Source organism: Falco cherrug, chromosome 3 (genome assembly GCF_023634085.1).
Source record: "Falco cherrug isolate bFalChe1 chromosome 3, bFalChe1.pri, whole genome shotgun sequence".
NCBI lineage: Eukaryota > Metazoa > Chordata > Aves > Falconiformes > Falconidae > Falco > Falco cherrug.
Window position 1 is genome coordinate 48,000,778 of NC_073699.1, and position 115,575 is coordinate 48,116,352.

General features: G+C 41.5%; 3 protein-coding genes, 2 long non-coding RNA genes and 1 other non-coding gene across 9 annotated transcripts; 5 read left to right on the plus strand and 1 right to left on the minus strand.

The window, feature by feature from the left end:
- The first annotated feature begins 2,645 nt into the window (after positions 1-2,645).
- Positions 2,646-5,358, plus strand: RPS20 (ribosomal protein S20). Its single transcript, XM_055705875.1, has 4 exons — positions 2,646-2,811; positions 3,795-3,894; positions 4,650-4,723; positions 5,135-5,358. Exons 1-4 carry the CDS (start codon positions 2,809-2,811, stop codon positions 5,315-5,317), a joined length of 360 nt encoding a protein of 119 aa, XP_055561850.1. The 5' UTR covers positions 2,646-2,808; the 3' UTR covers positions 5,318-5,358.
- Positions 4,497-4,561, plus strand: LOC114016936 (small nucleolar RNA U54). The gene has a single exon (XR_003561712.1). It is a non-coding gene; the product is annotated as a small nucleolar RNA U54 (small nucleolar RNA).
- Positions 5,359-8,078: 2,720 nt separating the features above from the next.
- Positions 8,079-34,321, plus strand: LOC102048557 (kinesin-like protein KIF20A). The gene is given in 19 exon segments (XM_055705747.1): positions 8,079-8,335; positions 9,450-9,524; positions 12,264-12,383; positions 13,300-13,438; positions 13,537-13,721; positions 17,145-17,241; positions 17,695-17,889; positions 17,969-18,080; positions 19,637-19,711; positions 21,782-21,928; positions 22,517-22,682; positions 23,923-24,096; positions 24,767-24,906; positions 26,325-26,490; positions 28,673-28,793; positions 28,877-28,941; positions 30,621-30,740; positions 31,894-32,021; positions 32,023-34,321. Coding segments are annotated over 19 exon segments (2,541 nt in total). The 5' UTR covers positions 8,079-8,158; the 3' UTR covers positions 32,162-34,321.
- Positions 34,179-87,589, minus strand: LYN (LYN proto-oncogene, Src family tyrosine kinase). 4 transcript variants are annotated; one of them, XM_055705744.1, is made up of 13 exons: positions 87,344-87,589; positions 65,814-65,887; positions 64,281-64,329; positions 64,086-64,191; positions 63,650-63,748; positions 63,444-63,547; positions 61,796-61,945; positions 60,398-60,550; positions 52,634-52,816; positions 51,628-51,704; positions 42,569-42,722; positions 40,918-41,049; positions 34,179-35,795 (listed from the first exon to the last, which is right to left on the minus strand). In XM_055705744.1, exons 2-13 carry the CDS (start codon positions 65,880-65,882, stop codon positions 35,593-35,595), a joined length of 1,479 nt encoding a protein of 492 aa, XP_055561719.1. In that variant the 5' UTR covers positions 65,883-65,887; positions 87,344-87,589; the 3' UTR covers positions 34,179-35,592. The 4 variants fall into 4 exon arrangements, with proteins under 4 accessions (XP_055561719.1, XP_055561718.1, XP_055561721.1 ...); XM_055705743.1 differs by having other exon boundaries at positions 65,751-65,887; positions 87,344-87,588; XM_055705746.1 differs by lacking the exon at positions 87,344-87,589 and adding an exon at positions 87,111-87,336.
- LOC129735677 (uncharacterized) lies at positions 84,089-98,626 on the plus strand. The gene is made up of 2 exons (XR_008731490.1): positions 84,089-87,020; positions 98,511-98,626. It is a non-coding gene; the product is annotated as an uncharacterized LOC129735677 (long non-coding RNA).
- Positions 87,608-91,509, plus strand: LOC129735675 (uncharacterized). The gene is made up of 2 exons (XR_008731488.1): positions 87,608-89,173; positions 91,297-91,509. It is a non-coding gene; the product is annotated as an uncharacterized LOC129735675 (long non-coding RNA).
- Positions 98,627-115,575: the final 16,949 nt, after the last annotated feature.

Here is a 115,575-nt window from a genome sequence, read left to right on the forward strand (position 1 = left end):
TGTGTAATAAATCATGAAATTAGGTATTAAACTGTTTCTGCTACAGACTACTAAGTCATGTTAAAAGCATGTCTTGCTTCTTTATTGTTTATCTTCTTAATTACATGACATGAGGAAAATACTCCTGGATGCTTCATCTAAAAAGCATATGCCAGAAGTGTATTTAATAAGTCCAAACTCAGTCACACAACTAAAATTAGCAATAGCTGGGGAGAAAAACCTACGTTAAAACCAATATGTAACCAAAGGAAAACCAGACATAATACAAAATATGAATTGGAATCTAGAAATGACAAAAAAAATCAGAAGATAAGCAAAAAGTTGTATTGACAATGGATATTTACTCGTGAATAGCATGAAGCTTGGAGTGTTTTATTTTTTTGTGTCTTTCAGAGAAAGCAGGTAGTTCAGATCAATTTCTATTCTACATTTGTGGAGAAAACCAACATATATCAGAGAATTCTAACAATAGCTAAGGAAAACCTTAAACATAGGAACAGAAGGGGGTTTTTAAATCAGCAGCTCCAGATAGCTTGCATCCAAGAATTTTAAGAGCTGGCAAAGATGACTTGTGTGCTGTTAATGTGGATTTTCCATAAGCTTTGAGAAATCTGGGGAAGCTCAGAAAATGAAAAAATCGCAAAGAAAGCTGAGGTGGTGCCAATACTAGAAAATTAAGTAAGTAAAGGAACAAATTCAGGAACTTATTGTCAACCTTGCATTAATCCTGGGGGGGAAGCCCTAAACCAACAAACAAAACTCAAACTGACTTCTTGATACAGGAACTATAAATAAATGAGGAAATTGTACTTACACAGCTTAAGTGTATGAGAAAACGTATCTTTGCAGATTGACTTTTTTTCCTCATGCTATTACAGCATACATTTAGTAGACAACAGCAACGGTGTTGATGTAACACATTCGTAGATTGACTGGTTCAGTAGGACACAGAAACTGGCATAGTTATGCATGTATATAGTTCATGGTAAGTAAATGAAAACTTACAGGTTATAGGTCTGTGTCATCAGTGAGGTCACGGACATATTTCTAACTGAATCCCACAGGATTCAGTTCTCAGCAGCAAGCTGCTCAATATTTTATCTGGAAATAGTTTACTAAGAACATTCATAAAACTTTTAAGTAAATAATGTAGCAATATTGTTGATTGACAACCATCTGGATTACCAGAAAATTGTTTTGGCATGATCAGTGTGAGGCCATGTATTTAAAAGTGATAAATAAACACTTATAGATGGAAAACTTCCTCAGTAAACAGTTGGAATAGCTGACAACAGAGTAAACATGGGTTCCTTATGCATAAGTGAGCTGAAAATTGTTAATTGTTAAATGGCTCAGAAAAACAAAGCACCAGCACCAAATACTGCTCTCATTACAGACAGGAAGAGGCCAGAGAAACAGCACTATCATCAAAACAGATTTTTTAAGTACTGATCTCCATTGTCAAAAGACATTGCTGCATTTCAGGAAGCAGAAACGGGATGACAACTTCTGTAACCATGTTTATTGGAACTGCTTTATCAGAATGTAGTATCTAGCCCAAATAAGTTATTAGCAAAACAGAGATTTCAAAGAGTGAGTACAAATGATCCAAGTGCAAGACAAGTCTGAAACTGAGCATCACAATGTAATAATTGGCATATAAAATTTAACTGCATCATGTGAGGTTTAAGGACTATATTCAGACCTACAAAGCATTGGGGGTGAGGGGGGGGCCGGCGGAGTATTTAGTGGGATAGCTGAAACCGACATCATATTAACAGGCCAAGCAGTCTTTTTTGAATAGCTGTAGTAATTACTAAGCTTCCAAAGGTGGCAGCTGTTTTGCTAACATTATACATGCCTCCAAGTACTGGAGAAAAACCCCAAACTAGAATTAAAATATTATTTATAAAAGATAATCACAGTGACCTTACTATCAGCTGTCACTTTCTAACATATAATGTCTGTTTCTCCATTTCAATAAATCTGTCAAGTAGGGACATAGCTAGAAACAAGCATGCTCCCAGCAGAAAAAAAGTTTTGGGGCTGACAGTTGTCAGTCGTCAGGCCAAATCCATGGCTGCTCTCATTAAAAACATCCTTCCAATACCCATCATTGATTAAATAAAGGGGCTTCAATAAAACGGATTTCAGTTCTTAAAATTAAGAAAGATTGAAACCAGCGTTTTTACTTAAAGCTTCCATTCCCACAACTCCACTTTCAGGAATAACTAAAAAAAACAAACCAAAAAACCAAACTATAAAACTTAGATGGGAATGGGTTCGTTACCACTGGAAGCAATAAGGACTTGCTTATACATCACACGCCGGTACCTCCCCCAACAGAAAGCCGAAGGCTGCTGGTAAAGGCAGCCAGGAGCGCCAGGCGCCCGCGGGGCCCGGGAGGGAACAGCGCTGTGCCCCGCCGGCCACCAGCCAGGCCCAGCAGTGCCGCGCACCGCCCGGCCGCGGAGCCCGGCACGTCCCGCGGCAGCCCCCGAAGCTCGGCCCCGCCGGGCGCGTGGCGGCGGCCACCGCTCCCGCCCGCCACGCAGCAGAGCTGAGCGGAGCGGAGCAGGCCACGCCGGCCCAGCCTCCCATCCGCGCCGCTTCCGGGCCGCAGCCCGGCGGGTGAAAGGTCCCGCAGCGCCCGGATGGAGGCGGTGCCGCTCGCTATATAAGCGCCCCGCGGCCGCCGCGCCTCCTCTCCCGCGCCGCACGCCGCCGCTTCCTGGCTCACCGCTGTTCGCTGGGCCCCGCGCGCCCCTCGCCCGGGAATAAGTCGGTCAGGAAGGCGCCGCTGCCGCCATGGTGAGGGGGAGGGGGGCGGGGAGGGGGGCCGCCGCCTCGCGCAGCTGGCAGCGCCGCGTGGCCGCCGGGCCGGGTCGGCCGCGTGCGCCCCGCCGGTGCCGGGCCTGGCCCGGGGGCAGGGCTGCGCGTGCTGCGGGCCGCGGGGTCCCCGCCGCTGGGGCGGCGCCTGGCGGGAGCGGGGCGTCTCCGGCCGGGGCCTGGCGCTGGCGCTCCCCGAAGCCGGCCGGTGGGGCGGGCGGCCCGGCACGCACCAGGCCGCGGCGGGGCCGTCGTCCGGAGCGGCAGGGCAGGCGCGGGCGGAGCGGAGGCGGCTCGGCCCGGCGGTGGCGCAGGGCCTCGTGCGTGTGCCCTCAAGTCCGGCCGGTGTTAGAGGCGTGTGCGACAGGTAGTAAGTACCTCATCGGCGTGCGGCCCGCGGTTTGTTAGCTCCGTGTTTGCCGCCTCCGCACCGGCACTGTCGTTTTCTCTCATCCACGTCAGTGGCCAGTGGTTTGCAGGCGGCAAATTGCATAAACTCTACGAATCGGTTCCCTGAGCGGCCGAATTAGCCCTTCTGGCCAGATGCCCCTTTTTGTTCTCCCTGTTTTAAGTTGTACCTGTCTTTGTTACTTAATTCCTGGTGAGGTTAAGTTGTAAGAGACGTGAAATCAAAAATGGCTTGTTTTTGAGGAGGAGGAATATCCGTGACTGGACAGCATGCTCTGTGTAGGGAGGCACGTTCTTGCAGCTTCCCACCGGGAGGTGCAGTTAAGACATTAAAAAACTGCTTTCCCTCAGAGCAGTCAGGACAGTGCCCTTCCTGGCAGTGCTCACCATTTCTTCTGTGCCGCTGTACCCTTCGGTCGTGTCGTCTAGTCAGGAGAACAAAATAGTCCCGTAGTTCAATTGTTCTTTAGGCTCTAGAAGCCTGGTTTTAAGAGGCTGCGGGTATCGTTAGTTGGTGTTGACTGTAGTGTCTGATGTTTGGAACTTCAACGTTTTAGGCGTTTAAAGATACCGGCAAAGCACCTGTGGAACAAGAGGTAGCAATTCATCGCATTAGAATTACTCTGACAAGTCGCAATGTAAAATCACTTGAGAAGGGTGAGTGATACTTTTTTTTTTTTAACTGGAGTAGTTTGTTAAGAATGAGTGATATGTATGCTATCACATCATGTATTGCAAAGTAGAATGTACTGAAACCAGTTGTAGTTAAAGATGTTAGTGTTTCCCTGTTTGCATGTGACTTGGCTAACAACCCAGAGCACTTCATACACTGACAAGTAGATTCTGATTTAATTTGTAACGGAAGCTAGTGTTTGGGGGTTTTCACCATGCTGAAAACTTCATGTTGTGATGACTCATGTAAGGTAGTGCAGATTCCTTTCTTTAGTCCTTGTGGGGTTTTCGGTTGTCACTGTTTGAATGTGTAAGATGTGAAATGTGCTGTTTCTTGACTGGTACTTTGTCACTTGTTATGAAGAGTTACATTTAGAAGTTTCACATTCCTTCAGAAATTATTTAATCTTGTTTAGGAACTGGTTTTGTCAGTGTTTTAATGATAAAATGTAAATGTAGTAGAATCACTGATGCAGGATCTTCAGGCTGGTAACAGTTTAAATATGGCTTACACTTGTAATGGCTTTTGTCTACTGTTGTAACATGATTTTGCTCACCATGGTGTAATACTTCCACTAGTATGTGGTTGGCTATGAGGATAACCCTTAAAATGAATGGCAATGATCACTTCATACGCTATTCTGAGCCAACGTCTTGTTTAAAATCTTCACTTAAAGAACAAGCAAAAAAAAACAAACCAACACAAACCTGACCTATTTTGTTGTGGGGTTTTTTTTCAGTCTGTGCTGACCTGATCAGAGGTGCTAAGGAAAAAAACCTGAAAGTGAAAGGACCTGTTCGCATGCCCACCAAGGTACTTAACACTGTTTTCCTGTCCTAAAAGTTCGGGTGTTTTCTGCAAATGTGCATTTGAAACATCTTTTTTTGAGGGGGGGCAGGGGGGGAGTTGAGATGAAAAGCAGTACTACTAAATTGAAGGTGACTCAGTGTAAATGGGCAATGACTTCAGAAGTTGCTTCGACACTTGGGGCAACTGTTTATTACAAAACATGTTGAACATTGAAGGTTTTTTTCTGTCAAAGCTTCAGTTCATTTTAATCGGCAATTCTTTTAAAATTAAATTGAATATAGTGAAGGAGTGTTAGAATTAACTTCCCAGATGACTTAGATACCATACAGTATTTTTACGTGGATCAATTTGATTGTAGATTAGTCTTCTCTGTATGCATCAACTGAATAACCCATGTTTATGATTTTTCTTCAGACTCTGCGAATCACTACCAGGAAGACTCCTTGTGGTGAAGGTTCCAAGACCTGGGATCGTTTCCAGATGCGTATCCATAAGCGGCTCATTGACCTACACAGCCCTTCTGAGATTGTGAAGCAGATCACTTCCATCAGCATTGAACCAGGTGTAGAAGTTGAAGTTACTATTGCCGATGCCTAAATGATGGCCATCGTTGAATAAAGTTGATTTACAAATTTTCATCGCTGTTTGTTGTCATGTTTGTGCCAGGTGTCTTGGGTAGTTCTGTGATGATTTTTATGATGGACATTAGAGATTGTAATCAAAATGCTGTGTGAGAGGATTGTATGATACTTAAGGAAGAATATGCCAGTTATAAGGAGGATGAAACTTGGGCATCATAGTTTCGTTGGAGGTTGGTGACTGTATGGATGTGCAGCACTTAAATTATTAAAAATATATTTTCCATAAAGGAGGTAACTTTGGCTGAAATCTTAGTCTGTACCCAGGCAAGCAGTAGCATTAAAATTGATGTTTAGGTAAATTACCAAGCTTTCAGTTCTTAGTTTTTGGTGTGCAAGGCTGAACTAACACTTAACTTACTTGGCTTTTTTTTCCCCATGCTTTTCACGGTCAAAGGGTCCTGGGGATGTTAGTTATAAAACTGCATAATTTGTGGTGAATACATTGAATTCAGCAAGTTTGTTCTTTAGACATGTGTGCAGAATCACAAAACTAAGCTGTGGAACTCTTCAGTTGTCATTCTAGGTTTAGATTTTCATAGATCTGAATATTAAAGGTAAGCATCATATGTCATGCAATAGAACAGCCATTTTCATTGCTGCTACTTGGATCTCTCTTGGTAGGGGGGGTTTTCTTTTGCAAACTAATTCTTAAAGGACCTATGATTAATTCTTAAACCAACAAGACAAAGCCCTGAGTTAAATGAAAGAACACTGTTTCATTTCATCCATTTGAGATTGGTTTGCTGCTTCTGCTTCAAGCATAGCAGAGAACTTGAATTCTAATTAAACAAGCAAAGTGTGTGGAGCTTTGAGGTCCCATTTACATTTACTAAGATCTAAAACAGTGGCCAAAGCTTGAGCTTTCGAACTGAAGGGATTCAGGAGTCCTTCATCTGCCCACTTGTAATTTCATTAAATGTCAAGTCTTAGAAGGATTCTGGCCCTCTAGCAGGCTGAAGAGCTTTGGTAGAAGAGAAAGGTGAGAAACCTAGTTGCATTTACATGCAGATTGTGACAAGCCTACTTCCTTGGGAAACAAACACAACTGTGTCTTCCTAAAGGTCAGATTCTGGTAATACATTATAAATACGAGCTGCCAGACAAATACTTCTAGCCTTAGTTTTAAAGTCATTTGTATTTTATGGGGTGCCCCGAAAAGCATGGTAAGAACTTGACTTTGTGACACTGGGCAGATGAACAAGGGGATAAATGAGTGAACAAGTAACAGGCTGGAAGCGTTACTAGCTGAGGCTGAGTGACCTTTATGTATGATTAGCTATTAACTCACCCGAGTAGTCTTCCCTCTGCTTAACCCCACAGCCTGACTGAAGGCACTCGGAGGGATCCAGGGAGGCCTGGCTGGCTTTAACATTACTTCTGTCTTTGTGCTTTCCTGTTGGTCACAGCCTATTGCTATCAAACGGCTTTTTATCAGCTTACAGCTGGCTACCTCTGACTTACACCGTGCCCCTTAAACATACCTAAGTGACCTGAAGTGCCAGCTATGTCCTCCGAGCAGCTGTGGCCCTTCAGAAGGAAGCCACCTGAGGTGTGCTGAGTGTCTGTCTGTCTGTCCACCTGCCTCCGGTTGCCTCCGAAGGGCCTGGCACCCGGGTTTTGCGCCATACAGAAATGGAACTGCCTCCCTGCGCTCCGAATAGACGGGCTCAGCCTGAAGGTTCCCCACGCACCAGCGCAGCAGGCCTCTGGGTGCGGGGAGGGTGACCCGGGGGTGCGGGGAGGCTGAGCCAGGGGTACCGCCAGCGCCTGCAGAGGGCCTGTCCCCACGGCGCGGCCCCTGGCCTGGCTTTGTGTAACCCGGGCGTTTTTGTCATGTTTGTTTTCTACTGAGTTTACGACGACACCGCGTAGTGTCAAAGCGGTTACGTAACGCCCACGGTAACTTTATATAACTGTTTTGACGGAAATATTTAGGTATCTGCGCCTCCTCCTCCCTTCCCCCTACCCAGCCCGCCCTCAGGGCAGGACAACCCTCCTCTGGCCGCTAAGCTGCCGCTCGCGGCGCCGTCTTACTTCGGTCAAACAGTTTCTTTCCCCGGTGCCTCACCGAAACCGACAAATAACCCCCGCGCCACCCGCACCCCGGCCCGGCGGCGGCGGCGGCTCGGCGGCTGGCGGCGCTGCGGGGGCTTTGCGCTGTGCGGCGGCGCCCCCTGCCGGGCGGAGGGAGCCGCGCCCGCCACCGGCCTGTCCGTCACTGCCGCTCCGCCCCGCTCCGCCCCGTTCGGCCAATCGGCGCCCGCCGCTCCCCGCTCAAATGCTCCCCCCGCCGCCCGCCTTGGCGTGCCGCGGGCTCCCGTGCGCGGCGAGGTACCGGCGGTGGCGGTGGCGGCGCGGCGGGCGCGCTCCCCCCGCTGCCCGCCCGCCCGCGGGGCCGCCCCTGCGCCCAGGGGCCGCGCCCGGCCGGCGGGGCCGCGGAGGTGCCCTGTCTGAGCCGCCCTCGGCGCGCTGAGGCGGGGGGCGCCGGCCTGGGCCCCGTGCCTGGGACTCTGACGCCGGGGGGGCGTTGAGCCTTGCGGGGGTGGGGTGGCAGGCGGTGGGTGAGAGCAGTGCCAGCCGTGGCAGCTAGTGTGCGTTCACCTGAACGTTTCTTACTATAACCCTATAAAAAAAAAATATATATATGTACTATAAAAGCAGCTGTTTTTTTTTAAGGTTCTGTCAGGCTCCCAAACTTAACTTGGTGGACTGTATTTACTTCAAAAGTGCACGTTTATATGCACACTACCCTGATGGCTTGTTTTGCTCTCTGTTTTTTTGCCTGTTCTGTGGGAAAATGAAGTGCCTTTTTTCTTTTAAACAAATTCCTTTGTACAGAGCAATGGATGATGAGGGGAGAAGCTGTGTTTCTGCAGAAGTATCTGATATGTTGGAATCGGTCTCTTTTCTGAATGTAGAGGGTAAACCTTCACCCATGGAGTCAACAGTATTGCCTAATGCAGAGGAGCAGCAGGTGTGGATTGGTTTTGCAATGCATCTTCTGATAATGCGTGCTTTTTTTTTTAATTCTGGCAAATATTGTTTTAGTAAGAACTGCTGCATTCCCCTGCCCCAAAGATGTGTTTGATTCTTCTACTTCTCACTGATTACAAATAGATCATAGCCAGTAGCAAATGCACATGGTCAGTGCTCCGTGATGTGTTGTGCTGTTTTTGAGAAGGAAGTAAAGGATGTCAGTAACAGCACTTTGAATGTAATGCGACTGTACCATTCTTTTTAGTAAGCTAAAAAAGCGTATTGGTCCTTGTTGAAAGCTTGCTAGGTGTTTGGAAATGAAAAACCTATAATGCTGTACTGCAGTACACTTTTGAAGATAGTATAGTCATCTCTGTTGTTTTGGAATGGTAGGTTTTCTGATTTGAATTCTCTCCGGTGACTTGATTTTTGTATGATTAGTGGATCGCTGTGGCACAGTCTAGTAAACCCATCTGCTGAATGAGCAAGTTGCCAAAGTAGGGACTTGGAAGCTCTGTGAGAAAGGAAGGAATGCTGGGATTCCCTCTAAAAATCTCTTTGTTATTGTTACTTCACCTGCATGGGGAGACCTTGGTATAATGGGATGGGATGGAAAAGCCCACCTTACAGAAACTGAGAACTGTCTCATAGTTTTGAGGACTATGAGGGGCTAGTGCCTGGATGGTGGGTAATGAAGCAGTCTCTTGAGGCTAAGAATATGTCAATCTATTAACTGAATGTGCTCCATGCAAAATGGAAGTGCAGTACTATGGAGCAGCTGTTAAAAAATGCATCTTGAATTCAATACAAAGGGAGACCAGAAGGTGGAAGCAGTGCAGTTCATGCTTCTGATAGCATACTCTTTTTAAATCAAAATACTGTCTTTGTCATAAAAGAACGCTAATGAGGGGGAATAAAAAAGGGTTACTTAAGAACACTAGGAAGTAAACAAGCAAATGAAGGCTTGGGGTCTCAACTTGACAAGGAAGGAGAAACTGAGGCAGTAAGGTAAAACAGGAAATACTGCATCAGATGTATGCTGATATGACTTGGGGGTGTTTTGTTCTAAAAATGGCCACTATAACGGTCTTTTTTTTTTTTTTAATGAATAGGAGTATCAACCTTTGAAGGTCTTCTTGAGAGTGAGGCCCTTTTCTATAACAGAGCTTGAAAACCATGAATCTCAGGTTAGTTGTAGAATTAAGTAGTAAGTTCTTCTCCCGCAAAGAACACCTTATGAAAGTAACGTACTACTTCCAAACAGAATTACTGGGCATATGGATAAAGGTGATTAGAAAAGTAATCAGTTTTTACTAATTTTGCATGGTAAAGACTTACACACCTGTAGCTCTGCAAAATTCCACTGGGTAAACTGTTTGAAAGTTGGTGTCACTCTTGACTCTGCACAGTGTTTAAGAAACAAAGGAACTTCATGGAAGAGAGTATGCAATTCTAGCAGCAAGTGAGGTATCTGACCCTTGAGTTTCTTTGGAATGCCTGAGTAGTCTGCTACCTTGTCCCTGTGACTTGCTGTTCATCCTGTCAAATTTTTCTACAGTTTACACTGTCAGATTCAGATGCCTCAGTATTTTACATGCATACATGTGCACATTCATTCAGAAATACTCTTGCTCCTACTGGGGGATGATGCTGATGCAAAGTATCAAGGAATGCAAACACTGATGCAAAGAATTAATTTAGCTGTCTTTGAAGGGCAAGGTTTCTGCAGCATCTCCCTCAGCCCTTGTCTTTGGAAGGCCTCACAGACTCTGGTAGACCTCTTATTCCTGACCTGTTTGGAGAGGGATTTAATATTAGTTCTGATTTGCTTTTTAAAAATGAGTTATTGCATTTAATCTGCTGCAGTTGGAACCTTTGTATTTTTTTCACTCGCTGTATTTTTCCCCTCTCCCCCCAACTTCCATTTACCTTTCCGTAGGCAGTTCTTGTTGAGTACTATGCACTGCCACAGTGCTTCCAGATTGGTATCATTCAGCAACCTGAGCTGGCTGTAAGGGTAAACTGATTTACAAAATCAAATTATTGTAAAAGTTATCTATCTCATTCCTCTTTGGAGTGGGAAATTTCTGGCTACCTGACCATTAGTCAAACTACTTGTTCTGAAAAGCAGGGAGGCAGAAAAAATATAAGTGTTGAAGTTTGTACTAGATTTTTTTTAAAGCTTTTGTCTTAACCTTGATCTTCCACCATACTAGCTGTGTCACTTGCTTTGCGTGGTATGAAGGCTTTTCCTCGGCCTCCAAAAACTATGAATGTTTGAAAGGTCTTCAATGTATTCAGTGTTTTCTACTCTTAACTATCACCTGAATCTGTGAGGAAGATGCTTGGTAACAAATGGAAAAAAAACCAAAACCCACTCAACCACCCAGCCCCCCCTAAAAGACACCAACCAACAAACCCTTCCCGTCTCTATAATCAATGAGAGATCAACTTAATTTTTAGGTCCTTTTTCTATCCCTGTCATGCATAATTTTCAGGAAAGTATCTTTGTTCCAAATACATACAAGAAAACAAAAACTTAAAACCCAAGCCCTTTTTCTTATAGCTGTAGATTGATGCTCTACGCAGAGACAATCAGCAGGTTAACTGATCTGTTGTTGCTCATAGAGGTAATGATATACGCAAGTAAAGCTTAAGACCTCTGGATGAAATTCTGTATGCGCGATACAAATGCCAAGTGATTCTCTGGAGCCACCCGCTGGAGAGCGGGAAGTTGTGTTCTTTGGATATAAATGTTATGTACAGTGCCAGAAATAGTCCAACTCCTGCCAGCTTACCTGTGGGGTTAGCTGGGGGAGACAACGAGAATGACACGTTACCAGCTGGATTCCAGCTCTGCAGATCTGACTACCTCGAGGCCTCTCTGTACTCAAGAGCATTTATGAGGCCAGCGGAAGCTGATGGCACATGCTGCAGGTACTGCATTCCTCTGTAGCTCTCTAGAATTTAGTACATCTGACCTGCATACCTGTTCCTGGTAATCTGGGAGGAATATGTGGGTTTGAAGCCTGGCACAGCAAGCAAGCGGTTGGTTTAAGTTCAGTATGCAGCTTCTTAAAGCTTCTATACCAGTTGATAAACAGACCTGTTAATTGAGACTCCTAGGAAGAGCAGTACTTCCTATGTACATGCTACACATGGATTATTAGTTTTACTGGCCCTGGCTAGCCTCTAAACATAAATGTCAGATTTAGTTACAATCAGTCCTTGCAACTGGTGCTTCAAGACACTTAAGCTATACGGGTAGTTCAGTTTGTATTGTTGGTAACCTGTCTGGTCTAAAATAACTCTTTTGTCAATTTTCCTGTGATACTGCATTCTATATCTATCTAATTAGTGAGTGCTAGGTAATTGTATCTCATCTTTAATAAATTGAGAAATAGCAATCAAATTATTTGAAACTAATTCAGTTTCCTTCATTACTGGTAACGCTGTCTATCGGTCAAAGGATAATGCTTCAGACCTATTTTACTTCGTTTGTGCTGGTCACAGCTTGTTTCACACTGAAAATGATTGAAGTGGGAAATCAGTAGATTTCTATATAGTTTTGTTTTCATAGCTAGGTTTGTGCAAGCCACCATCACAAAATACCAGGGTTTAAAAGTATTTAAAAAAATGCTGGAAAAATCCTAGAAAAACCTTATACCTTTTAGAAAACTCCAGACAACTGCCTTAACTTTGTCTATGCACTGGCTTTCATATGGAATGGGTATCTCTGTAGTTGTTACATACCTTGAGAGATTATATGTAAATTTTGCAACTCTTTGTAGCTCTGGTAAATAGATAAAAACACTAGGGGTTTTTTTGTTTGTTCTGGTTGTTGTTTTTTTCCCCCCCTCCAGATAGCTTTCTTCATGAATAATGTTATGTGGTGGTTTGGTTTACCTTGTCTTGTTTTTTTTAAGGGTTGTGTAGCTATTGAAGATGCCCAGACAGTAATTCTTAATGCGCCCCAAGAGTCTTCTGCAACAAAAAACAGTGAAAAAGGGATTGGTCATCCTGTACACAGGTTCACCTTTTCTCAGGTAGGCAAATATTTATTTTCCTAATTTTTAGATATAGTTTGTTTTTTTCCCCACTGTTATGATAAAAAATGAATTTTCTACTATACCACGCAATGTGATTTTTCTTCTTTTGAATTAAGTGTGGTGGTACATGCCTTAAAAAAAGAAAAAGCTTGCTTATTATTTACTGTTAGACTGTCAAGAAAGCTGTATTACAATGGAGGTGCCTATTAGATGAGACTAGGAGTCTTCTGTGGCAGCTCTGTGTTCTTTGATTAGATGCTATAGAAGCTTCTTGTAGGCACAGACTTACTGTGGTTGTGCTGTTCCTGCAGATGCCCTCATCTGGGGAGTGTTACAGGAAACCACATGTTTAAAGGGACTTATGTAAGCATGTATTTAGGAACATTTATTTTGAAAGAATAGCAGCCTAACTGCTTAAACTTTTTATACTGAAAGTAAATTTCATAACTCTGTTACATACTGCAAGAAATGCTGTTCTCACAGTATCAAAAGATAGAGAGCTCCAGGCACTGAATCGTTTAGCCCATTGTAATGCTGATCTTCTTGCCAGTTGTGGGTGACTGGTGAGGAGGGAGTTGTGCATCACCAGCAGAGCTCTTGAAAGTATCTACTAAACAGTATGTGCTCAGTAGCATTCTCAGCAGTTTATTTTAGGAGTAGGAAAATATTACAAAATAAGTGCAAGCCTGAGTGCCTCTCAGAATTAAGCAGGCGGCCTGTGAGAACCCAACGGAAAATGTTGAACCAGAAGGGGTTCAGTCAAGACACAAAACTAAGCTGGTATCTCCTAGTCAGCTTGCTCTGAAAAACTAGTCACTATTAATCAATGCTTAATATTTTGATATATTAAACCTCTTTGTGCCATTTATCACTCCTTTTTTTTCTTTTTATTTTTTTAACCCCCTTCTCCAAGGTCTTTGGACCAGAAACTACTCAGAGTGAATTTTTTGAAGGCTCAATGAAAGAGATGGTAAGAGCGTACGTTAATGGTGTGAGTGGACTGGTGTTTACTTATGGGGTGACAAATGCAGGCAAGACATTCACTGTCCAAGGTATAAAATGTTTGTTAAAAAGCATATATAACAACCAAGTCAAAATCCAATGAGAAGTTTATATGAATGTCCACATTTTATCTTTCGTTATTTTCAAGGGACTTCAAAAGATTCTGGTATTTTACCTCGCTCACTTGATGTGATTTTTAACCACATAAGGGGGAGACATTACCTGAAGATGGACTTCAAACCGTATTTAAGTAATGATGTTAAGAAACTAGAAGATGCACAAGTTAAGCAAGAAGAAGCCATAAAAAACGCTATTCTTGCGTCACTGAAAGAGGTCAGTGACAAGATACTTCCTTGTTACTGAATGAAACTTCTTCAAAGCTTCCTGTCTAACAGACTAATAAAATCTGTTTCACTGTTGATTCTTTAGATTTAGATAAGCCTACAGTATGAATACTTGGTGAACCTTGGCATAATAAGGCAACTGGCTGTCTTTGGAGCTCAGGGTAAACTAGAAGAACTTTCTGTAGCAGGCAGTGCGCAGTTCAAACAAAAAAACCACTGCAAAGACAAAGCCTGGATCTTTATAGAGGAGCAGTTCTGGTGCTGTGGTAACACTAGCCCTTGAAAAGTCTCTGAGAACTGACCTGTCAAAAGCCTGCTTGTTAAGTGAATCTTATTTTGGATCAAGTTCCTAGGCTGGATCTCAGGGCACTTGTTCAGACTCCAATACTAGCTTAGCAGAGAGGATGGCAGTGTAGTAGCAGGGGCAGCAAAGAAGGCAGAAGAGTCCCTTGTGGCAGAAGGCAGTCTTAGGGCATATTGAAAAGTTTTTAAACTGTGATTTATGTAACTTCATAAAGAAACTGTTATGATACAGCAAGTGAAGTGAGATGCCACAAAATTAATTTTGTGAAAGGATTACAGCTTGCTTTAGAGAATTGTATGTATTGTTAACTCTGGTCTCTAAAGATTGTATGTAAAATACAGGAGTCTTTACTGTGGCAACCTCCTGTTCTCATTATCTAGTTATTTCTCTTTCCAGTATAAGAAATAGGTCTAACCAGAAAATGGACACCCTTTTGTGGGTGACTGTTCTAGGCTTCTAAGCCAAGCTGCAAATTGTGACAAGGTGTCTGGCTTCTTCCTCTTGTTCAGAACATTTTTAACCCAAACTGTGATTCTGTACATTTAATCCCAAAAGGCAGTAGGCTCAGCTGATTGTCATTCAAAGCAACTCTGAATTCTGCGAAGTGTAGAAGTAATGATTGGCTAGGTTTTCTTTTTTCTGTGGCCTTTAATACTAGTGTTAAAGTACTCCAGTTAGCTCTGAAAGAATATCTTTCTATGAATCAAATTCATATGTAAAGTTCCGGTCTACATTCTGTTGCTTAATTTAAATTTTGCAAACCAAACTTTGTTTAGTCTGAGTCTGGTTAACTTTTGAGGAAAGATCTCAGGTGAAAAATCTAAAAGGTGCTAAAGATTGCGTATTTATTTTGAGTGTCTCAGAAGCTCAGTCACACTGTATGTGTGTGCATGTGCAGGGGGTGGGGGTTTTAAAGAAAAATTGAGATTACCAGGAGGATAGTAGGTAAATATTTTTACAAACTTTATGGAACGTACAAGCTTGCAAGAAGGAAAACACAAGACCTCAAGGCCTAGAACAGGAGGTCAAATATCTTATTTTGAAGATAAGTCTATACTTTACAAATATTCCTTTCTGTTAAATCACAGTCTGATTTTTAGTTACTGAATGTTGCAGTAGGTGATCTAGATGCTGATGCACCACAGTGAAAAGCAAGCAAGACTTCACCACCAGCAAGGAAATGTGAAAAATGCACCTAGAAACTAATACGTGACAAGACCTTGCTTATGTGTTACAATGCTTCTATAGTGATAGCTCAGCTATCCCCAGCACTGAAGCTGTGCTTCTTGATAGCCTGTGAATGAATAGCATCACTGTTTGGATGCTCACTCAAGCTTGTAATCTGAGAGCAGATACGGTTTGGTGGGCTTGGTTTTAGTTTATGTGGATTTTTGTAGGCCCTTTTCCCAGGCTCAGTTTGTGTCATACAGAAAGAGCTTGCTGTTCCTTTCGTTTTCTGTTTAAACTGCTCAGAGTTTTTACTGACTTCTGTATGCAGTACTGCTGCAAAAATGCTTGCTTGGAGTGGTTAACACCCACTCTTTCCTTCCCCCTACTAGTTCCATTCATGGGATTAAATACTGGTTTTTACTGGATTAAAAGCTTCTTTACTTGCATTCCTGTTACCACCTGTCCTTGTATTTGCTATTAAATGTCAGCTTCTGTTGCTGGCAAACAATGTCAGTTCCTGTTCCCACTTGTTTTCAAGCAGTCATCTTCATGTTCTTTTCTGAAGATGGTTTGAAGAACGGTATAGCAGCACAGCTAGCGATTCACTCACAGCTAACACTTAGTTTTTTGAAATACCTTTACAAAAACTTATCACATGCACAAGTACTGTTTCATTGAGGTTTTTTTACATTCCATTACAGTTTTGACATGCATGGATGTATAATGCATGTCAGTCCCATACCTTGCTTTAGAATTCTGCTCTATACTTCACAAACAGAATGAGCAGAATCCTTGCTTGTGGCTATACTTGTAACTACTCAAGAACATAAATGTATAGACAGTGCAGTCTTTGAAAAACAGTCACTTATAAATGACAATGAAATCCTATGCTTTTTAAGATGAAAGATCTGAAAGTATGGCTTCAGACTTTTCTGTTTGTAAAACATTTTGGTTTGGATGTAGCAGGTGAGTAACAGAGGCATTGGTAGACAATCCATAATGAACTTAGCACTGCATTCAAATAGCTGGAACATTAAACTACTTTGAATCTGTTCCCCTTTCCTCTTTAGGATGACCCTCTATTGGGATTGGAGTTTGGGAAATCAGGGTGAATGTCCTAATGAACATTTGTATTGGTGTATAAAATGTGGGGAGGGAGGTGTGTGTGGTTGGAATCTCTAAACAGTGGAAGCTTCTACTTTGTTACACTAGTTTTCCTAGGGGTAATTTGAAGCCTATGCTTTGACAAGTCCTGGCATTTGTGGGTTTTTTTGATCTAAAGAAATTTGGCAAATGTGTGTACTTAAACTGTGCTCTTATCCGTACAGGATTTTTAATGGCCTTTTAATTTGGTGTGAAATAAACCAACATAGACTGTTAGTTTATCAGGTCTTTAAGTCCTTTATGAAGTTATTGTTACACTCTGTCTGAGGCCTTAAAGTAAATTTGACTCATACTCTCACAGATCTGGCACAAGCCTGTGATTTGCAAAAGTAATTTAGGAATCTCTGCTGCTTTAGTGTCACCGTTGCCCACCACCCTGCCATCTCTCCCTGAAAGAAACTTACTTCTCCAGTTCTTTTGGTTGACTGAAGTACTACTCAGATTTGTCCAGTAGTTCATAAAGGCATTCTGTGCATTTGCAGTCTGACAGAGGACCTTCTTTTGTAGAGTAAGTCTCCTAAGTTAGCAACAATTTGCCTTCAGAACAGGTTGCTGGGAGTAGCAGAGTGTGATAATTCTTATGAAGGAAAGAGCATTTATTGATTTTAGTTCAGTATTGTTAAAAACATTTCATTTGCAGCCAGAGGAAGAGTAGCTTAATGCTTAATACTACTACAATATTTAAATCTCAAATACTGGAGTTACTGTCAATTTTAGCTTCAATTCTTATTGTAGTCTGTTCATGTGGATGTAATGGTCTCTTATTTTTTCAAGGAGACAGAAAACCTCTCAAGTAATATAACAAATATGTGTGATGTGGAGTCGGATTCTTCCAACTGTACTTCGGAAAATCTTCCTTCTGATTCACTAGGTAAAATAAAGTGAATAGAAATTTGGGAATGTAAGTGGGTAACTGTTGGTGGATTAAAAACTCTTACTATACTACAAAGTGTGTATATATATAAAATTATATAACTTGTATATAGTTTTCAACCAAAGTTTAATGGCTCAGCTCTGGAGAAAGAGTATGTAAAAATATTTTGATAGCTTTGCTCCTTTTGGTGGAAAAGGGAGGCTTAGTTCTGCAAAGCTCATGTGTAGACTGCTGGAAGTTTGTGGTAGAGGGAGGCAATGGCTTAGAACTTGGGCACTGTCTGGTTGCAGGTGACTGCTGAGAAATTTGAATGTTTTTTGATAAATTCAGAAGTTAATCCAAGATACTGTACAACAGACACAAGCCTCCTCCTTTTAGAAGGCTTTGTATACTGTAAATAAAATTTATCAATGAGTTTGATTGAACTTTTTCTCTGTTCTGGGTTGGTAGAGAAGAACTTTGTTCCACTTGAGATATATAGGACTAATATACACCAAAGAACACAAGCATCTGTGTGGATTTCCTTTTGTGAAATTTACAATGAATATGTGTATGACCTATTAAATGTATTATCTACATCAAAAACTCCGAAGCGCAGAGTCTTAAGAATTTGTGAGGATCAAGGAGGAAATTCTTACATTAAAGGTAATAACAGTTGTATGACCTCAGCAGTTTCACAGAACTGCTTTGATAAGAAGTGTATGTAAAGGGTCTCTTTTCACAGACTTGAAGTGGATTAACGTTCAGAGCACTGAAGAAGCCCGCAAAATACTAAAAATAGGAAACAAGAACCGAAGCTTTGCTTGTACTAGAATGAACGAGCAATCAAGTAGGAGGTTTGTTCCTCTAATTATAAGCATACTCTGTTCCTTTTCTTTTAAGGAGAGGGAGGGGGGGGAAGGGAGGAGAAAACTTTAGAATGTTTGAAATTAACTGCTTCAATAATAGTTCAAGACTTTCTGTGATTATTCTGGTTTTATTATGACATTCTTTCTGGAAAAAAGCTAGAAAAGGCCCTATGACTTCAACAGTAGCTGGACTTGGGTTGCTATTCATGGCATTGGACAAGCAAAAAGACCAAATCGTATTCACTTTTGAGTGCCAACAGGGCTATACATCTTGGCAAATGCTAATGGTGCTGAGTGGGAATGGCTGTGCAAGGATGCTGAAGGAAAAGCTGGATAATTCTTCAGCACTGGCAGTATAATTCTTGGAAACATGGAGCCTGTCAGTAGGGGATGCAGGAAGGAGTGAGTCATGCAGTACCTTCAGTGCTGCTAGATTAGAGGACAGCAGTCTAGAAGATCTAACAGAGTTTACTTGGTATCCTAAGAATTAAGCTGCTAGCTCTGGAGAGGGATCAGGGAGGATCTGTCTTGGAGGGAGATGAAATAGAGGTGGTATACCTTCTGCGGAAAATGACATTAAAATCATGTAAGAAGGCCTCTTATGAATTCGTCCTTTAAGCGTGAAAGGGCCTTGTTGCATATTTAGTGAATATAGTGTTAAGCCTGCTTTTTCTCTAAAAAGTGGGAGTTAACGCTGTTCTGTATTGGCTGAAGACAGCTGCCATTAAGTTTCATGCTGACTTCTACTTAGCTTGTTTTCTAATTTGTTTTTGTTTGGGTTTGGATGTTTTGTTTGTGTGTGGTTTTGGTTTTGTTGGGTTTTTTTTGTTTTGTTTTGGTTTTTTTTTTTGAAACTTCATTCTTAAATTGTGGGTTGGTGCTGAGGAGTAAAGCACTGCTTTAAATATATACTAGAGAAGCTTCTTCTGTGCTTCCTGATTTACTGGATAAACTGGGGACAGGACATTTCTGGTTCTGGGATTTTCTCTTTTGTTTCAGACAGTGTGTTGACTGTACCTTTGTCTAAAATGGAATAACTGGATTTCCATGTGTTAAAAATTCAACCTTTCTAGAAAACAGAATAACTTCAAAACTGAACAAATCTGTATGTTGAAGTAGGCAAAACTACAGGACTATCGGACCTCAACTTATTCCCTTCCCCACCTATTTATTTCTAAGGAGTTAATTTTTCAGACTTACTGGGTTTAGATATTGCCTGAAGTTTGAGTAAGAAGTAGCTACCTGAGTACTCGTCTTATGATTAGTGAACTTAAGTGAACTGGCTTTTTTCTTTCCAAGATATCTTGTAGGCTTCATGTGATATTTTGCCCTTTGCTGTACTGAAAAAAATGGAAAGTCACAAAATACAACTTTTAGTGCTGTTTTTTGCTGCTGAATGAATGCATTGTAAAGGTAACTAATGTAAATTAGTGAATTAATTCTTGTTTTCTTCAGCATTAAACTTTCTGTACCTTAAACAGTCACTGAAGTAAAATTTGATTTTCCGAATTGTGGTTATTAAAAAGGACCTCTTTCCATTCCAGTCACAGTATATTTTCAATCAGGCTACTAAAGCTAACTGCTGATGAGCACCAGCCGCGTGTTCTTGGAGTTTCAGAGTAAGTGAATGCTTCAGCTCTTTGTCAGAATGTAAATATTTTAGAAAAGTTGATAAGGTGTAAGCATGCTAAACCAGTGAACTTTCTTTTAATAAGCAAACAAACCCTCTGAGAGCTGAGAAGAAAATCGCATCTCCACTGGCTGCATAAAACTGACTGGAAGCCCAGCAGGGACAGGCATAGAAGTGTTTCCCTGACTCTTTGGTTCTGTTAAAGTTTGGCTGAAGGAACCTGTTAAAACTCTCAGTAGTACATAAAATGAGGGAAATACACATATATTGATTGACGTAACAGGGAGGTGGGGACAGAGAAATACGATGTAATACCACACTGTATGTTCTGGTGAGCAGAATTCAAATGGCTGGCTGATAGAAGCCAGTCTCTGACACTGGAGTGCAGCACCTGGTGCTGAAGATTCCAGGTGCAAGCTGTGCCAGTATATCTTTCTACTTTGGCATCAGGCTAGAGTTTATGGGTTGAATGTTTATTGCAGCACATTTGATGAGTTTCTGGAATGCAAATTCAAGTCTATCATCCAAAAAGAATGTAGATGACGACATGCTCTGGGACTGTTCTATGATGCAATCTACAGTAAGAGGGAGCAAAGCAATTTGCTTAAAAACTGTTCTAATCTAAAATGCTAATATAGGTGTACCCTGTGAGAGTAGTGCTAAGTCCTTACACCTTTCGGTTCTTTTGTAGTTTAGAGGAAGTGGCCTAATCTTTTGGCTTGAAGTCATTTAGATAGTTAAAAAAACCAAACAATAAAAAAGCTAACTGTTCATTTTAGCTTGATGTGGAAAAATGAGGACAGCTTGTAACAGTGTTTTAGTTCAGTCCTAGCTCCTGCTGTTTTCTCACTTGCCTCTGCTAAGCAGAGGTGGTAATGAATATATTTATCACTATAAGATCTGATATTAAGAGGTGTTCTGACAGTGAGGTATATGATCTAAGGAAAGATAATTTGAGGAGATTCCTTGCCATTCCCTGTCTTGGTGTAGTCCCCTGGTAAAGCTTGCAGCAGCGCAGCTGTTACCTGAATGACAGTTTGTATGTTGCTTAAGGAAGAAAAAAGCTCTTCATTGTGTAATGAAAAAGACAAAGATCATAAGGTCATAGCCTTTCACGCAGCTGAAACTTGTGCCTTAATATATATAGTATTAATATGTGCTTATTTCAGCTGTGTAAACAGCTATGATCTTACAAAGGTGTTAATTTATGTAACTGAACTATTACTCACTGATACATACAATTATTTATATAAAATATCTAACTTGCAGTGTTTCCTGTATTTCAAGGGCTTTTTTTAAAGTGATGAAATTTCTTGGTTATCCAGGATAATTGCCTCTGACAGTAACCTATTGTACTGTGAGGGACAATTCAGTGGCCTGAGTTTAGTAGTACACAATTGCTACAGCTGAACAAAAACCTCTGAGGTGATCTATAGCCAAACAAAGACCTCTGAGGTGATCTGGGAAGGACTTCTGGCCCCTTATTTGCAATAGTGAACAAATGGCTTTGTATCCAAAAGAGGCAGAGTGCCGTGTAGTGAAGCATGCTACTGTCTTGCAGTCTTCTCGGTGCTGGAACTGTTGAAGGTGACTGTTAAACTGTTTCTGTAGTATAGTACTGCTATGTAAAACTGTTTCAGAAATTCCTCTTATCTTGTCTGGAAATACTTTAGGATTGCAACAAAGTTTGGGTTCCTAAACTGAATTCTTTGTGTAAAAATGCCTGCAGACTTTTGTATGAATGCTTATAAGCAGGTTTCTTTTGAATGCGCTAAATAGGCTGTATTAGAAGCAGCAATTTTGAATGTTCCAGTACCTTTATATACAATGGGAAGATAGGTAGTTTAGTGCATTTATCCCAAGTACCTTGCATAGTCTCCTGGACAAAATGTCAACATTAAAGTACAACTTATTCTGTGAAGGCTGAAATGAGTCACTCATTTACACTTCAGGCACATAAATAAAAAGACATGTTCTTTTTTTCATACTGTTTATGTTCTAATTTCATACTGTTTAGAAAAAAGTGTATATGTGTGTTCTGGATAATTCTTTCATGCAGGTTGTCTTTCTGTGACTTGGCTGGATCAGAGAGGTGCAATAAAACACAAGCCTTTGGAGACAGACTAAAAGAAGCAGGAAATATTAATAATTCTCTTCATATCCTTGGAAAATGCATTGCAGCATTGAAGCAAAATCAAAATCCAAAGTAAGTGATAAGTTTTAAACAACATGCCAACTTTTGGGTTGAAACCTAAGCATCCCTTTATGTTTCTACAAGGGGTTTGTGTGGTCTGAGGAAAATGGAACTCTACAAAATTCTTTATTACAGATGTCACTGGAATACCTGAAATGAACATTCTTTAAAACTGTTGTTTGTGGAAAATAAAAAAGGGCAACTAGCAGCCAACTGCCACACTTTTTTAGTGTGTGTGTGTATGAGCAATACACTCTGTGTACAGAGTTCCTGGTTTGTCCTCTTCCCTTCCACCTCCAAGTTATACAGGTGGATTCATCAGACAGCTGACATATGTCCTGTACTTAGCTTTTGACTTGTTCCAGTATCTGCTTTGTAACACTAGGAAACTGTGGTGCGGTACTACTTTTAAACAGTTTGGATTTTGGAAAACTCATGAGATCTAGGAAAGAACTTGCTCTTTGATGTGAAATAGCTTAGGCTTAAATATGAGCATCCTACTGGGTCTCTTTCCTGAAAGAGAGGAAGATTATTAAGCCAAGTTAAGTATCACAATTTTACAATTTTTTTGTTTCACAATTTTATTCCTTTCTCTGTGAGGACGAAGCCAAGCTATATTCCATTCAGAGAGAGCAAATTGACTCGTCTGTTTCAGCCATTCTTTTGTGGAAAAGGCAAAGCTTGTATGATTGTAAACATTAATCAGCATGCTTCCACATATGGTGAAACACTACATGTAATGAAATTTTCAGCTTTAGCCAAACAGGTAAGAGCATACTCCTCTCCCTGCTGTTCTGCCCTTTGTCAGGTTGTATGAACTTGAGTGTGATTTGGACTTTTGACACATATTCTGCATGTGGCTTCCCTCTAAAAGGTTCCTAGTAGAGTTGCCCATCCTCAAACCTGCCTGTGGTAAGAAGTTAAGATAGCTGCAGCTGTCTGGTTTGGTTCAGTTCTACATGACTGAAATTCTGTGTAGTTGGGGCACTTTCAGATATGAGCAGTTATACCATATGTCTGAGCAAATGCAAGATTTTGAATCAAGCTTTTAATGAATTGTTTAACCTGTGTGTGGTTAAGCATCTGTTGCACAAGATGACAGCTCTTCAAAACTTTTTGGACAGAAAGTAGCAGCTGCTTTCTTATTTTGTAGTCTTAAATGAGATCCCTTGTGTCTGCATTGCTCCTATTTGGCTAAGTGCAAGTAATTAATAACAAATAAAAGGGAAGACTTTTTATTGGTAAGTTAGTGCTTGAAGGTAGTGTATTCTTCTCCTTTGAAGGCAAAACCCCCGCTGCTAAATCTACATGTTTTCATGCTTTTTCTGCTAGCTCTGCTTGTCAGCCCATTAAATTCAGGACTTGGGGTTGATGTGTTTGGTCTTCAGTTTATTCAGCTTCCTTGGAAGCTGCTGCTTGCAAAGGGTGGGATGGTGGGCTATGCTGTGTTTCATGGCAGAAATTAAGTCCTTTTCTAGCCTGGAACCATGGATTAGCTCTGACAGGTTTCAAGCCTGTAATGGCATTTCTAATATGATCTCAGAGAGCAAGATTTTTCTAATTCCCTTCAGCTGCAAATTTCATCCTAAGGTAAGTGTGCACTGCGGAGACAAGCTTCTTTGATACGTTGTCCTATGACATACATAAAATCTTTACATAACTACCATGAATTGCTGAATCCTGGTCACAGTATTTCAGGAAGGAACAAATGTTTTAGGGATTTTCTGCTTTTTACTAAAAACCCTTGTATTTTAGGAGGAGAGAAAACACTGTTCTAGACAAGCACACTAAGTTTGTTAGTGGATAGTATTTCCCATTTTCACTTTGTTAGAGTACTGAAGTCTTATATTTGTATTGATAAATGGTTTTGTCTGCTAAAAGGCATGTACAATTAATGATCACAAGAACATTAACAAAATTTTAATCTAAATACAACAATGCATTCATGCCACTTCACAGTATTCTGATATCTGCAATATTGATGGCATTGATAAATCAATTTCCAGGTAATCCAGACAGTCCTACCCAAAAATGTTGGTTATTTTCCACCCAAGCTAGTTGGAGGCAATGGCAAACCTATCATCCACTTTGATGCTAGCACATCTATAGATGACTTTCCTGGCAGCGCTGAAACCTCTGCAGCAGAAGAGGAAGTGGACATCACCATTCTGAGTCATGAGGTAGATGTGAATCTACTCAAATTTGTACCCAAGAAAATCATTGCTACTAGTTCTAATATTAGAATCTTTACCATAAGAGATGTGCTGGAAGTTGTATCAAATGAGGACTGTAAGCTTCCGCTCAGTGTCGGGCAGACCTAGGCTTAAAGTGGTCTGGTTCTGAGGGAACAACTGTAGTTGTGGAAGGCTGCCTGTGGCTTTCTAGTTAGGTCAAGTGCTAAATTTGGAATTCAACTGATTCCTCAAGAAGAGTAGGGAAGCAGTATATGTGTTTAAAACAACATTTAGTTGATTGCTTTTTTGGGAATAGCAGGAACAAGTTAAGATGCAGCATTTTGAAAATGAAACTATACAATCTGATAGGAATAAACTTGTTTGTTATTATTAATAATAAACTGTAAGTAGGCTTTATGTTAAACAGTTGTACAAGTTAATATTTAAATGCTAAAACAGTAGTAAACTTATTGATAGCAGAAACCATCAAGATGGAGAAAGGTTCTTTTAAATGTGGATTTCCACTGCAGATACTTAACCCTTGGTGCAGTCCCCCTGCAAATTATAGGCTTATAGAAGTGCCCTGCAAATAGCTGGCTGTGTGAATACTTCATTTGACATGCATATTAATATGTATTTCTAGCTTGTTTTCTGAACTGAAATATGTTAAATCTAGGATCTCTTGAAAACTACAGAGAACCTGAAGGAGAAGCTAGTTGCAGAAAGGCAAAGTAAAATCCTTCTGGAGGTGAAGATACGTAGAGAAATGGCAGAAGCAATGTTTCGACAGCTGTTGGAGACAGAGGAAGCCTGGAGGCAAGTCATGTTGCAGTCGGCTTCAACTGGAAGAATTCCCCATATATAAATGTATACATTATATATATATACACACACATGTATATTCAAGGCGTGCATACTCTTGTTACTTAGAGAAGTTAAGGCTGGACAGTTTCAAAGCTTCTGATGAAAAGGGAAGGAAGAACGTTAAAGTAACTTGTACAGTTCAGCCTCTTCCCATGTACAATGAAAAAATAATGCTGCTTTTTGTTGACCTTTTCTCTGTTTAATTTGTAATTACTGGAGATTGTCCTGACTAGCTGTTAGTATTTAGCAGATGAAAAAGATTGTTACAGGTACCCTGCTGAGGCTTGTGATTGTTCCAAAACTTACACTTGGTCATGTTAATATGCATGCATGTGCTTAAGGTAGTTCTAATTGTATCTCTCTGAGCTCTCCTGAATTCTTGCTCCTGGATGATTTATGAACTGGTTGGTAGCTTACGGTGGCTGCCTGCACTGATGTTACTTACTTGGGGATTTTGTTTTTCAAGTGTCTATATTGCTGAAGCTGAACTCACTTCCTTGTAACTGTTCTCTTGAAATCAGTTTTCTGCTGTTTTAGTTGCTAACAGAAGCGAACCCCAAGTTAAATTTCCAGCTGAACACGCTATGGTTTAACACCTGCACTGACTTTAAAATTGTTTGGGTGCCTTTGGCCAAACACATGAAACAGCAGTGATGCTTCTCTGATGTTTTGTGTCACTGCTGGGAAATTTTTTTTAATTGTGACAGGAATAGTTTAATGTATTGAAATAAGGCAAAATGAATTTGGATTTTATTATCTTTAATGGAAAAAACCCCAAACCCAACCCGCCCAATGTGAAAGATACTCCCTGGAATTATGCCTCAAGTACCAGGTCTGATTGGGTGTAGTTGTATCTATTACTGGATGTTGGTGGATTTTTCTATAAAACTTTTGACAGATCTTAAGTATGTGTTCTTCTATAGGACTTTCTGTGGTATATGCCAAGTGCAGGTTATGCTTTGGTGCAAGTCTGTAGGTCTTAAGTTATGCCAGGAGAGGTTTAGATTGTATATTAGGAAAAGTTTCTTCACCAGAAGGGTGGTGAAGCATTGGAACAGGCTACCCGTGTGGGTGGCAGAATCACCATCCCTGGAAGCATTTCAAAAAGACATAGAGGCAGTGCTTAGTGACATGGTTTAGTGATGGACTTGGCAGTCATGGATTAGCAGTTAGACCTGATGATCTCAAAGGTCTTTTCCAACCTAAATGATTCTGTGATCATTGAGAATAAAAAGGAGAAAAATACTTCTTGATTTCTTAACTGTTTATGATTAGATATTTATCTTTGATATTGCTAATTGAACACATGTAGTCAAATTGTAATGGCTGCAATGCTAAGATACTAAATAAAACTAACGTGTTCTCCTCAGCAACCGCTTGGAAGATATGAAAGACAGTTATGAAGAAAAACTGGAGAGCAAATTTGAAATGTATAAAGAGGCCATTAAGAAACATGCATATGTGTGCGCAATGGAACAAATTGAAGACCACTATGTTTCCATAGAAGAATTTCTAGCTGAACAAGAGAAAGTTGAGGTAAGACTTGACTGCTGCTAAAAAAATGTGCTACCTTCTTAACTGTAAATTTTGCTTTTCCTTAACAGTCATTCAGGAATCCTAAATGCAACGCTGAATGGTCAAAATAACTAGCAGTTCAGCCTGGCTGTTCTGGTGTCCAATGCTAAACCAAGGATAGAGATGTCATTCTGTCTAATGCTACCTGTAGCGTATGCTTAAACATCCTGATGTTGAGGGCACACTTCAATTAAATCAGTCATCTTTATCTCTGTAGTGCAATAACTGGAACACCTAGAGTGATGGTGTATACAGCAGACTGGCTTTGTGGAGATCCTTGGGATTGTAGGCTATAAAATTGTTGTGGTTTAACCTGGCAGGCAGCTAAACACTATGCAGCTGCTTGCTCACTCCCCCACCCCAGTGGGATGGACAGAATTGGGGAAAAGCAAAATTTGTGGGTCAAGACAGACAGTTTAATAGCACAGAAAAGGAAGGGAAAATAATAACATAATTACAATATACAAAATAAGTGAATCACAGTGCAATTGCTCACCACACACTGACTGATGCCCAGCCAGTTCCTGGGCAGCAGCCAGTGGCTAGCTTCCCAGTTCATATATTAAGAATGACATCATATGGTATGGAATATCCCTTTGGCCAGTTCAGGTCAGGTGTTCTGGCTGTGTCCCCTCCCAGCTTGTGTGCCTCAGCCTACTTGCTGGTGGAGTGGTGTGAGAATCTGCGAAGTCCTTGACCTAGTGTAAACACAGCTTAGCAACAACTAAAACATCCATGTGTTATCAATATTATTTGCATTCTAATCCAAAACACAGCACCGTACCAGCTACCTGGAAGAAAATTAACTCTATCCCAGCTGAAACCAGGACAAGAGTAAAAAGCTAGCCTGAAAAGCTGGTGGGGAACTTAGTACAGGGTAGGTATTCTAAATATAATGGATCTCCCCTCTGAAGGTCTAGAGGGAGGACTGTGGGATAAGAAACTGTGATGAGAAATTAAACTTTATGCAGGGGAGAACTTAATCTCCTGAATGTACTTACACCTAGAACTGCTTAAAGTTGGCATCAGCAAGTTTTTATTCCTTTTGCAACTGAGCTGTTAGCTATGTGCAGCTGTTATCAGTCTTCACTTCTAGCCTCTGCATAGATGGCTCAGTGTATCCAGGCAACAGATGAGGCCTGTGGGTCTCAGTCTTTTCAGAAGGTCTGTAGTGGAAGAATAGAACTGTGGTGTATGCCAGAGGTGCTTTCTCCCTGCCCTCTCCTGTCCAGGAACCAACAAGTTGTCTCACTCCACTGGTAGTCAAGTTCCTTTCAAGACATGAGGGAAGTGGGTTTCTGTTGTTGATTCTGATACTTAAACATTTCTGCTTTTGCAGCTTTCCATTCAGGTGGTGATAAGTAACACTGTGTTGTGTAATGACCTCTGGCTTTCCAGCTCCTTAACACTTGTGTGTTTTCCCCGCTTAGGCTCTGTTTTTATGTTCACTTAACCCCTAGTATACACCATTTTGGGGTGGAGGAAAAGAGCGTTAATAGGGCTCTCTGTATTTATAGCTGCCTCTCACGCTGACCATGAGGGTGCATAAAGGAAGAATTAAAGAACCAGATGGCCTTGGTAGCAAGTCAGATGATAAACTGACCTAAGATATAAAATTCTTAATTGACAAAGGAGAGCACAACATGGAATCTGAGTAGGCAGCTTCAGAGAGCCAGAATTAGATGAATAACTTGCTTGATGGTGACATGTCTGATTTCTCACTCTGAAATACCACCCTAGCAATCTGATGGGTACTGAAAAAAGACTGAGGTTAAAATTCAGTTCTATAAAATATTTTCTTACTTATTGAGGAAGCTAACTGGCAACAGCGTTTAACACAGATGCACCAAAGTTTCCTTTCTGCCATATGGTTACTTGTACCTTGTATGTAACTTGTATGGTTACAGTTTGGAAATCTGCAGACTTGAAGAATTGACTCCTGTGTAAAGTAACTTATTCCTAGAAGGTCTTGCAATCAGAGTGTTATTCCTTACTGTAATTTCTCAACTATAACATCATAACTTCCACCTGTGAAATTATTTTTAAATCTGCGTATACATGTGTAATATAACTGAAGGATGTACAGTAGTGCATCAGGTTAAGCAGGAATTTAGACTAGTTCTACCATGTGCCTTTTTTTCAGGATAGAGAGAGAAGAATACTGCAATTGGAGAGGCAACTTGATGAACAGTCAGGGAGGCTGTTGGCTCTGGGAAGTCTGAATTCAGATAATGTACTGACTACTGAAAGTAACATGGAACTAGGTAGGAATCTAATCTTGGATATTCAAAGTTCAATTTATTTTTGGTATTGTATATAAACAAGAAAACTTTTCTTTTGACTACAGATCTTATGAACAAGATGAAGAGAGCCAATGAAGGACTGCAGAAACAATGCAAAGAGAAAGAAGAGGTAGCTCTTGCTTAGTATTTAACAAATGTGGGGGTAATGGTCCTAAACTCTGGCATGGTTCAATGTTTAAAGGTAGACATGTAGGCGAAAGGTCAACATGCTGTAGACAAAAGCATGAAGAATCCTGCATATAGGTATCAAGTCTACAAAAAAGCCCTTGTGTAATTGTAGATTATTCTTGTGAGAGATTGGCTGTGTTCTGGCTTTACTCTAGTTTGTAAAGGTACCTACTACTGTAACAAGTCACATTGTGAACACGATGCAAGTTGGAAGTGGGGAAGTATATAGCCTTGTACTGGAATTTGTTGCAAACATTTCTGCCATGGCCTCGGTGTTCTTCTTCCTGAAATGCTGCCTGCTTGTGCTCAAGGGAACGGTTATAGAACCTGGTAACAGTTTAGACCTAGAGCTAAAATAGTGCCTTAAACCAGTCCTTTCTGTAAGTTTTGAATTCCACTGTCCTTTTAAATGTAAGGAAAAGGTAATGTCTGTTCTTCAAACAAACAAGATCCTTGTGTTCTGAATAACATATAGAGGCAGAAATTATGAGCTTTAGGCTGTGTTATGGAAAACAAATTTTTAGGTATTGCATTTTTAATTTATACCTTGGATGAGCTTCTTGTAAGGCTACAGTTAGTTTCCCATGTTTAAAGGGTATGAGGAGGAGGGAAGAGAGAAGCCTTGCTCCTTTCATTAGAGACAAATAGGAGTAGGGGCTGGAGAAATAGTTCCAGCTGGTTCTAATAAACCATGTAAACAGAAAGTGAACTTAATCCCTTTCTGCTGAGAAAGTGTGCTCCAAAAATAACTTTTTCCTTACCAAGTTTAATGTCTCATGTTATGGCCCTGGCATTTGTTTTGTAATGCTGTTCTTGAGAGCTCTACATCATTTTCCATTTCCTATGTCAATTTCAAACTTTGAAAGTCTGGCTTTTATGCTTGATATGGGGATACAATATTGATTGTTTTGTGTGGCTAGGAAGTGTTAGAATGATGGGATTGCTGCCTGGCAATAACTGAAGTGAGAGCAGTTTAGAGCAGCTGATTCCATCAGTGCCTGTCTGCTGCTTTGCCTCACATCTGTTGATGTGTGAACAGTTCACTACTTTTTCCCTGCATTCCCTGCCCCTTCCTATTCAGCCATTAAATATGGACAAAGAGTGTGGGGGGTTTTAGCAACCTATATATTTTCCTTCCAACCTTGTAGAAGTAAATTAGTGATAGTTATAATGTTAATTTTGCTGGTTTAGAGTTTTTCTCTCTCAAGACTTAATCCATCAATATTCCCATCAGAAAGGTGAGGTTATCTGTTGTAACTGTGCTCCAATTCACTATGTGAATAGTGTCAATGAGACAAGAGCATTCTTTTAACTACCTTTACTGAAAAGGAGCAGACTGTTCCAGAAGTTGCTTAGTCTGTGCTGGTCTCTTGATTGACAGGTCTCTGTAAATGTAGTAGCTTCAGCACAATAGCACATGAATGCTCCACCATTTTATCACTAGCAATGAGAGGTTGGGACATTAGAGCTTGAGAGAAGCAGACTCCTTCATGGCTTTGATCTTGTTTGCACTGTTCAGTATTAATCGGAAATACCTACAGTATCTGAGTTCTAGTCATAAACAAAATTAATGTAAAACATGCTGTCTTGAACTTCAGTGTGTATGGGGTTTATTTTCAGCTTATAAAATCTCTGAAGTTTAAAATACAGAAATTAAATGAAATGCTGCTAGAAGCTACTGAAGGCTACAGAAAAATGGCAGAAGAGAACAGTGAACTGAAGCATACAGTCATGCTCAAGGTTTGTCAACAATTTAAAAGCAACTTTAATCTATTTGTATCTGTAGTTGGTACTGGCTATTTCTGCATCGTTGTATGTGTAAAAACACAGTTTAATCTTACTAAATTCTTTTGATGTTAGCATTTTCCTGAATTATGAGCTCAGAGCCCTTGCATTTCACCCCTGACTTTGTCTTGTAAGACAAGAATAGTTTTTTAACTTACCCTGTTGACCAAGTCTATAACTTGTCAGCACAGAGTTAACCTGCTAATCTAAAGATGCCACCAATTACTGTCAAGCAAAGTAAATACTGCTCAGAACTCTAGTCACAAAGTGTTTTGTTGAGGGCAAGCAAGGTGTCAGTGCACAAATGTTAGTACGAGACTTAAGGATCTATGGTTTTAAAGCTATACTGATACTCCTGTAGAGGTGACCAAGCTAGATAAGAGATATGGGCAGGTAAACTATTTAATACTGAACTAGAAGTAAGCTTCCCTTCAAAAGCAGGGATTTAATAAAATTGACAGCATCTAACCTTAGATATCAACTAGATTAATGAAAATTTTAAACTGTTGACACTTTGCATCTATGCCTCACTTGTAATCTGCAAGTGAAGCAAGGCAGGTGTAAGACTGCTTAGTGATGTTTTACTTTGAACACTGAATTACCTTTCATGTGCTTCTTAGTCTAAGTCTGAAAATTATTCATCTTGAACCTTGTTTCTTAATTGGTTCTAAGACATAGGTAGGTGACTTTGTTAACCACAAGGATTAGAGAGCATCTTCTGCCCACTCAAAGCAGTCCTAGTTAGCGGACTTAGAACTATGGTAAGAGTTTTGATTTGGCCAGTTTTGCTTTCACTAATTACAGGTTAGGACAGGAAAACCTTCGCTAGTTGGTTCTTAGAACAACAGCAATTCTCTGCATAGTGTGCTTAAGCATTTAAGCATCAGCTTCTTAGTCAGACTTGGTCTCTAACTAATTCAATGGCCCCATAGTTTGCTGTCCTCTAAACTACATAAAAGTAATTCAGAAGAAGTGAGTACTGAATCACCGTTTGGCATAGTAATAACAAGATGTGTACTGTTGTAGTAAAATAGTCTGAAGCAGAAAATCAACGACATGAAAATGCCCTTGGAGTGTTCACATACCTAACGCAGCTTTATCCTCATAGGATCAGGAAATGAATAGTCTTCAGAACTGGGCTAAACGTGTTCTTGAGCTTGAAGAAACAGTGTCTTCCCTGCAAAAAGAACTTGATGAACAGAAAAAACATTTCTCTATAGAGGAGTCAAAACAAACCCAGAAGTTTGTTGGCTAACCTGAAATCCACAGCAGCAGCCACTGCTAGTACACCTCTTGGAAAAGGCTGGGGGAAGTATGAAGATGCTTCACCCTTTTCAAGAAAACAATTACTATTGGTTCATAAAGCAAAAGAATAATATTTGATTAAAGTATGCAATTACTGGGCTGCTTAATCAAACTGTTGGTAGCTTTTTCTCACTCTTAAATGCCATCTTCACTGTCATGTTAACTGAGAGCAAAATGTTTAATACAGAACTTCTTAAATTGAATCAGGGTTGAATATAGAGCCATGTTAAGTTTAAGTCTAAACTGGTGCTTTTACTGTTATAGTGTTGTGATTTGAGAAATAATATTTTTAATTCTTGAGTAAATGTATGGTCTTCTATATTGATGTGTGATTCATGCAGTGAGATGTTCCTCCTGCTGCTTGTTACCTTTTTAAATTGAGTATTTAATTTCATTGTTGATTCCTAGAAATCAGATGGCTTGTAAACTTAATATCAAGTAGATGAAATAGCTTGGTTCTTCAGTTAATATTTGGGCTTTGACCTGGAGACTGCCATCCTGGGATGAAAGAGCAAATTTCTGGAAGAGGCAACAAAATGAGGTCTTAGCTGAAAAATAGCATGCCAGATAATGGTTTTATAAAGGAACTTGTTTTAATATCAATTGGATTTCCACTAAGAATAATGCATTAAACTTTGAAAAATCTATTTATAATAAAATTTTTCTACTGCTAAACTAAGCTCTGACTGTTCATTTTATAAAACCAGTGAGAAACTGTGAAATCAAGATAAGGAAAGATCATACATTTGGAGGCCAAATGATCATAGTGACTGGCATATGATGATTTTAAGTTGAAAGGATCATAACCCTCATTACATTACTTTTATCTAGTAACTCAAGGAAGGAAGATGAGAGCATGATAAAATTTGAAATCGCTTTCTTGGAGCAATTTCAGTGTGTGAGTTTTTTTCTGACTACTGTGAAGTACCGCGCCTATAACTGCTGGAGAATTGCTTTAGAACAAGGCAGAATCTGTAAGTAAATAGTTTTGATCGGTCCCTGTAACACTATTTCTCACGGCCGAAGGGGACCCAGTTCAGAGCAAGAACCTCACCCTCCCTGTGGAGACACTAGGTGGTGCAGCCTTCCTGTGTGACACAGAACAGCCCTTCTCTGGTGTGACTCTTGTCAGGTCTCCAGTTTCGGGTCTGTCTGTGGAAATGCAGTGGTAAGTAATCTCTCTAATATGTCTTTAATCGGGCTGGAGATGTAGCACTTGAGCCGTGCTGGTTCTCATATTTTGAACTGTTTCTGTTAAATATAGCTTATCCGGCTCTAGTAGTTCTTAAAGGCCTATAATCTCTCCCAGGTAGAATTTCTAAAATATTATTCTACTCCTACACAAACTATTCTAGCTATTAAAAATATTTTGGTGGAGTGATACAATACACCCAGTGTTGATCCCTTGAATAAGAAAGCTGTAAATGTACAAATTGATCTAACAGCAGCAATATTCAAACAGAAGTTAAAAAAATAAAATCATCAGAACAGGCTAATGCTGGAAACTTTCTATAATACCATTTCAACTGATTTAGTGCTATACCATGGCTTGTCTGTCACTTGCCTGAGAGTTTTATGTTGGCAAGTTTGTTACGCTAACTATAACCTCTAATTCCCTGAGCAACTGCTGTTTCCACATTCCCTCCTACTTCCCAGAGCACTTTGGCTGGCTACAGGAAATGGTTTGAAAGACAAGGTTACATTACCTTAAGCTATCAATTTTTTTTAAAATAAAATGAAGCCTGTAGCGAAGTACTGACCAGTTTTTAACTGTAATACTTTCCAAAGAGTTTCAAGGGACTGTATTGCTATTACATTAAAGACTTTTGAGAAGCTGTTTTTAAGGACAGCTGAGGGCTGACTGCTTCTCTTCCTGCCCTCCAGACCAAAAAGCAACACTCAAAAGGATTCAGAAATGGCTGGTTTTGTCCTTTTCAGCTTCTCAAAGCTGAATGGGTATAAGGAAAGCAGAATCCATTAATCTTGTTAGTGGTGATGAACAGATGTTTCCCTGTTCCACACGAAGCTACCACTCTAGATAGAACATCAGCCATCTGTTTTATCTCAAATTACTACCATACAACTTGCTTCAGATTAAGTGTTTATTAAAATTAAAAATCACCATACAATAGAAACTATTTACATATTTAACTGATAGTCTGCCTAAACTGCACAGTTTGACTGAAGGAAGCCAATGGAAGAGAAAAGCAATGAATATTTATGCTGCTGAACTTCAACTGCAGTGCAGGCACACTGAAGCTACATCAAAAGGGGTTTTAAGCTTCTGCAAAGTACCATTTGCCTAAACAATTGGGCTGAGGGGTGGCAAAGATGTACAGGGTTTCAGCTGTAAGAACCACTGTCACTGGGGAAAAAAAATACTTTTTGCTCTAGTTACATTGCAATTACACTAGCTCAGTTGTTTTGGTAAGGAATTGATAGAACATTTCAATATGTAGAGCTTGGCAAACTACATTCACTGTTATGAATTAGATTACTGAGCAACGAAACTTGTAGTGTCACTGCAATGTAACCTGATATCCTATTGCATATTTCCACAAATTGTTTTTGATAGTGCTAGAGCTGGTTTTAGCTTTAAAACAGATTTGAGGTTAGTTAATTAAAGCAGCAAAAATATAAGGAATATTCTTGAATAATCAGAGGATTAAAAATTAAGATTAAGATATTTTTCATTGGTAACAGTCTTAGTGACTGCAATGAAAGTATTAACTTCCTTCAAAATCCTGTGCTTTCCCATAGATTTCAGATGATGACTTTAGCCTTGTGGGAAACTAAGGTTGAACACAGAGCTAGGTTTGCTGCTGCTTCTGCCATCATGGGTGTTCATATTGCACTTCTGCATCTGTGATGACTGTGCGATGCTTTGGAAAGGATTTTAAGTTTAGTATGAGTAATACAGCAGTAAAATGGAATCATCTTCGGTGTAAAGAATTACATACACAAACCTTCCTTAAAGGAAACCATGATACTGTTTAGAAAGCCTTACAAGAGGTGACAGTACTCCAGATACTAACGTGAAATAACAAGGATATAAAAATAAGACATCACCACATCTTAAATATGTATGTTTATCCTTCAGGACTTTCTTTTGAAAACAGCTGTTCCTGTATTTTCTTTCCCCTTTTATAAAGGTCTCCTTGTAATGTATTGCCTGGCTTGGATCTTAAGAAGGGGTTGTCAAGCTGTACCAGTGTGTGATTGCTTTCCTTCCTTCTCTCTCCCCACCCCAAAAAGCCTGCTTGTTTTGGGATGTTTCTGCAGATGCAAAACAAAACATTTAAGGAGAACTTGATGCTTTAGAGAAACTGTTTTAACCAAATAAAAACATTATTCTGTTTCTGCAGAATTACTCTTTCCTTCAGTATTTCAGCTTCCACACTTGGTGAAGACATCCAAACTCATGAAGTAATTGGTTTGAGCAGTCTGTCCAAATAATAGTCTGTGCCAATGAGCCATGTCAATAGAAAAAGTGTTCTTTGTTCTATGGCTGTTGTTGATACTGCCCTTCTGTTGCTGTGTAGAAGTCATCAAGCACACTCTGTAGATAATCAAATGTTGGCCTCTCTTCTGCTTTGTCTTTCCAGCACGTTTTCATGATATCATAAAGCTCTGCTGGACAGGTTTCCATGCGTGGCATTCTGTACCCACGCTGAAGAGCAACCATCACATCTGAATTGCTCATACCTTCAACAAAAAAAGAGAAAGTTTTGATGAAATTATTTAAATTCCTGAAGAAACATTTTTATTTACTTCACTCTAAAGATCTTCACCTAATAATACAAGACTGTTGCTGCTTATTAAAAGTAGCTACTAATATGAGTTTAATAAACAAGGAAACAAGGCTGAGGTCTGCACTAGCAACAAGGGACTTGCTCTGAAAAGCCAGGGGGGAAGATTTGTTTCCCCTGTTGAGTGTCACAATCTCTTTAGTGCCAAGTCTAAGATGACTGTGGGAGCGATCATAATTATTCTCTCCAGAACCAGCTCTGTTCTGTTCCTCTGAGGGGTCCCGCCACCGTTTGTTCTGCTTCCAGCAGTGCTAATACGCACAGCAAAAGCCCACCCTGGCATCAGCTTTTGTCTCTAGCTGTGGAAATTCTAACGTGCTTGCTGTAGACCCCATCCATCCTGAGCCAGACAGCAGCCTACCTGCTTATCCAGACTGCCAGTCATCCTGCACAGTGTAGTAATGCACTTCCAGATTGTCTTCTACATCAGCTTTTGTGTGAAAGTGCTGCTGATTGCAAGATCCTGGACATAATCACTCATGATACCATTACTTGTAACGGGCAATTTCCTCTCCCTTCATCATCCTATTCCTATTGTGTGAAACCATCTTGCCAGCTGTGTTGAGCTTTGCTTTGTTTCTCCGTTAATGTTTTTCTTTCAGAGGATAAGAACTGTAACTACCAGAAGTGCATCCTGAGCCTCACATGCCAACTAATGTCAAGTGAGAAAGGCCTGCCCTGGGCTCCATCCTCCTCCTCCTCTCTTCTCACCTCTGGTGTCATCCCCCCCTTTTTTTAAAAAAAAATCCTTGAGAGGTTGGTTCACAGAGCGATTTCGACCTCTACTCTCAGAAGGCCAGCTATGCCGGGACCAACGCTTCCCACCCAGAAACCTGGTAGGTTTCAGCCTGTCCCTTCCTCTGCAAATCTTATGCAACCCGGTGGAGTAATTGTGCCAGGCTTACCTTCTCCGGGACACAAAATCTAAGCTTTCTGTACTCCAGTGAATACTGTTCCTTCTGATGACTGGGCATGCAGGAAGCACCAGTGAAGACTTTCTCTTTTGAGAAAGCTATTCCAGACCCCACAGCCAGTGGCTGCTCCTCAGGCTAAATGCTCCACGTGGTGCAGTTCTGCCTAAGACTACAGTATCTCATGGTTTTCTCAGATGACCCTGCCTCTGGTCAGGAGCAGCGTGACACTGACTGCTCCTGCATATACACCAGTTCCCCAGAGGCATGGCCAGAGCAGCTCCGCTCTGCTGAGTGGAGGCAGGACAGGTCCTGCTCCAGGCAAGGTCAGCAGTGGAGATGCAGATGTGGAGCTTCCCCGAGTACTTGGTGACTGTGTAGCTCTGTTGTTGCAGACTATGTGGATCTTTTTCTGTGTTATCTGACTACTAAAGCTATGATTTAAGCCCCTTGGCAGGTAAGGACACATTTGAATTACAACCACTGACAACTTTATCCGGTATGACTACTTGGATTATTCAAGATTACTATAGTTCATATAGTTGACTCCAGTTCAAGCCTTTTGGCTTTAACCTATTCTAGAAATATTGTTAGCCATGTAATCTGAGTCTGGATCGGAGTGCTTGCTTTGGGCACGTGTTTTGTATTTTTCGTCCCTCTTTGGAAGGAGGAGTGAAGTTTTCCTGAGCTAATCCTGCCCACATGTGTAGAAAAGAAGTATATTTGAAGTGGAATGGCATGCTGTCACAGAATAAGGAATTACTGCTATATAAAGACAAAATAAATAGAGGAAGAAAGTCAATAAAGCATTTTACAGAAAACAGTGATCTGACTGCTTGAGCTTAAAGAAATGGATTGTATGTAAAGTATGTACTAAAATAGTTATACTTTGCAAACTCTTAGTTAACTGTGTGTTGCTACATGAGGACTGCAGCTACTGGGCTTTTGTGAAGAATGGGGCTGATTCTGTGGGTTTAAATGTTTTTACAGGATTCTGGTCAGATCTACTGTCTGTAGGACTGATTGTTACATTCTGAATGCCTAGGACAAAGCCTGTGCTTCAGCTACCCTGCAGGAAAACCATTTAAGTAAGTTCGCGAGACAAAAAACGAAAATACTTTTATCAGTATTACATAGTAAATACATCGTGAACATACTTGCATACGTTTGGGGTTTTACTCAAAACAAGAAGGCTTACCTGTCTACCCCACAGTCCAAACAGTATTCTCAAAATAGCTACTGTTTTAACTTTCCCTTTTTTTTTTTTTTTTTTTTTTTTTTTTTTTTTTTTTTTTGTTGTTGTGGCTAATTACCTAGCTCATCAAAACTACATCCTAATCAGTAAAATAAATATATCCCACACTTACACCCTCTTAAATTCTGGCAAAGGGCATTAGCGCTAAAGATTTGATACGTGTCTGTTAATTCGTGCTGTGGTACCTGTTAAGCTTCACAGATAAAGACTTATTTCTTTATGTTAGAGCCTGAGAAATTATGTGAACACAGGGGTGTGGAGGAAGAATCCCACTGTACAGAAAGCAGCATATCTTGTGAAAAGCAGTGGACATAACTGGAATGCAAGTATAGATGTTGCCAGTATTTGGCATACTAGATAATCACCTGGAAATTAGTTTTAACAACCAATTCAACTTATTTTCCCAGAGAATCAGATACTTGTTTCATATTTCAGAAATAGTTCCTGAAACTATGGTCCCACTAATTGAGTTTCTCAGGAAGAGAAACAGCTGTTGGAATTTAAGAACAAAGATCACAAAAGCTCCAAGTTTCTTGGCTGGAAATGCTTCCTACCAAGTTGCCTGCCTAGATTTTCTTCATAGGTATTAACTACTTGCCAGTTTCAACTCAAACTGTTTCATAAGTAGCTTTATGCTGAATATTCTCTAATTGCTGGAGCTGGTTAATAATTGAAAATAATATTTTGAAGCATTGCCATTAGAACTGAAAAACCAATTCACTGTTTCTCTCCAGTGGCTGCTGGGTACAGCCTATCACCAGGTTACTCTTGCCATGCCGGGGTAATTTGCCCAAATCTGTCACCTCTCTATATGTAAAGTAAATTGCTCACCCATTTATTTTGCTGTCCTTCTGATTCTTCAGTATTAACCTTCAGTCTAACAGGCTATTTCAATTTGTACCTCTATTTAAAATAGACATATATCCCTCTTCCAGTTTAATGCAAGCAATGCCTGCAAAATATTGGAATCTTCAGTATGCAGTCAAGAGGCTTCTGCTTCTAATTGCTGGTTGACTAATGAATCCAACATGTATGGCCTATTTATGGTGCTCATAAAATGCTCCCATATTTAGAAAAACATATTGCCCAGACTTCCCCTAGAAGAGGTATTTTCCCACAGTAGCACATCAGTACTGTGTCTGCTGTACAGATTGATTTTGTTCTTGAAATAAAAATATGGTATGTTTTATGGAGGTAAAGAGAAAGCAGACTTAGCTGCAGAATTAAGTATTGGATTGGGGTTTGTATTTCTGTAGTGCTGGTTTCCAGGTGAGCTTGTAGGTTCGTTCAGGGAAGGACAATTTTCAAGTCATCCAGAAATAGCCTTGTGAGCCCAGCTCAGCGTAGGCAGCTGTCTGGATACGTAGGCATGTGCTAGTGGGGAAAAAATAGAACTCCAACTGTGGGAAGAACCATGCATTAGTTGGCTGCATGTAATGCCCATCTGATCCTTCCTGGGGACATCAGCAGTGTTAGGAATAGCTTTGGGAGGACCTGCTAGTCAGTCACATATTTTATAGCCCTTACCTAAAAACCAACCCAGAGCATATGTTTAAACGCTTAGCTGTGCAAACAGCCCTATCACCTCTTGAAGTTTAAGGGGGCTACTCTTGAGCTTAAGTGCTTTTCTGGACTGGAGCCTTACCGAGCAATGAGAATGTCTGGTTTGGCTTTACCTCTTATATGGAAAGTCGGTATGTTCTTCTGTAACACAGTGTAAAAGTTGGCTGCCGTCATCCCTCCCCTGCTGTCCCAGCCTCAGGGGAGCTCTGGTCTCCCTGTGCCCTGTACTGTCATTTCAGGGACTTGGGTCTGCCCCTTTGCCATCTCTGGCAGTTCAGGACGCAGAATTCCAGCTACTTGTGAAGTGGTGGTGAAAATGTTTTCACTGTTTAAACAACAAAAGCTGCTGCACTGGAAGTACTGGGAAAGCTTTCCTTGGATGAAATACCTTCTCTCCCTTTACTGCCTATAAACTGCAGGATCTTAAGGGTTCTTCTCATAAGTTACTCCTTCTATGAGATGTAAGTATATGTACTTTTCCCCATTTGCCCGCAAGATAAGACAATTTAGGTCAACTTTCTATGACCTCAGTAAGCTTAAATGAATGCAGTCTGCTGCCCGGAGTTATCAGCTACACCTGAGATGTGGCGATTTTGTGTGCATAAAAATACCCTTCATACATGCTGTCTCAGTGTGCTGGAAACATTAATATGTATTTTGTTTAACAGAAAGAAAAATGAAACATGAAGCATATAACCATTTCACAGCTACCTAATGCGACCATAATTGATGTAGTCCTCTGTGGTCTTGCACCTGAACCACATGGAACAAAAAAGAGTAAATATTCCTAGCAGTACATCGACACTGCTTTAGGTTCTGCTTTCATATTTGTTTAGATTAGCTAACACTGACAAATTATTACAGCCTATTTGCTTGTGAAAACACGCTTTCTTAGTACTTTCACATATTACAATATTAAAAACCCCAGCAGCTTACACAGCACCATTAGAACCTGTAAGCACTGCATCCTCACTATGGGACTGTGCTTCTGACCATAAAGCTGGGATCTGTGACAACGCAGCATTTGCTGCAGTTGTAACACCTTTTAAATATAAAAAAATGACTGTGTTCACGGTGCCATTATTCTGTTTGCTAAAATTGACCCCAGAGAGGCATGTGGTTTACACATATGGTGACTATGACTTTTCAAAGCAGTAACATTACCTACAAGACATTTTCCAAATCACTGCTGTTGCTACTGTCAGATGCCAGCTCTTTCCCTGCATATTTTCTGTGCGTTTTAATGCCAAAGTATAAATACAGAGTGACGGTATAAACACACGCCATACCTGGATAAGGAATCTTTCCATATGTAACGATTTCATACAGAAGAATCCCAAACGACCACACGTCAGATTTAATAGTGAAAGATCCATAGTTAATTGCCTCTGGTGCTGTCCATTTAATAGGGAATTTTGCGCCTAAAAAAACCCCAAAACAGTACAGTCTCAATTAGTCAAAGGCAAATTTAAGCACTCAACGTCGTCACTGAAAGGTCTTAGATGACTTGCCTATGACACCCCTGCGTTAGCAGTTACCAGCATCTCCTTCTGTCCAAGAGTTATCAGCATTTCTGCATTTCACATTCACCCTTACATACAAAAGCAGTAGCAAGTCATACCTTAAAATACTGTCTTTCATGTCTAATTAACTGATTTTAAAAAAAACGCACATAAAAGCAAACTCCTTCCAGTTACATAAGAAAAGTTCAAACAGTCTTTGTTGGGCAATATTACATTAGCTCTTCAGACAACGAAGAGTAATACAAATGATTCTCTCCGTGCACTTTTTAGCCTGCTCTATCATTCTGGCACAAAATATCAGGTAAGCTATGAAACTTTTCTGAATGGCAGAAAACACATCAAGAAAACTCAGCATAAAGAATTTGTAACCTGAAAGATTCATTTAATCAATATACAATGTCTAGATCTAGCTAAAACCCACAGATATGGGTTCTGTACCTCTGAAAAGTGCTTAATCAGCCCCTTCCCTCTGATCTATTGCATACTGTTAGTGGCTGCTGAATAGCTCGTCTTCCTTTAATCACAACTGTAGTGCATTGTTCTTTTTCTTCCTCGTACCTCAGTTCTTCCCTTCTCATCCTACATTACCACAGTTTCCACCCAGACTGTGTGAAAATATGAGGTAGTGTCTTTAAAACGAGGGGGAAAGCCAGCCAGCAAACCAGCTCTGCAAAGTTACTCTAATGCAATCTGTGCATGGGAGCATAAACAAAAAATTTTCACTACAACAAACTGACTACGCACTTCTTGAAAGGATCCTTGACAACATTAGCAAAACACACAGAGCAAACCCCAGGCAAATATCTTTAACAGTATAATTTCCCCTCTTGACAGTCCCGGCCCTGCTGCGATGTTGCCTCCCATCCGTGTGCTGAACAGGGATGTGACCCAGTCTCCCAGTGTCCCTACCCGTAGCAGCAATGCCACTGAACATGCAAATCAGTGTGCTGCAGCTCCTAAAGCAGCTTCAAAAAATAAACTGTTCTGCTAAAGGTTTTCTTGTTACCAGCAACTACACCTGCTAGGGTGTCTTCCTTTCCCTAAGTGCAAGGAGGTTCATATGGCACTTAAGGATGTGAAGAGAAAATAAGATCATATTTTCTTGACATTTAATTCAGCGGGTTGGAAGCTGTGGCGGTGCAATTAATTCGTTTAATTTAGAAAAAATGGTGTGCAGTTAAGTACGCTTCAGTTTTCTTTGTTCTTCAAATGTATTTAAAATAAACTTTCCCAAAAGCCTGGGGAGCACAGAAAGGGTTATTTGTTTCCTTATTCTTTTTCACAGTTGTTTGCATTAGAATGCTGCCTCTAGGAAGCTGTTAAGGCATTTGCTGTCTGTGGTGACCATATTATTGTTAGATACAGCCTCAGTGCCTCCCAGGGGCTGAAGTTCTAAAGACAAAATAAGAATACGTACCTTCCCTTGCTGTGTATTCGTTGTCTTCGATGACTCTTGCTAATCCAAAATCAGCAATTTTGCACATCAGTAAGTCTGAAACCAGAACATTTGCTGCTCTCAAATCTCGATGGATATAATTTTTTCTTTCTATGTATGCCATTCCTTCTGCAATCTGCAACCAAAACAACAATTTTGATATTTCAACACCACACATCACCATCAGCACGTCAGACCTCTGTTCTTTCAAGGCATCAGGAAAGCTGCACTCATTTATCCATTACCAGTATCTTTGGAGCATTTTTTAGATGGAGTCAAGGAAAGGGTGATTGCCATGGAAAACCTATGTGTAGATCCAGTCCTGCAAAACTTTACAGTAGCAACTTCAAAAGAATTGTCTGGGTGAGTAACAGCTGGCAGGATTAGAGACGTGTATTAGAGACATTTCCTGAAACAATTAGAATGTTCCTAAGATTTCTACTAAAATAATCTCTTGTCCAAATTATTCATCAGTTTATTTCCTAAATACTAAGAAAATCGAAAGAATTAAGTTAAACAAGATACAGGTGTTCTCTTAAAGACTGATGAAGCAACAGCGCAGACAGAGTTAAAAAAACCCAGCTTTCTATTTACCCAGTACAGGCCTGGGCAGTAAGGAAACAATTAGTAAGATAGGGAAAAAAAACCTTTACTTTCTTCTACAGTAACATGTACCTGCTCATACATGAGGAGTGTTTGGCAACAGCCAGCTCTCAGATACTATCGTAAGTAAATTTCATTTGTATTCCAGCAGCCCAACTTAATTTCCCAGTGCTTGGGAGCTGTCAGTTTTCCTCTTCCTTGTGACACTCTGGTGATGGGTCATTCCCAGGCAAGGCGCACGGTCCAGCCTGTGCCGCAGGTACCTCTCCAGGACACGTGTGGGTGGCTGGCAGAGCCCTTGCTCTCAGCCACAGGTTTTGGGGAATGCACAAGCTCTCAGATTTGCTAAAGAAGCAGCACTAGGGGTCCTTCTCCAGTGCCGGTCCCCAGCACACTCATACTTGGGCTCTTTCCTCCCCACCTCCGGAGAAGGCAAGTGCACGGATCCCTTCTCAGTGCCAGAGGAGCTCCTTTCAGCTCTGCAAGTAAAGCAGGCAGGAGCACCTGACCAAGTTTTAAGAAAACATTAACATAACTTCTGCTTATCCATTTTTAAAAAGTCCCCGCACACGCTGTCACCACTTACAACACAAAACCACACGGTCTTTGTTCCTCTTTTTTGGTTTAGGCAATGGAAAAATAGAGCCACTTGCCCACCCACTGCAAACCTCTTCTTACAAACCAATACCTTCTTCAGAGCAGAGCATTACGGTGCCCTTGTACAACGCAGGGGGGTACTCACACTAAACCAGAAAGAAACTCCGATGATGAAGAGAATAAAGAACACCTGCATTTCATATTTTCTAGAAGAAAGATGTTTTATAATGAAGGAAGCAGCTATAGTGAGTACTTGCCGCAGAGAGCCTTACTAGAGACTCACAGATGAAAGAGAAGAGCAGTATTTGATGCAGAGCCTGCTCTGCCTCTCTCTCCTCCCCATGCCCAACTTGGGTTTGGGGAGGAATGAGAGACGAAAGAGAAGGTTTTGCTGTAAGATCGGTGCTGAGGTTGGACCGGCCCTCTTGGCAGATATGACCAACAGGCAGACAGGTCCACTAGTGTCACCTAAAATACATCAACCATCACAAAGGAATCAACTCTCTTCCTACTTCCCTGTGCACAGATTTAATGTTTGGGCAAACTGCCGGCTGGGGAATGAATAACCACTTCACAAAAAGAGACATTTGTGACAGCAATACTTAAGTGTCCAACCCCAACCAAGCAAAGCCATTGGAAAGCCTTTTTAATTTCCTCTTATTTGTGCCAGACTCACTGAAGTCATCAGCTGATTAGTCACAAATGAAGAATGTAACATCAAATAATCCATTATGTTCTCAGCAAATACAGACTGCATTTCAGTGAAATTCCAGGACAATGGTTTTGACTGCATTGTATCAGAGAAATTCAAAGAAGCCACATATGTGCAAGCACTTGGGCATGCAAAAAATTCCCAAGTAGGAAAAGAACAATGGGCAAGGATTTTGAATGAGAGATGGAGAGGAAACACAGCAGCTGGGCAACTGAATTCACATATCTGGTCACGTCAAACCTTTGCTTGTGGTTAAAAAAAAAAAAATAAAATAAAAAGAGGATTTTTTGATCAAGGGAATGCATGCCAGAGCCCATGTGATAACTCTTTATGATAATTGTTGGGTTTTCATTGCCGAATGATATGGTAGAGAAATTCATGGGAACAAAAGAAAATTAAAGCTTTTTTCCTGCTCTTTTAATGATAACTGGTACTTGTCAAGACTGTTCTGCTGCATGTAGCTGCTACTCAGGAGCAGGATGGGACAGTTAACTGGGGCTTCTGGAATACATTTTGTGGTCTTTAAGAGAGGATTCTGCCCACAATGCACAAGTGTTACTACCAGGAAGGGAGCTGTTTCCCCTTCGCCTTTAATGAACTACTGACATACTTAAAGAAATACCCAAGTTAAATCCTTTTAAAAACAAGCAACCAACAAATCTCTAAATACTAGGAACTATGCACCAAGGGTAACAATGGAAGAAAGGCCTTCTGGAAGAAATAAATTACTCCACAAGGCAGCCTCCATACTGTAAAGCTTCAGCTAAAAGTCACGCAATAAATGAATGACTCGGAGCCGCAGTTCTGCGTGCAGCTGTCACCCATGTTTCTCCTCTTTCTACCTGTGAAACAGGGGAATTACTTAACTTTCCGTAACACTTGTTGGTCATTTCACAAATAGGTATAAACCTCTTTCAAAATCCTGAAAGAAAATGGTAACATAAGTATGGAGCAAAGAGTGTTGCTTTCAAAACACGCGTTTCCTACTTTCTCACCTATTTTTTGTAGCTTCTGAAGGTGTTCGAAGAGAGCAGAAAAAGCAGCAGAGGACTTTGAAGCAGGGAGGGGAGAACCTAATAAACCAGCATTTCAGAAGAGGACACTGTACTGTCACAGAAGAGCTACACCTGAAAAGCAAAAGCAGTCACAACCCACAGCCTTCCTTGGTGAAATATCACAGCTGACGTTAAGCAGCACTTAGAGGAACGAGCAGTCCTGTGCTGTTCTTTTTTTCAGAAGGTGAAACTCAGCTTTGTTTTAGTGGGTTTCTGGTGTTTGGTTGTTGTTTTAGTGGTTTGGTTTTTTTTGTGTTGGGTTTTTTTTCCCTACAAAACCAGACAACTGGATTCCTTCATAGCTCTGTTTTTCTACTCAAAGACATGTTTGCTTTCCACTTCCATTCCAACGTCAGTGACCCATTTTTGCAAAAGTTATTTCAAACCAGCCGTGTTTTGCACATAATTTGCAATGCTGTTTCTTCATGCAGAGAAGGGGGTTATGGCAACAGGTGTAATGGATTCTGCTGGTGCATTTCTAAGCTGTATGTAAAATGTGGGATGCTTTTTAGAGGCCAGATAGGTTTGCTTAAGGTCAACCTGATAGGATGTTTTTACATCATGCTGAGAACCTGTTGCACCACATTAGAAGGAAAAATAAATGACAGGGATCATGAAACAGAGTGGAATGAAGATAAAAGGGAATGAAAGAATGGCAAAATATGAAGTTTTTTTTTAAACCAGGAAAGCAAGTTTTAACAACCTGGAGGGCTGACAAGTGTAACCTGATGGGAAAGAAGTCTCAGGAACAACTACCCCATCAAAAAAATGTATAAGCACAAGGGTAAATCACACTTACCAGGAAGACAGTGTCTGATGAGAAAAATTTGGCTATATCGTACATGGTCAGAAACACCATAAAGTCAAAGTACAAAATACTAAAAAATACCCCAATATGAAAAAAATCAGAGGAGCCCACCCACAAAAAGTGCTACAAATAGTAAGTGTAAGTAGGGGTGCATCAGTAACAGGACAAGACCAAGGAGAACATTCACATTAAACAGATGGAGAAGACTACATACAAATGCTACAGAGAAGTTTTTAAATGCCTGTCTTTGCTTCAGCTTCCACTGAAAGGGCCAGGGATGCACATGTGGTTAACATGAATGACAAAACTGTAAGAACACAGGATGGAAAAGGGAAGAACTGGGTTAGGACAGTTTAAGTGGATATGAGTGGTTACTGAAAACTGTCAGTAAATCCAAACTCACACATCCTCACTCACCTGCAAAGCAGGCAAGCAAAATGGGGAAAAAAATACAAGTGATGAATCAGTATTTAAAACTGAGCATAGCTTTTATCTGGTTGCAAATGAAGCCAACTGGGAAAAAACCCAAAAGAGCATGACCTATCATTTCCAAAATTTGAAGAAGCAACTTGGCTAAGAACCTCTCCAACCCTCCCCTGCCTTATTTTAAACCAAAGTAATGTAGAAATGATTACTTAGAGATTGTTCAGGTACACTTTTAAAAATTTCCCTTTATGTTGTCAGATGCGGCTTTTACTCTTTTCAGGATTCATACTATGAACTACACATGAAACCGCAGGCAGTGGAAGGCAGGGACCTGTGAGTGATGGCAGGTACCTGTGAGTGGCACAGAGTACCTCTGAATCAGGCACCTCTGTCACAGCTGCCTGCGAGACCAGCGAGGCTGAACCCCCGCATCCACTGCCTGCGGGCCATGCCAGGGCTGGGGTGCCTCCGAGAGTCCAGCTGTGAACAGGACATCCCAGCCACGTCCCTTGTCCTTGGCTCGGCAGGTGTGGGACACTGGCCTCAGAGCTGCTCTCAGCTGCCCACCTGGGCTGCTCAGGCCCACCGCTCGGTGGGATGCTTCTGCCAAAGCAGGTAAAGCGATAGAAAAAACAGACTGGAAATGAGTGCAAAGCACTTAGGGTGGGAGGGAGCATCCTGCTGGTGAATTTTAGGCAGAGGAAATCATGGAGCATAACCTGAGGTTCACACTACCTTAAATTCGATAATTCTCAGTTCCTAGGGAAAAGCTTCACTAACAACAGGCTGAAGTTTTGAAAGGTTTGAAGCAGACACGTGTTATTGATCTAGACAGGTCTGTCTTTGGACTGGCATTAACCAAAACCAGGTTCCTTTCATAAAGTCCAGACACATCATAAAATAAAATACACTTCCTGATCACAGAACTTTCAAAAAGAAAGTTTATCTTCTTGACTCTCTGTCTATGAAGAGGGTATAGGCCCTTTGTATTTGGCAACTGAAAACTGTTCCAAAATAATCACATTTTAATCTTCAAGTGATATTTCAGAGTAATACCAATTTTCAGTTTGCAACAGTGCTTATCTTAAAGGTGAAGTCAGGAAAGGTTACAAAAACATTTTTCCTCTTGCTCCAGTCAAGCAGCTATGTAGTCAAAGCAGACCCACAGGATAAAAAAAGGATTATTAAAGTAACGTAGATAATTATACTCCGGAACATTAGACAGTATCATTAAAAATGAAAGAAACCTAGAAAGAAATATGGTGAAACTGCAGTGGAAATCTCTGAATGCCAAATAGGGGTTAAAATTTATTGTAATTTAGGACTTTTCCCTCTCCCCTTAAAAGAGAGGGGAGAGAGTGATTAAAACACTGCACCAAAAATCTTTATTAATTTTATTGTAAGTTTAGTATTATTCTAATGGAATGGTAGCCTTAGAAGTCACAAAGAAGAGTTGCCAGTGAGGTGGTAGATCATAGATGAATTAATGAAAGTACCAGCACTGCATTTGAATGAAGACAGACTCTTTTTTATGACAAAGCTTTGACCAGTTTGAAAGTTATGATGTGAGTACGTTCAGTAACAACGGATATCATTTGCCTCACCACAGCCACCACACATGTGTGTGCTACATGATAGATAACAGATTTGTATAAAAAGCAGGAACAGGCAAAAGGTTCACTAGATTTGTGTCGTACTTTTTCAGCAGATCTCATCAAACTGAAACAAGTATGATTATAAGAACTTTGAAAAAAAGAATCAGGAGCTTTTTGGGTAAATTACCTCCGGGGCAAGACAAAACCCAACTAGTAAAATGCAGAGTTTGCCAGTCACTTTAGTGCTGAAGGAGCAGGCTGCTGCCTGTAGATGACCAAGGGGAATATGGGCAGTGCCCCTGCCGACTGTCTTGGCCTGCTGCATCAGCAAGACTTGGAGGTATAGCTCATGGACAAAGCAATGGAATTTGCTTTCCCTTAGCTGGGAACCAATGATTAATAGCACCTTCGGGTTCCCTGAACCCACTGACTGCAGAGCCCCAGGAAGGGGAACTGCTGGGCAGCTGTGTCAGCTGATGCCTGCTGGATGCACAGCAGCTGCAAGCCCAGCCAGCGAGGTTGCCATGCTGCGGACCCATGCACCGGCAGCCGTCACACAGGCAGGGAAGCAGGCTCAGGTTTTGCTTTCTCTGTATTCCTGGCTGTTTCTGGCATGTCCGACATACTGACAATTCTGCTGACTTCTATGAGAGATGCCACAGCTCTCCTCTTGCCTGAAGCAGGTAGTACGTGCTTGAACATACGTTTGCAAAACTCAACTTCCTTTAAAACAAAATATGTCTGATCTTATTTAAGTAGTTCACCATGAGCTTCCTTCTATGTTTGTTTTTGTTTTTGGTTTTTTTTTTTAACATGTTCTGAAACATAGCTCTCCAAATTTCTTTCCCCTTAGGCTGTACAGAGAGGTTAACATCACTACTGTAAGAATAAATTAGTGTTCTATTTGTACAAACCAGATTCATACAAAAAATAATAGACACATTTTGTTCTCTTCTTTATATACAGCCTACATTCTGGAAAAGTGTGACCCACAGGTCTGCGGTGGAATTACCATTACCTTAGCGGTAGACCAACAGAGTTTGTACATATTTTTGTCTGTCTTTTGTCCTAAAGACCCATCAATTAACATTCAGACTGTCAAGAATCAGAGAAGACCAGTAGAGCATCTGCGATGGTCAGAGGGAAATCTCTGGTCTGAGAACCACAGGCAGCCTGCAAGTGTATTCCACAGAGTCCTGTTATTACCCAGTGGCATTAAGGGCTCTTTACAAATGTGCTCAAAAAAACTACAAATGCTTTCCGTAAGAAAAATCCCAGCATCTCTGTTGTAAAGTTTGGTTTGGGCTGCAGCTAGAAATCCTCAGAGAGGCCTTTCTGAACATCCCTTTCAGATCACTCTGCAACCCAGTGCATGGCTCGCTCTCAGGAATTTCTGTCGATAGCCTACATCTTAGGTGGAGAGAGTGACTTCTCATATCACCTGTGCTGCACAAGGTCTCTGAGGTCAAGTGCAGGAACTGGCTCTGAGAGGCTGCTGTCAGGTCAGGGTGACAAAGTGACGTCCATTTCAAGTGACCCCACCTTCAAAGCTCTGTAAATGACAGTCGCTGACCCCTGTCATCTTGGAAGTGATTTACCCAAGTTGTACACAGTTCCAAGTTGACCTCTAGTTCATTAAGCTTTTTAAGCCTTAAATTTCTGAAAACACGGTATTCATTTAAAATGAACACAACATCCCTAACTCCAATAAAAAGCTCTGCTGTAAAACCTCATGTGCTTTCCCCTCTACATCCTGCGTCTCCTTTCATATCACTCCTCACAGATGTTCTTCTTTCCCTTTAATTTTACACACTAACTTCAAAGCTACATTTTTTTTCCTGTCCACTGTTATGCAACCCTCCAGACACTGACCTGGGATCCCGCAGGTTTTCCACATCTACAGTGCTTTTGCCCCACTAAATTCTTAAGGACAAGTTACCCAAACAGTTCAAAAAACTTAGAAAGCCCTATAGCTACACTGAACTAACAATTATAGCAAAACCAGCTCCTGCATTGAACCTGTTAAATAAAAATCTGTATTTGATATATTGAACAACTACATAACAATATGTGATATATAATATACCATAGAATAGAAAAGTTCCAGTTGGAAAGGAGTCTCCCAATCATCTAGTCCAACTGCTTGACCACCTAAGGCCACTTTCACCAGAAGTTAAAGCATCATCCAAATGCCTTTTAAACACTTGACAGGTTTGGGGCATTGACCACCTCTCTAGGAAGCCTGTTCTGGTGTTTGACCACCTTCTCAGTGAAGGAATGTTTCCTAGTATTTAATCTTATATTTATTTATATAGCAATAATTATATAAAACAGTCATATAATATTCTTATAGTGAATTTTTGGTATAAATCCCTAATGTTTTATTAAGTCTTTTTAAAGTTTTCTCATCTTTCCTCATGAATTGTAACAAGTTACTGTAATAGGGTATAACAGTCTGTAAACTCTAATGCATAATAAAAACCCTAAAAGGTTGGTGAAACAATAACCTACCAGCAATGCCTTCATTAAGCACAATTCTTACTCTATTTTCTTATATGTCTCCCTGGACATCTAATGCTGGCAACTGTCCGAGGCCAAACACTGGGCTCGGCACCTTTGATCCTGGCTTTGACACACAAATCACTCTGGAGTCTCTCTCTACAGATTTCATTTATGACATGGGATAACTTGCAAATTTTGAAACAGCCACCTTGGTTCATAAATCAGGTACCAGTACCTGAAACATCATTTAATTAGATTTCATTTGTTTCACAGTAATTTACACACAGACTCTGAAACCAACAATAGTCCCTTGAGGTTAACAGCAGTTTGACCAGTTGACCCAACTTGAAAAGTAAAAGAGGGACATTTATTAACACTGAAGGAATCTCATAAGCACGAACTCACAAACTTGCACTTACACTTTCAACTCACAGCCACTTGAATTGAATGCTTTCCCCAAAGGAAAGCAGCTGCATACCACTGCCATCTAAGTAGGGTATCACTGCCACCTGAGCATGTCACCAGCAGTACCTAAGACTTAAGCCTAACTTCATATATTCCCTTTGAAACCTTTTTTCTCTATTCCCTCCTTTTAAGTAACCTTATTTACTCAGAACAAAACTTACTTGAAAATTAGATTCTTTTATAATGCAAAAAAAATTAAGATAAAGTTGCCCGGCATGAGTTTCAGACTTAGAGAGAAATAAACGCCATTAATTTTGAATGTATTTCTTAAAATGTACCTGAGCAGAGAAGTCAATAAGCTTTGGAAGCAACAATTTAGTTCCTTCATCACTCTTCAGAAAATCCAGCAAACTTCCTGTTACAAGAGAGAAAAATTAAGTCAGTGGAGCTTATTACCAAAATAAAGGTCATGCCAGGTTCCCAGTTTTCTGGATCACAAAAGTTTACAGTGAAATGTTTTGATGTATTTTCAAGTTGACTACAGTAAGGCAGTCTCTTTTAATCTACATGATTTACCAACAGTAACATCCAAGACATTATGTCAGGCATCCAAGTTTTGCCATTTTCCTGGACGTAGGAAACTCCCATCAGACCATACCTTATTTCAGCGGTGCTGAGTTTGATAAGTACCCTAGTCTACAGACTATCAGGAAAGCTGTCTAGAAGAATCACACATATCAATTCTTTCCAAGTCACAAAGAATAAGTAGCTCAACACTTGTGAAGTTACCAGCAGAATTGCTTGAAAACAGAACAAAACAAGAAAAGCTACTACACAAGGCAACCTGAGAAGGAAACACCACTTATTTTGTGTAGTAACGCTCTAATAAAAGGTTGTCTTTTTCTAATACTGCAGCCATCCTTGCAGGACCACTCATCGTTCACTTTATTACACAGATTTTTATCAATTCAAGGGCCAGATCAAGGCAATTTCTAAGATTTGTTTTAAATGCCTTGCTATGACACCAGACCAAAAAAGTTATGTCGGTAGCCCAAAGGAACCAGACCTGTTTTGGACATTATGCTCTTGCATCTGAAACAATTAAAAAATGCTACATTTAAGAAAACTGTAAAAATAGTTTCTTCCACAAATGCAGCAATGAGCCATAGAAGTAAAGCCCCAGCCCTCCTCCAGGACAGCTGCATTCAGAGCACTCAGAAAAATAATGCTAAAATCCCAAGTTTTCATTTTTTTTATGCCTTCCTTTTTAAAGAAAAGGGACTAATTGAGGAGAAGCAGAAGAGTTTACTAAAACGTGTCTTGCAGATCCAATGTTGTTCTCACCTTTTGCCATAAATTCTGTTATAATATAAATAGGCTCTTCTTTGGTCACTACAGCATAAAGCCTAACAAGCTTGTCATGCTGAAGTGTTTTCATGAGGTTGGCTTCCTCCAGGAATGCTTGCACAGACATCGTTCCAGGCTTCAGAGTCTTCACAGCAACTTTTGTGCTATTGTGATAGTAACCTAAAAGGAGGGAATACGATCAGTGCACTTGAAGTTACTCTGCGCTGCCCAGCACCCCGACTAATAAGAATTTGTAAAGCAGGTGAGGTTAGATTCCAGTAATAGCCAAGAGCCTGAGAGCAAATGCCAGATGTATCACAAATATTTATGCTAGAATTCCTTTTTATTTTGCAACTGATACAACATTGCAGTGAAAAATAATCCATTCCCTCTTTTCAGTAATCAGGTATCTGAAAAAAAAAATAAAAATGAACCAAGCAAATTGTCTTACTTCATGCTAAGCTTTCATTTACAAGTTGCCCATAAAATATTCAGTCAAGAGATGTTTTAATGAATGTCCTCTTATATTGTCCCAGAATTTAATAGGCTCCATGGATAGTTTGCAAGATTCTGGAGCATCTTTAAATCCCATGATTATAGCCATTTTATGCATGCCAGTCTCATGCTTATAACCTTCTCTGTAACCCTCAGCACTCAAAACAGGGCATTGCGGGAAAGTGCAATCACACAAGCGTTCTCATGACCAACAAAGATATGCTGCCAGGACTGCAATCCTGCAGTGTTCAGCACAAGATTTAAAACGTGATTAACTTCTTATCACATAGCCCATGCCAAGAGTGGAGGAGACTGTGGCTGTTTCGTTTCTCTGTTTATCAAACCTTCTAACGTAATATTCTAATTATATAAAAAGCAACTATCAGTAAAGAGAAAAGCAGTGAATTATTTCCTGATTTAATGTTTTCCAAACATTAAATAAATGTTGAAATATCATTAAAGAGTAGCAAGCACTGATCCTAAAGTTTATCTTGTGAAGTCATTTAAATTGAAAAATAAAAGAAATAGAAGAGAGAGAGAGTAAGATTGAGGAATACAAATGCACCTTTTGTCCCCCACCATACCCATTTCAACATCACAAAAATATTTCTCGGAAGAGGTAAAACTTTCATGACTCAATGAAATAGACTCATTTCCTTATTCAGCAACAATCCAGTCAGTATTGCCACAATGGCTACACTTCCAAATGGGAGTCCACAATTTCCTTACACTATTTATCATCTGTCCTGGTTTCAGCTGGGATAGGGTTAATTTTCTTCTTAGCTAGTACAATGGTGTGTTTTGGCTCTGATGTGAGAACAATGTTGATAATGCACAGGTGTTTTTCAGTTGTTGCTGGGTGATGTTTATACTAAGTCAAGGACTTGTCGGTTCCTTGGGCCCTGCCAGCCAGAGGGCTGGAGGGGCACGGGAGATAGGGAGGGGACACAGCCAGGACAGGTGACCCGAACTAGCCAAAGAGGTATTCCATACCATATGATGTCATGCCGAATATATAAGCTGGGGGAAGAAGGAGGAAGGTGGGGACATTTGGCATTATGGCATCTGTCTTCCTGAGTAACCGTTACGCGTGATGGAGCCCGGCTTTCCTGGGTGTGGCCGAACACCTGCCTGCCCATGGGAAGCGGTGAATTAATTCCTTCCTTTGCTTTGCTTGCGTGCGCGGCTTTTGCTTTACCTATTAAATTGTTCTTATCTCAACCCTTGAGTTTTACATTCCTTTCCGATCCTCCTCCCCGTCCCACTGGGTGAAGGGGAGTGAGTGAGCAGCTGCGTGGGGCTTGGGTGCCAGCCAGGGTTAAACCATGACATCATCCTAACATAAGAAAACAGTGGCGAAGCAAGGAACTAATTTCCAGATCTTAAGGGATTGCTCTAACCACTACATCTTCTATCACCTTTTTAAAAGAAGAATCATCACCTGAGAAAGGCCACTACATCTATGACAAAATATTCACCTGCATGATTATAAAATCTATTTTTCCAAACATGATCATGTCGAAGCATAACAAAGACCTAGTAATAAGAAATGACAACTACAGGTCAAATCTGCTCTTAAAGCTCAGGTATACAATTTCTATCTACCAGAAAACCAGATGTTAAATATATTTCTGCTTATGAAGCAGAAAGCATATTTGTATTTTTTCTACTATTCCACCCCACACCCTAAAGCACAGCATGAGTTCCACTCCCAATTTGTTGAATACTCTATTGAACACGCCAATTAATATCATTATTTCTGTGAAGTAATTGCGACCAACAAACTTCACATTAAATATGTAACGGTATTTCACATTCACTAAAGAGATCCACCAAACTAGGGTTCTACTTACAGAAAGTTTACTACAATACTTCAGTGACACTGAGGTGTTCTGCCAGAGGAAAGCCTACTCTGACCCTCTGGTGGTAACACACAAAGCAAATTAGGTGATGAGAGCTCTAGAGATAACTGATACTGATGTCTCCCATGATCACTTATTTCATCAGGTATTGGGAGGGATGGGACACCAACACACCGAGGAAAGGTGGTTGTGAACTCTATGAGCACACACAATGGCACCTGTAAGAAAATAGACCTTTGACAGTTTGGCAAAGCTGCTGTTTGTCACCTCTTTTGCCAACTCATTAGCAGCAAAACCAGCATTAGCTTGATTCGGACTGAGCACCACATCAAATCTGGAGCAAGCAGCATCTTTTTAAAGCTTAACAAAGTCCTAGTCCTCATGCCAGGTTACTTGCCATTACTGTGAGAACCTCTGTGGTAGTTTCCATAAAGATCATCTGCTTTACAAGCACAGTCTTACTGTACAGGTAAGAAACTCCAGGCTTTGTGCAGGCGGACAGAAAACTGGTGACCTCAAAGCGTTTCAGCAACAGCAGATTTAAGGTTCAATCTACATCACAGAAGGATTCGAGTGATAGACGGGGAGCTGTGGGAAGGGGTAGCTACAGCACTGCATCACTCCCACTTCCTACAGTACCTGGGGCTCTGAACCCTTCGCTAAGGTCTGCCACGGCTGAACCGAACCCGGCTCTGGGTGTAAACCCAGCATTGGCTGAGTCACTGTATTCCTTGCTGTATGATATGAATGAACATACGGTCAGTTTGTTACCTAAACACAAATTCAGAAAGATAGATAAGCAATGAAATTCTTGCTTACACCCAGAACATCTAACATAAAATTCAGATTCTTCACAGCTAGAATCCATTTCTGATACTGGCAAGTTTTATTGATTCATTTTAGATGTCTTTTATTTTACTAACAGTACCTCTACGGTGTGATTTACTCTGATTTTTCCATCAGCTGCATAAGAAAATACACCTCCAAAATGCATATTACTTATATTCTAATTTGGAGGTTACTGAATGAGAGAATCTTTTACACCTGAGATGCCAGCAAGATGTGCCTCATTAATAAAATACACCATAATGGCTCCGTTTGGCATGTTAACTTTTCTCTTAGCCCTGCTTGAGAATTCTCTTCATGGATTATTAATACCACAGAGCATTATGGTTCACATCATATCAGTGCACACTAGGAACAAAAATGCATAAAACATAGACCCTGCTCTTGCAGTGCTATTCTGGTTCATCGCATCACTCAAGAAGCTGCCCAGATGCACTGAACTCTGTGGTCAAAAACCTTTCCTACCACAGCAGGCAGCAAGTCTCTCTGCAGTTTAGACTTCTGTTAAAAATGATACGTGATGCAAGCAATAGTACGCAAGTCTGACAAATGCTATGATCACTTACGCAGAGAGCCATGTTGTTCTCTACATGTCAGAATAGAATCCTCCAAAAACTGTTAGTGTTTCAGGTATTCACTTTGGAGTTGATTACAGTTATTTTGACAGAGCGGTATCTTGGACATCCAGGTTGCCCCCAGAATCTTGCCCAGGCTTAATCGGGCCAAGCTGTGATAGGAATTCATAACAGACAGTAATAAGGTTGAGCCTAATGTATCTGACCAGATCTCCAGGACTAAAGACGAGCAACATTGTGAACAAGCCTCCAAGATGCAGCTTTCTCCTTCCTCTGCTTTTGCAGTAATTCTCTGCAAAGTTGTACTGGGAACAACTTGTTTGAGCTATGGAGGTATGGCACTATAGAAGCCAGACAATGTGTCAGGCTGTTACGACTGCAGGAGGTACTGGGGAAGAGACTGAGGAACAGCAGCTTCTCTGCATCCTATTTCATGTGAGCACATCACTCCCCCTTCACTAACTACAGCCATCACTCAGCTGAGGAACAGAGGAATGCAACAGTAGTTCTATCTCTAGCTCATCTCCACACAGCCCACCCACTAAACGTGAAAGCAGAAAGCCCAGGCTGCAGCCTTCCAACCACTGCAGCGGTGGAGGGCATCGCATGGGAACACAACTCTGCCATGCTGTTTTCATCTATCGTGTCAGCACAGCTGATGCCCAGCACACACATATACACTAACTTGATAGCCTAAAACCAGAAAGTCTTTATAAAACATATCAAGATACACAGAGCTGTAATGAAGAAAGAAATTAAATGCACGTGCAGTGACAGACAGAAATGGAAAATTGATGGTCCTTTATAGCAAGTTTTCTCTGTGTGAAAAAAAAAACTCTTCAGAGTTGGAGTAGATTCTCCTGCCCACTTCGTAAGTGACAGATTCCCTGCACAGGTCACACAGGAGCACAGCCGAGTGCTTGGGATATATGGGCCTGCTGTATATTCATAGGGTTTTCTTAGTCCTCCCCCAAGCTAACTCCCTCCAGAATGTGCAAGAGGAAGATGTCAGCTTGGAAGCCCAAAGAGTACTTATGGAAAAACTAAAACAAAAAGTCTATAAAAGATACGGTGGCATATCTTCACATTGCAGTAACAGCATTATCTCCATCTTCCTACATATCACAGAATCACAGAACTAGTTGAGTTTGGAAAGTTGTCTGGTCCAACCTCCCTGATCAAGCAGAGTCACCTAGAGCTGGTTGTCCAGAACTGTGTCCAGTTGTTTTTTTAATACCTCCAAGGATGGAGACTCCACAACTTCTCTGGGCAACCTGTGCCCGTGCTTGGTCACTCACACAGTGAAAAAGTGTTTCCTGATGTTCAAAGGGAACATCCTGTGTTTCAGTTTGTCCCCGTTGCCTCTGGTTCTGTCACTGGGCACCACTGAGAAGAACCTGACTCCGTCCTCTGTGCACCCTCCCTTCAGGTGTTTAGATACATTGATGAGGTCCCCCATGAGCCTTCTCCTCTCCAGGCTGAATGGTCCATGCTCTTTCAGCTTTTCCTCATAGGAGAGATGCTCCAGCCCCTTAACTATCCTTGTGGCTCTTCACTGGGCTCTCTCCAGTAGCTCTGCATCTCTCTTTACTGGGCACCCTAGTTCCCCTGATTGGGATGTTCTTCCCTCTGAAACCACAATTCTAAGTACCCTTTATCAAGAAGATATTTATTTAGTATTAAATCATGGAACAGTATTTCTCTCTAATTCACTCTATGGCTGACAAATAATTTTGTTCTATATGAGGAGAGAACATAACAACTAGCTCTTTCATCAGGAATAGCGTAACAACTAGTAACAACTAGGTTATTCCTCAGTACCTCCCCCTAACTCCTGATGCCCCTGCTCGACCATTAAAATACAGAGTGTTTGCTGACACCCTGCACTGCACTGCTGACCTAATGTGTCTTTTCCAGCTTGAACTTCTTTGGTACTAAGATTAACCGTGCTCCTGATTCGAGAGGATCTGTGCCATGCAAATCAGCTTCTCTTGCTTCAGAAAGGAAGCAGAGAAGAGGAAACACAGCAATTGCTTTCACAGAACATTAATTTTTCTCACAGTGCAGCAATTCAGATGCAGGGGTTAGGCCCAATTTAGATGTTAAAATAACGACACAAAGGGGAAACATCTTGAACCAGAAACACCCTTTTAAAGTTTTATGCCTTTGTGTGCGTATGTGCAGAAGTAGTTGCTTCCCAAAACTATCTACATTTTCAAGCAGGTGATTACCTTCTGCCACAAAGTCTTCCACAGTGTTTCAGTGTCAGTTAAACATTTCTTGAGCTGGTATATATAGATAGAGAAAATTGCACAATGGCTGACACTTGTCTTAATTAGTATTTAAGTTGTCACTCACATGTATCATAGCTAGAGGGTTTCTGAAGCTTTTTCTTACGAAGGCAGATGAAAGACCGAGTTTGCCTATGTTATGTTATAGAGATGTGTTGCTTGCTTTATTTATGTGATTTCTATCCAAAGACTGCATGTATGGTTGATTTGGAGCTTTCTGATTGACACCGTAGTTGTGTGTGGGATTTGCCACTCAAACAGCATCACTCTGTGATTTACTTTTCTAAATGTGAGCATCTCTTCAAAGCAATGACATTCCCACCAGACTGCCACAGTCCTGTGGGTTATCAGAGCCCCTTCATAGCTTTGTGTCTTCTAAAGCTTTCAGGTGCACTTTTAACTTGCTCAGAAATGTCCTGACTATAGAATCTTGCTTGATAATGATGATGATGATAATGATGATGATGATAATAATAATGGTCACCTGATCTATTATTATTATAACTGTAACATTTAAATATAACATCCAAGGGAGATTCAGGGAAGGTTTAAGAGAATGATTTGGCCTGAAAAAACACCCTAATGAAGACTTTGGGAGGAAGGTACAGTTTATCTCAAGTAAGATGATAACAGGTAACAAGTGTGTAAGTAATGAATAGTACATAGAACATGCAATATGGAACCCAAAAGGATACTCAGATGCCCGAATAGGCAGCATTTCAGAAGCAAGAAGATCAAATAATTTTTACAGAATATGATTAGATACTGGTCATAGCCCCTTGCCACAGGAAGTCACTGAGTCTAAGAAAATATTGGTTTTAAGCAAACAAAGCTAATTATGGTTATAATAATTTACGGTATCATTTTTTGCCAAGTATATATTAACATTTACAACTTGTAAGTCTTAGGATACTTTCATTATTGGGGACTTGTATGATAATTCAAGGTAGGGGGTGATCAGTCTCTAATCTTCTCACTACATAGGTCACCTACTTTCTGAGCAGCAAGCTGGCAGACTGCAATCTTGGATAAAGTGTCCCCTTTTTTCACCCAGTATAGCAGTCCCATGTATCACATTGCAGCATCTTCTTTACCAAGAGACAATGAAAACTCTGTACATAATCACTAAAATGCACAATTTCTTTTTATTTCATGTTCTTTACTACTTTCTGATTTGAAACAAAATTCTGAGAGGCCCACTGATTTTGAGAATCAGGAGTCACATCTTACTATAACCTTCTACCTCCCCCACAAAGCACAACCAAAATCTACCCTGTTGTCTGGCCTTCTAAATTACAGTGCTTACTCACTTTTTTCCTTTAAAAGACACCAAAGGATTTGTTCCACATCTCCATCGAGTATCTTTCCTCTCACAAAGCCTCTCGCCTCACAGGAAGGTATATTCTGGGCCTAATATTGTGGATGCCCCATCCCTGGAAATGTTCAAGGCTAGGCTAGATGGGGCTTTGAGCAACCTGGTCTAGTGGAAGGTGTCCCTGCCCATGGCAGCAGGGTTGGAACTGGGTAATCTTTAAGGTCCCTTCCAACCCAAACCATGCTGTGATTCTGTGATTCCATGGTTTTGCTGTTTCACAAGTTTGGAGCAAGGTTCGTAACCACTCTTTCTGAATGACTCTGCTATGACACTTCTTTCAGCAGATTTAAATACTCATTTCAAAGGAATAAACTTACCCATCCAGACTTCTCCAAACTGACCAGCTCCAAGTTTCTTCACTAATTTAATCGATTCCCTTGGAATTTCCCATGCATCTTTATCCCATGGTTTCTGAGGCTTGGGACTAATACAGGCTTTTTCCAACTTTCTGCATAAGCCATCTGATTGTTCTGGTTTTCAAAGGAAAAACAAAATATAAAAATTGTTACACTTATGTGCCTCTCCACTTGAGACAAATATTATTTCATTGCAGGTGTGCCCTAACCAGTTCAAAATAATGTTCAGACTAAATAGATGCTTTGATGAAAATGTAACCTTTCTGGTGCTTTCACATAACTAAATGCCTCTGAACTGAAATTTGGTATTCAGGGGCAAATTTAATGAAGAAGTGCCATATGCATCTGGTTACCATCAGATTATTAAGGGGGTTTAGTACAATTTGTACCAAATAAATACAGTACAAGATCTGATTACTGACAGTATGTTGATGAAGATACATACACACTGGAGTCAGGCTTGGGACCTGTGTTCTGAATTTGTCATTAAATTTTCTTGCAGCACGGTTTCAGACACATGTGCATGCACGCATAAGTAGGTCACCATTATTTTTTCTCTAGACACTGACCAGCTACAACTTTAATACAAATATCAAATAATTCTCAGGTTTTCCAGCTGTGCCAAAGAATTACCACATATGTCTAACAACTCAGAGTAATCTCATGGCCAAGTTCTCAGTGTGACTTTGAAAAGTCACTATATGATTTTCTATCCTACATTTTTCTTCTTTGTCTTCCCAATGTCAAGACTAAAAAAATCATAATTTAGAGCTACCCACCAGGAGGTTATGCAGGATGAAAAGTCAATTCTGTAGCAAAAACATTTGTAAAACCTTGTCCCTTACCCCTCCCCTCCCCCTCTTCTTTTTTTATAATAAATATATGTACATTCTGTGTGGGTACAATTTTATTTCTTTGAAGTCAATGGGCTTTTACTTCCTTCAAGATGCCATTAACAATACATAAATAAATAAATAATTGTATAGAAAAAATAAAAACAATTCCACATTCAACACCAGATACAGGAAGACATTCAAAAGTCTATAGGTATTTCCGCTAACTGTGAATACAAATTTACTTTCAAATACAGAATTAATTTATTTACAGTGCAGGCAATTCTTACTATAGCTTCCCATCATCATAACTTTGATGAAGTGTTTTTAAAACTATTCTTTATTTCACAATGGTATGCCACTGAGCAAGCAGCATTAGGTCTGATTATGATAACAACATTACTTGGGTTCCAACCAGTTTTACTTTATCTTTGATAACACGCATACCTGGGTTATTTAAAAAAAAAAAAAAAAAGATAGATACTGACGCATTCTATTAAGTAAACCACTAACTGATTCAACTTACTTTGGTAATGTTTGATCATATCATTGATGGTGGGAAAAGTTATTCTTGGAGAGATGTAAAATCCTCCATTGTCTAGACTCCTAATTTTGTAGTGCTTAATAACATCGCCATGTTGTGGATCGTAGTCTCTTATGGAGAGAGAATAGCTGCCTGTGGATAAAGAAAGAATGATCATTAACAGATAGCAAAAGTCTACAGTGTCCACCACATACACAGCTGAGCCTAACAAAATCACCTTTTTATCTGGTTTTTTTTTTACTCCCTTATTTCCTCAAAAAGCGTTTTGCAATCAACAGGAGGAAGTTAGCTAACAGCCAGTCCTGAACCAGTCACCAAAATGCTTACAATCACATTTTCTTTTTCAGTTTTATTCAACAAACTCAGGAGTTCCATAATCCAGGCAGCTCCACATCCAATGGCCACTTCTGCAGAAAGTGCCCCCAGCTCGAGTGGAACTGGCTGGGAAAGCAAGGGCAGGGCTCTCACACAACTCCGGCAGACGCTGAAATTTGGAGGTCAGCGTTTTGGAAAAAAAAAAACATGCTGGACGTGGCGGGCCAGCCAGCAAAAGGATAGTTTGGAGATGGCTTGAGACATACAGGAGGGAGAGCAGACCTGTCAGTCCTAAGGAAGCCGAACCTCAGCTGGGATTTGAGACTGGGCAGCACAGCATCTACCCTTAACTACAGGGCTCTTTGTTTCTTCTACTCATACGATTCTTGTCATCCATTTTCAAAGGATAAGAAACCACCTCACCCTGTCTCTCTCCCCACACACAGATCCAGTGACAGAAGGGGATAGAAAAAAAATGTTTTGGGGGCACTTTGCCTTACTTTCAGCAGACTACGTTGAATTTCAGAGTCTTATTCCGAGAACTTCATTTAGGAGTCTTATCTGAGAGCACAGAAATAATGATATGGGCCCATTACAGAGTGCTACCTGATCAAGAATCTGTTAGGGCCGGAAAAGCCACCCCAAGGAGAGAACAGACATGATCCTCTGAAGGGATACATGCATCTTCTTCTGGAGGATCCAGTGCTAGAGTATCCAGCCAGGCTGCCGTCAGAGTCCAGATGCTGGGGCAGAACCTGAGATTCTCTTCTCAAAGTTCCAGCTGAAGAGCCTGGAAACTTCACTAAGCTTTTCAGTACCAAGAGCTCTGTCTACAGCACAAACCTCAAGCAAAAAGCTTTTTGCCAAAAAAATCGCACTGTAGTGCAGAAGTGTAAACACTCATTATGCAATAACTAAACTTTAAAACTTGTAGCAAGGATACAGACCCAATAACAGAAGACTATAAAATGCAGCATCTACTATTTACAGTGAAAAGTGTTCTGCAGTAAAGGAATCACAAATGTTAGGAGGAGAAAAGACTTCTCACTTCCTTCATTCCTGCTTCTTGTCAGTATAATCACACACACACACTTTTTTTCTTTTATTTCTATCTCAGCTTTGGGTGTTAACCTGTAACTCTTTTCTCTCCTTTTCCTGGTAATTTTCTGATCCTTCTCATTCCTACAGAACTGCAGAAAATTCACACAATAGGACACACTGGGACTACTCCACACCCAGTGCCACCTGATGCCAATTTTGGTGAAGACAGTCTTCAACTATTATTAATTCCAAAGTAACCCACCTCAAAGCTTACCTTTTAATGTTTCACTTTCTCTGATAAGGAAAGCTCCAGGACTATTTCCAGGAGCCAGGAGTTGTCTTTCCGCATCTTTTCGGGTTATGTCTTTGAAGAACCACCTGAAAAATATTTCAAAGAGTCAGAACTATTTCTCTCCCCCAACCACAAAGGATACACCACGAGGGTGAAGAAGAAGTTTGCTAGAGCCTAGGAGAACTTACTCTTCTGTTTCCAGGGTGTTTACTTTTGCTACGTAGTTGCTGGGAATGAAGCCTTCCTTCCTCGTGGTAAGAGATTTTGCTCTCCACCATTCTCCCAGCCTGAAAATAGAAACAACAGTAGTATCCACAGGAAAGAAAAATGATTAAGCATTACTTGGGTCCTATTGTGCTGATAACATTGCCCACACTGGAGACAAAGGAAGCATCTTTCCTCTGAACTCAAGCCCCCTAAGAAGCCATTGGCTCCATCAGATCAAGGTTACTGTCACCAAGGGCAGATGCCAAGTCCTACCAAAATTTCCACATGCAGTTGTATTTCATATGTACTCTCTTATCATTCATACTCTTGTGTTATGAGTAGGATATGAAAACATGGTAAAGGGAATTAGGTGAGCCCAAAGAAAAACTACAATACAATCAGTACTGTCATACTTACTCCTCAATAACTTTCATTTTTTCTCCTTTTTTGAAGGACAAGTCATCTTCATGAATGCCATCGTAGGGATACAAAGCTATCACAATGACTCCATGCTCCTCTGTTTCTACAAAGGTAGAAAGCCAAAGGCATGTTTCCATTATTTTGCAGGCTGACAGGGCATACCACGCAGCAATGATTCCTATGAAAACGTACCTTCATTGGCAAACCTCTGTCCTGGTAAAAGCTGTGCTTCTGGATTTGCCTACAATAAAATATGTCTTTAATTAAGCAGTTTTAGATCTTTGTGACAAACTTACATTACAATCACATATTACTCAGTTGCTTTGGTATCATCTTATATGTCTTAAATTAAAAGGAAATGTTCCAATCTTTTCCTGCCATTCTTCAAAAGTGAATTACAACATAAAATATAGTCAGTCCTCACTAGAATTTTAATTGAGCAGCTCAGATGTTGGGAAGGCGTGACGCAAGCCATGGGGAGGAAGTTCACAGCTTTGTGACTTCTGCTGATGAGGCTTTAGGCAGGGCACTTTAGCAGGGCAGTTACTAACATGTAGCTGTCACACTGAAGAACTACAAGCACAGTTATGTTGCTAAGATCGTGCAAGAAAAAAAAGAAAGAGTAATTAAAAAAAAATCATGGTAGTTTGTGACGTGTGTACATTGACTGAGAGTGTGCTGAGTCCACTGTGTCAGCTGGTGAGAGGGAAGGGTGTTGTGCACACCCGCAGAGAGCACGGTCCCTGAGTAAGGGTGGTCAGGACATATGGTTTCCTCAGCACGGCAGAGAGGGTGGGGGAAAAGGTACCAGTCAGTCTGCAAAACAGCAAACCAACTTGGTATCCGACAGGATTCCCCTTCACAGCACCCTTCCTTTCTAATGCCAGGCAGCACACACACAGAACTGCCACTAGCTTGTTCCTCCTGCCGCACAGCCCTGCTCCCTTCGATACCCTCCGCTCTGCTCCTGTCCTTACCTACGCACCTCGTGCAAGGTTGAGTAGCCTTTACTGAGAAAAAAGAAAGTAGACTGGAGCTGGTAAAGAATCGCCCATGATTACTTCAGCCTTTTTAAACAGAATAATCAACACCTGGTTCCCATAGCTATTAAAAACCCTAGGTTGATGCTTTTAGAAGCATAGAGAATGTTGACCAGAGATGATGCTCCCAACTGCATCAGAAATTGAATGCAGTAGTTGCAGCTGCATCCATGAGGTTTTGTGTTTAGATGCAATCGAAACCTCTTCACCATTCTACCTGTCTGCACATCATAGCATCATAGAAGATCCCAAGTTGGAAGGGACCCATAAGGACGGGACCCATAAGGACCCATAAAGATCTAAATTACTTCAGGTTTTCTAAAGTCACCTAGCACTCTTCTACAGGCATAGCTATATCTAAATCAAGTGTTGCCAAGGATTACTGTTTTTGTGCAGAAAACTATGACAAACATAAAATAATTAAGTAACAAACCGCCAATTTTTATTTTTTATTTCTTTGAGTACTTATTTATTGAGGGTGAACTGCACAACACTAAAAGCCCAGCTGTGGACTAATGATCATTTGAATTTCTCCATGCATGTGCTTTGGATTGAAATTTAAGTTATGCCAGTCATGCTTTGATCTTGCTACTGGAATTCTCCCCTGAGACTATCTACTTACTGGCCTTTGCTGTTTATTGGACGTTGGATCCCTCACATAAATAGTTCGTTCAGTTTTACGTACTGGTTCATTCTTCTCATCTAGCCCATCTCCATGCAGATTCTCTTTCCTTTTTGATTTTATACATCCCATATTTCCTGTTGGAATAAAAAAGGTATTAAACAAAAACATTATGCCATAAACCAAGCCATTTCCCATGCAGTCATCTGGGCTATGCAGCAAAAACGTGCTTCCTTTCCATACACAATAGCTCAGGAGGAGAACAACTGAAGGTTAGGAACACATGCTGAAAGCTCTTTTCTGCTGCAAATAAAAGAAATGATTTCTTGTCTCCATCTACAGATGAAGTAAATATTTCAGAATAGTTATTTACCATTTCAACATTTTCAGATTTACCATTTTTTCTCCCCAATCTGCCCCCGCCCCTGAACCCCCTTGTATCTTTCTGATACTTCTGTGAGCTTCAGAATAGATACAAGAAAAACGTAATAACTGTAGTGACAACTGATTTCTGTGTGGTTTAGTGAAAAAGCTGCTTTGCAAGATGTGGGAAAAAATTCCAGTCCAAATGATGAGAACTGCAGCTGGAGTTAGCAATGCCTGTATGTCCCCGCTCCATTTTACATATGCCTGTCTAGCAGGGAGCTCCATTTGATTCAAATCCCCATCTCACGTGAGGCTGATGACTTGGACAGTCCCAGCTCCATGGTAGATAGGCTGCTACTGTGACCTTCAGTAATGAATCGCCTTGTTCAAACAGGTCTGTTACAGCAGTCTAAAATAGCCGATGTGTGTATCAGTGATGGCAAATCACCATACAAGTATTTCTTCTTCAATACAATTTAGAAGGATGATCCCTCTCTCAGGATGTGCATCCATGCTAAATCAGATGAGATACAGCTGTTAGCATCTACATGACTGGAACCTGACTGCTAAATCCCATGATGTAATTACGTAGTACTTCAGCAGGCAGATATACAACGTTATCTCCATCTTCCTCCCTCAGAGGACAGTAATTATACTTACTCTTCCAAGAATCCACTATGAATGCTTTTCAAACCTCTCCTGCCTTCCCCTCTCCCTCCTTTCAGGTCAGTGCTTTAATGCTAGGTTCACAGTCATGTTTTCCCTTGCAGGCACACACTCTCGCTGCCCTCTCCACCCTAATTAATCTTTAAAGCCAGTTCTTTGAAGAACAATGTAAAACCTAAAATAAGAGCTCTGTGCATATACAGGCTCAAGTAAACCAGCACTGACTAAAATGCAGCTGCAGAAGCTAAAGCAGGCAGTAACACCCTACACTACATCTCACTTGTACCTTCATCTCTAGTACATAAAAGATCATCACAGTAAACAGTTAAGGTAGCAGAGGTGTGCACTTGTAGACTCAACTGTTTCAGTGGGGTGGTGCCTTGCACACCCTACCTGTGCAGGTAGGAAAATTAGCCAGATCGGTCTGGTTTCATATTAAGATGTAATTTTGTGCCATACCAATAATAATCATAATCCTAACTGACTAAAGCAACAAACCAAGGCCACAAGCACTCACTCCCACAATGCAGTTCCTAACTTCCCACATCACCTGCATTTAATCTCCCATCGTGCCATTAAGGAAGTGCCACATAATGACAGATGCACTCTCCTATCCATGGGCTGAACATTTTTTTCTGAACAGGAGAGGAAAGTACCTCCTCTCCTACCATTTCTGCAAATTATCTGTCACCTATTGCCAACAAATATGGGGTGTCCACAAGATTTCAGCAGTGATGCAGTGAACTGTGATACTGGTCTAAAAGCAGCATGAGAACTCATTGCTCCCCTTCTCGTCTTCTCTTGAAATAAAAATAAAAGGAATCGTACAGAAAATCAATAGGCACTGACCAGGCATCACCATCCCATAGAGGCAGAGAAGAGTTTTCTCTTCTTGTGTGCCAATATTTCAGTGCTCCCATATTCATTTGAAGGCACTGGGGGGCACCTTCAGCCAGGGTCTTCCCTTAGAAGCAAACATCTTTAATGCTTAACATTAGTTTGTGAAAATACCCATTGGGAGATTTTTCCAAATTCTCAGCTTTACATGGGTTACATACTTGTTTTAAAATACCGAGAAAGTTTTTTTACAAATATTTTCTTTATTTATAATTGTGGATATGTAGATGATTCTTGTTCTGTAGTTAATGGTTCCTAGGAAATTTCTGTACACCCACAGGCAGGCTGGTGTTTGCAAGTTCACCCTAGACATCAGGAAGCCCAGTGTTTAATTACCTGCTGCATCTGCAAGATCAGGTATTTAGCCACCTAAGTGCTAACCTTTTTGCTCTTGAATAGCTCTGCTTCTACAGAATAAACAGCTAAAGTGGAGGACATCTGTAATTTGATCTAAGCTGTCAGCCAAAAATCCCTTTCCCTATTGCTGTAAGAATGCTGAAGATATCTTTAGAGACTGCAGCTTGCCCAGTGCCAGTGTAAACTCAGAAAAAAGCAATTTTATTCCGATTTTTTCCTGCATCTTAAAGCACATGAACAGCTGTAACTTAAGCCTGCTGTGAGGTTGTGCGGTTAAACTCAAGGTTAGCATTTGTTCCTGACAGTAACAACAATGGCTCAGCAATGCCTATGTGCGGGCACCCCCACCCCGTAATCCCACAGAAGCCTGCTTGATGATCTGTGAAATCATACAAATACAATGTGTGAGATGACACCCGTGATGGCACCAAACAAAGAGAAGATCCTGAGCCTCATCATGAAGCATTGGGTTTTGGGTTTTTTTCCTCAGGGACATGAAAGCCCGTGGTCCTCACAGGACTTAGCTAGGTCTACACTAGCAAATGGCCCCCACAGCTGGTGCTGAAGCCCATATCTGCTTCAAGGGGGGTTACTGCCCCATTCACTCCAGTATAGCTCCAAGGACTGAACATCCAGTAAGGAGCAAGACCATAGCAAGGGTTTACCTGAAGGTAAGCCCCACACTGCATCTTCGGAAAGGAGTCTCGTTCTTCCACTCCAACTCTGCTCCACAACATGAACTACAGCCTAGCAAGTGGGGGCAACTGCTTCAGGAGTGGGATACCAATCTAACATGCTGATATAGACACATCCTGAGAATTTTAGCTTCTTTATAAAACAAGCCTCTTAAATCTTGCAAAAGAAACATGTATAATATGGAGTAACATAAACCAAATGTTAAACACTTAATATGTATCAATATAGTTAAGTATATGATACATAATTTAACATTCATTTTTCTGACCTTACATTATTTCTAAAGAAGTATAGGCAGACAATGGAGACAAAGCATAAACAAAGCTGAAAAATAGTTTTTAAGCAGTAGAAACTGGATCAATGAGCACACATTCTTTTGATACTGTGAAATGAAAGATTTTTGAACTCTTCAAAGGCCACAAGAACTTATATTTCTGTACATGCTAGCCCTCTGTAAAGCTGTGCGCACTGGGTTCCAGACTGCACATTTAAAATTCCATAAGATCAGTCCTGTGCCCAAAGCAAATGTAACTGTCTTGGTTTCAAAAGCTTCTGCTCAATGCCTGCTCAGTTCATCTGCAATGCCAGAGGTATTTGCTTCCAGTACAGTATTACACATTTTTACTGAAATCTGATCCGGGTCTTTCCCAGGGTTTTGAGAGTGGTATCAAAGTAAAGATTCATAGGGCCAGTGTAAACAGCAGGCGCTGATGGGAAAGTTTCAATCAACACACATTGTAATGGATTTCAAAATACAAAATGCTGTATCATTGTCAAAGTTCACAAATGTTTGACCCTAGCAAATTACCCATACAAAAAAGAAGCTCTGAAATACAAAATGTGTATTCAGTGTACACTTTTCTCAGTTTATAACAGTAGTCCTAAGGAAAATCTGAAGGAAGGAAGTTCACTCATGCATAAATAAAATATTTCACTCAGTGTAAAATGTTTATTTGCATAGTGCTCTGTGGCCATATCACAAGGGGCTTCAAGAAAGCGTTTTGTGCAGATATCAAGAGAATCCAAAGAGCACAGCATCGTTACAAATGAGACTATGTTAATTGTTCATCGGAGATTAAAATAATTTAGACATCAGAGGCATCACTGTCAGGCCCTGCTCAGATGTTTCCCATTCCAACAGTTTTGCAATACAGGATTCACTACTTTTTATCCATGCTTTTCATTTGGTGTCCTGTCCACACCTCTAGACATGAAAGATAAACGTTTAATTAAAAGAAACTATGTACCATAGCTGCTAACTTTTATAAACAAGTGTCTAAAAAAGTAACAGCTGCTCTTCCAGCAACCAGCATGCTGTATTTCATGGCAAAGAGGGAAAGACAGGTAATTCAGTTACCCTCTGCAGTGTAGTGACAAGAATCTAAGTTCAGGCACCGTTTGAAAAGCCACAGCAGTATCCATAAGAACCATCACACTCTGCAGCAGGTTGCTCCACAGACACCAATTCTGATGTCTACAGAGGTATTTGCCTTGAATTTTCACTCTGAATCCCCTATTTCATTTTGCTACAGCAGCACTTGGGTCTTAATTCCAAAATGGATTAGCGGCGGGGGTCAGAAACTAGTGCAACCTTTTTTCCAGGATTAAAAACTGCTGTCTATCCCCAAAATACTACTGCTTTATCTGCCTTTTGATACATAACCAGCAGCATTGTGTGTCTAAAGACACAAGAACCACTTCTGCAAGCAGTCAAGCTTCCTGTGACCATCACCTGTCCATCCACCATCAGCAGCATTCGAGGTTTCATTTCCTCCCAGCACTTATCCTTTGTACCATCTACAAAGATGATCTCATTTTTCACAGCTATTCTTCTCCTTGTGATTCTGTTACATACACTATTTATGGTACACATTAGAAACCGCTTCCTAAAAATCCACCTGAAATGTCTGGGCTTTCCTTGATCAAAGTCATGTTTTCATGAAAATGATTTTCAAATCCTCACAGATTTTTCATGAGTGGCTTAATATTAGTTTTTGCAGAAAATGCAAACCTTTATAAAGCAACTAAAATACACTACACTTTGGCTTTTCCAATAATAAAATAACTTCTAAGAGAACTAGAACTACAACACTGAGTATACGAGCAACTCTCATTTTATCAAATAAATGTCTGTCGTTCAAAAGGTCGGTAATCATGTATACTAACACCAGTTCTATGGGTAGATTAGGCTTTTAACAGATATACACATATGTATTTTAACAGGTACATAAATAAAATAAATTTGTATGCAATTGCAAGGTTTATAAGCAGTAAACTCTTGACTTAAGCCACAAAATTTCTCATGCATATATATAAAAGGCATTCCTTAGCAGTACAAATAAAAGACAGTAAATCAAGAAGTATAAAGAAAAAAGGGGGGGGGGGCGGAAATCAAGACCCCTAAATTATCCTGAGTCTTGAACGCTGCTCTATATTTAAGTTTCTGAATCAAAGATCAGGGAGCAATCGTTCACACCTATGTATATACACAGAACACAACTGGTTTTAAACCTGGAATTTAAACTTTAAAACTTAAAGTTTCTAGGCTTTAGAGCAGCTTAGACAGCAGAGGTGTACATAACTTTCTTTTTCAGCATCTCTTTCAAAAATTGAAAATAATATCATTTCCCTCCTCTGTTTCAGATATGTCATCCTGGCCTTCAATACCAGCTGGTCCACCGCTACTTCAAAAGTTACAAAGCCAGAGGTGACAAAGCGTTGCCTTTATCAGATCTCCTGATTAACTGAGAATGTGAGACTTCTCAGGATTACCCTCAAGGTCAAGTGTCTCAATAAACAAACAAATTCAGTGTGATCAACTTAGAAGTGCTGAGGAGGAAGAATTACAAACCCTGTCTGCCTGAGAACACAAGCACCTGCTTTCTCTGTACCCCATCCAACCGTCTACATCACTTAAACCAACTGCTTGAGTTTCCCATTCCATGAAAAAAAATGGGAAAAACCTTAAATTTAAGGAATTTCTCTTAACCTTTACTACCGACTTTCACTTTATGCTGGTCTGCTTCCACATCATCTGTGGTACCCGAGTGTTGGTTGCAGCCACCTTCTATACCTCTGTTAGCAGGACTATGAGGAGGACCATCTCTGAGGGGCCTGGGAAACCTGGGTTCAGTTCTGACCCCTCCTCACATGCTGCAGAATGGCAAAGCAACCTCCCGGGAACACAGAGAAGTTTCATTTGAGGTAGTGGAGCTCAGCAAAGACTCATCAGTACTGCTCCGTACATATTTGTGCCAGTGAAGATGCGCTACTAGACCGGAGTTAGAATGACAAAAATAAATTATCTGTGGTTGGGAGTAATGTGAAAGATTTAAACTGGAGAGTAACTGAACAGAAGTAGATTCCTATTCTTTGCCTGTCTCAAAAATGATCGGTTCTAGTTTTGTTCAGCCTTGTTCTTATACCTGTAATTCATCACAAATATATAGAATAATATATAAAAAGTGTGCACATATATTTAATAATATTATACATAATATTATAGATATACACACATGCATTAAATATTACTGTAAGTCCTGAATGCCTATCAAACTAGACTCTTGCAAACACAGAAATCCTGGGTCAGCTTTCATTGTGGTCTTGTTTCACTTCCTACATCTTGTTTTTGCACTGGAGACCATCTAGGGGAACTTAAGCAGTTTGTTCTTCCCTTGCCTTTCTGCTGAAATGGTTATGTGTCTCAGTCACTCCTCACCTCATGTACTTCAATTTCTTTTTTAATTTGGCTTATTTCTCTGGGTCCAGATTGCATCATCTCTATGTGTCCCAAACTGAATTTACCCCTCACAGGATACACATATTTATGAGCAGATATATAAATACACACACACAGGGGCATGGGTACAGGCATAAATGACCATGTGCTCTCTGCAATGTATGTAAAGAGGAACATGGATAGCCTAAATCTGCTCAGTGTTTCACTATGACAGACTCGCCCAGTGTAGATTCCCATTGTTCGCGTGATGTGAGATGCAGTAGCCCAGCTGATAGCATTTTAAAAAAAGGAGGAAATTTAGAGAATTCTTTAGCTGCTTCAATCTTTTCTTAGGAAAAGGAGGCAAAACTAAAATAATATTTTGGCATACATATCTATACAAAGAGGCAAAGAAAAGAAACAAGTTAATACCCAGTGTAACCATCAAAATGCAAATATTACTGTAGTGGAAAAGTACGCAACAAGCATGTTACTGTGAGATTTCCTCAAACTTATTCTCATTTAAGCAAAACCCTCAAATTTTCCAAGGGTGCACCGCTATCAGAGCAAGATAACAGCTATCTAGTTTATCACTCATGATTAAATCACAAGACTAAAAATTACCTTCTGGGAAAGGCAGACCCATTCTGAGCAGCACAATTCTATTGTACAAGCTCAGAAGCCAGTTTGCCAGGCTAATAGGTGGTGGTGGTGAAGAACAAAAAGTTACAGATGAAAGGTTTCAGAACCTCACTCCACTTGGCTTAGAAGCTGTATCATAATTCCCAGTCTTAAGCACGTTTTGGGGACAATAATGGCATTTAGCCCTTCAGCCTCTCCGGCAACTGGGAAGAAATCACATCTCTTTCAGCTTCTTTTCTAGGCTTTAAAGACCAAGCCCTCTCTGTTTTTTCTATTTCACCTGGTTATCCCTTTTCCACATCTGTTTCAGTTTGAACACACCCCTCTTAAGGACAGGAGGCTGGAGTTGGTCAGGTGTTGTAAGAAGACTTTCAGCAATGCCTTGCAGCAAACAGTATAAATATTTCTTCCATCTACAGAAATATGTTGCAATTTCTGGGCAATAAAATCCCTAAAATTATTTTATTATTTTTACATTTTCATCACACAATAGTCTTTTATAATAGTCTTGCAATCTGTTAAGACATCCAGGTTTGTCTCAGTTTTCACAATGACAAACTGTTGTCACAGCAGACTTCCATAGCTCCAGTGGCCTGGCCTTACCTATTAATACACATTAAATTTCTCCCCATTATTCTGCCAGACCATTCTTACTGCGTTATATTCTCAGCCACTTGTGTGTTTCTAATGCCTCCTAATATCACAAGGAGTCTCCTGTTTTTTCATTGCAAATGAAGTATTTTTAAAAAAAAAAGTCTCAATGTAAAGCTAATGTAACGTTAGGCATCAGAGAGTGGTCCTGCCAGGAGTTTGGGGAAGTGCAGCAGACAGGCACCGCTACCCTATTCAGCTTCTTTCCTAACTTCTTCCTTCACAGCTGTGACCAAGACAAATTCTACTTTGCCCATGTTATTTCAGATTATTTTTTATGGTTTTCCTACATCAGTCACAGAAAGTATCACCCTATCACCTTCAAGCTCTCCAACACTTGCATTCTTGCTACAGTTGTAAATAAGTCACATTTCCACTTTCTCTGCAACATTCAGTTTTAAGGCCCGCACCCACTATTTCTCCTCCTCCTCTTCAGAGCCCAGGTTCCCAGTGTTACTGCACAAATATCTCAGTCCAACTAAACCAGTCTGGGTTGGCAGATTGTTTTCTGAACACTTTCTGAAGAAAATGAGTTTCTTGAACTCATTACCAAGCTGGCTGCTGTTCCCACTGACATTCCCCATGCCCATTCTTCGACCCTTTGGTGTCCTGTTTCCCTCTCCCACACTGGCCTTTATATTGAAATCAGGGGTAGGACTCTGCAATATTTATAACTCAAGTCCACTTCCTAATTTAAACATTTATTAAATTAAAATTAAAGTTACAACAGGCAAGAAGAAAGGTGTCCTGCCACCTGACTACAGTGGAAGTGGACTGTCTTATTACATCATACAGTAAAAAAATCCCCTAACATCTGATGTAAGAACAGGAAACTTCTGGTGAGATAAAATGCCCGGAGTTACTGTATTGATGCTGTATTGATGTGTTTCTGGGAAAGGCAGACCCATTCTGAGCAGCACAATCTCATTGTACAATGAAAAACCTTTTCTTCTATACCGCCCCTATTTTTTAATTTATTTTTTTTTTTTACTTACTAGACCAGGCATTTTAGCTATTCAATAACCAACACCAATCAACACATTGCTATACTAAATGGAAAATAAGTGACTTCAGTTATCACATCTCAAGCTTCCAAGTATGAAGTGATCCAATACAGCTGTACAGAAATCAGGTGTGGTCAGGCGAGGTTTGAGGATTACGTACTTCCCTCTGCAGCCCTTGAGATAGGAGTGCTTTGATAAAACTACCTATCAGTTCAGGTAAAAAAGTTTTCTATATTCAAATGACACTAATCCACAGTCCAACCTTTGCTTGCCTTGCCTTTAAGTCTCTGAGGAGAGGATAAATTTATACAGTCCTCAGCTAAATGATACATGATCTTTGCTGGAACTCATAAACTAGCATAAAATATATAATAAATATCACCATAGTTGATGACATGAAAGGTAGCTCTAACAAGGGTGGGGGACTTGACCAAGAAAGAAGCGTCTTCTATTTTTCTATAAATCCACGACATATTTTGCCCAGATTTGTTAAAAGCTTGGCTTCATACAGGAATTTTGGCAGTGTAAAAAAACCCCAACAAACCAACCCAAATAAAAAAAAAACCCACTGAAAATAACTAATGTCAGCGTCGTAGAATAATAATGCTATGCTTGCAAAAGGATGAAAATAAATTTCTGAGACAAAACATTACATTGAAATGAAACAGAATATAATTTATAGAAACTACTGATCCTTGTTTATTCAATTGAAGAAAAATACCGAAACACAAGAAAGTTAATCCACACAAGATTGCAATTTTGTTAATGTTGCATAATAGACCTTATATATTATGAAAATGTTCCAGATTCATGCAGCTAGTATTTTTGGCACTAATTTTAAACCACGTCTTACATTAAGCTAACATCTGTTTTCTGACCTTATAACACTCGCTTCATTTTATTACAATCATTTGCCTCAACTGCATCCTCCAGAATTTTGAATCAATATCAACAATGAATTAATTCACTTTGCCAGCCCTCAGGCAACCACATCTTCCATTTCCTCAGCTTTTTTCCACTGTACTATACCTTTTGAAGATAGGGGGAAAGGTCAAATTACATCTTAATTTGACAAAACAGAATAATTACTTCTATCAAATTCTTCAAAGGGATCATACGAAACGAAACAGAGAAAAACCGTACCAACATATTAACCAATTTAAAGGGAAGGTTCCCAAAATACTTTACAGACTTAAAAGTGTCATGCAAACTGCAAGTGTAAATGTCATTTTCTTTACTGGTAAAAAACCTCAGTAATGACAAACAGCAGCTCCATATAACCGCATCTCCATTTCCAGATGAAAATTTGGCCAAACCACTACACTGAAGAGGATCAACATTTTCCCTAAGTATTAGCAAGTGTCCCACTCTAGCTAGCACACCCAAGGGTTATATCTACATTCCAAAGTGAGTGTATCTATGACTAACATATGGGTTTTTCACCTTTAAATTGATGACTTTGGCCAATAATGGCATTGTGCTACAGTTTCAGTAGTCTAAGATTTGCCCTGAGCTTTATAGATGTCCATGTCTGCCAGTAGTATAAGGCTCCTTCTCCCCTCCCTTTTTAATGACTAGAGCAATCACTGTGGCATAAGAAAATGAGAAACGACCCATACAAATGACAAGGTGTCAGACAGAGCTCCAGGAGTAGCCCAGTCTGTCACAACACATGATGTGACAGAAGGGCAAGACAAGCTTCACACAGTTTCTTTGGAAAACCCAGATCTGGGACCTATCCTTCTTCACCTCCAACAGCACTCACACAGCTCCTTGCTCTCCCCTTCTCCTTCACATCCACCCACACCCACCCACCCACTTCGCCTCCCAAAACAAGCCCAGCTGAGAGGCACGCAACAGGGCTTCCTATGTTAGTCCAAAAGGCCTAGTTCATACACATGGTGGTCTTACTCAAGTGTTGATTTCAACATACCCATCAATGTACATGAAACCAAAGGCACAGGGACACAAACAAATTACAAATAACAAGTGGTCCTGCATGAGCTACTGTGCAGTACCCAATGTCTGCATTTACTAAGTGATACGCAAAAAAGAAATGAGATTTAGCTTCTCCCTGTTTCAGTGAGCCTCGGAAGACAACACAGGATGAAGTGAGCAGCTTGCTAACATGTAGTGAGTTTGGGGAAAATCAAGGTGTCTTTTCAATATCATTACCAGGCTGTACCCCAACTAGCTCTTCAACTCAAATTTGTCACTCTGTGTGTCCTCCCCAAAAAAAGGTGCACATGAAGGTATATTTGCAGGCAGCAGCTGATAATTGAAACCTTCATCTCATTCAAGTAAGGCGGCCTAATGCTCAGCTTCCATATCCCTGAACGAATGTATTGACAGGACGTGTGTTAGGGAGAATCATCAATAGCTACTATGACTAAAGGGAGAAGATGGTTATTCATGAATGTGGCCTTCCACTAGTTAAAGATGTTGTTGGCAATAAAAAGTCCTTTGCAGATGTGGTCTTGCTTTGAGATGTGCCTGTAATTCAAACCCATTGCTATACTGTAAACAGAACTCAAAGATCATGAAATTATCACAAGATGTCAATGAAAACATAATGGAGAAGAGCAAATTCACAGCCAACAAGCCCTGATGAAGGTTTTGGGAGTGGCCTTACAGAAAGTATACCACTTCTCCTTTGGATTTATCTTCTGTTTCCAGTGTGTATAATAAAAGAGGGAAAGGGGGACCAGATCATTAGTACATATTAGCTGTCGTTCTCTCAAATTCAGGTAACCATATTCCCACGGAACAAATGAATTATTATAAACCTTGCCTGGTTTTATGCATTCTACAATCTGCTTTCAGTATGCATTAAGATAGTTACGAATAAATTAGTGCAGAATGACTTCTGTGTCAATGGATCCTAACTCTGTACTACCCCAGTCATTTTATAAATCATATTACTTTGCACCACACTGCATTTACCACTTTGCTCCATTGCTCAGAGGGCTTCTTCATCTGCTGTCATCTCCACATTTATATGCTGAGATGTACTCATGACCAAACTTGCAACTTAAATGTAGCATTCTTGTTATAACAGCATCATACTATGCCTTGGGCACCTGTCTAAAGCCCTGACTTTCACAAAAGAAAAGCAGATTTCCTTTTTCACCCTCTTCACATGCCAGCATATAGTTCAGCTGCAAATAAAGACCTACTTCTCCAGCAGACTGTTTTGTGTTTGACTAGCTGTACATCACTGCATACACACAAAGGAACCCTCCTGAAACATAGGCCATTGTACTGGGGTACAGGATATGGATTTACGAGTGAACTCTAAGCTCAGATGAAAATCTGGGGTTAAATCATTCATGCTGATGCAGGCTAACACTCTTACTCAGAATCTGGTTCCTCCTGGAAGTTTGCAAATCTTGGAGAAGTTTTCTTAAGTTGCAAGAGGAAGTTGCAAGAGTTCTTGAAAAAAATCAGGCAGTGCTGAATCGGGTGCCAGTAAATTACACCAGCAGAAACGAAGTCTTGCGCTATCTCATCTTTACAGGGATACTAGAAGAACATTCAGCACTAACTGTGTAAGTACTCATGTGACAAACAACCTTGTCTTGTCCTCACTGATGCAAGTAGCAGAACCTCCCTCAACTCCAAGTCTGTAAGATCATGCTTTAGGTTCTGGCACTTCACAGAGGTCTATTTATAAATGGTTTATTTTACTTAATTTTAAACTCTGTGTTAATTATATTCCTTTGAGGGCATGAATCTAGGGCAAGCGTGTTCCAGTTGATTTCTCACCCAGCTTAGTAAACTGTTCCAAGCAACTGTTGCAATTTGGGATACATGCGAGGGCACCAAAGAGTATTATGCGAACCAACAAGTTTGCTGCAAATATGATAAATAGAACTAAAAGAGATGTATCATGAGATCATGAGCAATTTTTTGAGGTTTTTAGATGAAGTCCTTGAGAAAAGATTTTTTTTAATAGATATGAGCACGCTCTGCACAAGCCTACCAAACATATCCTGAAGGACTACAAACTGCCACTGATCAAGGTTTGAAAGCCAGGAGTGTAAAGACAGAAGCACACTTCAGCTGAAGTCTTGGGGAACTACACTCTCAAGCTGGGGTGACAGTAAGAGTGTAAAAGGAAATACATTACTGAATGAACATGGAGTAAGAATTCACATACAATTTTCTAAGCAGCTTTCCACATTTGTTGCATGCATGAGAAGTTTCTCTACAGTTAACCAAAATTAAAAATATTTTACATTCTTTCCATTTTCAGAGAGGAGAGAGAGTGGGAATTCAGAAACCCTCTTGAGGGAGGGTTGTGAATCATTGGTGTGACGGTTCACTTGATTTTCCTCCCTCAAACGTTCTAAAGATGAACTGGAGACCTTGGATTTTAAACACATGTATATCTTTCTCAAGAGCAAGAATTAACAGAGTTCCCCAAATCACCAGGACAGCAGCAATGCAAGAATATTAACTTGATTAAAGTTCTTTTATATTTGAGAGAAGTTCTTCTACACTAAACAGAAGTTCTGAGTAGAGAACTGATTTGAAGAACCAAGTTGCACTTGCTCAATAGGTTAATTTATTTCATTTTCAGAAACCAATTAATACTTTGACCGCTGCTACTATTTTGACTTTGCCTTGATATTTCTTGTTTTCTATCTATAAAAACAACCAAAATTTCTGTAATCACAATGTATCATTACTGAATTGCACAGCATTTAGTATTTTCTGTTGTTCCTAGTTCTGTTCAATGGTCATAGCAAGTTCCATGAACCAGGCTCTGATCCTGTAATTGACTGACCACAACTTGCAGGAGCTCTGCAGACTTTGAGCAACTCACACCAGGACTTTCTGCACAAAGTTCAGGGCACAGACCTTAAAAAGCAGGACAGCATGCATGACAATTTTGGCAGATTTAGACTCGCAGTAAACTGGACGTCCATGACAAGAACTATTTTCACATTCATACTGCACCCTACAAGAATTTCACAGCACTATTATTATGACCATACTGGCTGCTCATTAAAGTTTATAACCTTTATAACTTCAAATATCAAATATATAGCTCATAGGCAGGCCATCTGATTACACTGTATCTAAAAGAATCATCTTAGACTGTGCACAAGCCCCATTGTTTATATATGATTTCATCACTCATGGCCCACACAGTTCATTTTCCAAGCAAGAACCAAGAATAAATCAGTGGTCACAATGGTTACCTGAGTTTGTTTCAGGAGAACTGTAATGAGTCCACAATGAACTGACATTTGAATTCCACAAAATTAAGCACTGTGCAAAGAAGATGCCTCAAAAACCAGTAAGACTGCTTCGTTGTTGGGCATGCATGGGAAGTTCTTAGGACAACACAAACCATATTAGAAAAGGCGTAGGACAGGAGGCTGAAATCTCTGAGAAGTCAGAATTGGGGTTGATGCTGAGAAATAAATGAAGAGAGAAGACTGCAGAAGCAGAGAGATGAAAGGAGAATAACCAATCAAATACGAATGGAAAGGATGGTTAACTAACAGAGTAGAGACAATTACAGTCCCTAGGAGAGCCTATTTTCTCAATCAGTATGACAAGATACAAAACACGCAATAAACATAATATAGTCACATCACTGAAACTGTATTCTGTGCTCAAAGGAGAAATTATTTTCCTGTGTCATACCAAAACAAGAATCCTGATATTTTTGCTTTTATTGCAGGAGCAAGTAAAAGGACTTCTTACCCATCTAAACCTAGGAGGAAAAAGTGCCAATGTACACAGTCAAATACATAACAGAAGATAGTACTGTTCCGATCTCTGATTCAAATAAGCTAACCAAATGCCAAATTTTGCATTTTCTAGCACTTGTGTCCAATGCCCTCACCCTTGGTTAAATGCTCCCTTGAGAGCAGAAACATCTCACCTGAAGCACCTTTCTCCCGCTTGTTCACTCTACCAGCCAAATTTGAAGTCAGTTCTTCAAAGCTTGTACTGCCTCTCAAAGCTTCATTTCTTAAGTTTCACTTTCTGTGAGGACAGAGCGCATGGGTCATGTTGACACTGAGGAGCACAGCATGGAGATCCTGGAACAAGAGCTGCTGCCTTAGAACCACACCCCCACAACACCAAGCCTTGGTTTCTTTTTCACAGGCCAGCACACATGCCAGTAATTCCATGCTCTGCTTCACCAAACCAGGTGTATTTACAGGGATAGTCCACGCTGGCTCAAAAACCTTTCACATGTGCCAGCAGACGGCACAGAAAAACCTCCTGCGTACAAATGAAGAAATGAAACTTGACCAGAGAAGGTTGAAGCAACAACACAGGGGTACCTGACAATCCATGCCAACAATTTGCAAGATGGAAAGTAACCTGTTTCAAGTCAGGTTGAGGTCACCACTTTAAATCAGGTGTGGTAAACAGTGGCAGTTGTCCGGAAAGATAGATTACACCTACACCTAATACATATTTGAGATAGGAGAGTCTTGCTGGCCATCTACAGAAGTACAAAGCTGCCCTTTAAAGAGGCGTAGGCTTTCCTTAGAACACTGTGAAGACCATGTTAGTACTGCCAGGTTGGGATTCCACTGGACTTTATACCTCTTCAAAAGACTGGGGGTACATATTCCTGGGCACAAGTTCCCTGATAAGGTAGCACAAGTAGATTACAAGTGATAATTTTATGATGAAAGGTGCTGAGGTTTATTTTTCTGGAAGGGGAAAAAGAAAAGTTGCCGCACACATCTCTAAATCAGGAGATTAAATAAACAGCTTATACCACTAACAGTCCTGAAGACAAAGCTGGAGAGAAAGAAACAATAGAATGGTGTTGGGGAAATGGAAGAACGATGGGAGAAGAAAAAAAGAAATGGCGGTAGGAAGGGAGTAATGTTACAGCAGGATAAAGACTGAAACATGGCTATTTCCAGGAACCTGGGGAGAAAAAGCCCCTAACAAACAGCACATCATTACTAATGAAGACATTTGAAGCAGCATGGCTCAAAGATTTTTTCAGAGGCATCGGTAAGTGTCATGGCAGAGGGATGGGAACTGCTACCAAGGAAATGTAGTGGGAGATTTTCAGAAGAGGCAAGCTCTGCTGGTCTGCTGCCTAGCAGGAGTGCTGCTATGCACCGCCTGCCTAGCAGAAACCATCAGTCAGGCCATCTACATCCCAAGAGAAAAGGGCTTCACATCCACCTCAGTATAACCCTGTGCTTCTCCATAGGTGCCAGGACAGCTGCCGCAATCCCTCTTGCAGCCAGTGCTAGTACAGCTGGAAATCAGTGATGCAGCAAAGGCTTTGCAAGACAGAAAAGGGAAGACAAAGTGCCACACCAGCAGAAGAGTTGCTTAAAAGGCAAACTCTCCTACACCCTTCGTGGGCTGCAATGCTTCTCTCTAGCCTTTGCATAGTTTAGCAGATCTTTTGCAACAGTAGGTCTGTAGTTACAAAAATGTACTTTTAATCCCATTTGCATGCTCTGCTACGCCATGACAGCACATTCAAATGATTCTTGCAATGTGTTTTGAACAAGCTGAACCCAGAACATCCAACGTAGGATTTCCTCTTTCTCCTGCCCATCCCCTTCCTGTGTGTTTACGAAAAACTTTCACTTCCCCAGTGGTACCGACACCAGCTCTGGTGATCACTTAATCCTGTTCTCCAGCTCTCATCCACTCACACCTGAATCACAACTACCCTAGGGCATTCAGCACGTACTGAAGGGTTTTAGAAATCCCATCAAGACACATGGTAAGGCTAGGGTTGCCCTGGAGAAAACCATTTGCCGTCCACAGGATCTAATGAATATAAGCCTCTTGATGCTAGCAAGGGATACTCGAGCAGGCAATTTCATTAAATGCAATAGATGCACTGCTACCCAGATCTTTTCCTACTCAGTTGATACCACTGGGAAATACTTTCTTTGTCTGAACAGAGTAAAACTTAGTCACAGGTCAGACCTACTGATTTATAAATACGTTATCATTATGTAGAAATTCACTCAAACATACTTTTTACCTTTCAATATTAATTTTGTTCTAAGTCTCTAGTACACTCATACATGGAAAGAACAAACCTTCTTAGCTGCCAAATATATTTCTGCACTAAGCCCTGTAATACCGTATTGTTTTAGTTTACGCCCACAAAAAAAGCTTGAATAAGATTTCATTAAACAATTGATCAAACAGGTTTGTATACGCCTATCTGTACAAACTAGGGAAGGAACCATGAAAGGCAAAGCAATATATTATAGGTGCCACATCAGAAAGCCCACTTAACAGAGTAGGTTTTTGCTGACGAACTTCCTGAAACGTCTTTCTGTTAAACCAACAAAGGAGTAGTTAAGAACACATGCCAGAGGGAGTCCATTCCCTCCAAACTCGTATCACGTTCAGGCTTCCAGTAGCCTTCTAAAATAGAGAAAACTGCAGAAAACACCATTCCAGAGGAGTAGCTGCATCCCATACTTTGACTCCTGTGGTGAGGTGGTGAGCTATCACATTTTCCAGTTTAAGATCACACGCACAATTTGCTATCACAGGCACTTTCAAGAAATAGCTTGGTCACAAGTAAAAAGAACGCTTTTGCAAATGGAAGTAGCAAGTTCTACAACATATCAACCACAATTCAGACAGGAAGAAGTAGCCTCATGCTACACGCAGCTGAGACCATAGAGGAAGAAGGACACATTGTTCAGGCTGTTTATCATTTGCGTCCTTTGAACTGAAGAAGTAAGATAGTATGCTGCGCAAACACAGGAACCAATTGTAGATACTTAAGATGCCAGCAGTTTGAAAAAGATAGACAATGCTGACCTAAGGGATAGTGAATGCTGGCCTGAATGGTGCTAGCCTGCCCTCTTCCCCCCCCAGAAATGAGATCCACCCTTTCCCCCCTTCACCTTTCCCTGGTGTCTTCCTCCTTCTCTCCCCAGCAAAGTGTTACTGTTAAAATGCCATCTCTCTGACATTCTGACAACAAAACTAACTGATCTATTTACCTCTATTAGTTCTTTAGGGCACACAACAAATATGACTACCTCATTAATAGTAGGAGGAAATACTTCCAACACAAGATGAAATCTGCCTCTGCATTTCATTCTGTGAACCCACATTTTCAGGAAAGATGTCAAATGCAACCATGAATGATTCACCCTCGGAAATTACAGCATTTAATGACAATGTCAACAGGAAATGTATTTGAATCAGGCAAAAATAAATATGAAAGCACAGACCATTCCATCCTTCCCTGAAGGACAATTAAGTTAAAACTAGGAACAGTCACAGTAAGGAAATTTAGATTGTATTTACCTTTTATTAGCAGAAGCTGACTTCTTTGAGAAGGTGCCATTAGTGTTTACAGTATGGCAGTCTCCTCCTCCTTGTATGCTTCACTGAAGACTGCTTTCAATACAAATATCATTTGACATTTTTTATCTACATAGTTTCCTGTGGCATGGCCCAGCAAGTCTGGAAGCCTTTCTGTCTATACCATCTCTAGCACTCCTACCCTCTCATGAAAGAGGGGACACCAATAAATGGGAGAAATAGGAAGTAGGAATATGATCAGCTGGAGAAAAATCCTAATTCTTAGCTGGGCAACTGGTTCTTCTACAGAAGGAAGCTGTTATCCTTGGAGATACAAATCCCATAGGGGTAAAATAACAATAAATACTACGTAACAGATCCGCATGGTTTGGTGTAATTCTTTACACACTCAACTCCATAGCTTCAGAAGGAATTATATCACCTACTGCACAAAAAGCTCAAAAAACCCTCAAGATCCCCAGTCAATCCGTTGCATTAGCATGTGGTAGCTCACATCCTTTAGGGATCACTGGTGCTGCAGAAATACACCTCTGTGTAGAACCATGCTACTAGAGAAGGGTGCTAGGAATTCCAGAGTACAACTAATGCCCACCTCATGCCTGCCTGTCTGTCTTTTTCTTTCTTTCTTCCTTATCTGCTTGTTTTCTGTGTTCATTCAGTTTTGCAAAGGGCTCCCTGAACCCCAAGAGTAAAAATGGCTCTACAATTCCCTGGACACATGAATTAAAGTCCCTCAGTCACTCAGAATATTGGGAAGGAGGAAAGACCACCCACGCAGCCACCCACACCCCCTGCCAGATCACCTAGCCCTTTGAGAAAAATAGAAATCGGTTCACGGTCAACATGCTTCCATCCAAAAACCACAAAGATGCCCGTTAAGATTCCAAATAACACGCAAAAGTACAGATAGGAAAATATCTCCTTTTTTTGACAGAAATGGAATCGCATCTGAGATTAAATAACTGCAGCTCTTAAACTTCCCTGAATAGCTACAGAGAGGTCAAACACTTGCTCTCTGATGTGCAGCACAAGAAGGGTCAGGTGTAGCATCTCTGGTCTTGTGAGCCACCCCCCTGAAGATCAGGTACTAAGCTGAGCCAGGAGGACCTTCGACCTTTTTCACTGCCCATTTCAAGAATTGCTTCCTGCAACACTTGCTGCTCTATGATGCCATTTATCTTACAAGAGTCAACAAGACCATAGGAAGAAAGCTCACTATAAATTACATAGATAAAATGGAGGTGGGGAGCAAGTATTATGACAGTTCTGTATTCATAAAAGTTTACATATTCATAAATACATGCAAGAAAGAATTGCACATTTACGGAAACTGTCTTGAAAAGGTAACATTAAAACCCAGAATATTAAACATTTTAACGGCAATGGAGTTTAACTTTGTCTGTGAAATTTCATGATTAACTCCACTGTCAGAGAAAGTCATTGAGTAACTCCACCAGTCAAGAAACTTACAAGGAAAGGCCTAAGCCGTACCTTGTCCTCTGAATATTTATACAGGAAAAAAAAACACTTTTTACTCAAAAAAACTACAGGAGAAAAGCAGAACAACTCCAAGCCAGCCAGCTACTATACAAAGAAAGAAGATCAGTTCTACAACTTTACAGTTAAAAAAAAATAAATATCTCAACAGCACACAATTAAACCGAACTTGTTTAACTACATTATTAAATCAAGAATTCCTCTCTAACTAGTCTGTATTTCACAAAGCTGAAATAAAGCTATAAATCTCAGAAGAGATCCATAGGAGGAGACATCTGTGATCTCAGAGTTCATAAATTCTAATCCTTGCCCAAGATTAACAGTACCTAACTTATTTCTAGCCTGTTACTGCTTTTTCAGAGAAAACTATTCAATTTTTTCTCGATACTTTCACTGCTCTTGATGGTACTTATTATAAAGATACAAAGTCCCAACACATAAAAGATAAGTAACACCTACTCTGTGTTCAGTTTCACAGAAACACAATTTGACATTCCCTTTGGTAAAACCGAGCTACATTTTCCCAACGTCGCTTTGCAATTTCCCAACAAAAACCTTCATCCTTTTTTTTTTTTTTTTAACTAACTCTTTAGTGATAGTATGATGAGTGCAGACTGATCTACGTGGCACTCACATCTGCAGATACTTGCAACTAACATTAAGATTTCTAAATTACAAAAGTCTTCCAGGTACTTTATGGGATCAAGCTAAAAAATGTAATTTCTGATTTGTATTACAATGTGCTAAAATACGTTAAGATTGATCAGACCATTTTTTTTCAAAGGTGGGAATGAAAGCCAAGAGGTGGGGTATTGATTTGGGGTTTCAGACGAAACAACAGAAGGATAACCCAACCTTTGTGCTCCCTGTGTATACCCACAGCAAGGTGATCTGACCAAACAAGTGTGAAGTGTTAATCTCTTTGGTCTTCACTGCCAACAGAGAGGAGTGAGGCAGCAAGATGAGTTCTTGCAAAGCCACTCACTGCAAACACATAAAAGATGCAATTTCAAAGAAAAGTCTTAACTGCTTTACTGAAGGTACGGCATCACCTAGGAAGATCTAGCTTGACTTTCAGCTCCTACATTAAAACTGGAAGGAGAAAACCCCTCAAGTCCGTTCCATAGGCACACTGTACCGTTACAACAGTAGTCAGCAAGAAACACTGTGCACTGAACACCACAGTACCGTTTTCTCCTCTTAAGCTAAAGCACATTTGAACAGACAGCTAAGAGAAAGCAGCTCTAACTTGGAAGATGCTCCAGGAATTACTCTCCTGGAAAAAAAGCTGCCTAAGAAGGAATACCCGGAGGCCGCACTGCCCCTCCTAAGCCAAGGCTATCGGCTTGGCTTGGAGCACCGACGGCAGGCTTGGGTCAGCCAGTTTCACACGCTTTCGGGCACGAAGCAGCCAGAAGCGCCCCAGCCCTCACGGCCACAGCAGAAGCCGGGCAAAGCGGCATCCAGGTAAGCCGTGCTTTCGAGAATGACCTTTTTTTTTTTTTTTTTTTTTTTCCCCAAACGCCGTATTTCCTTTAAGACCCCATCCAGTCCTACCGGGAAGGTCAGGCGGCGGCAGCACCTCCTCCGGGAGGCAGAAGCGCGGGCGAGGCGCCCCTGAAAGCGCCGTGTACCCGCCGTGCCGGGGGCTGGGAGCCGGCCCGGCCGGGCACCCCCCGCCGCCGCGCCCCCGCGGGAGCAGCCGGGAGAGCCGGGGCCACCGCCCCCGCCGCCCCCGCCTGCCGCTCCCGGCGCTGCCGCCCGGCGGGGTGACGGGCGAAGGCACTTACTTTCCCGGGTGCGAAAGTTGAGCGGCAGCGAGCGAACTCCGCGGTTACCGCCGGGGCGCCGAGAGGGCTGTCCCGGGGGCGGCGGGGCCGGGCCGGGCCGGGCTGGGCTGGGCTCGGCGTGCGGCGGGGCGCGGCGCTGCGGCCCCGCCGGCCGGGAGAGGGGGGCACCGGCGGAGGGACCCGGCTCGGCCGGCGGCGGTTGGCTCGCGGCCGCCCGGCTGTACTTCCTGGTGCCGGGCGCGATTTGCATGCGGGGCTGCGAGGGGAGCGCGGGGGGGCGGCCCCGCCACCGGCCCCGCCACCACCGGCCCCCGCCACCACCGGCCCTGCCCCCGGCCCCTGCCGCTGGCCCCGGCGGTTGCCGGCGGGGAGGGGGGCGCAGCTCCGCCGGCGTGGAACCGCGGGGCGCCGGGCGCAGGGGGGCCGCGGCGGGGCTGTGCGGGGCCGTGCCTCTGCCGGGCCGCCTCGGGGCCGGCGGGGCGGCTGCGGCCCGGGAGCGGGAGCCCTTGTGCCCCGCGGCAAGCGCCGTGAGGTGAACCGGCAGCTGGTAACGGTTACGGCTGAACAAAAGCGCGTTAGCCCCAGAGGCAAAACAGAGAAGGCGGCCTTGTGCCACCAGCAGCCTAAATAAACACCGTGAGCTTCTAAACTCAGCTACACCAACTTCTGAGGTCCGTTGGAGGCTGGGTTGGGAGAAAACAGAGAACAAGTAAGGTTAACTTTTTTATTTTTTAAGAATGATTCACTGGCCTGTTGAAGTGTGAAATAGAATCTTGTAGGTCAGCAACGCAGGAAATATGAATGTGTGGCTACGGCGCCCAGCGGATGCAGGTGAGAAGCTCTGCAGGGACCAGAGTCAGGTGTGGTGTGCGTGCTGCCAGATTGCCTGGGCGACTGTGATTCCACAGGCAGAATTTCCAAAGAAAAGCATGTAAGTTTTCCATATAAAGCGTTGAAGACAGCAGAACATATTTGTGGAACCCAGTGATGCTGGGTACAAGGTGCAAGATGCTCAAAGGTACCTCCATACCCTTTCTTGAAGTCCACCAGTGAGGCCCAACTGAGCTGAAGCAGGCTGGGGAGCTGGCGAGGACTTCTGCAGGGCATCCGAATAGCTAAAAATGGCTCAATGCAGCCCACAGCCTCTGGGTTAAAGAGACAATCCTGATTCACATCAGTATGATTTACAGATCTTTGGCACTGATGTAAATGCCTGCCACTCGTGGGGATGTCCAACTGCCACAATCACTTCACTCTAGTATGTGCTACAGTCCTGTCTCAAGGCTGTGACTCCAGCACACGGGCCACTGCCTTGATCCCCTAGAAGACTCGGTCCATAGAAGCAGTCAGACCATAACCTGTCACATTTCTAAATCAGTCCCAGGTATCCCCGCTCTGAAAAGCATTGGGCAATAGTTGCTTGTCTTCTTTGCATGATATCATCAGTGATTAAAATCATGTCATGTAGGTACCAGCCTCTAAAAATACTGTAGGGTGAGACAGTAAGGGATTCCTTCCAGTTCTATTAATAAAAAGTCAGTAAATATTTCCTCCCTTCCCCTAACTTGTGTAAAGGTGTTTAAAAGGAAAGGGAAAAAAACCAACCCAAAACCCCCACACAACCAAACTACAAAACATCCTTTTTCTTTATGAAAAGTTTATACAAAAAGGAAAGATCTGGTCTAATGTACATTGTCTTAGGTTTACGGATTTTCTTTGGTTGGAAGTTCGGATTCCAAAAGTTTATGTAAAATGAGCTATTTCTGTTTGGAAGTGCTATCACACAGGCTCAAGGGACATGTGCCTCATGTTTCCATTTTCCTCTATATGGTAAGTACCTTGATGTTGTATCTTTCTTCTTGGAGAGGAGAAATGGTGCACAGATCCCACACCTCTCTTGGCCTCCCTCGTTTCCTCCCTATTTCTTTTCATTATCAAGTATTCTGCTGGGTTTAGAATCCAACTTCTTCTATCACAGCATTACTGAAAATAAAACAAAAATTAATTTTGTAAATGCTTAATAGAGTCTAGCAGTCTACTAAAATACAATCTTACCTATAATGTGAATAATTTTGAAAAATAAAAAAAAATTGCTGAATTACCCTAAATAGGCTGCTGTGTAATAGTGGAATGAGGAGGCATAGCACAAACTCATCAGTTCTGCCCTGAAAGAACTAATATGAAGTAAGGTTGGAGCAAAATAAGTACACTGTACTTGATAAGAAGAAAAAACAAAGACAAGTTGTTGGTATCATCTGAAATAAGTCACTGTTTTACACATCCTCATTCCCATGGGTAAGAGGAATATGTACAAAATCTACCTTAGAAAGCATAAGCAGGGAAGGAACTCTCTCTCATTACATATTCACCAAAAGGGGAAAAAAGCTGGTTCCAGCTTCCCTACATCTGTAGATCTGCTGTTCATTACATGTTTTAAATGTTGTTGCGTATAGATCAAGAAATTTGGGGGTGGTTTAAAACAGGGCAAGAAAGAAACTTCAAGCCTGGCACTGAAGTGGAAGTCCTTGTACAAAGGGCTGTGAGTCACATGCATTAGCCAGCTAGCGTTCATGCTCAGCCACTGATTTTCCACTTTAGTCAGATTTGACTCCCAGACTACGTCTCCGCTGCTGAACTAAGCATGGCTGCAAGGCAGTGCTTCAGTACTGGGGCCAGCTGAGTCCTGGGACGCTGTCAGTCTGTGTCACTGCTCTCAGCATCAAGAACATGGGGACTCCACCAAACTAGTGGTTGAATAGTCCCTGGCCCAAGTTAACTTCCAGTTCAGCTCTGGAAATTTTTTGAGAGTGGTAAGTGCCAAGTGCCCTGGGCCAAGGATCAATTCAGCAATTTGTCAGTAGACTCAGAGGACTGTCCAGGAATATTCCCTTGGGCGCCATAGATTACTGGCCTATACATAGCCGTGTAGACTCCAGACCAGTCCAGCTACGCACCCATGTAAGGAGCTGCTGATCATTGTTTGGCTTTGGATCTGGGAGCATGAAGTGGCACAAACTGTAAGGAACAGTGGCTCTGGGCAGTAAATGAAACCTTGTCACGGACAATGAAAACAGGCAGCAAACTTCACACTCTTGTTTTTGTACATTCCTTAATCTCATCATTGCTGAGCACTTTCCACAGTACGCTTGAATCCAAAAACAGAGCACTAATAGACCAATGCTAGTTAGTCATGAAAGTGTAAGTGGCTTAGCCAGAGCAGTAATTTCAGAGAGATCCCAAGGACCACCTGGGTTCACTTAATAAAGAAAAAGCATGGAAAAGATCACTTTGTTCAAAACTAGGTTACAAGGATTTAAATTCCTCATAGAAAAACAGGGAAAGAGAGAGCAAAGATACGTGTAAAACTAAAACATTGAGACATCTGGCTTTTTTGAATGATCCAGAGTTTTGGAAACTTGTTCCCAATTTGTTGACACAGTAAAATGTCTTTTCTCTAGAAATTCCAGTATTTACATGCTCACTGCTTGCATTGTTTTCCCTGTATTTTATTTCTTCCTCAAGGGATTATCATAAAGTAGTTAAAGCCTAAATTGTTAACCTGCTTTATAATAATGTAGCAATTTTTAAACAAATAGTGAAGAGCGGATTATAAAAAATGAGATCCAAGTCACACAGTCATTCTTCACACAATGTTGTTGGAGAAAAAAAACCACCAAAGCCTCAGAAAATAAAAGCAGTATATTTTGGCATTCATTTTGCATTGTTTCTTTTCTTATTGTGACTTACGATTTTAGAGAAAGCCATATTGACCTATGTAAGAAGAATATTTACAAATTTTATTCAAAGAAATGTGCTCTGTGTGATAAAGACTGTTTGCTTTTGTTTGTTCAAAAAAAAGTAATATAGGAAATACATGTTGCTTTCAAGTATGAAGCAACAAGTTAATGCACTCTTATGTGTGGATATACAGCAGTTCCTGTTCTTATTTCCAGTTTGGAGCCTGGGAAAATAAGTTCTGCAACACTGAAGAAAAATGAAAACAACAACAACAACAAAGAAATCTTAATTTTAATTGTAGTTCCATTGTGAGATTATTTGAAATGTATCCCATTAATTTACAATCTTGACTAATTTTATGGCTAAAATTTTGGAAATTATTTTAAGACACTTCGGGGAATACTGCAGAGATCCCTATATTGACTCAACCTGCGTTTGACCTTTCATTCAGACTAACACTACACATACTCAGCATGTTAAATTAGGGAAAACTGGCATCTTTCCTGTAGACAGTGGTCTGCCTAATGCACAGCTGCTTACCTTTTATTACACTGATATTTTCTGGCCATAATTCCTAAATTCACCCTTTTTTATTTAATCTTGTTATTTCTAATGCCCATGAACGTCCCATAATAATATAGCATATAATAGAAAGTGTGCTTGTTTTGAGGTACTCTAATTCTGAAAGTTAATAAAAGGTGCTTCTTCTGTGTCTTTGCTGATTTTAAATATTTTACTCACCTGCCATTACCCTTTTTTATACATAGGTATCTTTCCCATTTTATTTTCATTTGTTTCATGGCTGTGAGCAGAAAAACTGTTAGCGAATCAAAATGTGCCCAACACTGGAAACCAATTTGAGAATCTGTTGCAATGAGCTAGGTTGTGTTGGTGGCATGGCACTGGTGAGTATCCTGATGGAGACTGAAAATAGCCTATGTGCACTCTACAGAATATTCTGATTGCCTTTCTGTAGAAATGATAGCTCAAATAAAGACTCGTCTTCGTTCTCATGGGTATCATCTTACTCACAGATCCAAGAAAACCAGCTGGACTTAGGGGTTCTTCACAGCTCATTCACGTAGGCAATGTTAAGAGGAGCTGACAAGAACTGGGTCCAGGAGCCCTCTGCTTTCAAAGATTTGTGACCATTTGCAGGTATTATTACTGGTCTGAAGAGGCTGCCCACACTATTAAAGGATGTGTTTAATTTATACTTGATTTGGTACACCGTTCTGTGATCGCTGAGATTTAATTACCTGAAAGAACAGATTTGAGATAGTTCAGGAGCAGGTGTATGGTCATTTCAAATTAGCAACACAGTGGTAATATTTTTGGTTTGTTTGTTTGCTGCCTTGTACTCTGGGGATTACACCTAGTGTCACCATCCTGGATGGGTGTCCAGCCTGTATCTTGCCTGTCCTGCACCAGATGAATCGTTAGTTTAGAAGCAACGACAGGTGAATTGTTAATTTAGAAGCAACATGGTGTTTCTGGAGGCAGCTTCTGGAGTGGGCTGTTCTCAAAGGGTAGCTTTCCCTTTTCGAAGATCAGCCAGTTGCTACGGAAAATTTCCTCACGGGGAGGCACTGGACTGTCATGAGCATTGCCGCTGTGCAAGAGCAGCGCAGCGTTCAAGCTGCCCTTGAACAGCTGCAGTAGCGGTAGGCAGGCAGTCCCATTCCTGGTCACAGCCATACAGCAGATATCCATGTGCCAAGTGCAGCTTTCATTTTCCTCTGGTAAGGAACAGAGCATCAGGCAATGTATGTGGATGTTGAGTTAATGAAGTCAGAGCTAGTAGCACTGATGAAAACATTTGGTATGAATTAAAGTTATCAACCCCCTCCCCCTGTTGCACAGGGTTTGTAAGAAGTAGCTCTTATCTGGGACAGAAGATAGTGATCACTGGGCTACCACTGAGCATTAACAGGAAGGTTGCCTCGGTTATATGAAACCTGGAGACATCACCTAACTTTCGCTGGTGCGTTACCCATCAGCCTGGGCTCAGTAAGGTGACAGCTACCTGTGTGAGTTAGGAGGTGACACCTGCCACTCATAAAGTTCTCAGCACGCATCCTCTGTGGACACGGAGGACATGTTGGAAAGCCCTGCTACCTGTAATGGCAACATGGTAGAGTGGTCTTTTTATTTAGTCTCCTGACCTGGCACAATTTTTCATCAGTAGAAATGCTGAGAGGAGCCATCGTGGATCATTACAGTTACCTCACTGCTGTCAGCTCAGGCTGGCTGGCCTGGCGAGGCATCTAGCACTCACATCTTTCATATCTCCTGCCAGCCGGACGCTGTGCAGCCGTGCCAAGTACAAACCTGCTGCTGAGCCCATTTAGAGCAATGGAGCTGCTGAATCACCCTCATACTGGGTGAGCCTGCTTACATCCTCTTGCATTTAGCAGCAACATCGCTGTTGCTGGAACCTCTTGAATTACGGCCTCACGGTAGGGCTGCAAAATGGCTGTGCGGTATGTCTGAAGGGATGATGGGGAGCTACGGAACTGCCTTTCTGAGCCAGGCTCCTGTCTGCATGCCGTGTCCTTCACAGAAACTTGGAGAGCCAAAACAGCAGATGGTGGAGAGGTAGGAGTGTAACAAGTGGAACTACAGCCAGTCCCTCTACCAGCTGCAGCTTTCTTGTTTCCTGTGAAAAATGGGAGGGTCACATTGTCAGGGACAACCTGACTAATGGTTTTCTGCTGAGTGGCTGACAGCTGTTTGCTGTAACTTGAAATCAAGCCTATGCTGGACATGAGCAGTAAATCAACTTTTCTCTGACTTTCCTGTTCCCAGTTGCTGTTTCCCCCTGAAGCCCTTTGTATCCCATTCTTGGAGCCAGGCCCTACTGGCTTTGAAATCCCAGCTGCGCCATCCTGTCCGCTGCAGCAATGCAGCTCTTCGCCCCAGGCTTTGAAATGTTCAAAATGTCAACCCTTAACATCTCTGATGCCATCCAGCCCTGTTGTGAAAGCCCCCAAATAATGCTTTCATCTGGAAACAAATGAAAAGTAGGAGGTAATTGAAAAACAAAGGCAAAAAGAAAATAAAATCTTGGACAAAACTGGACACAGCAACTATTTCCAGACTTACTTGAAGTGTGGAAGATGGGCCCTGACTGAGTCCTTGTGCAGTGAAAAAGCATATACATTTCTGAAGGGTGCATGGCATAACTACTGCCTTTGAGACAGAAAATAAGTTGACTCGCAACAGGTTGTAGCATGGATCTCATACAGTGTCTCCTGCAGGCGAGGCCCGCTCTATTAGGAGTTGTTCCTTAGCAGCTGCTGAGCCTTGGGTAAGTTATCTGGTGTGGAGGTGTTTAGGATAGGATATGAAGGGTTGGGAAGGCTGTCTGAGGTAGCAGGAGATTCTGAGGGAGTAGGAATGACTGATGCTTGTTATGGTCACTACCAACCTACTCTGAGTCTATGCTAACACTTGTGATCTCAACAGCAGCTGCATTTATCACCTGGCTCCACTCTTTGGATGTCCTAGGATACTTTATTTAGCCCAGGACAGAGTCTGTTCTTATCATCACAACCACCTCTTTCCTCCATCCACACATTTGCTGTCACAGAACTACCAGGCTTACTGGCTATCATACGCACCTTGTGCTTGCTGTTCTGCTTTCTGCCACAGTCAGCAGAACTGGTTTAGTTACTCAATGAAAATAATCCTTGTTCCTTCCTTAGCTAGACAGGTCATTAACCTTTCCAAAGGTTATTTGAAGGTGTACACCAGCAGCTTCTGCCCTGCCTGGATGAGCTCAACTGTTGGCAGCTTCCATGTGCATATTCTTTGGGTGGGTTGCTCCTAAGCCATGAAGCACTGTGGACTGGAGTCAGTGAGAGATGGCAAGCCTATGTTGGTGTTAGACTTGGGGAAAAGGAGATCTCCAAAGATGAGTGGAAGCATACACGTTTCTGAAGCGATGTGTGGCGTGATCTACTGGCTTTGAGACAGAAAATAAACCAACTTGCAACAAGATGGAGGGCAGTAAAGGCAGATTGCTCCAGTGGTGAAACCTCTTCTACTTCAGAGACAAGCCTAACGCTTAATTATCTGGCAAGTGGCTCTTTCCAGAGGAGGGGACTGCCGCTGGGACATAGTGGGATCACAGGCCTGGAAGTCTTGAAGGAGTATGACATGCAGTTCAACCTAACTATTGACCAAAGTACGGTGGTGCAGGGATCGGAGGGACACTCTGGGTAGTAATGGAGAGGAGGTACCATATGGCACAAGCCTGGGACAAACCAAGGCAGAAGCCGCCGGCACAGACTTAGGAGCATGCAAGAGTTAGGAAGCAGCATTCCTCAGGTACCAGTTAGTTGGTTAGTAAAGTACTTGGGACCAGAATGAATGCTTAAAAATTGCTGAGATAACCCAGGAAAAAAAAAAAAAAGCAAGCCTTGGAGCATTTGGGAATAGATGGGGCCATTCTTTCCTTTCCACTGTTGCCCCTAACCACCTTGCAGAACTTCTGAGACATGTCTTTTGCCCTTAACTTTCCCAGCTCCCTTTGATGTCCCCACTGAAGCATCTGTGGGAAATGATGAACTGTATCTTGATATGTGTTGCCCACATCTGCAGCACGGTGCAGTGTAAGGGGTGGTTTTTGAGGCACATCAGCTAGATCTATGGCTTGACCTTAATTAGCTTGGCTGTGGGTCAGTGAGTGTGCTGGCAGATTGGTTGTGTGAACACTGAGGCAAAGGCAAGGGTTAAGGAAAGATCTGATGAAAGGCAGGAATCTAGGATAAGATCTGTGACAAAGAAGCCTAACTGGTGAGTGTCCATTAGAGATGGCCAACACATGTAGATTGCAAGTAACATCCAAGGATCATTACCTTTGAATAGAATGAGTAGGGCAGAGGCAAGAGGGCATTGAGGCAGACCTGGGATGGTGCTAGCTGAGAGAGACCCACTGAATTTATACTACAGCAAAGCCAGCTTAAAATTCATTGATATGAATTTAATCCATCAAAACTTTCTACTGTATGTATCAGGGCAGAGCTTTGTCTTAGACAGCCACTGTAATTTGGGTCCAGTAGTACTTAAAATGAGGTTTACTGTTGTGTTGGAGCACAGCCTTAGAGGCAAGGGTGGCACTATAAATACAACTCAAATGTCAAAAGCAATTTAAGCCTGAGCTGTGGGGGGATTAGGCTAATCTTGTAGATGGCATGCATGTTAAGAGATGTCTGATTAATTAAATTAATTTTCATTCATATGAGGTAAAATGGCAAGCATATGGACATTTTTTTTTCCTGTGGTCTGTACTGTGACATAAAATTTTATTAAATAGCTTCCATGAATAAATCAGACAGTTCACATTACTAACGTAAGGATATTAGTGCAACCTGCAACTAGGTTCCACACATATGCATCTACTGCTCTCATTAAGGCAGCCCTCTTGCTCAGAAAGGGTTAAATTTAAGTGAGCTGGTACTCAGAAGTAAATCAAGTTTGCCTCCAAAAAGAAACACAGAGGTGCACTGTGTAGTCCCCCAATGCACAGAAATTATACATTACATTAGGCATGCAAATTGCCTAATGATAAGTGTGGCCAATTTGATGTTTGTGTGTATATATCATATAAATCAGCATTTCTTCAGGTGCGGCTGTGAGGGTGCTGGTGAAATGTGCAAGCTCAGAGATAAACTGAAGGAACCCAGTCTTTAACGTTCTTAACTAAAATATGTGATACGCAGCAGATTCTAATCTAATTCTAATCTACTACCCAAATTACTGTACAGACAGTTTTTCAAACCTTTTGATTTGTGCTAAATAAAGCTGGTGAAAGTAGGTAGAAAAACCCATTGTTCTGGGCCTGAGAAATCAAAAGGTTCATTTATCTTTTCCATGTCTTCCACCGCCTAGGAAAGCCACCAAACAGGGAGCTACAAGGAGAGCGGAGGGTATCAGAACCATGCAGAAGTAGTTGTGGCTGCTAAGGGTCTCCCAGCACCTTAGATATCATCACCGAAAGAGCTCAACTGGATTCTATCTCTTTCAGGCTCTTAAACGGGCTCAGATAGGACACAGCTGACCATATCTGACTCTGCATGTTCTCTTGCACCTCTGACTTCTGATACCCTCTTCAATCTGGCATTTAGACTTAATAAGAGTTTATAGAGCTATGAAGATTTTAGTGCTCTCTGTAAATTTTCTAATGCTTTTTATTGTTAACATTATTATTTCATATAGATCACAGTTTTAGATAACTCGACACTTATTTAGATGATTAAGCAAGCAGATTAGTCATAAAAAGATTTTAGAAGTGGAAAAAAAAACATCCACAGCAGAGAAAGATATATGCTTCATAATCTGCAGATATAGCTGCAAATGTAAAATATCTACTTGACCAAGTAATACACTAAATGAGAAAAAAACTATCAGACAACCCCTAAAACCATATAGTGGATTAGATTTGTAGGTAATTACACAAATGTTTTTTGTAAAAAGTCATATGTGCACACATTTTAAAAAGTGATAGGTGTTGTCCGATTGCTCTTTGAGTGACATTACTCAAAATGCTGCTCTGCTCTGCACAAATGTAGTGCATTGCCAGGGACTGACATTACCTGGCCTCCAAAGTAGCTGCCTATCCTGATGTGTCAAGTTAATGTCTGCCAGCTGTGGTGATGAGGTCATTAAACAACATCCAGTTGATTTGTCAAGATCATGATCAGAGGAATGGTTCGCAGCAGTCCCAAAGCAGTAGAAGAAATTTCTATTAGTGACAGCTACAGCTCTGACAACCATTTTGAGCAAAAACTGCCAAGTGGCTCTTACACCACTAAGCTAGAGAGTGGCTTTCAGAAGATGAGGATGCTTCAAAATGGGAATGTGACTGCACAGCAAGCACATGGCCATGCCTGCTGTAATAAAGAAAATCAAGGAATCAGAGCCTGGGCGTCACTATCTGCCACCCCTGCACCTGTGTCTCACGGTTGTCTGTCTCAGACATCTGTGTCTGTGAGAGAATAAGTGTAATGCAAAAACCAGTATCACTCACTTTTCTGGGTAACTTATCTTATGTGAATAACTTCCCATTTCATACTCTCCATAATTTATACACAGTATTGCAAAATTAATTAGAATTTTAGTAAGCCATTTTTGAAAGAAATCCATGTCAACATTAACCTTTAAAATGAATCAGTGGAATAACAGCGCACTCAGATAAAAGCTTTTTGGGCCAAATTCTTCAGATGCTCTAGTAACAGCTAATACAGGGCACAGCTGGAACTACGTGGCCACTTCCCTCATGCTATTTTTTTGCCTACCTTCCATTTTCTTTTGTGTACAGTATTCTAATTGCTCTGGGCTTTGCTTTTTGAAGGTTTCCCTCCTCATTCTCTTTTGTCTCCTAACTTTTCTCCCATCCTATTATTTTTTCCCTTTTCCTCATCAGGGATCAATTTGCATATTGGAGTAGGTTCAGCAGAGGGCCACAAAGATGATTAGAGAACTGGACCACATGACGTATGAGGAGGAGCTGAGTCCCACGTTCATCATGGAGAAGAGATGGGTCGGTGAAGGTCTCATTGTAGTCTTCAGCTACTTGAAGATGTGTTATAGAGCAGAAGGTGCCAGACTTTTAGAGGTACAGAGTGAAATGACAAGAGGCAATGGCCAAAGTTAAAGCAACAAAAATTCTAGATGGATCTAAGAAAAAATATTTTCTCCATGAGAGTGGTTAAACCTGCAACAGGTGCCTAGAGAGCCCATAGGAAGCTCATCCTGGAAGATACTCAGAACTCCTAGACAGGGACTTCAGCAACCTGATCTAACTTGGAAGCTCAGCCTGATTTGAGTGGGAAGTTGAAGTCCAATGTAAATTAATCTGCGATTCTGACCTCAAATCTCTGGTCTGGTAATCTCCATTTCCTGAAGGCCACCTTCTCAGATAAGATTCCCTTTAACCCACCCCACTCAAGCCCTCTGCCCTACCCCATCAGCTATCAGCAACGCTGGCCCCAAAGGGAGATCACACTTTGATTCACGTGCACACCTTCCACTCAGCGATTTTTCATCATGTTCTCCCATCCCCTGTTGTCTTTCAACTGGAGGAAGTTACTTTAGCTCTTAATTGCTCTGCAGGTAGTGGCTGGAAGAAATCTATTGAACAATAAGAAAAGTTCTGTGAGAGTCACACCCAGCTTGTTGCACACGGGGTTGAGCCCACCCATCCAGATTGCACCCAAATGCTATATCCAGTGCTGGCACAGGACAGCACTGTCTTACACTGTGTGCAGCTGTTTCCCTGCTTGATATTTGGAAGCCAGATTTAGCAATAAGGCTCTTAACATCCAGTTTAGTATAATGGCAAGAATAGCAAAATCCTGATGAAAAAACATAAAATACTAACAAAGGTATTAAACAACGTTTGCTCTCATCCAGGTATATTACTTATGTATCAGGCAAAGTGTATGAAAAATAAATGCTATTAATTAATTGCATAGGGTTAACCTTGCCTGCCAGAGCAAAGTTTCTGTGCTCCATTTAAAGTCAAAGGCTGAATGGCATTTAAAAATCAAACATCAAAATAGCAAGTATCTGAGAACTGCATGGTAGCTGTAGTCAGTAATATATTGTTTCTTGAAAGGCGAGTTATGAATTGCAGTTAGTAAGAATCTGGTTTTGACTACCAACAACGACACTAACTTGCTATTACAGCAAAAAGCTGCAACAGGGCGAAGTTAAGACTACTTGCTAATTGTAAGCACACAGAGAAACCTAACAAGCTGATGCTTCCTGAAAGAATTAGCCCAGAACAGAAACTGCTAAGAATAATAAAAATATTAAATTATAGCACTTAGAAATGTCGTTGGCCAGACAGATCCCTCAGGCATGGCAGATAAAGTCTTCAGGGACTAAGCAGCCCATTTACCATGACCTCGTGGCTTCCCCCTCATCTATGCAGTGGAGAAAACAAACGAAGATAAATAGGAACCAGTGAGGGCTACTTCTTTAAAAAGGAAAACATTGAAAATCTCTGTGAAGGAGTCCCACGTGACTCCCACTGCTCAATGAAACTGTCAGGTTGAACGAGACAGCCACAGGAAAGAGGGACTCAGTGGTGTAGAGGACTTCTCCACCAAGCAGCCAGACTTCGGTGGCATATGCGGGGAGGGAGCTGACCAGGAGCTCCCAAGCCTTTGTGGACCTTCAGATGGGGAGTGTGTGAATGTGCTGAAGTCTGAGGGGAAGCCAGGGCCCCCAGTTATGGCGGGAAGCTCCAGCCCCATTCCCAGGACAGCTTTCCTGGGTATCACACGCGTGAGGGGGAGTATGACTGCCACACTGTCCTGCGGCAGGACATGAAGGCAGGTGTTCATGAGGCACAGAGCCATCTGCAGAACAGTCTGATGATTATCGTTCGGCTGGCTGTGTGGGTGAAGGGAAGGCTGTGCAGAGGTGAGCTGTGCAATCCAGACTCGGCTCCAAGGAGGTCAGGAAGCACCTGCGCAGGACAGCCACACTAGGCGCCTACCTCTGCCAGCAGCTGCCTACAGCCTTCTGCGGCTGAGTGCATCAGCTGGGATCAAACTTCTGTGCAGAGGGGTCACACAGCATCTGCCAAAGCCTTGTGCAACTGCAGGCACAGGCCACAGCTTCTGGGAGGCAACAATGCATCACCTCCCTGGACACTGCCGCTCTGCAGCTACAGGCTCCATCACCGAGAACATCCAGCCCCAGGAGACTGGGACAAAGCCAAGCCATGAAAGGACAGTTTCCTCCTTTTCTTTATCATTCTCCTGCATTGTCTAAAAAAGACAATGTGAACCCTGAGGATGGTTTGTGCTGTATTTCAGGAAGGGGACAGTGGTGACCCCCATTTAAGCCATCTACCAGTTCTCTGACAGAGATACATTTTGGCTCGACTGAAGTAGGCTAGGTTGGGACAGCGGGTGGAGAATTACCTACTCTCTCATGCAAAAAACCAGCATGCAGCTTCTGAACACGCTGCTGCGTATGCTTTGTGAGTATCGTGCTTCTTGACATTAACCAGTATGTGGGTTAGGTTGAAACAGGCTTTACAAATATAAACACAATGATAAATGTAAAAACTAACACACAGCAGCATAACATAAACTCTCCCTTCCTAGCTTCACTATTTATTTTCTGTGACAATTTAAAAAAAAAAGATTTCAATTAACAAGTCAGAAAATACTGTTTTTGTGAGCTGGCTCAACTGTGTCAATCATCAAAGCTAAAGGAAACGAGTACAACCCTGTTAGGCGTGCTCCGAAGTACAAAGAGAAGTAAAGGATTGCAGTGATTACACCAGACTAGGTGATGAGAACCTACTAGAAAAGTGATACTGCAATCACCAATGACAAACACTGAAGGCAGGTTAGTGGGTAAACTAAAGAGTGTTCCCAGCTATTACAGAAATTAAAACAGCATCCGGAACAAAGCAACACTTTCTTTCCTGTGGCATTTTTCACAGCATGATTTACCAAGCCAACTAAACCAAAGGTTTTAGAAAGCAATAGTGTGAGAACAATTAGGAGAGGAAGATAATGTTCAGGTAACATTTGAAGAAAAGGAGGGAAAACCTGAATTATTCAGGAAAGTTATTGCAATTAAAAGGGAGAAAAAGAAAAGGCTCTATACTACTAGTGTTGAACAGCCTCAACAGAGGTTGCAGAACCTGAAGCTGGATGAAAGAAGAGCTCAAGGGTTAGGAGGGCTGTTGAGAAATCAATATCAACATTTACCTTTTGGTCAGGGCTAGAAAGTAATCTTTAAAGTGGTTCCTGGAATTAGGAGGCTGAAGCTTTTCCACCCACACCAGCATTAGTTACTGCAATAGGACTTCAAGGTTTGGAGCTGGGGCTTTTTGAGGGTAAGTAAACATGCATACAAGTCAATCTAGAGACAGTCCCTGCCCCAGAGACTTCTCAGTCTAGACTTAAAGCATTAATCTGATGTGGAAAGCAGACAGGGAGTGGAAGATGTTCTGTTGACACAAACTGTTGTGAAAAAGATGGCACTGGAAGAGGACAGGAGAATCGGTGATTGGCAAGTGGAAAAAAAGTTTGCCGATATAAAGAACAAAATGCCTGCTGCCAACACACCTGTGACCAGATCAGGAAAAAACTCAAAGAATGAGGCAGTGGGAGAAGTGAAGATAAGAGGTAACTAAAAGAGCTACAACAAACTTCTCACCCTGGAGAATATGTTGATGTAAACAGAAAACAAAACCAAGGAGCCTTATCTTTATTGTTCTGCCTCCTGAGACTGTATGTGTATGGGAGAGAGAGGAAGAACTGTGCCACAATTAAACATGCATGATAGCAGTTAGACACTGACTTTTCCTCATTTTGCTGTCAGGTCATGAAGTTATGAGACATTTATTGACAGATTTGGTTCCTGGTAATTATTAATGGAGTTTATTGAAACCACGACCACAGCTGAAGACCACTGTGCTACCTACTGTGTAAACACAAAAAGGCATTGCTTGACACTAAGTAAAGGGAATACATAAGTGGCAATGAAAAATTAAATAAAATCCTCTGCACCTCAGTAACACACAACCATTCCGGTTTCATCAGCTTCTAAGTGTCACAGTAGGGACAAGTCTTGAAAAGGGATATTGAGGAGATGAATTTCAGAGGGTTCCAGTTATTTCATGTGAAGTCATGCCTCTGAAATTTTGTCAGGAATTATTACTGCAAGTTAGGCTTTATTCTTTTGTTATCTCTCCACTAATTCTCTTTCACTTTGTCTGGCACCATAAAGCTGTCTGTTTAATTTTTGGTGATTACATATGTGTACGCACACACATGCAAACTGTTTCTCAGGCTTACTCTAAGATTTCTGACTAGATGTTTATCTACTTGATATCAGATATTTTTGTCCCAAGGCCTTTGGGTAAGATCAGATCAACTTTTGATAGATCTAAGGTTCAAAGCTCTGTTTGTACTTGCACAAAGAGCAGAAAGAAGAAAGCTTTTTTTTTTTTTTTTGGCCAGTTTTTCAACTTTTCCTTCTTTCTCTGCTACCTTTAAGTATGCCAGCTCCAGGATCAGAATTATTGTGTTCTGATTTATTGTTTTCTTTTTTTTAGGAGCAGGAATTTTTTTTTACTTCAGTTATGCTACTCTTACTGGTATTCTTGTCAGCTGTAACCCTTTATGAGCATCCAAAAGAAAGAAATCTCTTAGAAATTCTTCTACTGGCATGAAAGAGCTAAAAAAATAGCTGGGAGGCAACTAATATTGAGACTGGGTGAGAGAAAGGACTGGTGGCACAGAAGCCCCTCTTCCAGGTCTTTTCCAGGAAAGTTCTAGTGAATACTTAGAGCTATGGTCTCCATCTGATGCTAGAAACCCCTCCACAAGGCAAAAGCCTCAGGAAAATAACATCAGCTTCTCTAACCTCCCTCGGGAGGCTTTGCCTTTGGATTCCCTGCTGCTGGCCAGGAGAAGACCACCATCTGTCTGTGTGTCTTAGTACTGAGGGGTGTAGTCACCCCAGGAGGTGACTGACTTGCCTCTCCCGATGTGGGAGACGATGCAAGTGAAGACAAATGCCCTCACAGGACTCCACTGCCACTCTCTTCCCTACTTCATTATTTACGTTGTAGGGGAAAAAAAAGTAGAAGTTAAAGAAACTGCACAACGGTTACAGGATGTCCTGTTGCATTTATCTAGCGATGCAGGCGAATGACTCATCCAAAATATTTGATGATCGGAAACTATTATGTTTTTCTTTCTTTCTCACATTTCTTCCTGAAAATATCAAGCATTCGAACTCTGAAACATGGTTAAAGGTGACATCTTAAAGCTATATGAATTCAAGGAAAGAGTAAGGAAATTGAGTTTGTCTTTGGAGCTTATCATAGTCCAGATTAAATCACGTGACAAAAATGTGCCTGCCCATCTCTGAAAGCTGTGCTACAAGAAAGCAAACGGTATCACCTAGATCTTTGGTAAAAGACGTGCCCAGAGCATATTCTTTGACATGGACTGCATATTGAATTTTTGATTCTTTTTGGTTTATTTGTTGGGGTTTTTTTTAATTTAAAAATATCCATGAATGGTTAGTCAATGCCAGCCACATTTCACACCAACATTAACAACCTTAAGCTATTCCTAGTCCATGTTTTGTGGAACCCAGTGCAAGGTTACTCACCTATGAATGTCCAGGGTGTAGATTGCTGGCACGTGGCCTGAGCATAGCTGTAAGGATGCTTGTTGTCGGCTTCATCCCTTTGTTACATCTCCTCTGGACCAGCCTGGGAGGAGGGAAACCTAAATCCCAGTCCTTGCTCCAAGGGATGCATAAAGTAAACAGAGTTTTATTATAAAGCCTGGTTGGGTATGGCCCTATATGCACCTGTGCTAAGAAACAATCTGTCCAAAAGACTCTGCAGTCCAAAACAGACCAGGAAAGGAAATATGATTATCCTCATGTCATACAGGAAAAATGGAGGAACTGTTACAGTGACTTTCCCAAAGTCATGTGGGAAGTCTGCGAGAATGGAGCCTATTTCCATTGAGTGCCAGTGTAATAGCCTGAGCACGCAGCATGTAAGGAAGAAGAAAAGCACACGAGCCCATTATTAAAGTTACAGAGAGAACAAGCCATGTGTAAGTTGTGAGCATATCCAATGCACATTGCTGTGGGCTGACTGCTAGCACACACTTGGATCTGTAAAGAAGAAAAAAAAAATCATAAAGGTGGCTGATGTGGTGAGAACAAAGGTTGTTACAGGATATTTTACGATGAACTAATTTTTTGTGTGGTCATGTCAAAGAAACAGCCAAGAAACATTAAGCACATTAACCCAGGAGGAATGAATAAAGGGTCAGAATGACCATCAGATGATTTTATTTACCTTCAGGATTCACGACCATCTTGCTTCTTATTTTCTCAGCAACCACAAAGCTAGAAATTTACATGTGATTTTTTCATTGTTTTAATGGATTCAAGATTATCATGTGTTTCCTCAATTTTTATCAGCCGGAGAATTAAGAAAATATCAGATCCCATGACATTCACAAGATTGTGAGAGTTGATAAGACTGGCTCAAAGCACACAGAATTATCTCTACATGTTATGCTTATTTTTGGTACTGAACACTCGGCTATTTTTGGGTAAACTTTGTATGTCTCTCTTTTGCTTATAAGATAAGCACCAACTTTTTGGTGCTATGCAATAGAGAAACAGATAGGAAATCGCATTCCTGTACCAGAGACAGGCAGAAAAAAAGGTGGGAGGCAGAAGAAGAATTTAAGGAGCTCAGTGGCTTGGCCAGACACTGTGCTCTGTTCTGATTCTCAATTCAGAGCTTTGGACTCCAGCACCATTTGCATAGAAGATATTGTTTTATAAAAATCCACTGGGTTATGCAAAGCAAAGCATAACTAAAGGCAATCTAAGTGTATCATACTTAAGACTCAAAAAGTCCATGTCTTGAAAAGTCCTTTTATGGGCCTTTTCCAGAAAAATAGCTCCCTCAGGCTCAAATGCCTCATACCCAAGTAAAGATTTTGTTTAATTCATAAAGAAGTTGATTTGTCTGCTAGATTGTTTCCCATGGATCAGCCTATTCACAAACACAAAACATACCGGCATCCAGCTGGGTGTTACTGCTGCCAATTTCAAGACAATAAATGGTTCAGTACAGAGCAAAATTCAAAACTTTTATTCCACAGAGCAATAAAAGCGGTAGACATTGCCTACTGACACACTGCCAGAGTAAATACTACCTACTGTATAGTTTCCATTCAGAGCTTTCATCAGGTCAAAGTAGAACCACAGACATTATCAAGCTTTACACTGCATTAAAAGAGTTTTCACAAATGATTGAAAAACATTTTAATTACATTTTCAAACATCTCACTCATTGCCTCTTAACAAGCTACAACCTCTCCCAGCAGCAGTGTATAATGGGTTCTGTTCTCCTGAGGACAGGGGCTTGATTTGGGGTGAAGCCTTCAGGGAAGAGTTAAAAGGCTTCCACGGCATTTCTGGCACCTCAAGACAGGTGTCCCCAGCACATAAACACCAAAGGGAAGTGCCTGAGTTCAGCACATCTACAATGTGGCTCCTGGCAGCAGCCCAGCCGGGAGCAGGGTTTTGAGCTTTATTATCTGGTGGCTGTTTGCTTTATTATTAGACCCAATTACCACAGAAAGGAGGATGTGTTGGTTGCACACAGTAAGTGGACCACTGGCAGGTTAGGTTAGGGAGCTGTCTCCTGGTGTCGGTGGAAACACTCACTACAAATTGAACTGCTAGAAAGCAGATAAATGTGCTACAAATAGGAGCATTTGTATATTATTTTTCCTTAAAATTAAACCCAGTACGTTCTAGCCTCGTCACTTTTAACAAAAAGTCAGTTTGGCTCTTTCTGCACTTTAGTAAAGCCACGTACCAGTTCTCAGCTTTATCTTGCAGCCAAAGCAAGATGTCCTGTGTGCAAACACACCCAGGCAGTGATCAACAGACCTGGTTCTGTCCTGATCTCCAATACGGCCATTTCATCTCTGCCCGTGTTGGCAGTTAAATGGAGGATGCATCTGCTCTTTGGGCAGTTTGAGCTATTGCACAGACAGAAACCTCCATATCAGCGGTGAGAAAAACACGGGCTTTGTAGTGGGCCTGGAAAGTGAAAGGACTTGGTTGATGGCAAACTCAAGGTGTGAAGTGAGCTTCAAACCCCATGACTTGACATAATGAATATCTGCCAGCAGCTCCTTTACCTTCATACTGTAAGAACGCCAGCTGAGATGCTTTGTCTGGTAATAGGAGAGCAGCAGACTTCTGCGTAACAAGGTAAACAGCCTTTAGCTTCTGAATGGAATGGTATGCAAGTCTAGTCCAGTGAGGAGAAAAACAGCTTACTGGACTAAACAGAGCTGGCTGTGCCATGGTTTCAGGGCTTCAAGTATCTCCCAGTCTTTAAAAAGTTAGATTATGATTGTCTCTGAGGTCCACCACCAGACCGGAGGCGGACCATAAAACAAATATACACCCTCCTAACAAGGCTTATAAAAAAAATTCAGTCACTTCTATGAGGTAACTTAGTCTCTTTCCCTCGGTTTAATACAAGTCCTTGTGAACCATCTTTCAAGGTTTCATCTGGTCTGGATTTTTTTTTTTCCCCTTTGGTTTGATTGTGTTTTGAAATGCCCCTTCAGAGCTTTCTCCAGTAAAATACTGTAAGTTTTTAAGGAAAACATTCTTCTGGTTTAATAACATACCTTAAGCTGTCATTGCATTCAGCAGTGGCACACTATCGAATCCTCCTTTCTCTTTGCTGTTATTGACTTGCTCTGCTTCTTTGCTTCTTTTTAGGTCAGACTCAGATTTTTTTTTAAAGGCAGTTTTTAAAAGCAAGATTTTCCTCAGCTGTACCTACTGCTCACAAGCTTTTTTTTTTTCCAGCTAGATGGGCACACATAGCATTTTCAGGCTGCTCTGGGCTGTAGCCTGGCAATGATCAGAAGTGTCCCCTCCTGGGGCTGGGGAATGCGTGCACAATTGGTAGGAAATGTAAAAGTGGCCTGGGAGAGGCTAACATGGAAGCTGTTCATTAGGGACGCTTGGAGTAAATGTGCTGTACGGCAACACGATGGGAATTGTTTAGGGACTGCATTTTTATTTCAGTCAAAAAGTGGCACTGCTTTGCGAGATACATCATCTAGTGAGGTAAAACCTCTAAAAAAAGTGACAGGAATAAGCCACAGAAAAGCCAGAGGCAGAAAGGATGGTCTTTGGGACACCAAGAGTTAAAACTGGGAGGTTATAATCTATTTATGGAAAAGAGCTAAGAGCTTTGTGTATGCGGTAACCAGTTCCAGCTCTTTGAGCCATCAAGGTGGCAGAATCACACTCAGAATGCTAATTACTGTAGCTGAAGAATAAGTATACTTATTATCTGATATAAAGCAATTTTAGAAACACCCACAATTTAAAAATAATAGTAATAACAGTAATTGAAAACATGAACTGACAAGTCACTAAGAACCCATTATATCACAGCAGTGTGGAGGAGCCTTGTACCTTCACAAAGCACCCTCCTGTCAGTCCCTGACAAACACACACCCCAGTGTTGCCTCAAGAGATGCTGCATGGCTGTTGAAATTTGTCACAGACCAACACCTAAATGGTGGTGTTTCTGCTAGGGCTTTTCGTTACTGGAGTAAAGTGCAACTCTGGAAAACTTATCAGCAGCTGGCTTCAAAAACACACGCTGGTTTGTCCCTCGGTGTAAATCAAATTAACTATTCTGAGCTACCTGTTTTCACTTGGACCCAGACAGGTTTCTGAGGCTTCTCTTATTTGGGCTCGTATGGGATAAGAATAAAACTAAAGGACACCAGAAGCTAGAAGACTGGCCCTATCTATCATACAGGGGAGCAATTCGGAAAGCGTGCTGCACGGGGGACTCGTTGCCTGATTCTCAGGTAAGCCGCCTCTCCCCAGGGAGCTGCAGCTCGTCCTTGCCCACCTGTGTTGCCGGCTGAGGCAGGCGAGGTGAGGAAGGAGGACATGGGCATGAGCCCCATGTTGCTCACTGTTTCCTCAGCTTGCTTTGAAAGTGGAAAAAGGCAAAAAGTTTTGCAAATAAGCAAGAACCATATTCACATACAAACTGGACGCAGTAGCAGGGAAGGAGCGGGGAAAGCAGCTTTCTTTTCTTCCAGCCATTCTTGTCTTCATTTAATGGAATTCAATTTTTGGAAGTAGTAGCATAACGCAACTGAGAAAACAGCTACATACAAATTCCCCCTCCCTATTCCACATTGGCATTCAGCAGCTCTAGGATACCTTATCGTGTGGCTGCCCATAGGGACTGACGGCAAAGGAAGTGAGAGGAGGAAGAGGGAATATCTTTGCATTCCTTGTGCTTTCTGATTTTGGAATTTTATCCTGATACAATCTACAGGATGATCCAGTCTCTAATTAGACCCAGAGCTAATGAGGCACAAGAGCACTGTAAGTCAGTTTGTCTTCCTACAGCCCTTCTGTGCGCCCTGCACCAAGAGCAGCTCAGCCACAGCCAGGCTTGTCATTGCCTCCAGATTTGTGCAACCGTAGAAGATGAGATCAGTCTGGACCCTCCTCCTGAGTTTTCAATTACGCAGAGGAGGCTGGAGAATTGGGGTCTGACTTTGTCAGCATTTTCCTGTGAGCTTGCACCATGGCTGTGATTTCCAAGTTTCCACCTGTGAACAGACCCAGTGTGCTTACTGCCATGCACAATGCGGTTACACTTTGCTCTCTCCTTGCGTCTTTCCGGATGTCTGCCATCTGGCAGACTCCGCTCATATTTACGGTACTCTCCAAAGAGGGTGATGGATTTGCTTGCCACTAGCCGCACAAACACACACATTGTATGGGGCTGGCTGTGTGCCTGGCTTCTCCCAGCTATAGTGTAGCCCATTCTGTACATCTCAACCTGGATGCATAATCAGCTTAGTATACAATAATAATTCATTCTTATTTCAAAACAATCTTGCCCTACTTGCTACCACTTCATTAGTTTCTTAGACCGAGTTGCATCATTTCTGTTCAGAGTTACACCCAGCAGCTCCACTTCCGCATTGTGGCTCCAGAGCTGCACTGTCCCGAGCACCCGTGGGTGTAAGGATGGCCAGCATCCATGTGCATTTGTTGCCTCACAAGATAGGGACAAATGGGAAAGAGGTGGAGATAACATATCTGGATAACTGATGTTTATATAGCCACATCTGATATTTTAGGAAAACCCACGGTAGAGATATAATTAACAGAATAACATTAATTATTAAATTAATCTCTGAATCAACACCTTTAAGGGCGGTACGTATCTGCAGCTCTCGCATGAGCGGACTTACAGTTTTAGCCCATAGTAAATGCCACAGAAGGGGAAGTAAGTGATAATCGTGGAGAGGCAGCCAGGATTTGGGTGTTCCCTGTCCTGTGCTATGCCAGCGCTACTCCATTTCCCTGCTGCCTTTTGCTACTTCAGACCAGCCCTCGCGGCTCAGAGAAGGAACAGTGCTGTGCACGCTGCGTTCACGGGCACCTCGCCTGCAGTTGGTGGGACACGCTCTCACAGTCCCATCTGGGGCTGCTGTTCCCTAGAGAATGAGATGCTGATAGTTTGCCAGCCAGCCTGAAATCACTCTCCTCAAACTGAAATGAATTTTAAGTGAAGACAAAGTGAAATGATATTGACATGCAAAGTAGTAGCGTTCAGTTGCTGTCTGTAGAGACAGACAGACATAGAAATAAGGAGAAGCAGCACAGATGGCTAGCAGTGATTATTTTTTAATTTTTTTTAGCTCCTGTTGGCCCTCCAGTTCTTCCAGCTAGACAGCATTGGGATGCTGAGCTGGGGTTCTGTCCCTGGGTAAGATACTCATTATATCTAGGTATCTCTAGATTAGTAGTTTAATTTGGACCAAGAACACATTTTTAACATTAATTTTGTGGTTGCCCCCTTGCCCCCCTTACTGTGACTCACATTGCAATGTAGTCCTGGAGTGTGCAAGCTGGATTCTTGCCAGGGGAAGTTTAGCCAGAGGATCACTTCAATTGCCGATGCGCACCCAGCCCGCGGGACCGGATTAGAACTGGTCTGTGATAAAATCCCAGAGGTGCATGCTGCACGGAGCCTCTGTGCTGCATGACTTGCTGCTTTCTTGCTTGCTTACTACTAGCTGTAGTAACCCCTCCTGCATGGCTGGAGACTGATTTTGGGATTGGAATCTGGGTTGCCTTGGTAGGAAGGCAATATGACAGAAAGAAAACTGGGAATCTCTCCTTGGCTACCAGGAAGGGATTTGAAGCTCACACCATCCATGGTACCAAGCAGGGGTTCACCTAGAATAACCAGGCATCAGCAAGAAGTCATGACTTCAAAACTTCTGTTGTATACTCTTACACATGTTGTTTCTTCACAGGTCTCTGTGTTAACCCCCAATGGTCTTAGCAAATACATTTTATAGTGCAAGCAGCAAGATGTGCTTTGCTGTTTTCTCTTATGACCAGAAAACTAACAGTTACCTCAGTGGCTAAGTATCACCACCTCAGGCCGCTGACTCATTTTGACCTATTTTTAATGAAAAACTAACCAGGAAAGGACAGCACAGGTGCTAGCCTGCATAGATGGGGGCTAGCTGCTAGGTGCACTGCCTCCTTCCCTTGGCTTTTTTGAGACCCATGGGGAGCTTGAAGCGTTTCAGATGCTGTGAAGAGGGTACCCCGTAGCATCCTGCTGCCTGTTCAGGTCACATTGGCCAGTTATCCTTTACCACCAGCACAGGACAGCTGGCTCCCAGGCCTACCAGCTGAAGCAGCTGGGGTATTTTTTTAAATGCAGTTTGTCTGGTGTGCTATAGCACTTGGAATTCCTACTGTGGCCAGCACGGAGCAGCTTGTGCATTTACTTCCTCTGGGATAAGCTATGCAAAATGATACTGCTGGTGGGGATCCTAGCATTGCTGCTCAGCGTGTAGTCTCAAAAACATGACTTGATACCTGTCACCAAGGTCATCAGATTGCTCTTCTCGTGTAAATGAAAAACAAAGTTCCCTGCATGGCCCAAAAAGCAATATGAAACTCATATGGCAGACAAAGAGAGGAAAGGAAGAGGCAGTGTTTGCTTAACCTGAACTCCAGCAGGAATCTGATCTTTCCTTAATACTGCTTTATCTAAGTTACAGCAAATTGCCATGGATTTTGCCATTCCTCTTTGCTCACGATGGCCCTGCTGTGCAAGGTGTCTTTAGCCTCAGCAAACCTGTGCAGTAATCCAGCTCTGCTCCCAGGCATTCCTTCAAACACATGCACTATCCTGGGCACGACAATCTGCTTTTTCTTTCTCTCTTAAAACTCACGAACGTTCTCCAAGGCCCGATACCTGTAAACTGTGATCTATAAATTTTGGCTCTTTTTATTTCTAACCAAAGCAGTTGAGTTCCAAGCTGGGACCCACCGCTCCCTGGCATGTCTTCTGGCCATTTTCCCAGGTCCCTCATCCCCACCATGTATCGTGTCTGCCCATGCGCACTGAGCTGGCCACTCAGGTTCACTTCTCTCATGGTTTATGGCTGCCAAACAGCTGCTCACCACTTGTTCCTCCTCTGGGCTGAGTTGAGATCATGAATCTTCTAGGGGTTTTTAAGTCTTCTATGCGGGCATAGCTCAAATTTCCAGCTAACTGCAGTGTTAATTTTGCCAAATTGGCCAAATTGGATTTCTTCGTGGCAGACCTTGATTCCGCAGCCTCCATGTTCATTTGTGAATTGCTTTTCTACTTGAAAAGAGATTAAATGATTTCTCCACTTTGAATTTTTATAACAAGTGACAATACTTTTGGATTAGGTCATTTTTTGCATGAACTGAGAAAATAAATGTGCAAGAAGCCAGACTATTTCTTACTTTAACATTTAAAATAAATGCCCCATTCTCTAAAAAAGCTGATAAATCAGAGCAGCAGCAGAGACAAGCAGCATTGCTAGTCCCAAATGCTAAAGAATCATGTCAGCCTCTCTCCATTCCTATGCCTCAGGCCAAAGCATGAGATGGACCTGCCTACAAAGCAATTGCAAAATAGGTTTTGGACATTCTTATCTGATTTCTGAACTATTATAATGCATCCAGGTCTTGCTTTTGTGTCAGCTGTTTTTATTTATTTTTTTTTTTAACTGCAAGGACTAGATTTTTTTTAGATGAAAGCTTGGGGTATTTTTCATACAATGCTCTTTACAAGCTGCAGAAAAAAACCAAAAGACTGCCAGAAAAGTCACAAAACTTGGCAGCAAGAGGCAGAAGTGGACACAAGCAGTCTGTCTTGCAGGACCTACAATCCAGGCACTCAGCTCTGCAGCCTGAACACGGCTCCATGGGCCCTGTGCTCCGTCCTGCTCCCAGTACGTGGCTCGCTCCTGAGCCACGGGGAGCCCTTGCTCGTGTAAGACGTCCCGCTCTGTATTACATGACCACAAAGGTTGTTCTCTAACCTGAACCTCTTCTAGACAGGGTTAATTAATACCCTGACAGGCAATTTCAGTATTAGGTGAAGAACTTCCACAAGACTCACTTTTCATGGGAGAACCAGGCTTTTTCGTGCCAAACCCCCACGCTAAAGGCACTTCCTGGAGCTGTATCCAGGGGTTCCCCGCACAGCTGCTTCTTGGGGAACTCCAGCTTCTGGTTTGGGCACCATTGCTTTCCAAAAGTACACATCCGAGCCTGAGCTGCAGATAACATTGTGCCTGTTGGGAACATCCAAACACCCTGATGTCCAAGGGAAGCCCTTGGATCAGCCCAGCTGCGACCTGTATCCGTGGATATCATTCCCGCACCGGCACAGGCTTTGGCACTGGCAGCCCCCCCTGGGTGACTGTTTGGGGCGATGGGCTCTGCCAGTTTGGAGTTTTCTTGAACAAAGCTGTCTGTGTTTAATATTCCTAGGCAGACTTTCAGAGTAAGTGCGTGTGCACCGGGAGAGCAGGCTGCACAATTTGCTCCCGTTTGACATAATCATAGGCTGTCCTGGCACCTGGAACAATTTAATGAATACCTTAGGATGGGTTTTGCTGTCAGATCATAATACCACATTTCACAAAAGCTCTTGCCACTGTCACCGTCACTGCCTGACACTGTGACAATGTGAAGAACCCCCAGAGCTCTAGGTAGCGGTGCACTGATACGAAAAACGTATTTATTCAACCTGCACCAACCATGCAGTGGAATATCATCTTTGATGCCCATTCTTTGGCCATGTTTTTTGGATAAAAGACTGGGGAAAGCTATTCCATTACTCCCAATACACCAAAGTTGCACTGTGAGCCTCTTAACTCATGTTTACACAGCGCTAAAGCTCTGGTGATGCCATGGCACTCTTCTAACAAACCACAAGGTTTTCGCAAGAAGGTTGCAGCGCAGCCTTGAGAAAAAGGAAGAAAATTAGTTGAGCCACAGAGACAGGAAGGATCACACCGTCACCAAACCCAGACTGCCTCCAACAGCATTTTTTTTTCCTCAGTGGTCTGAGAACCCAGAAACCCAGAGCAACATTTCGGGTTTTCAGTGAAGCCTGTGCTGCTGGGAAGCGCTTTGAATCTCACTCTGGTTTTGGAACATCACAAGGTGACAGGGCAAGACCTCAGAGACGTGCCGAAAGGAAGAGCTCAGAAAATGCATTCGTATGAGATGTGAAGAAGGGCACACAAGAAGCTGATGGCAAAACCATGCTCCCTGACACCCAGGTTACCCTGTGATCACATGTATTAAAGACACCAATCCTTGGGTCTTTATATGGAGAAGTCCGGGGCCAACTCTTAGGTAGCAGGGGCATTGCAGGGGGTGATTTGCAGAGCCGTGTGTGCCGTTCAGCTGGGAAACCCTTGAGCAGAGCCTAGCTGCTGTCACAGCTCCCAGGTGGGCTGCTGCCCTCCCCACCTCTGCCCCTGGGCAACAGCCATACTCACACCATCACTTAGGCACTACCAAAGCTTTGGGCATCTTTAAGAGACACCACAGGGCCATGCTGAGTAGAGGTGGAAACCAAACCCTGGGGTGGACAAGCCCTGTTTGCAGACAGCCTTTTCTCCTGTCCCTTGCCTGCATGCCTGCAGCTGGGATTTTCACTCCTTGGGTAAATCTCCACACTTCAATCGCTCCAGCTGGTTTTGCCATTCCTGTTGCTTCCTTTCAGCTAACCATGACTAACTGCAGCCTCCCCACTAAAACTTTTTTTTTTTTTAATGTTGTTGTTTGGTGGGGTTTTTTTGGTATGAATTATTTTGGGCATTTGGGGGACTTCACATAACTGAATCAACACAGCATCACTCTTACAAGTACTTCCCCAGAGCGTGTGTATGGATAATGTTCTGCCCCAATGGAGGAGCTGGACTGCTTGACAGCTTCCTCATCTGACAGCTGGAACAGGAGAGGGTCTGAATCAATTTCAAGCCTGGTTTTAGAGCATTTAGTCCTTCGACACTACACCATACACTTGCAAAAATATTTGTTCTGTACAAATTTTGTACAGAAATCTAAAACTTCCTCGCCACTGAAAAGGAACTGTTTTTATGGGGTTTTTTCAGTATTCTGGACTACAGCAAGATATTCCAGTGGCAGGAATACTAAGATATCTCTGTTGGAAAGGCTATACTAGCAATGGTAATTTAGTTCACACTAAGTGTGTCAGGATTACCCTCCTTGGTATTGGGAGGTGGGACGATTTGCATGTGAAGGGAGGACAGTTAAAGCAAAGGGTGAGTATGAGACATGTGAAAACAGAGAGTAAACCAAGTGAAAATGACCCAATTTTCTACTGATTTGTTCAATGAGTTCCTGCAAGTAATTTTTTCCTTCTGCTATTTATGGGGTTTCCCTCTTCTAAATGTTACTACGGTCACTGTGGTGTAACAGTAATTTGTTTATATAACCCCCGAGTTGCACATACAGACCCAGATGGTATTTCAGAACCACTACACTTGGGGAAGATTTTCTAAAAC

Coding starts and splice junctions, on each gene's coding strand:
- LYN (XM_055705743.1), bottom strand. CDS start 65,882: ATGGGATGTATAAAATCAAAAAGGAAAGAGAATCTGCATGGAGATGGG. Junction 64,192..64,280: donor ACAGAGGTTTGCCAATGAAG/GTACGTTTTCAT, acceptor CTACCTTTGTAG/AAACAGAGGAGCATGGAGTC. Junction 63,749..64,085: donor AAAATGAAAGTTATTGAGGA/GTAAGTATGACA, acceptor TTCTATTTTCAG/GCTGGGAGAATGGTGGAGAG.
- RPS20 (XM_055705875.1), top strand. Junction 3,895..4,649: donor TGTAAAATCACTTGAGAAGG/GTGAGTGATACT, acceptor GTTTTTTTTCAG/TCTGTGCTGACCTGATCAGA. Junction 4,724..5,134: donor CTGTTCGCATGCCCACCAAG/GTACTTAACACT, acceptor ATTTTTCTTCAG/ACTCTGCGAATCACTACCAG.